The 113937-nt window shown below is 32.8% G+C and overlaps 7 protein-coding genes and 1 pseudogene across 18 annotated transcripts; 3 read left to right on the top strand and 5 right to left on the bottom strand.

Annotated features, from left to right (window-relative positions):
• Positions 1-18035: 18035 nt before the first annotated feature.
• On the bottom strand, positions 18036-30341 carry LOC107894695 (O-acyltransferase WSD1-like; annotated as a pseudogene).
• A 1420-nt stretch (positions 30342-31761) lies between these two features.
• LOC107894694 (cyclin-H1-1) lies at positions 31762-34681 on the bottom strand. Its single transcript, XM_041084595.1, has 9 exons — positions 34291-34681; positions 34006-34190; positions 33673-33723; positions 33344-33416; positions 33136-33254; positions 32965-33038; positions 32531-32651; positions 32374-32442; positions 31762-32046 (listed from the first exon to the last, which is right to left on the bottom strand). Exons 2-9 carry the CDS (start codon positions 34063-34065, stop codon positions 32032-32034), a joined length of 582 nt encoding a protein of 193 aa, XP_040940529.1. The 5' UTR covers positions 34066-34190; positions 34291-34681; the 3' UTR covers positions 31762-32031.
• Positions 34682-42058: 7377 nt separating this feature from the next.
• Positions 42059-42748, top strand: LOC107894283 (40S ribosomal protein S16-like). The gene has a single exon (XM_016819562.2). It carries the CDS (start codon positions 42132-42134, stop codon positions 42570-42572), a length of 441 nt encoding a protein of 146 aa, XP_016675051.1. The 5' UTR covers positions 42059-42131; the 3' UTR covers positions 42573-42748.
• A 7891-nt stretch (positions 42749-50639) lies between these two features.
• Positions 50640-52206, bottom strand: LOC107894282 (caffeoyl-CoA O-methyltransferase). The gene is made up of 5 exons (XM_041084594.1): positions 51780-52206; positions 51611-51690; positions 51371-51515; positions 51152-51283; positions 50640-51070 (listed from the first exon to the last, which is right to left on the bottom strand). Exons 1-5 carry the CDS (start codon positions 51879-51881, stop codon positions 50777-50779), a joined length of 753 nt encoding a protein of 250 aa, XP_040940528.1. The 5' UTR covers positions 51882-52206; the 3' UTR covers positions 50640-50776.
• Positions 52207-57633: 5427 nt separating this feature from the next.
• Positions 57634-65187, top strand: LOC121203512 (E3 ubiquitin-protein ligase MBR2). 11 transcript variants are annotated; one of them, XM_041084583.1, is made up of 9 exons: positions 57674-58039; positions 58471-58635; positions 59119-59298; positions 59518-59569; positions 59696-61728; positions 63377-63427; positions 64424-64522; positions 64601-64744; positions 64832-65187. In XM_041084583.1, exons 5-9 carry the CDS (start codon positions 59836-59838, stop codon positions 64961-64963), a joined length of 2319 nt encoding a protein of 772 aa, XP_040940517.1. In that variant the 5' UTR covers positions 57674-58039; positions 58471-58635; positions 59119-59298; positions 59518-59569; positions 59696-59835; the 3' UTR covers positions 64964-65187. The 11 variants fall into 11 exon arrangements, with proteins under 11 accessions (XP_040940527.1, XP_040940517.1, XP_040940523.1 ...); XM_041084589.1 differs by having other exon boundaries at positions 57683-57887; positions 59119-59239; XM_041084587.1 differs by having other exon boundaries at positions 57683-57887.
• Positions 65188-67881: 2694 nt separating this feature from the next.
• On the top strand, positions 67882-71040 carry LOC121212214 (transcription factor bHLH95). Of its 2 annotated transcripts, none has more exons than XM_041084581.1 (3): positions 67882-68279; positions 69698-70135; positions 70684-71040. In XM_041084581.1, exons 1-3 carry the CDS (start codon positions 68016-68018, stop codon positions 70780-70782), a joined length of 801 nt encoding a protein of 266 aa, XP_040940515.1. In that variant the 5' UTR covers positions 67882-68015; the 3' UTR covers positions 70783-71040. The 2 variants fall into 2 exon arrangements, with proteins under 2 accessions (XP_040940515.1, XP_040940516.1); XM_041084582.1 differs by having other exon boundaries at positions 67883-68279; positions 70687-71040.
• A 3584-nt stretch (positions 71041-74624) lies between these two features.
• LOC121212213 (U-box domain-containing protein 26) lies at positions 74625-76410 on the bottom strand. Its single transcript, XM_041084580.1, has one exon. The coding sequence runs from the start codon at positions 76035-76037 to the stop codon at positions 74787-74789; it is 1251 nt and encodes a 416-aa protein (XP_040940514.1). The 5' UTR covers positions 76038-76410; the 3' UTR covers positions 74625-74786.
• Positions 76411-107357: 30947 nt separating this feature from the next.
• On the bottom strand, positions 107358-110552 carry LOC121212211 (PI-PLC X domain-containing protein At5g67130). Its single transcript, XM_041084579.1, has 9 exons — positions 110139-110552; positions 109993-110049; positions 109792-109914; positions 109566-109703; positions 108536-108634; positions 108138-108441; positions 107832-108055; positions 107661-107747; positions 107358-107575 (listed from the first exon to the last, which is right to left on the bottom strand). Exons 1-9 carry the CDS (start codon positions 110211-110213, stop codon positions 107414-107416), a joined length of 1269 nt encoding a protein of 422 aa, XP_040940513.1. The 5' UTR covers positions 110214-110552; the 3' UTR covers positions 107358-107413.
• Between the last annotated feature and the right edge of the window lie 3385 nt (positions 110553-113937).

Below are 113937 nucleotides of genomic sequence, written 5' to 3'. Positions count from 1 at the left end.
GTTATTGAATAAATGACTGTTATTGTATAATTGACTGTTATAGAGCAACTAAATGCTACTGAAAAAAATGATTATAAGAGTATAACTAATTGTTGAGGAATGACTGAATGTTCTGTATGAAACCGATAAATTGGTTGATAAATATTGACTGTTGACTGTTATGTATTAATGGATAACGAATGTAGACCGAATTAAATGGTAAAATTTATAACTTATGAAGTGAAGTTAAGTGATTGAATTATAAAAACTGTGAAGCTAAAAGCTAAAGCTCGAATACATATATGAATGACAAATATTGTTGTTTTATTGATTTATGAAATTACTATAAAAGTTGCATGATTTTAAGCAAATGTTATATTTTTTATATATATACTATTAAGTATTTAGTTTATAGAAATACCATTGAGTTTATACTCAGCGTACGGTCGTTTCTGTGGGTAGGTTAAGCTAAAGAAAGATCGTCGAATCAGCATCCTAAGCCGATCCCAAACTCAACAAGGTAAAATATGTTAATTGTTAATAATGACATGTACCTAGGCTATTAAGTTAATAGAGTAAAAATGTTCAAGAATGGTTTAAAGATGTTAGGTCATAAAATGAAATATGCATGCTTGAAAGTTAATATAAGTAAGTTGTTTAAGATTGTACACAAAAATTTTAAGTCAATCTAGACCGTGGTACCACTGAGAATACATTGGTTGAATGTCTTATTGTCAAGTTGGGTTAGCATTAAATATGTTTAATCGAGTTTTAATCATGTTGAAAGTCGGTAAAAATGTTATCTTAAAGCCTAAGTTTTTACAGGGTTAGTAACTTGCAAAACGAAGCTCATTATAGGTCCACACGGCCAGGTCACACGGGCGTGATCGTGAGACACACGGCTCGCGCATGGGCATGTGCTTTGGCCGTGCGAAATTAACAGATTCTAAAGGAAACAACACGGTGTTCCCACACGGACGTGTAAGAAGGGTACACGGGCATGTCCCTTAGGTCACACGGGCGTGTAACACTACTCACAAAAGAGAATTTTTAAGTTTTCACAAAAAAAAATTTATAAGCTTCCGATCGAACCCCGGTTGGATTCAAATGTTTATGGTAATCAATATAGGCCCATTTAAGATACAAAATGATATAATTTTAATTTATGTATCATAATTATCCCCGTTTAATGCACAAAAGTATTGTAAAGACTGGTAATGCTCCGTAATCCTGTTCCGGCGACGGGACGGGGTTAAGGGGGTGTTACACATGCATTATACATTTGGTCAAAGGGGATGGAGAGGAATTAAAGGTGACCAATTCATGGAACATGAAGTTTCTTCATGGCTAAGCATGCATGCACGCACCAAGGGGGAAGAAAGTGACCATTCAGTTTATGCAAGCATCCATCAAGTTCAAGAACCATTTTTAATGACCTATGTGTGAACATCTTTATGTTAAGTGTGAACATGTTTATGGTGTGTGTGAACACTATTAGATGCCAAATTTGAGTAGTCATCTTTGTGTCTATAAATATGTTGTAACAAGGACATTTTGAGGTTAGAACTTTATTAATCAAATTTATACTTTGTGAGATTTTTCTCTTTTGGTTCTTAACTGAACTTTTGAACTTATCAAGCAGAAAGGTTTGTGGCATTCACCAATTGTCTTATCACTCCGTTCCCCACCTCGGAGTGTGGCGCCTTTCCTTATACCGAGGTTCTAGTGGTTTAAGTGTTAAACAAGTCTTAGCTTTAATATAGCTAAGGTTCTTTAGCTAAGACTGCTATGGGTTAAGGTTTTCCACCATTGAACCATTCAAGACGATCCATCCCATCTAAGCTGTTTTCCAAACTTTCCAAGTCTTGGGAAGTCGCATCATGCTTCAACAAATAGAGTTGGGATCTCTCTTGTAAATGGTTATTATGAATAAGATAAGCACATGGTTATAATAGTGCTAAAAGTGAATGACTTCTAACTAAAATATAAATGAATATTGTGTGTGGTATACTTCCACTTCAAATACTAAGAGTTGTAGTTCAATTTTTGGGCACCGACAACTCATTAGAATTCTAAAATACATTCTTTAATTGATGGCTCAAATCGAAAAATATCATCTTGTATATATAATATTTGTTTGAGTAAAAGACTATAAAATAAGTTACCAACATTTTAAACTTTCTGAGGGTTGTTAGTAGTTTATAATGTTGATATAGGTAATAATATTTTGTTATTTAAATGTATAACAAATTATAATTATTGATCAAATAGTTGTACCATAAAAACGTAACTTTTGCACATGAAGTTATCTTATAAAGACATAATATAAAATTATCTTCTAAAATAATACAATCCTATAAAAGAGTATCTCTTAAAAAGATCTCTATGAAATGTTATATCATGGAAAGATAAACATGTTGGATTTCTATTTAAAGGACTTTTCTATTAATTATTGTTACTGATCTGCTGGAAGTGTTGAATGTTTTATTGTATCTTGGAGACATATTAAAGTGGATTTTCAAAATAGTATAAAAAGAAGTGGTTTGAATCATTGCTATTTAACCCAAAACTGTTTTAAAAGAGTAGGGGCATTTTGAATTGTTTCTTGACATGTCCAAAATCAGAGAAAATCTCTGAAATTATTTCAATATTAAACCTTGGATATATAATAGTTTAGAATTAAATCTCTTTAAAAAGATCTTTTGTCCATAATAGCATACTTTAGTCCCGTTACTAAACTTTTGTTATCGTGCACGCCTTAAATTCATTATATGTTATTGGATTATCCATACACTTCAATCATTATATTTTACTAACTTTATTTTTTATTTTTCATGTCAATTTTCTTATTTATTTTTTCTGACAAAGATTGCTTACATGCCCTGCAAACTTATAGGGTGGCATGAGCACTATGAGAGGGAACCATTATTATCTCATGCAGTTCTTGTTTCTTTATTGTTCCTCTGGTGGATTGGATAGTTTCAGACTTGCAGGACACCTCGAAACTATAGTTTGAGGGTGTTGAATGGGAAATGGTTCGGTTCAATCATCTGGTTTTTACGGAAGCAACGCTTTGCTGCAGTTTTCAAACGATGTAACTTCAATGTTGAAAATATCCTATCACAAAGATGGTACGTGGCTTCTAACATCAAGCAAACCGAGGCAGGCAACAGAGTTCATGTTACTGGTTGCAAAAGAAGGTTATATGGGGTCCTCCAGAGCTGGGATGGGTAAAGGTGAATGTCGACGGCGTTGTCCATGCAAGGATGTCTAAAGCACTGGTCGGGTGGACTAAAAAGGGATATCAAAGACGAATGGTTGTTGGGGTTTAACAAACTATTGGGTGCTCGACTTTTTATGCTGAGCTTCGGGGAGCAATTGAAGCACTCAGGTTGGCTTGGGAGCAAGGTTTCGAGTCTGAGAATGCTAGTGTGATCAAGGACGCTTTAATTTGCAACGGGAGAGTGTTAAAGAAATTGGAAAACTCAATTAAGGCATATTAATAGAAGCGACAACATGGTGGCATAAGGTTTAGCAAAGATTTTAAATCCGAATGGCCTCAATTTGCGAATCTACACTGAACCACTTCTCGAAGTGCAGGGCAGTTTGGCTATTGATGCAGCTATTATGGTTTCTTAATGCTACTTGTTTATGTGTGTTTCATTGTTGGTATCTTCTAGCTAGCCTCTTGTTATCTTCTTGGTTTCTTAATGCTATTTTTTCTTAGGAGTCTAGGGAGCAAAATAGAATTTACGTTATAATAGAAGGACCCATACAGTATTTTTACATAAAAACAAGCAGTTAAAGTCAGACCAAATTTACTGTTTAGTCCGCTGCTCCTTGTCCCTGATCCATCCATGTCATTCAGTGACAAATTGTCTAATTTAGGAATCTTAAAACTGAAAAGTGAAAACTGACTTTACCATGCTTTGTCGTGACATAGTTTATTAATGTTCAGTACCAATTGTTTTGTCTGCAACAGTTTTATGAAAGTAGTATAGTTTAAAATTGCAAAAAGAAATTGTAAAAATTAGGTTTAGGTATTTCCTTGAGGTACTAGGTTTTTTATTATCACAAAATATAGGTGAATTTTGTCTCATGGGTTTGCACTTTTTATTTGTTTTTATTTTATTTTATTTTGTATTTTTTTATAATTACATTATATTTATATTTATAAACTTGTTATATCCTTTCGTTAAGCGTACACATGTCAACACTAGAGGCATTGTTAACTTTGCCTTAACACTCTCATTTGTAATATCTTTAAATGTGACCACCCATTATACCTCAAAAGAATTATCCACCCAGTCTTAAGTGTAAATATTATCTTAACATGATTACACTTTCAAGATAATAAAAAATTTATTTAAGCTTAACTATCTCGTAAAGTTAATGAAACATTTTCGAAGAAATCTTTCAAAAAATTATTAACGAAGCCGAAAGGTTCCTTATTAGACTATGGTATTTGATTCACCAAATACATCATTATTCTATATTCTTTCATATGTATGGCGTAACCCGATTCGTGTTTTTCAAGTTTATAATTCCTTACTTTTTTTTGAATCAAAATTCTAAATGCAAATAAAATAAATGAAATAGAAATAGATAAATAATATAAAAATAATACTAATATATATTAGAATATATATAATAGAATAGATACATGTACTTGATGCCCTCCCAAGAAAGGGACCCAAGCCCCTGTAACCCTGCTAAATGGTAATTCGACATAGATTCTACATCTTAGAACCAAGCTAATTTTGGGGCCGCTTTGTGATAATGGAACCAACCGGCAAAAAGCATTAAGGCCGCAAAGACCAATGCACCGGTACAATAGAGTTGTAATTCACTAGTTATTCCAGATGCTCGCCAAATCTGAAAAAAAAACATAAAATCTCATGATACATACCTATGATATCTCGAATTACCTTATACGACAAAATTCTTTGCCATGACACCATTGCAACAAGACAATCATGTAAAATATGAAGAATCGTCTCGTTACCAACCTTACATTGATAGCAGAGCGGGTCATCAACCATGCCACGCTTCACCCGTTTGACATTAGTTAGCAACGTCCCCTTCACCACCAGCCATAGAAATTGCCACAACCGTTGTGGCCCGTGCAACAACCAGACTAAATAGGATCCCTCGGGCCCCATAAATGTCGAGTCAAGTGCTTATACGTCTTAGCCACCGTAAACTTCCCCATCTTAGACCATTGCCAACAAACAAAATTTGGGCTTGCATCAGGAGGTGGCCGAGTGCCAGCTATGCGCAGAACAATCTCCCATTACAGATTAAAAGCAAACCAACCCCAATCCAATTCCCCGCTTGTACGCACTGTATCTTGTACCATAACTCTATCATCTGCAATAGCTGGATTGCAACAGTGATGAACTACAAGGCCAAGCTCCACAATCCAAGTATCAAACCAAACTTCACTGACTTGCCCTCGCCTATAGTCCAGCATATACTGTCTTTTACTTCCTGCCAAACACGTGCTATTGATTTCCAAGCAAAAGACGATTGTGCCCTATAAATACTTCTTAGGCACGAAAGTTTAAATGTTTTTAAAATTGATTACTTATATTATTTATAACAATAAACTTAACTGAAATTATACTTGTGTTTTGTACGAGATAAAAAACGACATTTTTTATGTTTTGAGTGTGAACTCAAAATTTATCGAATCAATCGAACAAAATAAAAACTTTGTTAACTTTCAATAAGAAAATGAATTTTCTCTTTAATTGAAAATTATGCTTTTTTCTCAAAAAAAATCCAACAAAATAACAATTAAGTCAAGAGTTTAAATAGTTCAACACATAGTTCCTAATTTTATTAAAATGGGGTTATTATATGTCAAATAAAAATGGATAAAGATATTATCAAGCATTTGCTAATACCAAATAATAGTGTTAAAATCCCCCCTTAACTGGAATTTCCAGGACCACTGCTAATCAGCTCAACACCATCCATAATCTCTTTGCTATTAGGCAAGCACGGGGCATACACCTTAAGCATGGATCATTAGAGAGCCTTTCTAGCCCAATCTTAAACAAAAAATGGCACGTTACGCCTAAATTCGAATTTTGAAATCGACATTATTGAGGAGACTTTACTTGAATATCACCCTGCCAATACAGTACTAGACTTAGATTGCAAAATGAATATGGTGATTTAAGGATATTGGCATGGTGAGTGTCGAGTTTTGATGGGTATGAGTTTGGCAATATGTGGTAGTGGTTCTACAGTATAGAGTTGCTATGAAATTGAGGGTTTAAAACTGATAGTGGAACGAGGCTCAATGCGGGGGCTAGTGGTGTGTTTGATGGGATTTTGGAATGATGAAGGTGATGAACGTTGGAATGAGGGTTTAATTCAGGGTACAACTATGTTGGTTTTGAAGAGCTGACAAAAAATAGCAAGAGTTGCTGATGGTTTAATGTTTTTTTTTTGTGCGGTGAACAGAGAGTTTGGAGATTGTTGATTAAACGTTAAATGTGATTTTAATGGGTTTAATTTAGAAGTTTTTTTAAGGAGAATGAAAGCTCAAGAGTCATTAGTTTATGGCTATTATTAGATTTTAATATTTTCATTTTTTTTTCAGGGCAATAGTCTATAAATAGTTTGTAAGCATTTGATATAAGATAGAGAAAGAAAAAGTAAGAAATTTTAGAAGTTAAAAATAATTTTTTTTTTAGTTCTGCCTTAAGTAATTTTTCAATTTGGTATCCAAGCCATGGAAAGTGTGACTAGTAATGTGCCGCTGCCTCGAGTAACGAAGGCAAACTACGGGAATTAGAGCATCCAAATAAAGGCTCTTCTCGAGTCTCAAGATGGTTAGGAGGTGGTCCAATAAGGTTTTGTAGAACCGACAAATACAGCATGATATACGGCGGCTCAAAACAAGATGTTGAAAGAGATGCGATCGAAAGATAATGTGGCATTGTACATGTTGTTCTGAGCTATTGACGAGTCGGGCTTTAAGAAGATTGCGAGTGCGACAACTTCAAAAGAAACGTGGGACATTTTGGCGAAGGTGTACAAAGGAGCCGACCGGGTTAAACAAGTCTGCCTTCAAACTCTTTGCGGCAAGTTCGAAGGCATGAAGATGAAGGAATCGGAAGGTGTCTTCGACTACATTACGTGTGTTCAAACCGTGGTGAACCAACTCAACTGAAATGGAGAAGCGTTAACTGATGCACGGGTTGTGGAGAAAATTTTGAGGTCGTTAACTTACAGTTTTGAGAATGTCGTATGTGCCATAGAAGAGTTAAAGGATCTAGCAACGCTCACAGTCGACGAGCTCATCGGTTCTCTCGAGGAACATGAACAACGTAAGAAGAAGAAGAAAGAGGAGACACTCGATGATACGAGCACGCCCCGCGAACTTCATCGAACAAGCCTGTCAAGCCGAGCATTGACATGTTGGCAAGCTGATCCAAGCTCGTTTCTAGCTCCACGAGCTCCGTCCACCTCAAATCCAGCTTATTCGAGCTCAATCCAACTTGCCTGAGCTAAACCGAGCTCACTCCTAGCTCATATTTAGCTCACGAGCTAAACCTTAGCTCAGCTTTAGCTTAGGAGTTTAATCTCAGCTCAACTTTAGCTCACGAGCTAAAGCTTAGCTCATTTTAGTTTAACTCGGTTTTGTCTTTAATGCATTAAATAAAATTTGCACATATTTATTTAAGCATTAAACTTGTCTTATATTAATATTTGTTATTAATATGTCATAGATATCACATAACTTAAATGTGTTCACATTGTGCTGAATTTATGTGTGTTCACATGATGTCTTATGAATTGTTTTATTTCTTGTAGGTACAATGCTCATGGACGGCGCAATGAATGCTTGAAGAAACATCTCTTTTGGACATCCCACATGCATGAATGAACAACATTTAATTAGGTGCATGTATGACCAGATTCAAGGTGTTTACAAGTTCATGTATTTGCCAAATACATGAATGCACAAAATACATGAATGCTTGGGTTCAAATGCACATTCAGTTACATAAATGATGAAGATTTATGCATGAATGTATCTAGAAGATCCAATCCCTTTGGACGGCACACATGCATGCATGGAAGGAAATTAATGCAAGTTCATGTAGGGCTTAGTGCAATGTATGAAGAGGTGCATGTAGAATTGAGGTTCAATGGACGGCATTTAAGGGAGTACATGTATTGGAGACGTTCATGCAAGTATGAGCTATTTAATGTTCATGTTTTTGAAGGTTCATGGACTGAATTTATGGAGGAACATACATTGGGACGTTTCATGCATGATCCATGCATTTTCAAGCTAACCATTCAAGTATTCAAGGTGCATTAAAGCTTCATTCAGCCAAGGGGGATGATGGAACATTAAAGGGCTGCACATTCATGGATATTCATGATTTTTCTTCTAGAATTATCTAGGTGTTTATGGCCGAATTTCTTAGCTTCTAAGCTTGTCCATTCACCTACTTTTATTTAGGCTATAAATATATGTTATTTCATTTGTAAGAGGTTAGACTTTTCACTTAATGAAACTTTGTTAAACTTTCATGGAATTTGTGAGATTTCTTTCTCTCATATTTCGTTGAGGACTTCGTTGGCTTATCTAAGAAGCCTAGTGGCGTCAACCCTGTTCTTCACTACCCGAACTTATCACTATTCGTAGTGTGGCGTTCAACATACCGAGGTTCCTATCTTGTTAGATAGTGGGTCGAGGTTTCCTTTACCAAAACTATAACCGAACTCAAAAGGCTAAATCAACGGGTCGATACCATTTCGGTATTTGGTTCTTGAAAGTACATTTAGTAGTTCAAACTCGTTCTTTCTTCTTTACCTAATCGAACCTAAACCGACCAATTTGTTTATACCATTTTGTTCCTACCCTTTCGTTCCTACCATTCCATTCGTACCTCTCTTTCTACTCTGACTATACTTACAACTCAACTACTCCTAACGTAACTTCTCGTAGACGATCGGGCAATCTACATACGACTCGACTCTTCCCGAGACGGCTCGTATAATTTGGTATCAGAGCTACTAAAACGAGAAGATCGTGCGACAAAATTAATCCCGGGCTAGTCCAAGTGAACGCAAGTAAGTAGGATCTGGAAAAAAAAAGAGTATAGAAAAAAAATTTTCGTATACCGAAGTTTTCTCATTTTGATTAGTTAGCTGCTGTTGCTATAAAAACAAAAATCTACGCAGCCGAAGAAAAAAAATCGTGTACAAAAAGTGTTTTATTGTATTTAGTTTGTCAATATAGTATAAAAAAAAAGTTATACAAGTTTGAAAAAAAACCCGAAAATTTTTTTGGAAAAAAGTGATTTATGCAAATTTTTTTGCTATTTGAACGTCAAGCCTTGATCTGATATAGTTTCCCGATCCATCTTCTGTTCTAAACCCCCTAATCATATACACGCCACACTTTCCTACCCAATTCCCTGTTCTTTCAGCCAACCTTAAACCTATACGTGTCTCCCTTGTTACCCTATTGAAACCGACCCCTAAGCCTACGATAAAGCCTTGGCAAGTTCGACTACGAAGTTGCGAGAGAAAAGATTGAGAGGGAAAAGGCACGAGCGAGTGAGATTATTCGAGTGGATGTAAAAGCCAAACGAGTGTAAACACGAACGGGAGTGACACCTTTTCCTTCTTCTTTTCGAGCGAAATTGTGAGGTTTGTGGTGAGGTATTTAATTTTTTTTATTTTGTTTTGTGATCTAACGTTTTCTTTTTAGCAACAAAAATCATGTCACGCGAAGAGTTCACTGAATCGGAATACCAATACTTGGTTGAAGAAATGCGAAGAATGGCGACTAAACGAGACCAAAGTGATCGAGTTTCTTCAAGTCGTAAAACGGAACCAAGAAACCCACGGAGATATACCCCTGACTACTACCTGAAAAAAAGTTCCAATCGTGATTCCTTTTCACCATCTACGTCGAGACAAAGAGATTCATACTATGACTCATATTCATCAGCGAATTCGAGAAGTGACTTCGATCGAAAGTCCTTTTCATCAAGAAATTCGAGAAGACGAGAAGCCGATTACGATTTTGATTCGTTCCAAGATGTCGTTCGGAGAGAAAGACATACTTCTAGTATATCTTCAAAGAAATCATTCAAGGAGTATTCTTCACGAAGTTTTGATTGTGAATCATACGCAAATAGTTCTTCATCTTTCGAACAAGATTTGTATTCTCATCGTTCTTTTGTACATTCTTGTAAAGAGAAAACAAAGAAAAGAAAAGAAAAAGCAAAAGAAGAAAAAGAAAAAGAAATAAAAAGAAAAGAGAGGCAAGAGGCAAGTAAGAGAGAAAATGAGCGAATCTTGAGAGGACTTGAAAAAGCCTTTGAAAAAGCATTTGAAAAGCAAAAAGAAAATGAGATTGAAAAAGAGAACGAAAAGAAATTTGAGAGTGAAAAAGAATATGAAAAAGAAATTGAAACAAAAGAATCGAGTGAGAAAACAAGTGAGCGAGTGAGGATTATTTCTACTAACCCACCTGTTCGATCTTCTTGTGAGTTAACTTTTCAGGTTCCTAGAAGTTTGTGCGACCAATTCCATCTACATTACCTTCCAAACGAGAGGTGTTTTAGGTTGTTCGAAAAAGGTAAGTTCACGAATGACAGCCACCCACTTGCAATTGAAGGTAAGAAAGGTAAGGATTCCTTATTTATTGATTCGAGGCCGTTTGAATACAAAGTTGCTCATATAGATTTTTATGGCCTTATTTTTGAAAATCTTCCATCTTTTGATTTGGTTAATTACTGTTCACATACTAATGTTAACGATGTTGTTTCAAAAGATGTCATGAAGATTCCGTCTTATGACATGTTTTATAATGACAATTTTGTTGATTCTTTTGGATTGGTTCATCCTGTGCAAATTGTGAATGTGTGTGATAGCAGTTTTTCACGTTTTGATTTGTTTGATTATAAAAATTCTTTGAATTCATCTTTCTGTTTAAACGTGCCTATTCAAATGATTTGTGATGGATTTGAATTTCTGAAAGGTTGCATGAACACAACTTCTTTGCTCGATATATGCGTTAAAAGATTTTTGCATGAAGTAATTGATCTGTTTGACTTTGTTCTTCAAGATAAATCTCTGAAATTTTGTGCAAGATTTCCATGCTTTGATCTATCTGTTCGAGTAGAAATTACGATGCAAAATTGTTCGAGTATTTGCATGTTTAAGTTTCCTTTGATTTACTTGCATGATAACATGTTGCATCGTTTCTTTGGTGATAAAATAAATATGCTTGGGTGTGCCAATTTTTCAAGTCTAATTGAACGAGTGAAATTTGAATCATGCGATGAGTTGATTATATTTTCCTTATTTAACATGTTGCTTGCTAAATCAAATGATCAAGTTCGTGTGTTCAAGCCTGGTATTTGCTACATGAATTCATTTTATGGAAACATTAAGCACTTTGCATCATTTACAATCAAAATATGTTTGCTTGATGTTCAAACTTTTGATAAGAAGGTGAAATTCAATGATTTGGGTTTCAATTTTGATTCATTTATTAATCACCTTGTTTGGCTACATTTGAAATTTTCGTTTCATTTCGAGAAGGTAAGGCCAAGCTATGTTTTTGGAATTGAATCAAATTTCCATGGTAGCTTTCCTTTTCCATTTAAGTCCATAGTTTTCGATAATACTAACCATTCTCATTTTTGTGAATTCCACCCCTCGAGGAGCAAGACATGTCATGGTGCGTCACCACCTATTCAAATTTATCGGAGTAGTAGGTTTGTCTTACGTTATCTATCCAAAGAGAGAAGATTCATTTTGACCGAGAAAGGTAAACCCAATCCTCAATTGTCTTCTCTTCATATTCGTCAAGGTAAGTCATCTGAAAATTTTCAAATATCTTTGCTCAATTCGATTGAAGTTGAAAATTCCATTGATTTGTTGTTTCGAAATTATTTATACTGTGATGTGATGGATTTTTCCTTTTGGCATTGTAATGATGTGATTATTATGTTGGAATTTGGAGACAACCCTTATGTTGTTCAAAAACGAAAGAAAGAGTTAGCATACCTTTGGCCATGGCATACCTTGCATGAGCAAGACAAAGGACCAAATGAGTTGCTATATTCGATTCAAGAAATTAAAAGGTTTTGGATGATGAATAATGTGTTTAAGTGCTTGCCATCATTTTCAACCAATTATCCCTTGATCCAACTTAGTTTTCATGTTTGCAGGTCTAACGAAACTCTTCTATAAATTTACGTATGCTTGCTTTGACCAATTGAGATTTTTGGCATATGTTCGATTGAATGAATTTTTTATGAACTATCGAACACATTTGAATCTGACTCCTTTAAGTTTCTTTTTACTAGCTGTGGTAAGAATTTTTCATGTTTGTGTGACATCTTTCATCCCATTTGATCGAGGAAAGCTATGCACGAGTCAAAGTTCTCCTATGGACAAACAGCTCGACTTGAGGACAAGTCACCTAAAAGAGGGGGAGGATGATACGAGCACGCCCCACGAACTTCATCGAACAAGCCTGTCAAGCTGAGCATTAACATGTTGGCAAGCTGATCCAAGCTCGTTTCCAGCTCCACGAGCTCCGTCCACCTCAAATCCAGCTTATTCAGGCTCAATCTAACTTGCCTGAGCTAAACCGAGCTCACTCCTAGCTCATATTCAGCTCACGAGCTAAACCTTAGCTCAGCTTCAGCTTAGGAGTTTAATCTCAGCTCAACTTTAGCTCACGAGCTAAAGCTTAGCTCATTTTAGTTTAACTCGGTTTTGTCTTTAATGCATTAAATAAAATTTGCACATATTTATTTAAGCATTAAACTTGTCTTATATTAATATTTGTTATTAATATGTCATAGATATCACATAACTTAAATGTGTTCACATTGTGCTGAATTTATGTGTGTTCACATGATGTCTTATGAATTGTTTTATTTCTTGTAGGTATAATGCTCATGGACGGTGCAATGAATGCTTGAAGAAACATCTCTTTTGGACATCCCACATGCATGAATGAACAACATTTAATTAGGTGCATGTATGACCAGATTCAGGGTGTTTACAAGTTCATGTATTTGCCAAATACATGAATGCACAAAATACATGAATGCTTGGGTTCAAATGCACATTCAGTTACATGAATGATGAAGATTCATGCATGAATGTATCTAGAAGATCCAATCCCTTTGGACGGCACACATGCATGCATGGAAGGAAATTAATGCAAGTTCATGTAGGGCTTGGTGCAATGTATGAAGAGGTGCATGTAGAATTGAGGTTCAATGGACGGCATTTAAGGGAGTACATGTATTGGAGACGTTCATGCAAGTAGGAGCTATTTAATGTTCATGTTTTTGAAGGTTCATGGACCGAATTTATGGAGGAACATACATTGGGACGTTTCATGCATGATCCATGCATTTTCAAGCTAACCATTCAAGTATTCAAGGTGCATTAAAGCTTCATTCAGCCAAGGGGGATGATGGAACATTAAAGGGCTGCACATTCATGGATATTCATGATTTTTCTTCTAGAATTATCTAGGTGTTTATGGCCGAATTTCTTAGCTTCTAAGCTTGTCCATTCACCTACTTTTATTTAGGCTATAAATATATGTTATTTCATTTGTAAGAGGTTAGACTTTTCACTTAATGAAACTTTGTTAAACTTTCATGGAATTTGTGAGATTTCTTTCTCTCATATTTCGTTGAGGACTTCGTTGGCTTATCTAGGAAGCCTAATGGCGTCAACCCTGTTCTTCACTACCCGAACTTATCACTATTCGTAGTGTGGCGTTCAACATACCGAGGTTCCTATCTTGTTAGATAGTGGGTCGAGGTTTCCTTTACCAAACCTATAACCGAACTCAAAAGGCTAAATCAACGGGTCGATACCATTTCGGTATTTGGTTCTTGAAAGTACCTTTAGTAGTTCAAACCCGTTCTTTCTTCTTTACCTAATCGAACCTAAACCGACCAATTTGTTCATACCCTTTCGTTCCTACCATTCCATTCGTACCCCTCTTTCTACTCTGACTATACTTACAACTCAACTACTCCTAACGTAACTTCTCGTAGACGATCGGGCAATCTACATACGACTCGACTCTTCCCGAGATGGTTCGTATCACTCGAGCAATCACTTCAAACCAATGCCTCAATCAAAGACAAAAAGGATTTCTATTCTCAAAACTTTCGAGGTAGATGGCGTGGCCGTGGAGGTCGAGGAAATGGTCGCGGTCAAGAAGGGCATTATGAGGAGAATGAGCAATCAAACCAACAAAATTGACGTGGAAGAGGACACAGTCGTAGAAGAGGCGGTCGGTCGAATTATTCCAACATCGATTAGTACAAGTGTGGCAAATATAGTCACTATGCGAAGGATTGCAACTTTGATAAGTGTTACAATTGTGGTAAGACAGGCCATTTCACGAAAAAATGTCGCATTTTGAAAAAGGTGGAAGAGACAACCAACCTAACCACGAAAGATGAGGAGGCGAAAGAAGGTTTTCTCTTGATGGCACACAACGAAGTCAACACCAACAACAACCTGGTGTGGTACCTAGACATGGGTGCAAGTAACCATATGTGCGGGCACAAGCACCCATTCAAAGATATGCGAAAGGTTGAAACGAGACATGTGTCGTTTGGAGATGTGTTGAAAGTTGAGGTAAAAGGCCAAGGTACCGTTTTTATTTACAAAAGGATGGGTTAGTTGGATCTATCCAAGATGTGTATTACGTACCAGACCTCAAGAACAACATTTTGAGCATGGGGTAACTCATGGAAAAAAGGTGATTCGGTACTTATGAAAGATCGGGTGTTACACTTGAAAGATAAACAATGGGCGTTTGGTCACTCGAGTTGAAATGGGGAGAAATCGCATGTACAAGTTAAATTTGAGAAGCGTTCGAGAAAATTTTTTGCAAGTCGATGTAGAAGACAAGGTGTCACTGTGGCATCTTCATTTTGGTCACCTACATTATGGTGGTCTAAACGAGTTAGCGAAGAAGAACATGGTGCACGGGCTACCAGACATGGACTACGAGGGAAAATTTTATGAAGAGTGTGTGCTCGGCAAGCATGCAAGAACTTTGTTTCAAAAAAAGGTAGAATATCGGGCTAAGCAACCTCTCGAATTGAGTCATACCGACATATGTGGACTGATCACCCCCGAATTTTTTAACGGTAAAAGGTATTTCATTTCCATTATTGATGATTTCTCACTAAAAACTTGGGTTTATTTTCTGAAAGAAAAATCCAAGGCATTCGAGGTGTTCAAAAAGTTCAAAGTGATGGTGGAAAAGACAACCAGTAGACACATCAAATCTGTACAATTCGATAAAGATGGCGAGTATAGTTCGACGACTTTCATGGAGTATTGTGAGGAGCAAGGCATAAGACGATTCCTAACTACACCGTACTCTCCAACAAAACGGTGTGGCAGAAAGGAAGAACCAGACTGTTCTCAACATGGTTCGGTCAATGCTTAAGAGCAAGAAGATGCCCAAGGAATTTTGGGCAGAAGCCGTGCAATGTGCCATCGATGTGCAAAATCGATGACCACATACGAAGTTGAATGATCAAACACTACAAAAGGCATGAAGCAGACAAAAATCAACAATTTCTCATCTCAAAGTATTCGGTAGTGAGGCCTATGCACATCTGTCGGATTAGTGAAGAACGAAGCTCGAAGACAAAAGCAAAAGGTTTATTTTTATTGGGTATGATGAGAAAACAAAAGGATACAAGCTACTCGACTTGATAAGTAAGAAGGTTGTGGTGAGTCGTGATGTACAATGAACCAAGCAAGTGGGATTGGAATAACTCAACGGAGGTAATCATCAAAGATGAAGAATCATCAACTACTACACCAACAATCATACCGACAAATCCTGAAACTATCGATGATGAAGATGAACCACAACAACCCAAAATGTAAAGTTTGCAAGATTTGTATGATTCAAAAAATGGGGTACAAATTGTATGTCTTTTGGCAGATTCCGAGAATATAAGTTTTGAAGAGGCGGTGCGGGACAAGAAGTGACAAACTGCTATAAACGAGGCGATTAAAGCAATTGACCGCAACAACACATGGGAGTTAACGGAGTTGCCGAAAGGAAGTTAGCCCATTGGTGTGAAATGGATGTTCAAGAGAAAGATGAATGCTCAAAGCGAGATAGAACGGTACAAGGCACGACTTGTTTCAAAGGGATACAAACAAAAAGAGGGAATCGATTATGACGAGGTGTTTGCTTCTGTTGTAAGAATGGAGACAATTTAATTGCTCTTTTCATAAGAGGCTCAATTCAAATAGCCGATATTTCAAATGGATGTCAAGTCGACATTTTTGAATAATTTTCCTGAAGAAGAAGTCTACATCGAACAACCACCATGGTACATGAAAAGTGGAAAAGAGAATAAGGTGCTGAAATTGAAGAAGGCACTTTACGGGTTGAAGCAACCACCGCGGGCATGGAATACTCGTATTGATACATACTTCAAGGAGAACGGATTCAAACAATGTCCCTATGAATATGCCCTTTACGTGAAGAAGAATGGAGGTAATATGTTATTTGTTGCTCTTTATGTTGATGATCTCATTTTTATGGGGAACAATGGTGAGATGATACAAGATTTTAAGAGCACAATGACACAGGAATTCGAGACGACAGATTTAGGTTTGATGAAGTTTTTCCTTGGTTTGGAGGTAAGACAAGAAGAGATAGGTATTTTTGTGTCACAAGAGGCATATGCAAAGGAAGTTTTGAAGAAATACAAGATGGTATATTGCAAACCGGTATCAACACCAATTGAACCAGGTGTAAGACTCTCGAAATTCGATGGAGGAGAACGAGTCAACGCGAGCAAATACCGGAGTTTGGTGGGAAGTTTTCGCTATCTCACTTGTACAAGGCCTGATCTTTCGCTAAGTGTTGGCATTGTAAGCCGGTTCATGGAGGAGCCGGTTTATTCACATTGAAAGGCGTTGAAGCAAATCTTACGGTACATCTAAGGAACGATGTCACTCGGGTTATTCTATTCAAATGTGGAAGATTACAAGTTGATTGGGTACTCTGATAGTGATTGGTGCGGAGACTTAGACGATCGGAAAAGTACATCAGATATGTGTTCTTTATGGGTAACACGGCGTTTACTTGGCTTTCAAAGAAGCAACCAATCGTGACACTCTCAACATGTAAAGATAAATATGTGGCAGCGTCTTGGTGTGTATGTCATGCTATATGTTTTTTTTTGTACGGTGAACGGAGAGTTTGGAGATTAAGTGATGATGGGTTATAGATATTTAGGTGAATAGGGAACGAGAATGGAGCTTGGGGAAGAATCGATGAAAAATAGTGAGGGTCTGTAATGGTTTTATGATTTTATTTTTGTGTGGGGTGAAAGAAGAGTTTGGGGATAAGGTGATGTCTATAGGTATTTTAGGTGAATAGGGAATGATAATGCAACATGGTGAGAAGTTGAGGATGATGAATGAGTTTTTAAACAACTAAAATTGATATTAGGTTAGTAGTGAGTTTTTTTTTAAAAAAAAATCAAATTTTATAATTTTTCTATATTTTTATTTCTAATTTTTTAAAATATTTTTAATTCCTTCTTTCCTTTTTTTCAAAGAATTACATATTTTCTATATTTATAAATTTTATGATTTTTTTGAATCGAGATTAAATTGATATAATATGTAAATATTGAGAGATGAATTAATTATTATGCCAATAAAATGTCTATGTCAACATTCCATTAATGATTTAATGAATATCAAATGTATAGTTAAGTGACTAAAATAGAAATACTTCAATAATTAGATGATAATTTATATAATTTACCCTATATAATACTATACAATATAATATATAAATATATCAAAATTATAAAATGCAAATTATTAATACATAAAATTTTATATAAATATATAACATCTTAAACACAACTATTACATTACACCACATTATTTCTCATATATATCAATTCTATTGAGGGATTCTCTTATACATAAATTAATTAAACATCTTTTAATTTCTTTTTATTTGTCTATTCTTTATTGGTCCTTAATACAACCTCTTTCATCTCAAGCAAGGCATCTTCAAAGCATTTAGCTACAAACTCTGGATCAGGGATGATATCTTTAGCTACCTGTATTTGCATTTCGACCTTATCAACGTAGCTCAGCATGTGCATTATTATAGCCTGCATTCACTAGTATATATATAGTCACTTACTAGCATGTAATTCGGATATGAGTATTAAATTCATGTAAGCAAGTTTTAAAATTTTTAAATAATTTTAATTTGGTTCAATTTTAAGTTTAAATCGCTTTGAATTTGGGTCAATTCAGGCATGAGTTGTTAACTTTATATGATCATATCAGATTAAATCGAGTTTAAGTTTGAGTTGATTAAGTTTGATTTTTTGAGTTTGGATAAGAATTGACCAGTCTACATGAGTAAGTTCCCTATTTCTAAGTTTTTTTTATGTATTTAGAAGATTGTGAGAGATATTCAAATCCTAACATTCGACAAAAATTAAATATTAAAAAAAAACGAAATGACATGATACATACTAGAATATGGCATACCTACAATGATAGTAAAAAAAAATTGATATAAAAAATAAATGAGATTTTGGTGGAAAGGATAAAGTTAAGATATTGAAAAATATAGTGTCATAGGATTAAATCTCATTACGGGTGTTTTTCTAGATTTTACCTAAAATATAACAAGACAAAAATACCCTTATAGTGATGTTGGTTACTTTATAAAAAGACTATTTTTTTTTTATAAATTTTCAATCAAATTAAGATCTTATTAATATTAATGGATAGCACCAAATCAATCGGTATAGATATTTATATAACAAGCAGAGACGGGATGGTGTATTTGTACCTGTGGTAGGCTGGATACATTGACCTTAATGCTAGAGACTGGGTTGCCTGCAAGGGTAATTTGCTCTAGAGGGCCAGCTACGTTTGAGATCATGAAGGTAGTATTACATAGGAGTTTGTAGCACAGCATACCAGCATACTGCAAAACCAAAGAAAATAAACCTTAATTCGTAAAATATGCTATTGATGCACCCATCATATATATTTTTATACCTTTTGTCCTAACAGTGACATTGCAAGTTTCTGGATTTTGTACGAGAAATAAGCCTCTAGGGAATGTTTCTTCTTGTCAACCATGGCCTTTGCTCTCTTCAAATACTCTAAAGGATCATTGCCACCTTTGTGATAGAAATTGGGAAGGAGCATTACACCAAATTTGTTTCCCATTCTGCTTCTGAGCCGATTTTCATTAACTTGGATAGGAACTTGATAAAAAAAAATTGGAACTCCAATAAATTTCTAACAAAGGGAAAGGGCTTTGGCATATGAAATTCAAAATCCAAAATCGAAAGCTGAAACTGACCCGCGACCCTGGTTGTGTTCTAAGATTGACTGTCGCTACCCCTGTCATACGAAGGCCTTCATGCAAGGCTAACAACTAACATTAAAGTCGAATTAGTTTTAAATATTGCATACTGTGTTACTAGAATTGTAACAGCTCAGAATTTAGTGTCGGAAAATTAGTTTTTCGTTTCGGAATAAAAAACTTGAGACGTTCTGAGAAATCTAACTGAGAGGTTTCCGGGAATGAGTATCACAATAATTTTTATGTGTCATTATGATTGAATTTTCTATTCTTAAGTTTCATTAATTAGTGGGTATTAAAGAATTAAAAATTCGAAGATTTGGACCAATTTATAAAAGAATTAAAATTATAACATACCTATTAATATATTAAATAATTTTAGATTTTGGTAATACTATTACAAGAGATAATCAAACATACTACAAACCAAACAGCCATTAAGATAAACTTGTATTTAATATTTGTCCTTAAGTCCAAGTATTTAAGTATTCAATGGAATATTCATATTTATATATATATATGGAAGGCTTCATGCTAAATTTGTTTCTTGAGCTATACCCATTTCTCATTTTGATACATTGATTTTTTTTCCCCACTTTCATACTTAAACTATTATTTAATTATGTAGTCTACTTCAACTTTTGTAACAACATTAAAAATTCGATTGACATGTGGCGTCAATTAAAATTTGTCATATAGCACATTTAGTCATTTAGAATGCAATACCCGACTTTCATGTGTATTAAAATTAAAAATATACATTTCAAAGAATTTAAAAAATATAAAAAGTTAATATTTTAGAAAATTGATTGGTAGTTGATTGAATTTTCATTTTAATTTTTAATACTTTATAGAATTTAATATTTTTTAAAATATATATTACAATTTTTCTAGAATATTTTTTTTCAAATTTTCAATTTTTGAGTTAAACTTTTTTTTTTAAATTGACATATTGGTTTGATTTTTTTAATATTTTATATTTTTTTTGGAGTGTTTTGCAAAAATAAAAAGTTAAAAAAATTAGAATATATTGTTGAAAAATCTGAGGGTTTTTTTTGTAATTTTCTAAATTTTAACTTTTTTTAAAATTTTCAAATTTTTATATATTATTTTAACTTTTTAGAATTTAATTTATATATTCTAAAATTTTCTAAAATTATTTTTTAAAATAAAATTTGAAAATATTGTTTTTGAAATTTAGAATTATTTATATGTTATATATAAGTTTTTTTTTAGAATTTGTTTAATTAATGCAACATACATAATGTTATAAAAAATAAAAGAAGGTGATGTGGTGTGCTCTAGTAGTTTCTTGTGTTAGTCTTTTTTTACCTTGTAGGCTGAATTGTATAACAGAATGGCAATTTAAGTATTAAATAGAACAAAAAAAATTGAAAAAAATAAACTAATATAGTTGAAGGACCAAACTGAGCATGAAACCTAAATTCAATGAAAAATCTTTACCATTTGATGTTCGATGATCTAAATATCTAGAGAGCCCAGATGAGACCACTCCAAGGAGAACATCATTAATGGTCTGCAACATATATGTTTGAAAAACATGAGAAAATTAATAGCATTATTGGAGATTAAGGAAAAACAAAAGTAAGTACCTATATTATTTTTGAATTATTAAATTTCACAATAGGAAACGACCTTGTTTTATCTCGATAATGAGTGATATTTTCTCTTTATGAGATTTTCTTACTCTTATCGTTAGAGTCCCCTTTTCTTTCAACTTTTTCTTTCTTGATTTTTAGATATCTTACATTTTTTTTCTTTGGTTAGATTGATATTGCCTTGGGATCTATCACGAGGTGTTTCAGCTTTTACGTAGAGGTTAGGTTTTTTATTTTATTTTATTTTATTGATTGTGTGATGTGCTTACCTGGTAGCTTACATACTAGTTAATGTTTTGAGATATGTTTTGCCTTTATTTTCGGTTTTCCTATTTTCGTAAATCATATATTTTTGATTTTCCTAATTTAGTCTATTAAACTATGCCATAGATTTATGGAAGGGGATAAGGATTTAGTGGTTGAATTAAATGAGGGTAAGGATTGGAAGGAATTAAAATGTCCATTCACATTGTAGGAAAAATTGTGGCTACTAGAGTGTTAAATTGTAAAGGAGTATTAGGTATTTTGCAAAATTTGTGGCCTAAAAACGTAGCTCCTGTGATTAGGGGATTGGAGGGGAATTTGTATAGTATTTCTTTAAATTTGAAATTGGAATGAAAAAAATCTATCGACGAGGGATTGTGGTTTTACATGGGCTATTGTATAGTTTAAAGGAATGGATATTTGGTGTCATTTTTATGAATTGGATTTCTCTAAGGTAGTGTTTTGCGCGCAAGTTTACAACCTACCTTTATTGATGTTTGCAATGAAAAATGCTAATAAAAGTGAGAGGTGTTTAGGAATGGTTATTGAGATTGAGGATCCTAAGGGTGTGAGAATTTTGGGAGAGGATTTATGAGGTTGAAAATAGGATTAAAGGCGGAGAAGCTTTTGATTGAGGGCTTCTATGTTTCTAGGATGAGATTGGGGAAGATTATGATCAATGTAAAGTTTGAGAAATTAACGGTCTTTTTTTTTGTTTTTGTGGGAGGTTAGGCATTAAGGGTGTTATAGTTTTGGTGAGTTTAAAGATGAGGGTGTAAGGAGAAGTGGCAGATATGGGTCATAGTTAATAATGTTACTTATTAGGTCTTAAGGAAGAAGGTTAGATAGGGGAGGGAAGAGTGATTTGATAAAGAATTTAAAGGAGTGACATGTAAGTAAGAGGAGAGGTACAAAGAGGAGAGACGTTTCTATATATTTGTCAAAGGAAAGTGTGAGGAAGGTAGAAGATGAAGTGAGTAAAGTTAGAGAGGATGGTAGTGTAGTAAAGATGTGTATGGTTAGTGAAGGGAAAGATGATAGTGTGTTGAGTAAAGAATGTTCAAGGAAAAAGATGTTTGTAAGGGGAAGGTTATTGTTTTTAATCGGGAAAATGTGGGTATTGGTGGGAAAAAAACGTGTTGATGTTTAAAGGAAAGAAAGTTTTGATCCTTTGCATAAGGAAAAAGTTTAGGATGAAAATCTTGTGTATGAAAATTCCCCTTAAAGAGAATTTTGATGTGGAGGAATCTTTTGTGTGCTTATGGATAATTACAAGAGAAATGGGGCAATTGTTTATTAATCTAAGTACTTTGAACTTGAAAAGATCTTTTGAGGAATTAGAGGCAGATAAAGAGGTTCTAAAGTTAGAGAAAATGATGAAATTGAATAAGGATTTGTGGGGGGATAACTTTAATAAGAATAATGAGGCTGTTGGGAAAAAGGTGGTTAGTTTGGATTTTAATTTGAAAAAAGAGTGTTGTAAAGAGGGTGGATAGTATTAAACATACATGGTAGTAGGAGTAGGAAATAGACTAGAATGAGGAATAAGGTCTGAAACAGGGTCAATGAGAGATATTCTAATAGGACTTTATTAAAGGTTAAGGTAGTGGTGAAGCCAGAGGCTTTATTGTTAGCCTTTAACAGTTATCAATGAGACATAAAGTGTATATCTTAGAACTATCAAGGTGTTAGGCCTACCTTGATAATTCAAACCCTTAGAAAGCTTAAAAGTATGTATGACCTTGATAAATTTTTTTTTTACGAATACTAGGAATGAGCAGAAGAAAATTAATATGGTGAGCATGACTTTGAAGTTTAATGAGTGGTTTTGTGTTGATCCTTTAGGTTTGAGAATAAGGTTTTACTACTGGTGGAAGGGTATGTAACGGCCTAATTTTCAGTGGTGTTGAAAATGGTGATTTGAGATCACTAAATTCGACAAATAAGATTGAACAAGATAGTACTTTAATATTTATGAGTCAAGTAAGAATTTAGAAGAATTTGTGAAATGGTGAAATTAGTGAATTAAAAGAATTTATTAGGTCAAACGGGTCAAAAATGAGGTATCGAGACCTCAAAGTTGAAAATCGAGCTATAAATATTTTTATAAATATTTATGGAGTGTCATTGAGTTAGTATTAAAGTTTCGTTAGAAAATTTTAACGTTTGGATGGCTAATTAATTAAAAAGGACTAAATTGAAAATAGCATAAAATTTGTTAAATTGTGAGTAAATAGCTTAAGTATTTAAAAAGATGGATTTAAGGAGCAATTAGACCCAAAGGTTAATGGCTGGACGGTTTGGGTATGAAATAAGCAAGAAAACAATGTGAACAAGGGGCAAAATTGGAAATAGCATAAAAGTTAATAGTTAAATAATGATGTAATTGAAAAATCTAGACATTTCTTCATATTTTCTCAGCCAAAACGCCATAGAAGGTCTGGAGAAAGCTGGTTTTTCATATTTTTACATCATGTGAGTTTAATTCTTACTTTTCTTGATAATTTTTATGTTTTTATGACTTTTACAATTAGGTCCACTTGTAGAATTCATTAGTTTTTGAATTTATGGGTGAAATTGGAAGTTACCCTAGATGGATAGGGAAATTTTATGATGAATTATTATGAAATTTAAGTTCTAATTTCATATTAAGGTGGTTTTATTAAGTGATTTTGATAGGAAATGATATTTAGGACCTAATTGTGAAAAAGTTGTGAATTGAAGGTTTCTGTTGAAATTAAGAATATAAAAGGTTTTGAAATAGTTTATAATGATGAAATAAAGTGTTAATTGAGAAAAATTAGTTCAATTGATGGGTGAATTAAGCAGGGACTAAATTGTGAAAATTGTAAATTTTGGGGTAAAAGTGCAATTTTGAAATTTGAACAGCATAAATTGTGAAGTGAAATAGAATTGAAATGGATGCTAATGAAGGAATGATTTTATAATTATAGATCAAGAAAACGAACTGAATCGTGGAAAGGAGAAAATTCAAGAATAGTCCCTGAATTTCTACGAATTTTGCAAATTAGTCCAGGTAAGTTCATATGGTAAAGTTCAATGTTTTGATATGAAAATCTTATGATTGTTAAAGTATTTTATTGTTGATGAATACTATCAATTTGCATTAACTAATGAATAATGTGTAACTAAAAGTACAAATTAGTAGGAACAATGGATTTGAGTGCTTCTATTCTGTGACCCTGATGAATTGACGAAAAATATGTGATAAGTGTGCCCGTTTAAGACCATAGCTGGGCTATGGCATCGGTGCAATGTGATAATGTGACTCCGTATAAGACCATAGCTGGGCTATGGCATCGGTATAATGTGATAATGTGATTCCGTATAAGACCATGTCTGGGATATGGCTTCGGTATGATATGTGAACCGTGTAAGACCATGGCAAGGCTATGGCTTCGGTGTGTGATGCGTAATAATGTGAAAGTCCATAGTTTACTATGGCAATGTAATAATGAAGCACTCAATTCCCTTATTGTTCCCTAATTTGACAATGAAGTAAATGAGAAATGGGCCTAAGGGAGTTAAATTGTGAGTAGCCATATGGAAATTATTCCAATGAGTTATTAATGAAATTGTGATTTGGAGGATGAAATAGTTAAACTAATAGATATATGATTGTGTACGATATTTGATATGATTTGTGTTTATATGCCTATGAGCTTACTAAGCTTCAATAAGCTTACTTGTGTGTGTTTAATATTTTTATGTAGATTGACTTGAAATGAAGTGGGTAGATCGGATCAACACAACAGGGCACACTATTCAGATCAATTCTGGTAGTTTTTGTTTTATGTTTAAAGATTTATATGGCATGTATAGAGTTTGAATGAATTGAAGTAAAGATGTTATGAACTAGTTAACAATATTTGTACTAAAACAATTTTTGGTAAGTAGCAGTAGTTTGACTTTGAAAATTCACCATAAATTGTGGAAATTGAGTTAAGGGCTGAAAAAAAAATGAGATCAAAGCCTAATGAGTCTAGTTTCATATAGAGGAAACGGCGCATGCAATTGGATTTTATGTTATGAGATATTTAAATTGTGGTGAGACAGAGTCTGAATGACTTTGAGTTCCCCTATTCTGATTTTAGAAAATCATTAAAAATTGCACAAAAATAATTATGAGTCATACTGTATATGTATGGATTCCTCATTGGGTCTATTTTTAAGATAAACAAACGGCATGGTTATTTTAATTTTGTACAGAGAGAAATTTGGTTCGTAGTGCACAGGGGTCAAAGTAGCCAAACCCTGAAACAGGGGAGGATTTAACTAATAAACTGTACTAATTGGACCAACCAAAAATTATATAAAAAAATTGGTAAGTAGATATATGAGTATAAATTCGGGGAAAATTTACGGATTTGGGTTTCGAGTTTTATAACTCGAGATATGAATTATTTAGCAACTATGACGTAGTTGGACAGCTTGTCTGAAAAGTAGGATATCAATTATCTAAATTTGGTTAAGTGCTCAAATAAGTTTAGTAGTGCCTTGTGCTCGACTCTGGCAACGGTCTCGGGTAAGAGGCGTTACAGGGTAAACTTAGTGTAAATATTTTAGAGGCTAACAAAAACTTTATTGATACATTGATGTGTGATAAAGAAAAATATGAGGTGTTTAAGATTTTTTGAGGTGTATGGGGCTTAGTTTATGGGGAATGGGTAGTGCTCTGGGAAAATATTAAGAGACGAGGTAAAAGCATTTAGTGTGTCATGGATGTGCATATCGGATGTAATGATGTTAAAGAGGTGGCTAAAAAAGAGGGTGGGAGAAAGAAAGCAATGAGAAATATTTTAAGTTTTCAATGGCTTATTAATGTTTGTTGTTTAATGATTTACCAACCAAGAGGTTGGGATTTACTTGGTTTAGTAATAAGGAGGGGTGTATTATTAAGGAAAATCTTGATAGAGCTTTAGTGAATAGGAAGTGGCTGCTTAAGAAATTTCCTAATTCTTTAGTTGTTAACTAGATTGCTATAGGTTCAGATCATGCCCCTATGTTTGTGAGTTATGATTTAAAGGATAAAAATGCTCCCTTAAAGTTTAGATTTGAGATATGCAAGGCTAAATTAGAGGAATGTAAGTGCAACACCCAGAATTGATAAGTACTACGTTGGACAAGTAGCCTGAAGGAAATTTGAGTGGCATGGTCCTATCTGTCCAATTAACGCCATTGGCGTATACTTAGGGCGTTTAGTTGATAATAGAGTATAAAGTAAGAAATGTTCTCTAAAGGATGTGGTATATGAAAATGAAGGAAATAGTAAAAGTATTAAAGGTTATTTGGTAATGAAGATGACGCCAAAGGTAAGGTACACCAAGTTTGTCTAGTTACTATGCAAGTTACTTTCTAATGAGATGGTCAGAAATGAACAATGGGATAAAACAAAGGTACATAAAGATTATGGACTCTTGAATACATATGCATACAGATGTTAACCCCTAAGAGGATGATATTAAAGGTCAATGACATGTGTTAAGTTCCACTATGGAAAAATGGGTTTTCTATATCCATATATATATCTAGATATGAGCTGAAGAGAAAGGAAAGAGAGAGAGAAAGTTATTTTCTCCCTTCTATTTAAAAACACCATTTCTACTTTTACATTGGAGCTGATCAATGATCTTTCTTGCTAAGCTAAAGTTAAGGATCGGAGTTCCTACAAAATGGTTGTTTCATGTTCAGGGTAAGTAATCTAGACTTGTATGTGGACTTCTGGTTGAGTAAGTCTATTTATGAGCGTAGATAGTAAATGAATAAGTAAGGTTTTGCATGAAAGTTAATAGGGGTTCTAATGATAACAAAAGTTATATGAATGGGTTTTAATGGCATCTCTATGTCTTATAAGTAGTGATTTCTGAATCCTTGTACTGGATGTTTGGAATCTAGAGACCAAGCTGTCGTTTGTAGATGTCAGATGAGTCCCTAAACTGACTCTTGCATGTGCGTTATGCATTTTAGAAACTTTGGTGGAAAGATATAAAACTATGAGCTCCAAGCTAGAAACATATGATGTGATGATTCTGATGAGGAATGTATGATTTATGGACTTGTGCATGTGGATTGCATGAAAACTGAGGGTCTAAGTGTGTAATAGAAACCCGAGTATCTGAAATATTGAAATGTGTATATATATTTGGAAAAACACAAGTATGTCTGTCATGTGCAAGTTAATGTATGATGGGTCTGTGTCTATCTCCGAAGTCATCTAAAGGGGTTTGTCGAGACTTTAAATATGAATATCTAAAAGGAAAAGTTCATAACCATAACATTTTAAATGAAAAAATCATATCGTGTAAGATCGTAGTTGGTGAGCTATGGCGTCATATGGAAACACCATACCATATAAGACCATAACTGATGGTTATGACATCATATGGGAAGAACTAAAGGAAGGTTATTACCAAATAGGGTTTCTACATGATCTCGAACAATGAGGGGCAAACCTCATGTAATGTGAGTTTAGGTGAATCTCTATCGTAAACACATCAGAAAATGAAAGCCTTGGTGGTGTATCTAAAATGGAAGCTTCTGTAGCGATCTATGGAAAATGATGTCACTGTGGCTAATAATGACAGGAACGTCTTTATGGCATAGTTTCAAGGAAGGCCCTAGTGGCTATCATTTGTAGGGAATGCCTCTATGGCAGACTCTAAAAGAAAGAAATGGTATTCTTGGCAAACCCTGGAGGTGTGGTAAGTATGGTGAACTCTGAAGGAATAATGTGCACGGCAAACTCTGAAAGAAAAGCTTCGTATGAAATGTTATAGTAAATCCTGCATAATCTTAAGGTATGAACAAAGAAGCTGGAACATACCAGAGTATGTGGATAATCCAAGGTATGAGCCAAATGGACTTATAGAACAAATCAATCAACAATATTCTATCTTTGTGGTTCTCTAGAGTAAGAATGGGTAAGAAATCAGGAAGGGGTAAGGTGAAGGATGTGAAAGAGGTAACGAATGTGTGATAGGTAAGTTATGATCTCAGGGCAAGGTATGGCTTATATGGCATAAAGAATGGAGCTTAACAATGTATTTGTCTAAGGATAAGAACAAGGAGATAGATAATGGAGATCTTGAATACGGCTCAAGTAATGGAGGGTTTACTCATTAAGTTCTCATGAACTTACCTCTATGTTTCATGTCACAAATATGCTGTCGTGAGACTACACCAGAAGGGACGATGCCAGGGTTACGCCCAAGAAATGGCGAGATGGGTTGTTATGCATACAGAGCGAGTTTAATGACTCTATTCTGGCTAAGCAATTTCGAGACTTGTCAAAGATCGTGAAGCTTTTGGGTTCAAGTTCTTAAGGGTTTGTATTTCCCGCATAGTTTTGTCTTAGAAGCACAAAAGGGACTTAAAACTTCTTGTGTTCGAGTAGTTTAATGAGGGGAAATAATTGTTAGAAGTGAGAGAGGGTGCTAGTATTTCTATTTGGAGTGATAACTAGATTCCTAAGCTTAATAGGATACAATCGGTTGGAGGGGCATTTTCCTGAGACGATTGTTGAGTTGATTAATAAAAAAGAAGGGAAATGGGATGAGATTGCAATTGGGAAATGGATCTCTAAACATGATAATTAAGGTAGCTATTAGAAGCATTCTAGTTTGTGAGGCAAGTAGAAAATATGTTTTGCGCTGGCCTTATGACGAAAAGGATGAGTACACAGTGAAAGCTAGATATAGAAGACAAAAGTTGAAAAATCTGAATTTTCTCATAGTCTTTCAAGCTCCTCTTCAAGTTAGAAATAAGTAACAAAGTCAACATTTTATTTGGAGTTTGTGAATGGAGAAGGGGTTTGTAGTTTGAAGGGTGTATAATGGGTTGAGGGTTGAAAGGAATGAGGTTAATAGGTTTGATAATTGGCTTTAGGATCTAATAATGGAGATGAAATGTAGGGTAGTTATTACCGATTGAAATATACGGAAAAGCACTTTTGTGAGGCGGCAGTAGGAAACTAGGAGCTTAAATAGGTTTTTGGTATCATAAAAAAAGGCTAAGAAGGGGCTATTAATGAAATCTGTGTTGGTTTTACTCGAATTAGAATTTCATTTATGCTAAAACGATCTACCTTTTTTCACTTCCACGAGTCTTTTCCTTATTTTGGAATACTGCTATGTGTCTATATGTCCTTGCTGGTATTGTCATAATAATAAAGATGTTAATATAAGAATCCCATGTCTAGAAAACCGTAATAACCATTTATCACTTACGGAGTTTGGAACAGCTTTTTTCACCACATTAATGTCGTCAAGCAAAAACTTAGCAGTAGCCAATTTCCTCGGCCAGAGTTCAACGCCGTCACCCCCCGTAATCGCCGTTTTCTCGTCGGAAACAAATAAGCTCCTGCACACAAACTCCACTGAAAACAACAAGGTGAAAACGACGGCCTTCGAGAGCCCCCACAGGGCACCGAACAACCAAAACAAATCCCTTCCTTTCACGCCCTTAATTACCGGACTCTTATGGTTAAGCATCCTGGGATGCGCATCGGCATCATCCTTCCTCCTGCAAATGGCCATCAACATGGACCTCAAACACACCCCATCGCCTAAAGCATGATCAATCCTGAAAACCACGCATTTGTGCGCCGTTAAGATATGTAATTCCCATAAGGGTTTGTCCGTACTCAATGGACTGCTCACGGACAAATCTGCCACGTACTGATTCACCGCCGCTTCATCATCATCGTCGTCTTCTTCAGTGTTTTCGTCGCCTGCTTTATGGAGACGCTTGTTGATGACAACTACATGTCGATCAATGTCTATGTGGGTTTTTCTCCAGTGCTCCAACCCGTTCTTGTCACGAACCAACAAGCTGCAAAATCTGCGCTGCTGCACTGTCGATGAAGACTTAACATGCCGATTTTATAGCATCTACCTCCACGTGGTTTTCGAGGCGGACGATACAGTGGATGACGATGTTTGTTAGCGGCTGACTTAAAAGGCGGCCGACAGGAGTCAGTGGTTCGTCGGAGGAAGTTCCCGGCCAAGCCATGATCCTAATTTGATGAGAGAAAGCGGCAATGAAATTGCAACATGCAAAATTACCTCTTTATAAATAGGCGCCAACCAGGCAAAACAGGCTCCTGTATAAATTGTATTTTGTTTACACTATTAAAAAAAAAGTAATTTAATTTTATTCCTAAATTAATCATTTTATAAAAAATTTAGAAATGGAATCCTTATACTTTTTTATTTGAATATATTGGTCCCTCTGTCAAACTTTAAATTAGAACTGTTGACATGGCTGTTATAAAAAAATATTTTTTAACCTCAACATTTATAATTTTTTATTAATTTAGTCTTTAAAAGTACATAAATAATTACAAAAAAATAATTCTAAAAATTAATTTTTTTCATATTTTAAATTAAAAATTAAAAAAAACTCAACATATCCAAAATTATAATATAAGGACTGAATTTTAAATTTAAAAACAGCATAAGTATCTCTAGCATATTTAAACCTAAATAAATTTCATACCTAACTAGCTAGAATTGTCTCTCACCCGGGGTTTTTCGATTTTATTTAATGAATAGAATAAATTTAAAATGAAAATGAAAATTTATTAATTAATACTTATTCATTTAAAATTTTTATCTTTAAATTTAAATTATAATAATATTAATAATTGAATATTTATGAAAATTAACTTTGCGATAGTTGTTTAAATTTAGAGCACGTTTGGTTCGCTGTATTGGATTAGAGGTGTATTGGATTAGAGGTGTATTGGATTAGAGGTGTAATGGAATAGAGGTGTAATAGCAAATCAACTGTTTGGTTGAATGTAATGGAATAGAGGCGTAATAGTAAAACTGTGTTTGGTTGAATGTAATAGAGGTGTAATAGCATAATGGAAAAAACTAAAATGACCAGAATACCCTTAGCATAAATTTGTTTTGGTAAATGATTATTGTTATTGTTATTTAAATTTTAATAAGATTATTTATTATCAAAAATAAATAATTTAATCATATTTAAACATAATTATTATTTAATATATTTTAATTAAAATATATATTTTAATAAAATTCTTAATAATTGATTATCTTATATGAATTTACTCAAATCATAATATATGATATTATAAAAGATAATTTGAAATAATTAATATTAAATATATTTTAATTAAAATATATGATTTAATAAAATTTAAAATAATTATAACTAATAAATTATCTTATATGAATTTGTATAATTTAAAATAATTATTATTACATATAATTTAATAATAATATATAATTTCATAAAATTCTTAATAATAAATTTTCTTATATGAATTTATACAATTTAAAATAATTCGGATCAATCACACCTTCATTACTAAAAAGTTACATTTGCTGCATTATAATTTGCAATCTGCTGAAATAGTTTATATACAAGATCCACCGCTTAAAAATATGGACTCTTCCTCAGAGCATAACTAAGCTTGAATTTCATTAAATTACTTTCAAAATTTCATTAAATTACTTTCAAAGTTAAGGATCAACATTTAACTACAAATTTTGAGTTTGCTAGTTTACAAAATTGAATTATTTTGGGAATTTGTTTCGACTTGAACATCCTCGTCGAGTAACAATCTGAACTTGAGAATCTTCTGAAGTCGAGCGACCGGTTTTACTTGCTTTCTCGGAGCTTGATTTGGATCTAGTATATATTTGCCTGAGAAGAGATTTGCCTCTGATGGACCTGTCTCTTCATGTACTACAGGTGAAGCTTCTGTAAATCATAATTTCACACACAAGTTATTAATTCATGCAATGCAAAATGTTTGAGAAACAGAATAAACCAAGAGGCAGCCTATGTTACGGACTGAAGTTCAACTACTGGAACACAACATGTATGCACGAACATGCCAAAATCTATCATGGATTTATCGTGTTACAAACTATATAACACCTTAAATGCAATACGACATAGAAAAATAATAATAACACGACAAGGGAAAACAAATGATTACCCCAAATAACAACTTAAGATTTACTTGTAAATATATTTTACAACTATAGAAGGAAGAACAAAAGGATAATCAGTAACCAAACCCACCTCCATGTCATTGACAAAACCTTCAACTGAATGATAGGGTGCATAAACAATGAGATCAAATTCCAGACTCTGCAAATCCAGTTATGTACTTTTGAGAAGCACAAGCAAAAGAAAAAAGCAAGACTAAAAGAAAAAGGAAGGAGAACAATAGCCATACCTGAGACACTATCATCTCGTAATTGAGAATCATTTGATGATCCTGTGAAATCCCCTTACCAAGCTCCTCTGCTGACACATGATTTTCTTCTATCTTACAGGCCGCATACACACAGGTTAACCTAGAGTTATAAAGAAACTTTTCCAATTTAACAATTACATTATTCTCTAAAGAAAGTTTAGTATTCAATGGTGATTATCAGTCAAAGTAACATTTCTTCCACCACCACATACGAAATGACAAAGTCAGGGACAATATACAAATTCCAAACAGTATGTTGCTTACCTGATATTTTCATACATTTTTAAAATAGCACATGATGCATTTTTCTAACATACTCTTAAGCGCAAATCAGAATGACTCATCCAGCATATTACATGCAGAGATAAAGGGCATTGGAGCTTGTATCTGAAAGAGATGTAGAAGACTCGTACATTATATGTTTTGGATGATGTTCCATGACCGACCATTGCAGGTAAAACCTTTTGAAATAAATTAGAGCAGTTGCCTGCAAAACATGAACCACAAACAAAATCACATTGATCATGGCCTCATATTTATTTATAGTATGACCATTATCCAAAAAAAAAAAAGGTAGTAAGTACCTGAATTTTATTAGGAAAGTAGAATGCACTACAAACTTCTCGAAGTTTGTTCTCATAAAACACTCGCATGAACTGTTCTTCTTCAATGTTAAGAGGTTTTGGACGAGAATGCTTGTCAGCTGACATGAACAATCAAAATATTACATGGTACGCTCGATGACCTAGCACCTCACAATAGAACTAAAAAGTAAAAGAAAATTTCATTTACCATTATCTCTTTCAATAGGTTCAGGGTATGATAGTGAACCATCAGCGTCTACTTCCATTTGTGTTGTCCCATACTTCAGAATAAATCAGCAAGTCAGCTTCAATAAAATGAACACCAGAAAGAAAATTTCCACTAGGAATGGTTTCAATAATGGTGGTTTGCAACTGACAACATTTAAATGCTTCTAATGGGAAGTAAAGAAGGGAGTTCAACACCAATTTCATCTAATCTACTAAAACGATAATCCGAAGGTACACTATGCAAACACACACTCAAGCTCGCGCATATAGACATACATACAAAACTGAAAAGAAAGGACTCTGTCATACCTTCTCCAGTGCTTGTATTGCTCTTTGATTTGCAGCCTTGTATTTCTCAACCTATATCAGCAAAAAAAAAATTAAAAACAAAACACAAAAGAACCTAATTTAAACTTGAGAAAGTTCTCAATTAATTGCAATTCCTACTTTTCTATCTTTTCAATCTCTTCTTACATCAATAAAGCATCCATGAAGAAAATTAAGCAAAAAACATTAACACCAGCAGCTTGTAATCAATATAAACAGTGGAAACGGAAAAACATTGCAAAGAAAAACAATTGGTTTTTTCCTCACATTTAAGAAACAATGAAATTTCTCTTTTTTTTCTTTCATATTATTTACCAGTTCTTGAGGCGAGAAGATCCAGTTAGCTCTATGAGTCGATGTATGAAAATCAGCCATGAAGAACTCAGTAACTCGGTAGCCCCTAACTCAGCAATTCGATCGCAGCTACGCAAAATAATTTCTCCAGCCACTCAACACACTCACATCTCCCCAAATTTTAAATTCACAGTGTTTATCATCACCTGATAATCATATATGGAAAATTAAGGAATTAACAAAAGACTGAATGAAACAGAGGGTTAAAAAAACCCAAAAACAGTAGGAAAATAATTTGAGAATTACTTGATTGAGAGGATCAAAGAAGGGAAATTAGTGGTAGATCTTTCGTAGCTGTTCAATCCAGATGAAGAGAAAGGACGGCGACTCTACTTTGTGGGGGGCTCTAAAATATAAAAGGAATTTAACGGTGAGGGAAGAGGTTCATGCACGGAAGAGGAGAGGGTCGGGTAGGGAGGGAGGGTAAAACAGGGAGATGGGGAGGGAGGCCGGAAGTAATAGCTAATACAGCGAAAAGGGAAGGGATTGGAAAACACGGGAATTTGGGGATTAGGGGCGTAACCGATTACGCGCGTAATACCTATTACAGCGAACCAAACGCCGGAATAGGGGCGTAATGTAATACACACGTAATCGGGGCGTAATGGATTGGGTAATACGGCGAACCAAACACAGTGTTAGATATATGAATAAATCCTTTTAATCATATACTAAATTATGACTTCATATTATTATGAAAATAATATAAAAATAAAACAATTTTTTTATTTTTTTATTCACTAAATGTCGAGAAAAACATTTTGTAAATAAACATTTTATTAGAGAGATAATACTCATAAATGGTAAGGACATACTTAAACTACACATATATACATTACATCTAAAAAGAACTGTCTAAAAAAAAGACTATCACTTACTCCTCCAAACAAAAAACTTGAACTCGAATGAATTCTATAAGTAAACATTCATTAACCATTAATCAAAAATTAAAAAAATTAATACAAATAAAAATATAACATAACCTTTAACATGCATATGCTCAAATGCATGCAAATTTAATCCATCATAACCTTTTAACTAACCTCACCAGACCTAAGCCTTCAATGCTACGTCCTCCTATTTCTACCAACATCTACTTAAACCATATTAAACATTCGTCTCAAAGCACTGTTAGATTATGAAGAGAGGGCCTCAAGCTTTAGGGATCACCATTTTTAGCTTTTTTCTCTTTTGTTTGTTTTTTTTTCTACATTATATTAACGATTTAAAAGCACAATTTCATACAATCACTTCTCATTAATAATAATGTAAAAATAACAACGTAAATATATTGTAACGACATAAAACATAAAGAGAGACAGTTTTTTAGAACTTTTAGCAAAACGACACAACAAGTTTTATTTGATTGATCGTGGACATTGTTTTGGTTAATTGCTTAATTTCTTCGGATTTGGTTTTTATTTGTATAGGGTTATGAGGAAAGATAATGGATTTGGAGATTAATGTGAGGTTTGTGATGGGTTCTCTTGTTGATTGGAAGATAATAGTTTTTATAAGGGGTAAATATTAAAATTATAATTTAATGAGTAATTTAATATAAAATTTTGATGGGTACAATTATATACATGAAACTTTGATTGTTGTTCAAATGTATATATATGAAACTTTGATTTTATTCAATCTACATATTTAAAGAAATAAAGACATCAATTTATTATTATTTGGATAAGTATAATTATTTGGGTATTCAATACATATACGTAAAATGATAGTATATCAATAGCAATGTTAACCGTTTGTGAAAATTAATTCAAATGAACATTTCATATCTAACATTGCATATTGGACCAAGTTTATGTATAGTTTTAAACTTTATCCTTTAAAAAAAAGGATGAAAATTTTTTATTTATACAATTATTTAAGATTTAGATTGAGTTTGTGTTACCCATCAAATAGGTCTAAGTAGAGTTTTGAATTTACTAAAAACTCATTATTTATACAAGGCAATAAATATTATTTTGAAAGTATTATTGTTTTTTATATAAATTAAATACATTCACACGAAGGAACTAAACTCAAGACATCATGACCTTCACTCATTCAATCTTACTATTTCAACCAAAGCCCTATTTAATTTTTATATTATTTTTTTATTGTTATAAAATAAAGAGATATAAAAAGAGCAAATAACAAAGAAAATATATATTGGAAGCAATAGAGTATAAATGAAGTATAAATGATTACAATACTTCTTCAAAATCTCTATTTATAGGCAGAAGAAGTATAAATGAAGTAGAGATCTAATTCTAATGACTATTAAAATTTAAAGTACATCAAAATTTATCTTAATCTTAATGGACATCCATTTAATAAGATGTTCAGAACATTTATAAATTTGTTACATAATTGTTTTCATTTACATCATAGGTGAATTATAAATTTTTGAGGTAATGGTAAATTTAACCCTTGTACTTTAACAAATCTTCCAATATGATACATATATTTTCAAAATATCCAATGTGATACCTCAACTGAAATTCTACTCATCCATGCATTTTCTTCTTTGAATACAACTTAGCTGCAAAATTTTCCTTTGAGAGGGTCTGAGAACGCATAATGATAATGACATCATCGAGCCATATATGATCGTATTTAGATGGGTCCCACTAAAAGCCCATGCCATAGCTTTCTCTTCAATTAAAGTACTTGAAAAGTCCATGTATTGTAGGGAGTTAGTTAGGATCACCAAACCAACCAGTGATAGTAATTTAACATCCCATCTGTTGAATCGACTATGTATTTTGTCTATAATGAACTAGTATGTGCTAGTAGTCATACACTTATGTAGTAAGGAAACACTCAGATAATTCCCCAAATCATGAACCTACTAAAAACCCAACTTATCACATTACGTCTACACATTTGAATCCCTCCTCCAATGTTATGAGAATACCATCTAAGATTGTCCATAATTCTGCTTGAACAATCAAGCAGCAACCAATGTTGCATTTGTAATCTTGTAACCAATCTTCTTTGTTATTTCTTAATAATCATCTAGCATAAGTATTCAAGTTATCCCTTTACATGCTCCATTAGTATTCCATTTAATTCAATTAAGCTACACAATATCTAAAGCCTCAAGTCTTAGCTACAGTTTTTGTTCTTTGTAATTCATTTCTCTTAGACTGAGTTTAGGCATGCACCTAGGTCACTAGGTGGATTGTTGTGTCTATAATTAAATTTTTCGTATAAATTTGGTATGGTTGACACCTTTGGCATGTTATAGTTTATTTTAGAACTTTTGGTTACTTTCGATTTGGATATAGAATGCAAATTTCTATGTAGATTATGTGTTTTATAGTTTACAATGTACTTACCTAGCAAATTGTTATCCATTGTGTTAATGATCATGTTTCTACATTTTTATCCAATATGCCAAATATGTTTGCAATTGTTTGGTTACATGTTGCACATGTTTAGGGACATTTAAAGACTTAATTGTATGACTTGTAATGATTAAATTCTATATTTTTGGGCATATATCTCAAGACATTAAGAATATTTTCATGTGATTCATGTATTTTTAAGTATAAGTCTCAAGACATAGCATGAATGTATTGACACATGAGATGCCAAGTCTCAAGACATGGTGACATTATCTCAAAACATAAAATATTGTTGCTAAATACCAAATATTCATTCAAAATCCTCTAGACATAGTACATTATCTCGAGACATAAAGGTCAGAGTCTCAAGACATGGTTCCATTGTCTTGAGACATGAAACTTCAAAGTGAAAATATGAAAATACGGGAGGCATATCTTGAGACATAGCTTCACTATCTGGAGACATAGCCTTGCATTTTACTTGTTTGACCTAAAATTTGAGACCTGGCTTCGTGTTTGATTTCCTTTGACCCTATTTTGTTATATATAGGCTCATACAACTCACCATTATCACTTACAATCCATGGTAAATACAACTTACCATTATCACCTGGTTGTAACTCAAATCCCACTCTTATTTTTAAAACACCCCTTTCTTAGCCAACATTCTCACTTTTCTATGGGCAAATCTCTTTGGTGTGACCATAACACCTATAGTCATAACAAATCACTGGTAATCCTTTATATTCTCCTTATGTGAGAACCCATTGATGTCAAGGAAAAATACGAATGACTCTTTTAAATCTACAACAATTGTTAGATGAGCAGACCTACATCTCTTCCCCATAATAGTGTTGTAATCAATTTTAATCATAGTTCCAATAACATTGGCAATTTCTTAAAATAAACTTTTGGTGTAATAACGGTACGACAATCCTAGTAATTGAACCCATGTAATAATATGTGAAGGATAATTCTCTTAGATAAAAACAACTACCTTCTCCATGGTTGCACTAGTAAGTAGCTTGTTGGAAAATACGAGTTTGAAAAACGCAGCGAAAATAAATCTAGGGAAAACAAAGATTTAATTTTTTTTACAAAACAAGATCTTAGTTTTGATATCTAAAGTAATAAACACTTAATCAAAATTGTACCTTTTCGATTCGTCTAGGATGAGCACTTCGACCGAGTAGTCTTCTTCGCTATCCTCAAGCTCACATCTGTCGAGTGTGGGCTTGCTTCGAATCAGAAAAAAATTTTCACAAAAAATTACTAGTGGGGTAACTTCACAATTTCTCTAAACTTTTGGGTCAAATTGTAAATCAAAAGAATATCTCTAAAAATTTTCTGAAATAATCTTTTTAAATAGTTTTCTCTCTATAACTTTCTCTTGAATTTAAGTGTGCGTGAAATAATGACCCAAGGCTCTCTTTATATAGGGAGAGTTTGGAGAATTCAACTATAATTAAACTTAATCACTTTAATATTAAATTTAATCTAATATTTATCTTGATAAATATTATATTAATTTAATATTAAATCTTATTAAAATAATAGAATGTTTATATCTAGATAAACATTACAATAAATTTAATATTAAGATAATCATTTTAATATTAAATTAATAAAATACTATTAAGATAAATATTAAATTAAATTTAATATTAAACTATTAAAATAATATTATTTTTGGAATAGTTAATATGAAATCAAATTATCTGGTAACGTCCCAAAAGAGTGCAACTCTTCTACTGCTCAACCACCAAAGACTAATCATCGTCGGCCACCGGAACACTGCCGGCACCGCCATGTCCGGTGATGCAGGTGCGACAGGCTTACAGCACCCCCAGCAAGTTTAGCTACTACCTGTTCGGTCCGAGTCACTGAAAACCTGATTGGTTTGGTCTAACCACCGGTTAGACAGTTGGCCCGATTTCACATATCAGGCCCGATTCGTCCAGTTTTTGGATATTTTGGGTCTTGGGCCCAATTTACGATCTCATGTCCAATTTTCAAGTTCAATTACTTAGGCCAATTGTCTGATTTGAAAATTAATTTCCAAAAATATCATATTAATTTTAATTAATTTGATTAATTTAATTTTACTTGATCAAAATTAATTTTTCCAAAAATCACTTAGATTTTCTAAATTAATTTTTCAATAAAATTCTTTAATCAAATTCTCTAGTTGAACAATTCTCACGACCATCTAATTCAATTCCATATCGAATAAATCGACTCAATTAAATTATTTTCATAGTCGTAGAATTTTCTTCTGATTCAAATGTAATCCGATCGAGTTTTTGTTGAGCTAGCAGAGGGACCAATCAGACATATTCAATTAGGCTCTAGTAATTGCAATTATATCCACAAGCATCATTTCAATAATTCGCAATTACTTAATTATAGAGTTAGTCCACAAGAAGTACCATGATTGAAAACTCCTTATTGTATACTATTTACGAAAGCAATTCATCCAACTGCTTTATCCAATTACCTTGTTATGTGTGTGTTACCCTCATATGATATCATTGATTCTTTTGAGTTAAATCTATTCACTTAATACAATCATATTTTATCTCATTGTCTCCATTATGTCTTCTTAATGATTAATATGATCACTGTCAACAAATGACTGAGATAAATTGCTCGTTCGAGAACAAGCAACCCGTGGCCACGTTCCATAATTATCAAACCACACAATGCCAATGAGAGGATATTATTAACTCTTTAATTGAGCTATGAATTCCATTGTTGCTAGTAAAGCTATGCCATACACAAGTCATATACCCAACATACCGACTATAAGCTCGATAATTTTTAGAGCATAAGTCTCACTTATATCAAAACACATGAGCTGCATACATATGGTCAGTGACTAACTCAAGATACGGGTAAATCACACCATAAACATCACAAGTGAATTATTTCACAAATGGATTTAGAATTAATTCGTCTTGCATCTAGTCCAATGTATCATTCTACCAATGAATACATCTATGTCTCTACCCGTGGAGTCAACTACTCCGATAGCCAAGACTAGTCATCTCCCCAATTGGAATTGTAGACAACATAATAATCCTTCTCAGTATTTGAATCAAATGCTCACTTTGATTCATTTACAGGATTATGGACTCTTTTAGGTTATCTACTGAAGTAAATTGTCTTTCTCGCAATGTAAGCGTTCTTACAATGCCATTTATCTTCAGTTTGAACTGAGACAATCAATGAGCTAATATTTGTTTGTCACAATTTTGCTATCCATGCAAAATATAAAAGACATAAATATAAAAGGCAAAATAGTGAAATGTGAATTTAACTTTATTTATTTATTTATCAATCAAATAAATAGAAAACAGTTGCATGTTTACTACAATATGGTCACATTTCCCAACAATCTCCCACTTACCCTAGTGAAGTAAATGTGCCATGTTTCGTATTCTCATATCCTCGACGTGTTTGTTAAAACTCCTAGTTTCAAGAGTCTTAGTAAACGGATCCGTAAGGTTAACTTCAGAAGCTATTTTCATCACATCTACAATTCATTCGGCTATTGTCTCTCGTCTCAAGTGATACTTCCGGTCAATGTGTTTTGCCCTCTTGTGACTTCTTATTTCCTTAGTATTAGCTATTGCAACATTGTTATCATAATACAGTGTTATAGCTTTTTCCATACCAGGAATAACTTCAAGATCGAGTAAGAACTTTCCAAGCCATATTGTTTCTTTCTTTACTTCAAAAGTAGCGACATACTTAGCCTCCATAGTAGAATCAGCAATTCAAGTTTTTTTTATATACTTCTTCATACTATGGCTCCATAGCCTAGAACGAATACATTTCCCGACGTCGATTTCCTCGAATCTTTACAGGTTTGGAAGTCTAAGTTTATGTATCCACTAGGAGTAAGGTTCTCCTCAGAATACACAAGCATATAATCTCTGGTTCTTTTAAGATACCTTTATATATGTTTTACAACTTGTCAATACCTGAGAATTGGATTTGCCTAATATCGACTAACCATTCCTACTGCGAAACAAATATCTAGACGTGCACAAAGCATCGCATACATAAGGCTTCCAACTGTCAAAGCATATGGAACATTACTCATATTCTCTCTTTCTTCCTCTCTCTTAGGATAGTCATCTAAAGAAAAATGAAAACCTAATGTAGTCGGCTGGGCGTCTAATTTCGCATCAGTCATTACAAAACGTTTGGTATAAGTATAACACTAATTAAGTCATAATAACTTTAAAAACAACATAGATTAAACTAATTTTGGTGTTATCATATAATAATAATCTATGTAAAATTTGTGTATTATTATTATTTTAATTTACTCAATTATATTCAATGAATTAAAAGTTTCTTAATATCACTTTTGTTATTATCTAATAATAATTAATTATATATTAATGAATTATTATTTTATGTCAATTTGATAGTATAATAAATAATAAAAATTTAATTTGTTAATTTAAATTTTTTTCTAAATAAATATTTTAGATTACGTATATAGATATTCATATAAGTATTTGGACTTTCAAGCCTGGCTTGGGTTTTAATGTCTTAAATTGGACCCTATTCCTATACTAAACCCTGCCGAATTATAGCCCACAATAGGTCTTGAGCTTTTAAAACGCACCGTTTAGCCTTTCAGAAATCAGGAACCCTAACCCACTCCATATATAACTACTTTTAAGCCACTCTCATTTTCCATTCGCTAGGGTTTTCAACAAAAAAATGGCGGAAAGAGCACCGATCGAATCCGTACAATGCTTCGGCCGCAAGAAGACGGCGGTGGCGGTTACCCACTGCAAGCGAGGCCGTGGGCTTATCAAGATTAACGGTTGTCCTATCGAGCTTGTTGAGCCCGAAATCCTCCGTTTCAAGGCCGTCGAGCCAATTCTTCTCCTCGGCCGCCAGCGTTTTGCCGGCGTCGACATGAGGATCCGTGTTAAAGGCGGAGGCCACACTTCTCAGATCTACGCCATCCGTCAAAGCATTGCTAAGGCCCTCGTCGCTTTCTACCAGAAGTACGTCGATGAGCAAAGCAAGAAGGAGATTAAGGATATCTTAGTCGGGTACGATAGGACTTTGCTGGTGGCTGATCCGAGGCGGTGCGAGCCCAAGAAATTCGGTGGAAGAGGTGCTAGGGCAAGGTTCCAGAAGAGTTATCGTTGAATAAGATTTATGGTTTGTTCGCGAAACTTCGTTTTGTTTTACAAGAGATACTATGTTTATGTTCATTTTGAATTAAGTTTTGCTATGTTCGTGGATTAAAATTAGCTCATGACTGAGGTTCAGACTTCAAATGTTTGTTTTGCTTTTATCTTAATTTAGACTCATTCCCTAGGTTACATCGGTTTTTTATTTGATATATGCATTCTGCTTTTCATGTTTTTGTTTGGTTGCTCAACCACTATCTAGTTTTCCTTTAGATTGATCCGTAAGTGACAATCAGATTTGAATTTCGATTATAAGAAACGTTTTCATTTGATAGAAATGATGGTGAAGTGGCAGGGAAGAGTTTAGAAAGGGAAGATTCAACTACTGATATGATTTTGTTTGTACTTTTTACATGGGACGTAGCTATACTGGATGCTGTTTTGTGGGGTTTTTAGATGTTACGCTAGGTGTTTGATAAACTACCTAATCAAAGCTCTTTGAAACCTCGTCGTGCTTGCCACTTAATTTTCAATACCCTTAGAAGATTACAAACCTCAAAGATGATTCCCAGCGTATTTGGTTCCTTAATCATTGTATTTTTCCAGATGGCTTTAATGACAGGTGCATTGTGGGTTTATTCATAAATCGAAACTTTCCCTCAAATCCACTTCCAGTGGAAGATTAATAATCTAAATCAGCTCTATTGATTACACCCAAAACTGAAATCGGCTCTTAAAGGCATTAAATTTAAATCTAAAACCCTGAAAAGATCAAAACCTACTAATCAAATGTAATCAAGGTCCCTAGCAACGGACGGTCTTTTGCTTTTATTATTTTTGAATCCTGGGTTTTAGCACAAAGAGACATTGTAGTGATGGTACAAAGTCAGAATGGATAATTACCCGACGCTGGTGGAACCTTTTATGTGGCCAGGGGGCAGATGGAAAATTCTTTTTGCTTTTGTAGTTTCAACAACAGAGTTGCCAAAATCCCAGTAACTCAACACGCATGGGCATAGCATCAAGTGGCAGCCGCCCCCATTAAGGATGTTACAAATTAAAGCAGCGGCTGGCATGCTCATACGTGATGGTAGGGGCGAGTGGATTTTTGAAGCTTACAGACATATTTCCCTATGCGTTGTGGTTGATGCTACCTTTGGAATTAGTTTTATGTATTTACGAAGCATGTCATGACCAACCTACTGTTGTACACAGTAGTATATAAATATAGGACTCTCCTTAATCAGTTTGAACACTCCAAACTGATGCACACTTTTAGGGAGGGTAATCGTTACAAGACTCGGGAGCAAATTTTCAAATCCCTCAAATACGGATGCAGTAGGATCCAGTTATTATTGGTGTTTTTGTCAACACCCACCAGACTCTTCAATCCCTATTTATGTGCTGAGGCAGTAAGGGAACGTCATATCTTTAACTTTTTATGATAAAAATAAGGGTAAATTACACCAACAGTCACCCAACTTTGGGGTAACTGACAAAACAGTCACCTAGATTTTATTTCAGTTTCTTAACTTTCAAAAAGTAACAAAACGGTCCTTTTTGCCGTTTTTCGTCACAGACGTCACAATAAAGTGACGTGGCAGGTGACGGAGTCCTAGCTGTCAACCTTAAGTCTAGTTGGCCAGTTACTAACACTTTAACAATAGTACCAGCACCATTTTAGGGTTTGAGAAAAAGAAAAAGAATAAGAGGAGGAGGAAGAGAAGAAGAAGAAGGAGAAGAGGAAAAATGGATATGCCTGAAGTGATTCCGGTGTGCTATTGTGGAAACTCAGCCAAATTAAATACGTGTTGGTCCAATAACAACCTAGGTAGGAGGTTTTTTGGGTGTAAGCAATTCGGCAGTGGATTTCGAAAATCATGTCGATTTTTCAGCTGGTTTGATCCACCATTGACGCCCTGTTTAAGAGTTGTGTTGTTGGGTCTGCTGAAAAAAGTGAAGACATTAAAGGATGCAAGGAAGAGGGAAAAAAGAACCTGGTTTTTGGTGCTTGTAATTGTTACTGTTTTGCTATTTTCAAAACCTTAAAAATTATTTTATGTTAATTGAAAACCAGCTTATGTTTTGTAATTTTGTTGCTGGTAAATTGTTGCTTATGTTGGTATAGATGGTTGCTGTTATACACAGCTAACCATCTCATATTGTTTACAAAAACTTGAATGAAATGGAAAATTTTTGTTGATTACAAATTGTGTTGGAATATTTTTGTTGCTTAACATGTGTTAAAAATGGCTGCTGGTATACATAGCTAACCAGCTCATGTTGTTTACAAATTGCTTAACACTTGGTATACATGGCTACTGGTTAGAAGAGATAACAATTGATATGCAAATTGCTTAACAGTTAGTATACATGGCTGCTAGTTAGAAAAGATAACAGTTGGTATACAAATTGCTTAACAGTTGGATAATAAATAGCATGGATAAATTGCTCATATATTAAGGCCAAAATGTCAAACTATTTACTAAATGAATGAAGGGCAAAATATTGCCAAATTTTCTTACAATTCATTACAATTGAACAAATGTGAATTGTAGGGAAATTTATAAAAAAATTCAGTGACTATGCCTAAGTTCATCAACAGTAGCAATCATAGGCAAATTCCTAAAAAATTATCTGCCTAAGTTAATAATCAGTAGCAGGCAAATTTACACAGTTTTAAAAAGTTAACAAAATGCAGTCTGTTCACATCATCATCAATGGTCTGTCATGGATGACTCTTGAGTAAAAGGCATCCATCTAACAGTGGTTGTGGTTGATTTTCTCTTTAATGGGAGCTTTTGTCTTAGGGCAGCTTCTTGATGAGTTGGGGCAGTAGGTAGCTGAGTTGGGGCACCTTGTTGAGTTGGGGTACCCTCTTGCTGACTTGGGGTAGCCTGTTGCTGGGTTCAGACACCAACTTGATGTCTTTTAACCTACAAGAATAAAAGAAATGTGAAAAACAAACAAATTCATAGATAGAAATATACTATAAGTTAAGGCAAATTACTTACTAGAATGTTTTGGCCAACTTTCCCTTTGCAACTCCCCTTATTGTGGCCTATTATTTTGCATTTACTGCACCTCATCTCTACCACTCTCTTGCTCAACCTTTTTGTTGTTTGTGGTTCATCAGGTTCTTTCCTTCTCACTTTAGTAGGTCTGCCAGGTGGCCTTCTTAGTGGAGGAGGTAGTATTGGTAGCATGTTTAACAAAGAGGCCCATTGTTTAGGACCCCTTACTAGACATACAAAGTTGGAGTAAGTTTGAAGCTGGGTTTGCTTGGTGTACCAGGTTTGTACATAGGTCTCTAGGAACTCATTTTTTACATGAATGACAGTTAATGCATGCATGCAAGGGATGCCAGTAAGATCCCAATTCCTGCAAGAGCAGGAATTCTGAACCAAGTCCACCACATGTTGGCTGCTTGGACCATATTCAACCTAATACTTATCCCCACCAGCATGTGATGAAACACATCTAAAAAACAGTGAGCATGCTTGGTTAAAACATACAATGACACACACCCCCTAAAAAAGTAGTCACTACATGCATATTATAAAAAAAAAACTCATTGCATGCATATTAAAAAATAGGCAACACACCAACAATCATTGCATACATATTAAAAAATAGTCAACAGCTTTCCAACAATCATTGCATGCATATTAAAAAATAGTCAACAGCTTTCCAACAATCATTGCATGCATATTAAAAAATAGTCAACAACTTTCCAACAATCATTGCATGCATATTAAAAAATAGTCAACAGCTTTCCAACAATCATTGCATACATATTAAAAAAAGTCAATAGCTTTCCAAAAATCAGTGCATGTGATCAGCAACATTAAGTCAGAATATAGGCATTAGAAAGAATCTTTACCTTAATGAATCTTTTATATTTACATCGAGCTTTTTCTTATCTTTGGACACAAAATTCCTTTCCATTTATCAGCTTCTTCTTTCTTCTTGACAATAAGTAACATAATCTTGGTCCTTATTGTTTCCATCATGGTCAGGATAGGTTTACCTCTTGCTTCCAGTATCATCTGTCCATAAACCACATAAATGATTAGTGAATTGTTAATGATTAGTAAGAAACATAAAACATAGGGATTTACCTTGTTAAATGATTCAGATAGATTATTCACCAACATGTCAGAATGGCTCCTAATTAGGAAGTGAGACCTTGACCAGTGAATAGGGTTCTTCTTCTTCAACCAGTCATAAGCATGCTGATTGGTTTTTCTCAGTTCATCCATGGCATCATCGAACTCCCTTGTAGTGCTTGTTCTGGCAGCTTTCCAAATCAAATCTTTCAACTCCTTTGTTCAGAAACCAGCATTCTTAAAATTGGAATGTAGGTGCCTAACACAGTGTCTTATTTCTGCATTAAGAAACAACATACATATTGCTTCCAAAAGTCTCTGCAATTAGGAAAAAATAGTTTAATTCTTTGACAAACCCTAAATAGAAACAACATAAAAATATATATATAAATAGAGTTTTACCTTTTGTTTGTCAAACATGAAAGATATCTGGTACGAGCTCACAATTTCCAAGTCTATTGCAAGCAACTCCAAGAACCAAAGCCATGATACTGGGTTTTCACTTTCGACAGCAGCATATGCAAGTGGATAGATGCCATTATTTGCATCTATACCAACAGCTACAAGCATGTAGCCACCATAGTAGCCCTTTAAGAAACATCCATTTAAACCTACTATCCTCCTACAACCAGCCCTATAGCCATCTTTATATGCCTGCAAACAGACATACATCCTTTGAAACAATCTGTTATCCAAATAACAGATTGTTGTTGTTCCCTCATTTTGGATCCTAACCTCCAACAAGTACTCAAAATTTTCTCATATTGAGCCTTATGAGCTCCTTCAATTAATTCCAATGCCCTAAGTTTAGCCCTCCTACATTTGATTAGTGAGACCAAGCAACAAAAATCTCTTTTGACATATTGCTATAATGATTTCAGAGAATAATTAGGATCAGCAATGAATTTTTTTTATATTTTTCACCTATCCAAGCTGAGGTTACGTTCCTATTTTTATAGACTTTAGAACAAGTATGGTTAGGGTTTGAACTCCTAATTTGCCAAGTCTGGTCAATAGGGTCATTAGGGTTTAGCCTAGAAGCCCATATGAACCAAGAACATTTTTCATTGCAAACTGTCTTTAACCTTCTTAAATCATTTTTTGGAAACTTAATAAAATAACTATTCAACCTAAGATACTGCTTGACAGCTTCTTTTAGACTATCTTTAGACTTAAATAACATTCCAACCTTAAGTCTAGGATTACTCATGTCATTCTCTAAGTTAAACTCAGGCCAATTTTGGCCATCTGAGTTAGATTCATGTGCACTATCTAACCTTATAGAATCATCACTATCACACAATTCATTTACTTTTATACCATCCATGTCTAAACCATCTAAACTAACTCTTTCAGATGCATCACTATCACTACTAGACACATCACTACCAGACATGTTTTCTTCATTCTCATTAAAATTTTCATCAATTAAACCTGCCAAACAAAGTACTCATCAATAAAAACAGACAATATAGGCAAACACATTAACCATTTATGTCAGACAATAACCAATATAAAATGCCCAATAATTTAATACAAATACTTCTGTCATGCACATAGCAGACAACAACCAATACAAAAAATAATTTAATAATGGCAGACAACAAACACAACCATTTTTGTCATGTACATGGTAGGCAATAACAGGCAATAACCAGTTTGATAATAGTAGATATACACAATATACACAATAAACATCATGGCAGATATACACAATAAACATCAGTTTGATAATGCATTCATACAATGGCAGATATACACAATACACATCAATTTGATAATGGCATTCATATAATGGCAGATATACAAAATACACATCAATTTGATAATGGCATTCATACAATGGCAGAAACAAACAATAAACATCATGCACATGGCATACAATACAAAATCGAAATAACCCTAAATCGAAATCCATATCGAAATCAAAATCAAATTCTAAATCTAAATCGAGATCAAAATTGGAATCAAAATCAAAATCAATGAGTGTTTTAAAATTGAAATCAAAATCGAAATTAGAATCGAAATTAAAATTGAAATAGAAATAACCCTAAATCAAAATAGCACCATTGAAATCCAAAAAATTTAAAACTAAATGCAACAACTTACCCATTAAAGTAGACGTAACACCACTGGTAGCTTATTTTCTATTGCCCATTGTCGCTGGCAATAAAAAAATTGAATGGTTTCTGGTTCGTCTTCTTTTCTTCCCAAAAAAAATAGACAATCGTACCCTAAACCTTATACCCTGTTAATAGATTGTTGAACGAATTTCTAACCCTAAACCCTTCTTAATCGATTCCCGATTCAGTTTAAACCCTAAAACCCCTAAATTAGGATCGAAATTTCCCAAATCGATTTTTCTTTTTCTCCCCTCCAAATCCCCTTCCCTAATCTGTTTCTAACCCTAAAACATTACATTAACTCATAACCTTTACCCATTTTTTCCCTAAACCCGCCCCAATCAGCCGTTTTGCCAATGTGGCAAGTTAACTTGCCACATCAGCTGGTTAACTTGCCACGTCAGCAATCCCGTTAAAACCCTAACGACAATCGTTAATCGGTGACTATTTTGTCACTTTTTAATAACGTTGGTGACTGTTTTGTTACTTTTTGAAAGTTAAGTGACTGAAATAAGACCTAAGTGATTGTTTTGTCAGTTACCCCAAAGTTGGGTGACTGTTAGTGTAATTTACCCTAAAAATAAAATAAAAAGAAAATAAATTAGTTGAACAATTAATTCACCAAAAAGTCTATGTGGAATAAGATGCATGGTAGTATGTGATGTATTGGTATCGGTCGTACCGGCATGTACGTATTATTTTGGTCTTAAACTAGTATCAAATAGTTTATATTCTGTTTCGGTTAAAATTTTAGTCATTTCGATGTGTTCCAACTCGTTTTGGTCAATACTAGCTTATACCGGTACGTATCGACCCATATCGGTTGATACAAAATTTTAATATTTTAAACTAACTTTTAATTTTTTTATCACAACCATTTTGAATTTTCTATAATTATACTTAAAATTAAAAGCTATTAAATTAACTTATTGAACTTAATTAATAATTTTAAAACTTATATTTATGTATAAATATATTTATATGGATGTAATTGAGATATATTTGTTTTATATATAACATATAATATATTTTATCAAAGTAATATATAATTTATTAAAAAAACTAAAAAATTAGACTATATTTATGTGTGCGAGAATATTTAAAACATCGATAAACCCGAAATGATACATCGAAATATGCTAGTATCGATATGTACTATTACCAAGACAAAAACGATATGCCCATGGATACATAGTAGTTACCTTGAGAACAAGTTTCTCAAGATTGATTTCATTAATGTTGAATGTTTTCATATTGGGTGACCGAAATAAAACACACAAATAAACAAGGGATCAAAGGTGAAATTTATCCTTATTTAATTAATGTTTTGTTTTGTTTTTTTTAAATGAATTAATATTTGATTTTATGTTTTGTAGTTCTTTTGTGAACTCTCTGCTATTATGATGAAATTAAATATTTATGGAGTATGCAAGACACCATATTATTAGGGCAAAACATTTTATACCATCCATTCCTCAATTCATAGCTTGAGAAACTAACTATGACTTTTACATGGTAGATAATCATGTTTAAATTTCAAATTAAAAGTTAAACCATGAATTTGGTACCAATAAAGTGACTACTCTATAACAAGATGATAATGTAAATGATTAAAATGTAACATTTCAAATATAAGCGACTAAAATGTAATCGGAGTTAAACAAAAATAAATATTTTTATAGTTTACTTTTTAATGATTTATTTTGATGATAGTAATTGATATAATTGTAACTTAAAAAAAATTAAAGTGTTAATTTAAATAGATTGATGATTAAAGATCAAACAGTCTTTTAGTACGAATTTGAACCATATTATCTGATCTCATCTATAAAAAAAAAAGATAAACCGATATTCTTGAATAATCATCCACCATTATGATAAAAGAAAAATACACAATTGTAAGATTTGAAATTAAAAAGGAAGGAATAAAAAAGAGTGGAGTTGAAATTTGAAGACGCTCAAATTTGGACGGCGGCGGTAACGGTGGTTCATTTGAGGCGACGGCAAAGGGTGATTCCATCACCAACAGGGAGCATGCAGATCTCAATCCTAGGGTCAACAGCAAGAGCCTTGTTGAGTTCCAAAACAAAGTCTCTATAATACCTGACGTACTTCCTGAGCGGAGCATCAGGCGGCGCCACCACCGAGCCGTTCCATAGGGTGTTGTCGTAGCCGATTAAACCTCCCACTTTCACCAACTCAATCAACCTCTTATGGTAGTTTAAGTAGTTGTCCTTATCAGCATCCACGAATATGAAGTCAAAGGATCCGTGATTCTTTTCCTGCCATTCAATTTTCCCCTTTAGTATCAAACAAAAAAAGAACAAGAAAAATGGAGGGTTGGGGTTGGTGAAAAATTTTACATCTTGGACAAGTTCATCAAGAACTGGCATTGCAGGCCCTTCTTTGAAATCAATTTTGTGAGCAACACCAGCTTTTTGGATTACAGGTAGACCCAACTCGTAGTTTTCTCTGTTAATATCCATGGCCAAGATCTGCAAACATATTTTGAAATGAAAATGGCATTGATTTTCTGGTGTTGTTTTTGAAGGATTAAAAAAAAAATTCAAATCATTAGCTACCTTCCCATCATCGGGGACAGCAAGGGCCGTGGCTAAAAGAGAGTAGCCAGTGTAAACACCAATCTCCATGGTGTTCTTGGCATTGATCAACTTAAGAAGCATGTTCAAGAATTGGCCTTCATCAGCTGATGTTGTCATAAGGTTCCTGTTTTTTAAACCAAATCAACAATAGTCAGAATCTCCAACCCAGAAAATAAATGGGGGTGATAGATTTTAATATCTGAATCAAGAAATATGAACCATGGATGCTTGGCTGTTATCTCTCTGAGCTCTTTCATGGGTTCAGGCTCCCTAGGATATACACTTGTCTCCAGGATATACTGCAAAAAAAAAAAAACCATTAATGAAATCAAAGAAACTAATGCTAAAAAACATGTCGGAAGAAGGTTAAAGTTAAAGATGATGATACCTGGTAAAGAGCATCGCTTTGTAAAAGGCTCTTATGGCCAACTTCTTGGTGCCTACCAGCCTGAGACTGCTGCTGCTGCTCTTCTGTTTTGTTGGTTGCCATTTGCCACTACTCTTCTAAACCTTCTTTCTTTTGTGGGAACTGTGTATTATGCCTTTGAATGGTAACCACTAAATTTGAGCTGAAAGAGGGACATTATAGGAGCTTATATGGAAGTTGAAACTCCCGGTTGGACCAACCATTTCGGGTTTGCCAACCGGGTAGGGAGTTGGTGAACTCCCAAAACTCCTTTGGGACCAGTTCTGCACTCACTCTATGACCGCATGTGCAATGTGATGACTCAAATGGATGAGGTGACTTTATGCATGAGTTGTGACTTTCCTTATTAAGCTTTTGCAATATTATATTGATAACCAAAGGTAACAAAGGCATAGGAGCCTTGGACAAAATTGTTGGTTCATATGAAAAATGATACCCAAGTTGGTTTATTCAGCAATGTGTTGATTGGGGATGATAATGGTGGGATCCACCAATTACGGTGTTGGTTTATGTGGAGAGTTGGTAAGAGGGTTGGTTGGTGAAATTGGGGAAAATTAAAAGTTTTGAGGGTCAAATATTACTAAATTATTATCCTATGAAATTGAACACCGCGTTCGGTGAAGATAATGACAGTCCATTGCTTTGAGTCAAAGCTTTGGTACTCATTCACAAAATATTAATAATAAAATGGTACTAACAACCCCTTTTTCGTATTTTGAACATTATTATTCATTATTTTGCCCATATAAAATAAGGTTAAAAGATCATACGCTATTGTCGAGGGTATATCAAAAGTGTCTTGAGAGAGCATATGATTATTTTCACAAGCTAGTCCCTCTGCATTTTGGATGTGATCAGAAATTCTCAAATGGGATTTTCATATGATTTTACATTTAATCATGTGTAATGGTATAAATATGTATATGTTTAGTTCAAAAGTCCGTAGTTTATGTAAAAATATAGATTCGAAAAATGAATTTAAATAAAAATAAAGTTCATTTTTAAATTGGCCGAGCCTCAAGGTTTTTTTTTTATCTAGTCTGGCCTGACTGACCTGAATCTATTGTTTCGTTGATGTTTTGCTCCTTATATGTTATTATTATTTGGATATTGCATATTTGTTACTATTTTAGAGACATTTGTTTTCTAAGTTGCAATTACCTTAGTATTATTTAAGTATATAAATTTTTCTAATGTATTTTCAATTTGTTGGGAAATATTTATTTTAATGTTTTTAATGTATTTTATGTATTATATTTTTAAATTTTATTTTTACTACGAAGAGGTCAAATCGAATTTGGTTTAGCTTTTTTAATCTGGATCATTCTTAAATAGAACTTAGCCCTATTTTTCAGGTCAGGCTAACCCGAACATAAAAAACAGACCTTAAATTTAATATCAGTCCGACCGAACTCATAATCAATTCTACTTCCAACTTTGATTTTATTGATTTTTGGATAAGCTTCTTTTAATTATTCCATAAAGTGAGGTTATTGCATGATCAGGAAAAGAGGGTTTGAGGTCAATTTCGACTATCTTAAAATCCGACCGACCGAGAATTGAGGTTTGTCTCGGAGTTCTTCCAACGGATAACATTCTGTTTTTCGAACCCTTTCTTTTGGGGCAAGTGTGTTTGGTTTCGTGAAACTCAGTCACCAATCTTTTGTGGATTGTCTATTGGGATTTTAATTGGGTTGGACTTAATCCAATGGGCTTTTTATTCTTACCCAATAGAATTATTTCCCAATTTATTAGGAATAGAGGTTTTTAGGGTTTATTTATATTTGTATGATTTAAAAAAATTTATTTAAAGAAATCTATTAAAAAATTATTATTTAATATTGAAATTTTTAAAAAATCACAAGTGAGGGTTTTTTTTTGGTATTCCATTACTAATATATAAAATAATTATAATATTAAAAATAAAAAATATAAATTGATTAATATATTTAAAGATTTATACCCATATTTAAATATACCTAAAACATATAATATATAATATTATTATTTCAAAAAAATAAAATAAAAATTGAATAAAATTAGGGTACAACAACAATTATTATTTATACCCATAATCCTTTTTAACTCTTAAATCAAAGGAAAAATACGCTTAAACATACTCAAACTTGTGTCTTTCTAATTGTTATAAAGGTAAATTGCACCAACAGTTACTCAACTTTAGGGTAGTTGAAAAAAAAGTCACTCAACTTTCAATTTAGTAACTCAACTTTCGAAAACTAACAAAATAGTCATCACTCACCATTTTCCGTTATAGACATAACAGAGTTGCCATTTTTCATCCCCTATCACTGCTCTCCCATCCCTCTTCTTATTCCCCACCATCCCTCCCCCTACTTCCATCAACTTAGCTTCCAAATCCTTGTCCGGTTCACTCCTTACCGACATCTCCACCTTGTTCGAACTCCGTATTATATTGCTTCAACACAATTCCTTATCTGGGTATATCCCATCTTTCGCCAACCTTTCCACCTTACTAAACATTTACCTCAACGACAACTTGTTCACTTCAGTCACCCCGACATGTTTACCGAGTTAACCAATCTTCAAACACTGAGTTTAAGCGAAAACACGAAGCTGAGTCCATGGACATTCCCAGATGTATCCAAATCAACGAGTCTCGTCCAAGTTCAATTCGACAACACCAAATTATACGACACTTTACCTGATGTGTTCCAATCTTTGAACATTTTACAAAGCATAAGGTTGTCTTACAACAACTTGAACGACACATTGCTACCTTCTCTCACCGGTTCAATGATTCAAAATCTTTGGATCAACAATCAGAATGTTGGGTTCACAAGTACTTTAGATGTTTTATCTAACATGACAGATTTGCTTCAAGTTTGGGTTCATAAAAACATGTTCACTGGTCAGATCCCAGATTTGTCTAAATCTATGGGTATCTTTGATATTAAGCTTAGAGAAAACTTATTAACCGGTTTAATCTCAAGATCTTTAATTAATCTCTCTAGTTTGGAGAACATTTCATTGTCTAATAACAAATTCCAAGGTCCATTTCCAAAATTTCCTAACACGGTTGAGAACATCGTTGTTAACGGTACTAATAATTTCTGTAATAATAATGCTGATCCTTTTGATCCTCAAGTTACTACATTACTTGAGATTGCTTGTGGTTTTGGCTACCTTATTTTTCTATCTGATGATTAGTTTGGAAATGATGCTTGTCAATGGGTTTTTATTACTTGTGATTCACAAGGCAATGTGGTTACTGTGAATCTCGCAAAGAAAAACTTAGTTGGAACGATTTCATCGGCGATTGTGAACCTCACGAAGTTGAAGAACTTGAATATAAATAATAATAACTTAACAGGTTCAATCCTTAATGGTGGAGAAGAGGGGGTGAATGGGAGACAATCAGAGTAGGGGGAGGGATAGTGGGGAAGAGGGAGAAAGATGGGAGAGTAGTGATAGGGGGATGGAAAATGGCAGTTCCATTAAGTCTATAACGAAAAATGATAGCTCCGTTATGTCTGTAGCAGAAAATGGTTAGTAGTGACTATTTTATTACTCTCCGAAAGTTGAGTGATTGAATTAAAATCTGAGTGACTGTTTTGTTAACTACCCCAAAATTAAGTGACTGTTGATGTAATTTACCCTTGTTATAATAACAATGATGCTAATGGATAAATAAAATTGGGTGGATGTAAGCACAACCCAAAACTACACTTTTTTCTAAAACTCCTCGTTCAAAAACCAAAGGTTGGTTCGCCCAATTTCATCCCTCACTAAATAGTAATTTTCAAATTTTAGTTTTAATCCCTTTTTTATGCATAAATTTAAGATTTACCCATTATATTTTAATTTGATATAATTTGATTTGTGGTTAATCATTTCAGTCAAAATATTAATGTTTTCTTTTTTTTTTCTTCTTAAAAACATCATTTTCATGATGATTGATATTGTTTTTTTTTTCCTTCTTAAAATCATCATTTTCTATTCACCATGTTGACATAAAATTTTTTATATGGGAAGAGAGTAATTAAAAAAAATCCACCATCATATTATAAAAATAGAATATTACGTTATGTTAAATTAAAATATAAATAATAAAAATATCAAAACTACAATTTAACCAATTAGAAATAAATTAAACTGCCTTTGCTTGCTATATCATACTTGGTTTTCCATTCCAAATACCAATTAGTGTTAAATCCCTCTCACTATCTTTTATACAAACAAAGTTATTGAAGCTTAATTTAATCGGCATGAACATTATTGTCAATACAAGAGGATATGAGTTTGTATGCGCTGAAACGTATTATCCTTCTATTAAAGAATTAGGAGAGAGTATAAATAATTTTAAATATTATATAAAAAAATAAATATAATTAAAATAGATAATAAAATTATTCAAAAGATTATCCAAACATAAAAAAAAGAGAGAAATAAAACAAAAGGGAAATATGATAAATTGGTAATGCATGAAGGCTACGTGTAGTACAAAAACGCCTTTTCTCTACGGCTTAAGACTCCATCATCACTTGTGACCTCATCCCTCTCAACTACGTATATCGGTTACTTTTAGATGCAGTCAATCTATTTGAGTTACTTCCCATTTCATTTTATTTTTATTTAATTTTAAATTGTTGTGAAGAGTTAAAATTTTCGAGTCAAATTATTATGAGTTCAAAATCATTTCAGCTTTTATTATTTTGAGTCTTATTATTTTATATTATTTGTTTGGTCATTTTAGAGGAAGATTATTTCAAATTTTTGTTATGATAGTCGGTATCATATCAATCTATATGTGTTAATCTGGCTATACCGATTCGTGTCTATTGATATAAAATTTTAATGTTATAAATAAAATTTTAAATTTTTTTCTTAGTCATTCTATTTTTTTAATAATTGCTTAAAAAATTGAGTAGTTATTATATTAAACTATTGAATATAATTAATAATTTTAAAATTTAGAGTAAAAATTAATAATTTTAAAATTTATATTTTAAATCAAGGTAGGATAAATGACCAATGAAATTGTTACCTTTATTTTTAGCTATAAGGCGGAGCTGGTGGTGTTAGTGGCTTTGGCATGTGTACAGACGCTTAAATTTGTTTGGGATATGGGTTTCCATCAAATAGTTCTCGAGGCTAAATTTTTGATGACTATAAAAAAAACTAAATGTTCGGTGTGAATCAATCTCACCTGAGTAGTTATATTTTAGACAACAAAGAGCTTATTAAACGATTCTTTGAGAGGTGTGCGTGAGAGTTGAATCATGTTCAACGGGAGAAGAATATCATGGCTCACTAAATCTGGTTGAGCATTTGCGTCGAATTATTTTTAGACTGAGGATAGACCAACAGACATGATGACCGTGGTAGCTCATGAGTGGTGTCTCTTTGGTCGTTAATGGCGATGGGATTGAAGTGCTCCTCTCATTTTGTCATGTTTGTGTGCATTTTCGAGTGATCTTTGGTTATGCAAATGTTGCTTAGCTACTTTTCTTTAGATTTAAAAATGTTGGGTTGTATATGTCTTATTTTTCATTTCTTCTTGTAGTCCTGTACGTTGTTTATGCTGTCTTGTTATATTATTTGAAGATAATTTAATATTTTTATTTAAAAAATTAATAAAATAATTAAAATTAAAGTATTTTAAACTGGTACCAATTGCATTAATAATATAATAAATTTACAATTAAATTAAAATTTTATTTATTTTAATTTTATTATGGATACTTTATTATCTCTTTTAATTATTTATTGTTTATTATTTTTAAGCCTACTTAAAAAAATTTATAAGTATATTGTTAATTTATTTTACTTATTTATTATTATTGTTTTACCATATCAATTTTTAAAAATGAAAAAATAAAAGAAAAAAAACCAATGTTGCAGACAGAATACACCTGTTATCTTCCTCTGTCTCTCTCAGATCATCTCATCCATTTTTTCAGTGGTTTTGTTTTGTCCTATTTTGTTGATCTCTTCTTTTTCTTTTTCTTATTTAAATTATCATTAAAAAAACCCTATCTGAAACTCAGACCAAAATAACAAGGAGAAGGAGAGAGCAAGAGAAAAAAGGTACAAAATTCCCAAAATAAAACAAAAAAGAAAGGGAAATAAAAGAAGCAATCCCTGTGACTCCTCTCCTTAAAATAATCAAACACCTAATTTCTTTTTTCCTTTTTTAATTTTAATGGTTTTCGTTTCATCGTCTCAGCTTTCTTTTTCAGGTATTTTTCTCTTAATCCGGATGATAGTAGTTTTGATGATCGAGAATAGTTGTTTTTTCAAGATCATTTCACTTTACCCTTTTTGGGATTTCTTAGTTTTTTTGGTAATTTTATGGTTATTTTCTTTATTTTGAAATATTACGAGGGATCGAGGTCGACCCATGTTGGGTTGTTTGCTAATTTTCCTTGTCAATTTTAATCGGATATTTATTTTAATCATCTGATGCTATTTTTTTTTTCTAAAAACAAAACTAAATGGAGGAAGAAATGGGGTTGGATTTTTCTGGTTTTCTCACATTTTTGTCAAAAGACCAAAGCTTTACTAGCACTGAAGCTTTCTTTATTTGGGTTTGTTTCCCTTTAGTTTGATGGGGTTGTCAATGTGATAAATTTTGTGTTTTTTTTCTTTGTTTTTCCTTCTTTTGATGCAGATGCTTAATTTTGCATTCTTGGATTGCTGATTCTGCAAACTACATTTTGTTGATTTTGTAATTTGAGGCTTGAAACAAGCGACACTCTGATCTACAAGTTCCCATATTTCTTCATTTTATTCCTTTTTGATCTGCTGATATTGCCTAACAAGCACATTATATGTGGTAATAATTTAATATCAATGTTGTTCTATCTAGCTTGTAGTTGGTTATGGATGTCAATGCATGGAAATATTGATAAAGTTCTAGTTGAGTTGTAGGCTAGTAGTAATTAGCTTTGATTTGTTTCTACTTGGTCTTGGTGCTGTGAATTTGACTGCTTGATCAGCACTTAATGTGAATGGCTGGTTATCAAGCTTTGTCATTTTGCACTGAATTGAGTGGTTGTGAAGTATTTTTGTATGTCAAAATGGAAGGCGGAAATATATTGGAAGAAAGAGTGATTTGCTAAGCTGGTATTGGAGATTCCAACTATCTAGATTCATGTTGTATTTACATTGTATTTACAGTTGTGAGTTCCTTGAAGTGATATTGAATATGAATGTTCAGCATGTGAGATAATGAAAGGGTGGGTTAATTGGTGTTAAACATAATTTACACAAAATATGAGCTCCTCAGTTCTGATAACTTTGTTTCGCACATGCTCAGGTGCATTTTTATATTTTGCATGAGAGACTATGCCAATAAGAGAGAGTAGCAGCCACAAGTATCTTATGTCCTGAACCAGAGAATTATCGCCTTATGAATGCCATACCGAAAGTTTCCTGGGGTAAAGACATAGTGAACCAACTGCTTTCCTTAAACTGTGAACCTGTCAATTACTATCAGGTCATATCTTGATCTCTAATTGACCTGGCATGCTAGAAACTAGAACTGTTGGTATTCTGTTTTTGTTTTTCTTGGCCTGTCGGGATATCAAGTTGCATGCTCTGTAACATAAAGTTGTTCTTGCTTGCACATCCTTACAAAAATCAATATCCGTTTGCAACTGAGGTAGTTATTTCTTTTGGTTTCAAGATGTTAACTGGTTGGGCCTTTCATTTGCAGACATACGTAACCTGGGAAAGCTGGATAACTCAGGAGCTTCAGAACTTATTCTGTAAGATGTGGTTGCAATATTGTTTCTTTTTATTACTTTACATAATTCCCTTGGATGACCCCTCTCCTTATTTCTCCCGTTTTCATAACTGAAATGTGAATTTGGATACTATGCTTATCTTTTCAGATTTTAACTACCAGTCTGATCCTGTGATCCCTTTCATATTTTGACCTAAGAAATGCGGAGCTTGAATGGACATTTGTTCTGAAAGTTGGAATAATATTTAGTGTCTCAGACATATTTCTGGGCGGAATATATCTTCCCTGATGCAAGGTCAGGGGGGCACCATTGACTCCTTCCCTGAAACTGTTAACATTGATGGGGGCTCTGGTCCCAATGACACGAGCATTGGTCAACCAAATTCTTTGCACAACATGCTGAATCCTGTGGAAACTCGGTTATCCAATTATGCAATGCCTTCTAGTGGGATGATGCATGGAAGCACTGTTACTCCCGATGTTCAGAGTGTTAGTGGCTGGAGTTCTGGGGAACCGAGCTCTAGATTGAGAATACAAAACCAGGTGATGCACGATGTTCTAAATCACCATCTTAATGATGATGGAACAAAAATAGAGTGTGGTTGGCCTTCTTATGGTGCTCATGTTGGGGCTGCTCCAAGGTCAGAAGAAAGGCGGATTGAGCCAGCAAATGTCATTTTTCCTGGGAGACTGACTAATGGTCGAAATGTCAATCAGGATCTACGTGGGCCCATATTTTTACAAGGTTCAAGCTCTAATCATAGCCCACAAAGGCGGATTGAGCCAGCAAATGTCATTTTTCCTGGGAGACTGATTAATGGTCGAAGTGTCAATCAGGATCTACGTGGGCCCATATTTTTACAAGGTTCAAGCTCCAATCATAGCCCACACAATGTGAATCTAAATGAAGGGTTTATTAGCAGTAGTGGTAATTCAAGGTCGAGTGTGGGAACTGGTATAGGTCTTAATCTCCACAACTCAGTTGGACTAGAAAGAGAACAGATTTCTAATGCCAGTGTTTCTTCTGATAATGTTGGTAGTTCTTCTGGAAGCTCTAATTATATGGGGGAGGAAAATAATGATGGTTCTGGCACTTCTTTGGGCAGTTGGGGTTTATCCTGCAAAAGGAAGGTTCTTGAAGGTACTTCTGGACAGTCTTATTCTGCTGGTACTTCAAGCTGTTTTCAACAAATTGAAAATGCTGCTTGGCATGCTGATCCTGCTCGTAACGATGCTTCTAGCAGCTTGAGTTTATCGACCCCCTCTTGGAATCTCCTTAATGCTAGTCCTCCTGATCAGCCGAATACAAGAGTTGGGCTTGGTATGAGAGGAGTAATTAGTGATGCGTTTCCATCTACCTTAAGAAGAGCAAATCCAGGAAACCAACAAGGACCTTTACCCCATAGTTTATCATCAACTGGGGTTGCCGGGCATTCTAGTTTCGGCTCTCCCGGTCACCCTAGAGCTGCCCTGTTTGGTGACTCTCTAGACTTGAGATCCACAGCTGCAATAGCTGGAAATTCTAGTTCTGCGTCGACTCAACCTCATATGAGGACCACTTCTGTTGTGCCGAGAAATGTGAATCCTTTCCCTTGGAATGGTACTTCCGGTTTAAGAGCTGCCAACCCATCGAGTTCTACTAATTTTGGAGAGAGAGCTGCTGCATTACGGGAGGAACCAAATATAAGAAATATCCCTAGAATCAATGCAGAACATCCCATGTTTGTACCAGCAACTGAGATGAGAAATGTAGCACAAGATCCAACAGGTTGGAATTTGGCTTCTGGAAATATTAGTACTTCTGGAGACTTTTCATCTACAAATCGACCTGGGCCTAGTTCAAGCATCCATCCTTTGCCAACTCCTGCCTTGATTCCTCCCCAAAACCCACCAATGCATAATCAACAAAGACTATCAGAATTTGCTCCCTGGTCTTTATTTCCTCCAATTGATTCTGAACCTGGTGGTCGTAGTGGCCATTTTCCACCCTTGTCTTCGGGCCCTTCTTCTTCCTCACAAGAGACAGTGGTGCCATCTGGATCGAACATCCAGGGTAGCAATCAACCATACCCTAGGTCTGCATTCATATTGGAGAGACAAGATGATGATGTTCTTGGGATGCCCCATTCGTTGCGAGCTTTGGCTGCTGACATCGAAGGGAGACACCGGCTAATATCTGAGGTTTGTTTCTGAAGGTCATTTTGCTAAATTTTAACTTCATTTGCTCTGTACATTTATATGTCTAAGGCTTCCTGAATAGGATTTGCTCTCAATAAATTCTAATACTTAATAGTAACAAATTTGGCTTTCCAGATAATGATGATTAGCAGCATTCTAGAATCACCTAGTTATCCATTTCTATGATATGCAGCGAAATGTAGTAACTAATATTGTGTTTATACGCATATAAATTTACACCCCTGCATGCACGCGCACATCTGGTTTATGCACTCATACAAACAAATAAACCATAAATATGTTCTAAGAAGACAGTTTGGTTTTAAAATTGTTGTTCTTTTGTTTTCCACATTTCATGTTTGATGTTCTTCACAAATTCATTTTGGGTTGGATATTTAGTAAGTACCTTTATTTATCCATTTATGTTAGATTGAACTGTCAAGGACAAAAGCAGATTTTTAAATTCTTTTCTTTCTATTTTCATTTTGATGTTCCCATTGGAATATCGGTTTGTAGGTGTTGTTTTATCTTACACTTGCACCCACCTCATCCTCATCAAAATTTTTCATCCTTTAAAATCATATCACAATCTTATGCTTATTTTATGAAAGAAAAAAATAACTTGTCCAGTTTTAAAAAAATTTCCCCTTTGTAGTTTCATACAGGGTATTGTAGCAACTATCTATAGTTTGCACTTTCAGAAAGAATCAATACAGTTAACATGTTATATTAGTGCTTAATCAAATTCTGATTTAAAATTTCCCTTTCTGAACATTATTAAAAGTTTATATAGGATATTCTAGCATTAATATAAGAATGTTAAAACATGAAAGAAAAATGAAAACCTGTAGTAAATCAGGCTCCTTATCACATCATTTATTTGAGTGTTTCTGCAAGCTATTTGTGTCGTCTATAGCTATCACTTTTCCTTTTAAAGCTTCTGCAAGCTGTATACTCTTTATCCCTGCCGATGTTCATCTTTCATATCTAGTTCATATTTTAGTCTGGATTGAATTATCTGTTGCCATTAGTGCTTTCTGTCATCGCCTACAAGTCATCTTTTCACCACATTTTTGTACCAGTTTGTGACCTTTTCCCACCTAAATTTTTAATTAAGATATGAAGTCTTGAGCAATCTCAACCTAGAAATGAAAATGGGCAGTTTGTATCTACTTTCAATCTATTTTTATAAATGATTGAAATGCATATTCAATTTTTACAAATATATTAAGTAGAAATTTATGAAAGTCAGGTGCTGCGTATTAGTCTCTCTACTAAAATGCTGTTGTTCACTTTCAGGTTTTTTTTATGTTTTGGTTTTATTTTTTTCTGCTCAATTTTGTTGGATGTAGATATCTCTATTTACCTCTCCTTCAAGACTTTCCTTTCTAGGGAAAAATAGTTCTGAAACCATCTCTGTTTTTTTCTCAATTCCTGATTATGTAATTCACATCTGTTAGTTTACATAATCTGTTTATACCAGTTGCTTTTTAGCTTGTTTATTTATTCCCTTTCTTTACAGAATCTGATGAATTAAGTTTGAGATAAACTATATGCATCACTAAAATTATAGTTTTCTATAATGGCAGTTGAACATAAGGAAAAAAAAAATTCTAATAACTTGCTGCTTATTTTGTTCTCCTTGTATCAGATACGCCAAGTCTTGAATGCCATGCGTAGGGGGGAGAATTTACGAATTGAGGTTTGGTTTCTGTTTCATGCAATTATGTTGCCAGGACATTTTCATAAATAGGTCGTGAGCTAGCAGCTGAATTTATTTTTGTTTATTATTATTTTTTGGCCACACTGGCTACGATGATTTTGCTGGCTAATGTTGAAAAGATTCATTTCCTTTTCTTTTTGCATTTTATCTTACATACATGTTTTATTTATTGGTGATATAGCTGTGCAACTCATTTCCCTTCCCCATTAATTAAAATTTTCTCATACCATATTATCGAAAATACAACTGAACTGCTATAAGAACATCTCTATTAGCGTTGATTTTTGTGAAAACGTATATATTTCTTAGGATGAGATTAAAAACTTAGCAGCTTCATGTGGTTAGATAGCTTTGGTGTAAATGTTTCTCTTCTTTGGTGCTAATGTGGTTAGAGACTGTTCTCACCATTGAGAACAGGTTCTGTATGACTTTGTTTTACTAGCTTAGTCTTGAATGATCTGTCACCGATTGTTTTTATGCAAAAAGCATATTATTGGATATTTTGGTGCATAGAAAGTTTGTTTGACATCTATAGGTCGCTAACTAGATTGCTTCAGCAATTGAATATATTATTGATGTGAGGACACGGTGATGTTCCCTTGTTTTAAGCCACATTTCGGCTCATATTGCATATAGTCTAGTCTTGTTTTTATGGTTGAGGTCACATGCATGGCTTCATATCCTCAAAGCAACACTTCTTCTTGCAGCCTTTGAAGCTTAGCATTCATGGATCAAAATATACTACACCCTGTGGTCTTTAAAAAGGAAAAGAAACAGGTTCCCGACTTTGGAAATACTGAAAACATATCTAAGTACTTGCTAAACAGATTTCCACCAAATGAGGGATAAAGAACTCTATTAGTAGAGCACCCCGGTAGACCCTGGAAAGGGCTCTGTTGTCTGAGAATAATTCATAGTCCTTCCCACATGATATGATGTTGTATGACATTAGATCTTTATGTGATACCCTTACAGGATTATATGGTGTTTGATCCATTCATATATCATGGTATGGCTGAAACCCATGACAGACATAGAGATATGCGCCTTGATGTTGATAACATGTCTTATGAGGTAAAAAGGGATTGCTGTTTTTTGTTCAATCACTTCACATTGGACGTTATTCTTCTCACATTGCAAATGGAACGCTAGGAATTGTTGGCATTAGAAGAACGCATTGGAGATGTGAGTACTGGACTGAATGAGGAAACCATTCTGAAGCTGCTGAAACAGCAGAAGTACTCATCCACCACAACAGAATCCACACAAGAATTGGAACCCTGCTGTATCTGTCAGGTATGATGCTCAATGACGACAGATAAGCTGCTTTAAATAACTTCATTCATCTCACCTGTTACCCTGTCTGAACTTTAATGATGGCAGGAGGAATATGCAGATGGGGATGAGACTGGGACACTAGATTGTGGACATGACTTCCACACAAACTGCATCAAACAGTGGTTAATGCTAAAAAACCTGTGTCCCATTTGTAAAACAACAGGCTTGCTCAAGTGAGAGCAAAGGCTGTTGTGAGATCCAATAATAGGGTTGGGACTTGGGATTATATATAATATATATATATCTGATTCAAACTGGCTTTTCTTGCCCTTGATCTGTAACTTTCAAGGCGACGGAGCCGCTGTTAAGGTTACGAATTGCAGGATGAGTTTGTTGAATAACTTGCATAAAGCATCATGACGATGATAAACATAATTTGAAATAATATCTATTTTATGACATTATCAAAGCTTTGAAGAATGTCAAATAGTAGTAGTTTTTAAATATGTTGATCATTTGTTACATTATCAATGGGGCACCTTTCCTCAGGTGGCTGGAATGATGTGTTTTAAGGTATCAACTGGGATGTAGGATAGATTCTTGATGATGATGGTGGTGGTGGGAAGAATAATGGTCTGGCGGTTTGCTATATGATGAATGATGAGACATGTATATATATCATCAGTTCATCATCATCAACTCCACTATCTTTTTCCTTCTGCATGTACAGATTTTAGCAGCCGTTTTATTTGTTGTAGCGTGGACAGCACATTTCTAACACTTGATCATTCTATGCCCAAACTCTCTTTCTATAATTTACTATTTACTTCCAATATTTTATACCTTCAAATAAGGTATTTTTTTTGTAGCTAAATAACACAATATATATATGTCCCAATTGTTTTTATTTATTTATTTTATTTGTAATATTAGTATGTCTATGCATAATTAAAACCACATACATATAAAAATTGGGGTTTTTTTTAAATACATAAAATATTATATGTTTTTACATATTTATTAGATGTCAACTTTCAAATATATGAGTTAGAGCATATTTTAATTTTTTTTCAGATAAAATGAACCTACCTGAAGACGATAAGCTAAGTTGCATGCATGCATGGGATAGCATTAATTAACAAATAGAAACAAAAATGAGTAATTGCTTTCGATAGACCTTTTCATGGCCGAATTAGAAGGAATTAGAAGGTATAAGGTATGACTGAAATGTGAGAGGGTGTGGATAAAATATAGACTTGAAAAATGAGTTTGGACAAAAAAATAAAGTCCGTTTTTAAATGAGCGGGATCTTGGGTAAGATATTTTTTGCTTGGGCCTAACCCGAATTTACTTAAAGACAAAAAAATCTGTTTTTTTTTTTTGTTTTTTAATGCTATTTTCTTGTTATTTTCTCTCTATTTTACTACTATTTTGTTGTTATTATTTAGATATTGTATAAAAATTTGTTTTATTGTTAATTTTGTTATTATTTTAGAGGCTTTTGATAATGTTGTTATTATTTAAGGTATTTGTTTATTAAGTTACATCTATCTTTATATTATTTAAGTATACATATTTTTTAAAATTTATTTTCAATTTGTTTAGAAATATTTATTTTTAAAATAATATAAAAAAATTAATACGGGTGGGCTAAATCCGAATTTTAGCATTTTTATATAAATCGAGCTTAGACAAAGTTTTAAGTCTATTTTTCGAATCGAGCCGGACTTGAACCTAATAAACGGGCCTAAATTTTTAATTAAGTCTAACTTAACCTGACTCATGAATACCTTTAGTTTTCCACAACTTATTAGAGTTTAGAAATGTCGTTCGCTAACATTTCTATTTATATATAAGAAGGAGAGATGTAATTCATAATTCTTTTTATGGTTTTTAAAAATTCGTCTGTTATGTTTATTGTTTTATTGCCGTTTCTTCAGAAAAAAGAAATGTAAGAACCTTTCAATGGTTAAATAGATATATTTATTTTATATTTAAGTGTTTAATTAAGTTAATGTTACGAGTCAATCTATATAAACTTAATTAGTAAATGATTAAAAATTCATTTTTTTACAAAATAATAAATATTAGTAAGAGGGTACTTTGTATCTTTTTGTATTTAAAATCAATTTAAACCCAAAATAAATCTAGAAAAAATAACACAATATTGAGACTTGAAACACCATAATTTTTAAAGACTCAATTTTACCATGTCAACTAAAACCTCATTTTTTTATACTTTTCTTTTTATAAATATATATATACATTATTTTTTTTTACTCACAACATGAGTGCCATAAAATAGTATTAATAAGAACAACATTATGAATCGATTTAGTAGGGATATTAGATTAAAAATTTTAATGTAGGAGAAATACAATTATAGTGATAAATATAACATTGAATTGTTAAGATATTAATCATTCAAAATTGTATATAAACATATAGAACTAAATTATTATTATTATTTTGATAATTGAAGGTAGGGATGAGGTTGTTAATGATTAGGGGCGTAACTAGGTAGGCTGGCAGGGGCCGCGGTCCCCCTTAAAATGAAAAAAAATTTATTTAGGCTTTTTAAAATTTTTAAAATTTTAAATTAGAAAAGGTAAAATTGTACTTTGGTCTCCTAAATATGATAAATTTTGATATAATTCCTTAAAAATTTTAAAGATATAAACTATTAAAATGGTGAAATTATATTTTTACTACTATAAAAATTACAATTTAATTTCTGCCTCTTTAAAAAAATTTCTGATTTCTGCTCTCATGACACAACATAAATATTCTAATACTAATGTAATAAATTCTTCTCATTCTATTATGAGAAATATAAAGAGCAAATATCATAGAAATTATAATGAAATTATTCAAAAAAAATAAAAATAAAGTGAGGGTTATAATAAGTTTTGAGTTGTGAACCTTTAAAAAGAAAAAAAGAAATATCTATTTTTAAAATTTATCGAAGTAAAGTTTCGAGTTTTAATTACGTGTAAGTTTATAGACAAGCTAAATAACATCAGAAAAATTAATTAAATTTAAATATTTTTAAATTTAATCGAGATTTAATGTAATTTACGGTTTGGTACAACGCGGTTTGGAAGATATAAAAAAATATATAAAATATATAAATTAGATGTACATACGTTTTTGTTTAGATTCTGAGTAACGGCATAGGCTTATGATTGTATTTTGGGCACTTCCTTGTTGAAAGACAATCTCTTTTTTCTTGTTTGCCACCTTTTAAACGTCTTTTCTCCTCTCTCTCTTTTATCTTCTCAATTCAGCTATGTCTGCCACCCCTGGAAGTTTCTTCTTATGCGAAAACCACCCATTTCCACCACCTTCTAACAACAATTCAGGCAGTGGTGGTGCCAATGGAAGCGAAGACAACAACCAACATGAAAAGCAACCTCTGCAAGACTCCACCAACAACAAGAGAGGGGGCGAATCGGATCATGAAATGCATATATGGACCGAAAGAGAGAGGAGGAAGAAGATGAGGAACATGTTCTCCAACCTCCATGCCTTGCTTCCTCATCTATCTCCTAAGGTAAAAAAAATAACCATACCATCTCTTGTCTCTTTAATCGCCATTAATTAACCTCCTGCTGCTATTCATTCATCACCAGAACTTTTTTTCCCTTTTAATTACATGGATTAATAAGTTAAAAAGAAAGGAAAAATAATGGTTTTGGTCTTTCCATTATGTTTGAATTTAAAATTTAGTCCTTTAGTGTAATTTAGTAATGAAAATTGGTAACACGGTTAATTATTCCAATTTCATAACATAAATTTTTAATTTTTTTTATGTTGACGTGATGAGTTTGAGGGTTTAAAAAAATCATATTAGCATTTTATCATGTTAATATTTGAATTGACTAATTACATTATGAGCGTAAAAAGATTAAATTACTTCAAAATAAAGTTTAAAGACTAAATCTTAAATTAAAATATAATATAGAGAACTAAATAATCATTTAACCTAAAAGAAAACGGAAGTTTCAGTTATGGAAAGTGCTTGTGTGTACCCGGATAGGTTCTTTCATTTGTTTATAGTTTAATATGGTAATGTATTTATTGTAGCTGAGTTGTCATAATCTGTTTAATTTGCCAAATCCCAGTTTTTGTTGACCCTCCTTTTTGAAATTCCTTTTTTTATACAAGTGAACAATTACATCGGAAAGAAAAGGAAAAGATTTGTAAGTACGGGATTAAGTCTTGAATTTTATGTTAATTAATTTGAAATTTACATAAATTTACTTATGAATTATGACGTGATTGGTAACTAATTACAGGGAGAAATCAGAAAATATTTTAAAGGGTCGGAATTATATAGTAATTTTTATGACAGAAAAAATACAATTCTACTATTTTAATAGGCTATATTTTTATAATCTTTAAAGAATTAAATCAAATTTTTATATTTTTAGAATGTTAGAGTGTAATTTTACTTTTATTAATTTAAAATTTTAAATAGATCATATAAAAAAAATTCATTTTACGGGGTCGGGACCCTTGCCAGCACCCCTAATTTTGCCATCGACTAATTATATCTTTTAAGATTCAAATGGTACTATTCAAGGTTTGTTTCATTTAAATACACCACAGTTCAATCAAATTAATTAGTTGGTCGAACCGAATAAGTTAGCCGAATTGAGAACTAATTGATTCACGAATCTGAACAAAAGTGTTATACTTGTTTTTAAAAGAAATTTGGGTAAAGTGAAATACATAGAAAAAAAATTAAAGTAAGATAAAAAGGAGGAAAAAAACTAACTTAATAAATGATATTTATGTCATTGTGTTTATTATTATTTTTTTACTTTTCCCTAGTTACTTAATTTTCGGGAATTTTTAATTTTGGATTAGTGACCTAACTTTAATAGAAAAATCATGTGATGCCATGATTCTCGTTAATAACCTATAAATTAGATAAGCATCTGATGAAGAGTTTTAATGTTTTGACAGGCTGACAAATCGACCATAGTCGACGAAGCAGTGAAGCACATACAAACCCTAGAGAAAACCCTCCAAAAGCTGCAAAAACAGAAGCTAGACAGACTCCAAGAAGGACTCAATCCCATTGATTTGGGTCACCAGGATACAACCAGGGAAGCATTCATGGCGGATCAAGTATTATCTGGAAACGATGCTGCAGCCAAGGATTTAATAATAAAATCCAATTCTGTTATGGTCGCTCAACCCCGTTTGCAGTTTCAAACATGGACCTCCTCCAACGTGGTGTTGAACATCTGCGGCAAGGAAGCACAGATAAGCGTGTGTTCCCCCAAGAAACTAGGGTTGTTCACCACTGTTTGCTGCATCTTGGAGAAGCACCACTTGGAGGTCATATCTGCCCATGTTTCCTCCCAATCTAATCGTTCCATCTTCATGATTCAAGCTCATGTAAGTTATATATGGCTTTCTTTTTTTTTTTTGTTCTTAATCTCTACATCAAGCTATTTGCTGCTTCATGTCTTTGATTTAGTTATTTCTTCTTTCTCTAGTTGCATGCATAGTTAGGGAAATATTCTAGAGAGACATGTAGTTATTGTCTTTTACACATTATTATGATATATTGGTGAGTTGAAAGTTGATGATCTCTCAATAAATTAGTATTGTCTCCAATGGAATTGTCTCTTAACTTTGCCAAGAGACTGAATGTATGAAAAAATAGTAGAATTCACAAAGTGAGAGTTTCTTATCGAATCTTGATAATCTTGATAATCTTGATAAAGTGAGAATCTCTTGACAAGTATTAGAGTTGGAATCTCAGTAGTAATTTTGGTGTATGGTTTCTAAGTATCACTTAACACTGTACAAAGCGAATGATATAGTTTAACACTAGAGTGTCTTAGATGTTTGGGTGAAAGAATATGAAATAGACGACACCATCTATATATACATTTGTGTATGTGTGACTTACACCAAATTATCAATCTACAAAAATGAAGCAGGTGGGAAGTAGTGGAGCTTATAATCATCAGGTGTCAGAAGTGGACGAAATATTCAAACAAGCTGCAGCTGAGATCATGTTCTGCCTCACCTCTTGATTATATGCCCTCTTTTACATGCATTTATAGATAAATATCTCACAGTTTTTCTGTAAAAGCTCCCATATATGTATGCATGTATGTATATATATGAGTAAAAAGCTCTTTTTTTCTGCATATGATTGAAGGTAGCTTTGTTGATTCCCTCCATATATATAGTCCATAGTGTGGAAGGCATATTATCCAGAAAATATACCCAGTTTTGCTTCACAATATGCTGAGTTGTTGTTATAGAAAATCAAAATATACTTTGATGCATGGGTGCCTTTAATGCATGATTGGTTTCTTGAATTATAATTTTTTTTAATTTTAGTATTTCAACTTTTTAAAATAGACACATAAAACTATAATTTTTTTATACAATTAAGGTATTTTCTAAATCCATTTTACATTTCATGAATTTTTTATTTTTTTTTGATATGTAATCCTCTTAATAATACCGTCTTCAAGCTCGTATTTTCTTCTATATCTTTCAATAATGCTACAAGATTACCTATTTAGCCAGGTTAATTTTAAATGTGCAAACGCCATTAACTTAGAACTTAATATTGTAAGAACGGTTGAATCAGAAATAAAAATTTTCAGTTAACACATCAATAACTAGTTGGGTGTAATAGTAAGATACATTACATTCCTAAAGGAAGGATCCAAGTTCAAACTTTAAAGACGATATTGTTAGCAAGATAGTCATAAACCTCAAACATGAACATAAAGAATATAATTAAAGAAAACAATAATAATCTATTAATTTGATGATTTGGGTTCTTTCAGATCAAGTTTTCTTATGGATCATAATATTGGGCTAAGAAATAAAAATATCAGTATCAATATCAGGCCTCTTTCGGCCTATATTCAAAAACCAATCTCATGAGCTTAGCTTGTAAGCGCCTACACGGATAAAATATGATTCTGATGTAGTAATATGAGAAATTTCAAACTATAAAGATCTAACATTAGTACTTATAAGTAAAATCAACTCATCATGTTACAAGGTTATGTAATGCTAAATTTAAAGTTAGGATACAAATCCAAACTCAGTTACCAAAGTGTACTTTTATTTCGATGTTAACATGTCTCAAGCTACTAAAAGTGGTGTCTCGAGGCATGGTTCTTTATGTTTAGAGATTAGGTCTCCAAACCAACCTTCCATGTTTCCTTAATTTTGCTTCGATATTAAAATGGCTCAAGACTTGGAGTAAGACAAAACTAATTTAGCTTCAAAGTTTACTTCTCACTTGTCTCGAGACTCAATGGTAAAATAACTCTAGAAACACATTTTCAAGTGTATAAATCATACCTAAACTTTACATCAAAATAAAACCATCAATTAAACTCCTAAACACAATTGAACAACATCAAATTATAACCATCAATGCAACATCATTTAACCATCTAATTCACGTAAACAAACTTATATAAACTAGCATAATTATCTACTAACTAAATATTAAAATTCAACTTATAAAACCTTATACGCCAATATACTAGATATACCAAAATGGCTGCTTAAGCAACATGTCCAAAACAACCCACGTACATGTTATTCCAACTCAAACACATATATACGTATAAAAGAGTAGCAAAATGATTCCCAAGTTAAGTTGTTGAGAATGGATGCTTTTAGACTTTCAACCTACAAAAATCCTCATCCGAAACCTGCACACAAAAATAAATAAAACCGTGTGTTGAGTATTGAATACTCAGTGGTGCTAATATAATTCAAATACATTTCATTAAGAAATGGTATTCAATACTCAATATACAACATACCAATAAATACTACTTTAACCCATTACCTCGATGCGTAGTCATATTGATTATAACAATTAGTTGGTCTATGAAAGCAAATTGAAATTGAATAACAGAAGCACAAACTATAAAAGCTAAATGACGTCTAACTTTTCGTTTCCTTCGCCTTTGATGTTCCAATGTTGTCTTTAGTTATGTTTGATAATACAATTACGAAAACTTCATTAATTACATAATTCAACACAATTCAACGAAATCAAACATGAACGTGTTTAATTCAATTTAATCCTTCACTTCTCTGATATTCAAAACATTTACATTGCATAATTTATCTGATCGAATTTAAATCCAACTTAATAAATATAGTATGAGAAACTTTCTAATTCTATTAATTATTAATAAATCTAAATTTTCACTTTTTACAAATAAGTCTTTGATAAAGCGTAATTTGTTAATAATTTAATCTTAATTTCAACTTGATTCACTATCACTAGCAACTTTTTTTTATCATGTTCTCCCCTCATTCATTCTAACATCACATTTCTCAAATTTTCCAACAATGAAAATCTATATCTAAACTTACTCATATCCTTCATCACTTAACCAAAAATTCAACTAAAATTTTAAGAAAGAAACTCACCTAACCCTTAGCAAGGTACCACAATGGTGAAAATGAGAAGGAAAGAGTTTCTTTCTTCTCTTTCTTATTTTGGATGGTAAGAAGAGAATGGAAAATATGCTTCTCTCTCCCACTAGCTTTCAACATATACATTCTTAATTTAATTAACTTATTAACTTAATTAAATATTTAATATAAATCTAGTATTATTGCATTATAAATATCTCATTCCATTAAAATTAGTTAATTTATCCTTTAATCCTTGACTTAATTTCTATCCCTTTTTATTTTTTAAATTAAAAATTCATGAGCAATTGTACTTTTACAATTCAGTCCTTATATTATAATTACTAATTGATTCATTTTAATTTTGCTAAATAGTTTAAGCTATCACTATAGTAGATGATACTTAAATTTTCACTTCTACAATTAATCATTATGCTTTAATAATTTATTTTTAAAACCGAATTTTTTCGATACCACTAGAAATTGGATCGTTACAGATAGACTTTTGTAGCATTCTTTGAATGTTCCCAAACATTCGGTTATGACATGATTGCCAAGAAAACAGAAATTGAGAGGTGTTGGATTAAATGTTGACGAAGGAAGCATGCTATGTGGTGCTGCAAGGGAGAATCGAAACCATTTGCCTTTTTATTGTGTTTTTTCAAAGAAAGTTGGAGAGGAGGTTTTGAATTTATGTAATTTGCAAAGAAGGGTCATGATTTGGAACCAAGAATTGGCATGGGGCTATCAAAATAGGAATAACGGTTAAGTTTCGGAACTAATATGGACAAAAACAAGTTCAATGACCAAGATGAATAAATTTATCAAATTGAAGGACCAGATGATAATTTATCCCTAAACTTTATCAATCCATTTCAATGGTAGTCATCAACCAAAGGCATACTATCATTAAAAAAAGAAAAAGGAAATCTTCTCCTGAGAAGTAATTCCAGGTAAAAATGCAGCCCTCATGATTTGTCAACACATGGGAGTAAAGTTAAAAAAGGACATTAATGGTTGGACCCCCAAAAGAGTAGGAAACAGAGGAGGTGTGTTGGAAAACATGTGAGCACTTGTAGTAGTTAGCCATCACCACCAGGGACCAAAGAATATGAGCAGCCGTCACCACCACCACCACCACCATCATGTGATTCCATTCCCATGTGACCCCTCATCTTCTTTTTTACAACCCACAATCCTTAGTTTTTTTCCCATTTGAAACAGAGTGGTGGGCCTCCCTCCCCCTGTTTCTATGCCATGATTCCTCTTGCGGACCTCTAAGCATGCACGCCACCAACATACGTATCTATCTCTGGCACTCCACAGTCAATACCCAGTTTTGTGTTTTCATTTTTGATGTGCCCTCTCAAGCAGTATAATCTGTTAAACCCAAAGAGTAATGGGTTGCAAACTGGAGGCGAAAATGGCTATTGATTTTCCGTATGATTTCAGGAAAAAGAGCAAAATGTTTCCAGGAAAACAGATGTATGATTCATTTGCTTTGCTTAACAAAAATTACAATCCTTGTTTATATACACCCATCTCTTAAAAAATGTTGTAGGTATTATCGGAATTTAAAAGGCTTATATTTTTCTGTTCCAAACTTTTCGGTGTGAGGCGAGAGGGATGGTCAAAAGGGTACGATTTCACTGCAAGCAAAATCATCCGAATTGCCGATGGAATCTTCGGGCCACGAATCCCGAAGCAACTTAAGAAGCATTTGGGCCTTCCTCTTCGCCCTCTCCGTACAATCACTTTGAACCAGCAATAGCAGCTGTGTCAGAACCCCCGCGCTCACCGCCTCCCTCTGGCTCCCTTCCGACTCCGAGCACAGCGCCATCAGTGCACCCGCCGCGTACTCCGTAGCCCTGTCCGAGATCTTCAGTATCGTTTTTACCAGCAGCGGGACAGTCAGCGCGTGCGCCGCGAACGCCAAACACCCGGAGGGGATCCGGCACAACAATTCTATCGTCGCCAGAGCTCGTTCGGCCTCGCACTTGTCCAAATCGGCCAACCGGTCGATCAACATCGCCGGCACTCCGGCTTGGACGGCTTTGTGCCTCGTTTGCTTCACTAAGCACAAGGCGAAGAGAGCCCGAACGCCGATTCTCAGCGCGCGAGGATAAGAGTTGAGGTTCCTTAATATGTCCACGACGCCTTCGAAGATCTCATCCGCATTGCATATCTGAGCTCGAAGATCCGGCGATCTCGTGCCGGAGAGAACGTTTTCGATGAGTGAAGCCGAGTTAATTCGTACTTCGATCGAGGAATGGAACAACATACGCGACAGGTAGACCACTCTGTTGGGGTCCGAACCAATCGACTCGCACTCGGATTCATTGAGTTGAAACATCACTAAAACCGCAAGCGCCTCCACGCTCAACTCCGACGAGCCTGTATCCGAAAACACGATATATATCAGTACCTCACGTGCGTCATGTGAAGAAATAACGGACCGGTTCTTATCCGAGTCTCTTGCCAGTCCCTTGAGTCGACGCAGAGCCGAAAGACGAGGCTGAAACGGACTGGAAACCGCCGAAGCTTGAGTCAACAAAGCCCGAACCATAACCGGGTCGGCAGGTTGCTTAGGCGTGGGAATCCTCTGTATACCAAAAGCCTGGTTCGCTACACACCAATCTTGAATAAGACGGCGAAGGGTATGGTTAGGAATAAAAGTGAAATCAGAGAGGGGGGCACGAGTGACGGGACAAGTGGTGTTGCCGGTGGCGACCCAGGACTCAATGCTGGAACGGTCGTAGGTTTGGCCGGTGCAGACGGTGACAGGGTCACGCATGAGCTCGAGGGAGATGGGGCACCTGAAATGATAAGGAATTTGGAGACCAACCAAATCTAAAGGCTCAACAATAGTGGTGCCAGGCATATTCGTCTTCTTGGTTGTTCCAGATTATGGGGGGAGGGGGTGTCTGAAGATTCTCTGAGCGGTGGCTGCTGGTTTTGGTTTGATATGAGGAAAAAACGTAAAAATAAAAATTGGGGAAGCAGGGGAGAGACAAGAAGGCAATAACAGCTAAGGGAAGGGAATGGTGGGGACTTGTGAGAGGGGGTCGGGTCCTTTCGTCTCTTATCTTATCTTATCTGACTATGGGCCACACGTGTAGCCATTTATAAGTGTGGACTCTATAGGAGTATTGGTCAAACCATTTTATGTACGACTTGTTTTCTCTTGGGTCCCACCTTTTTACATCACCAAATACTGCATTATTAATTATTCTGATTTATTTGTTTTAATAAATTATATATTTTAATTACATCTATTAATATTATTAATTAATTTAAATAACTTAATTTAATACATATATTTTTAATTTTAAATGTTATTATAAAAAATTAAAAATGTTTAAGATAAAAAAAGGTTAAAAGTTAGATCTAAAGTATCAAATCCCACCAATTAGTATGAGCTGTACGTATAAGTACAAGTTGATATTGTTTGAAAAGGGTCGAAACACATAAATCTATACGCATCGAAATTTTAACCGAAACGAAATCTAAAGCACTTGGTGGGGATTAAGGATTGAAACAATACATATTGATTACCGACTACCATGATTTAACTCTTATTTAGGAGTTTGATTCAACTTAATTCTGGAGTTATTAGAGGTTTAGTATAATTACCAAATACAAGTGGGTCTAAAACTTGATAATAATGTTTAATAGAAGAATACGAAATATTTAATTTAGGTTAGTTCTATAGATGAAATATTAGTTTAATAGTAAGTTGAGGTTTTGTGAACTTTGAGTTTTCATGTTCAAGTTTTATCTTATATAAGTTATATGGGAATTTTTTATCCAAATTTTATCTCGAGTAAGTCCTACCATACATACGTGAATCTTATTCAAACATATTTCTATAATCAATTTGATCGATGCCAATCGAGTTAAGATTTAATCGACAATTTTGATTTTTTTAAAATCTACATCAATTGATTAATCGAAATCTTTTAATGGTATTTGATTATTTCAACTAACCAAGGTATATCAAATTAAAGTAATTAAATTAATTATAATAGAGAAATAAATTCAAAAATCGTAATTTTTTTACTAATTCAAGTTATATCAAGTTTTGATTAGCCCATGTATATGATGAAATGATTAGATATTTTTAGCTTATAGATTTCTAGGTGCTGTGCTTGCTTTTATGTACATACTTTGAAGACTAAATTATGTTAGGGCTAGCTTTACAGCTTGGCTGGTTGTCAAAATCTTGTGAATCCATTTTTTTCATATATAATAACAAATAATTATCCAATTTATGTTTATTAAATTGATTTTTTATCTTTAAATGATTAATCTTACTTTTATAATTTTGGAATCATATTAAATATTTGAAAAAAATAAAATAAAATTAAAGTTCAAATTATTTTTTTAGTTTCTATATTAGGTATAGTCTTGTTTATATTCTAATTCTATCATTTTTAGCCAATATATTTTTAAAATTTAAAATTTTAATTTTGACTCAAATAATAATTATTAGATTTTATCGTTTTTAAAATATTATGTGACAAATATATTATCACATATGTTATGTACTGTTATGTAGTGTAATGTTAATTTGCTATTCTCGCATAATACTCAAAAAAAAAGTCACATTATTCTTGTTAGTAGGTTTAATGGCCACCATTTTGAGTCACGATTGAATTAAATTTTAAACAAAGATATAGACTAAAAATAATTAAATTGGAAAATAAAGATTAAATCCACGTATAATACAAATAAATGACATAATTTAAATTAATGAATTAAATTACTATCGATTAAATCAAAATTCAAAAAATATATATACATATTAAATTCTCAAAATTAAATGTATTTTTATAGATTGAATCTATTCAATGTGGGATTTTTCATGGTTATAAGTTGAAGTGTTTCACTTTCAAAGCTTTGACGCCTTAAAAAAGGTGACTAAAGAAAAGTTTTGGGAGAGCACCAATGGAAGTGAAACCTTTGATTTGAAGTAAAATAAAAAGGAAAAAAAAAGATTACTTTTATTTGGTTAGATTAAGACACTTGAACTAAACCAAATATTTTGTTTGACAGTTTTGGCTATAATTATTACCCTTTTGATAATAACATTTTTAGGGCTGCTTTTAGAAGATTAAAGCAAAAGAAGTAACTATTTCTTTCCATTGTAGTGTTTGGAGACACTTTCTTTGAATTTTATTGTGAACATCGATGTCGGTATATCTGATGGCACAAATAACTCTATCGTAGAGTTACAAGAATAATTGTCTTCCTTTACAATGGATTTTAATGAAGTTACGAGCATGGCAAGTTTGAGTGTGCTGACACTTTAAAAAATAAGAAGTCCTTTAACGTCACATGAAGTAACGGTTCAGAGGTTGAAGAGCTAATGCAAAAGAAACAAGTAACTACGTTGCTTTTATTGTTAGATTGCAATATATCCTTTTTAGTGTGACCATAACAACATTCGCAACTTCAGTTGCAGCCATTGATGGGGATGATGGTGATGCTCCCAATTTACATAAGACTTACCAAGTTTTGTTAGAGAAATGGAATATGGTTTTTGATGTGAAAAAAATCCTTCAATGAGCGAATCATTAATCTAAAAAAGGTCAATTTAAAGTTTGTTGAGGTTGTCAAATAAAGAGATTATGTGATTCTCGTGTTGGGATTTAGTGTCCTAGTGTATTAATATCATTAAATGTACTTGTACTTTTTCAAACATATTAATTTAATAAAATTTCATCGTTTACATGTAAATATTAGCTCCTACTTATCTGATGTCTAACTAATATTAAGTTGTATTATGTAGTTGGATCATAATGCTAGAAAACAACTTATAATAGTAGGCAATCTAAATGGTTTGTAGTCTAATCAAAATTGAACAAGTCGATTAAAAGAATATTATGTCTTCTATTAAGTTCAATTAAGAAGATACATTGTAAAATAGATGTGATTATCTAAAAGATAGAGATACAGATATGATTGTCTAGATTAGCAGTATCTTGGGCAGGACCCTAGTAGAGATCAGTTTATGGATTTATTTGTTTATGACGTTCATAGTATGGCTTACTTTAATCTTGAGTAATTGACGGGCTATATGTGCGTAACTCGTATATTTTAATGTATTAAAAGCCTGAGTACAATTGGTGATAGAGTTGAAAGCTAGTACGTTGGGATATGACTTCTGCATGATATGATTTCACTTAAAAATGTTGGAAAAAATCCAGTTTGAAAATGGTTTTCTTGCATAGCGAAAAATAAAAATTTTGAAAACCGAGCTGATTTGTGATATTTATAACAATAAACTCTTTGCCGAAATTTCACTTATGTTTTTAGCTAGATGGATCCTTATCGTTCCCGTCTTTCAACTGAGTGACCTTCTCTACTATTCCCGTACCATGAACTGCTTTGAGTGTGGGCTCGAACAGTACAAATTAGATACAGAACTAGAAATAGTGTTATTCCATAAAATAGAATTAATACTTAGAGAATAAATTCTCACTATTTTCGGGCAAAATAACAATATCTTTAAGTTGTATATCTAGCCCTACTGATGTCATCTATTTATAGGGAGATGAGGTAAAATCCTTGTTGAATTGTAGAAGTCTATTTCAATAGAAAATCAAACTCCTAGTCTAACTAGGAGGTGGAGTTTACCATCCCTCTCTTTAAACATGAAGGGCTTTTGGGTCTCTCACATATCGGGTTCAATTACAAGAACTTCCTAAACTTTTAACCCATTACTCTATAATTTCATCCAACCCGATTTTGTTTTTCTATTACCCAAGATCAACACCTTAAATTAATTTCCTAATAAAATAATTTTCTCGACCCAATTATAATTTCATTAAAATCATCACGACTTTACCGTAAAAGAATATATGAGAAAATATATTTAATATTTCTACATTCAATTAATTCACTATGACAAAATGATTTATTTTTATTTTCGAACTTTATTTAATTCGAAAGTTATAAATTCATTTCTAGGTCATTTTTCACTTTCATGTTCATTTTCAATTTGGAGAAAACCACATTCATTTCCAAACGTTTCTCATTTCCTCATTTTTTTTTACCATTTCTATCCATTTTTGTTCATTTGATTCAACATGCAATTCATTTATGGTTTAAACGAGCTAGCGGAGGGACCAATTAAACATATGCAATTAGGGCTCAAATGATTTATAATTAAGTTTCAATTTTTTGCCTATTATTTATAAAGTTACTTAGTCACAAATCATTTCACTATAGTGTCGTAACTGAGCTCTTCCCAACGGCATACCATTATGGAAGCAACTTGGTCAATGCTCGTCCAATGACCTTGTCATAAGTGCGTTGCCCTAATAGGATATTCTTAATCCTTTTGGGATAAATTCGTTCTCCCAATATGATCTTATTTTATCTCATGTTAACCATTACATCTTCCTTCATGAAAAGTCAATTACTATCAAATAGTAATCAAGTCATTCATCACAAAGACGAATGACTTGTGGCCATGTTTACTTTTCATCAACCATGTAATGTCAATGAGAAGATATCATTTACCCATCTCTTGGGCTATGAATTCCACTGTTGTGAATGACACTATATACTGCAGAAGTCTTATGCCCAACGAATCAACTTTCGGTTCCTTATCTATTTGAACTCAAGCTTTTATTTACATCAAAGTATACGGGTTACATATACATAGTTCGTTATCCACTCAAGATTAAGGTATGTTACACTTTGAACGTCACAAGTGAATAAATCCATAAATGGATACAATATCTATTCTTTTTGGGTCCAACCTGATGTATGTTAGTCCTGTAATACCCCGAAAATCTTTACAGTAATATATTATCCTTGATATAATAAAATAAGGAAATAAAGTGATAAAAAGGGAAATTTTGAGTTATGGCAACATTGGGAAGTAAATTATGATATCTTGATTCAGGAAAGGACTAAATTGTAAAAGTCAGAAAAGTTTTGTTGCCTAAGAGTAAATACTCAAGACTTAAGGGGTTAAAGTGTAAATATGAAAAGTTGAAGGACCAATAGTGTAAATATTTTAAGGGTAGAATGATTTAGAAACTAAGGAAAATGGATAAATTAGGACCAAATTGAATAAGTGAAGAACTATGAGGGACTAAATTGTAATTTTACCAAATTAAATGATGACTCAAGGATGGAATTCTAAAAGATCATAAAGGGCAAAATGGTCAATTAGTAAGAGAGAGAATTCTAGAATGTAATGATTATGTTGATGATATTGTAAATTAATTAATTAGATAAATATTATTTTATTAATATTTTATGAGATATTTAATATTATTTTATTATTATTTATTTAGTATATAAGGAAAGAAAGATGAATAATTTTCATCATCTTTCCTTTCCATGCAAACCAACGTGAGAAAGAGTAAGAAGAAAAGAAGTTTTCTTTCTTTACAATTTAGTCCTTTCACCAAAAATTCATTATTCTCACCTAAAAATTGAAAGAATTTCCATAGCCATCAAGAGAGAAAGATAGCAAGGAGATGATGGGGAGAAAGAATATCAAGTTGGATTCAAGAAATAGAAGCTGGAGGAGAGAGAAAAATCAAGTTAAAGATTGAAGTTAATAAGAAAAGGTAAGAACATTAAGGTTTCAATATATTTTTAAGTCTAATATTGTTGAAAATGCATGGAATTGATGTTAATGTAGAGTTTTCTTTTATATGGTTCCATATTTTTGATATATTAGTGAAGGGAAATGAGAGAAAATAATGGGAAATATGGTAGAAAATGGAAATAGGAGTGTTATAAACTTGGTAATCAATATGTTGCACTAAAGTAGTTTTAGACAGTAGTAATAGGCTAACTTTTAAAAATCACCAAAAATGATAGAAATTGAATTAGAAGCTAAGGGTGATATGGAATTAAATCTTATTGAGTCTATTTTTATATAAAATAAATATAGAAAGTAAAGTAATTCTGTATTCTGAGATATCTATATTTTTGTGAGACTAGTTCAGAATGATTTCAAGATCCCTTGTTCTGACTTGGAAAAATCACTAAAAATTATAAAAAAATAATTTTGTTACATAATTTATATGGTTAAATTCCTTAATGAGTCTATTTTTATAAGAAACAAATTATAACATCATTTGAATTCTTTTTAAAGAGATAATTAAACTTTAGTGAAGAGTGGTCAGAACTGTCAAATAGCAAAACATGGGAGACTTTAATGAATAAACTTTACTAATTGGCTAAACCAAAAATTCTGAAAATTTTATGGTAAGAAGACATGTGAGTATAGTTTCAGGAAAAATTAAAGGATCTTAATTTCGAGTTCTGTAGCTTAATATATAAATAATTTAGTGACTATGACGCAAATGGACAGTTTTGAATGTACATATAAGTAAATAGTGAAATTATTGATAATGTTACTTGTTGCATGTTATATAAATTAAGGATGTGGAATGGAGAGGAGGAGGAGGAAAGTATGTATGAATATTCATCTAGCATGGCTAATTTGCATGTTTTAGGCTTAGGGACTAAATTGAATAAAAGTAAAACTTTATGGGCAATTTTTTAAAAATGTCAGAAATGACTAAATTGCATGAAATAGATTATTTTATTATTTAAATAACAAAATTTAACGAAATTATCAATTTAGTTCAAGATCGGGGGAAAACATGTTTTAGGGATTAAATTGAAAAGTGTTAAAATTGTGAAAAATTTTGATATTTAAAATTGTGAAAAATTTTGATATTTTATAGAATTCATGGACTATTATCGATATGTATGATAATAATAGCTGGAAATAAGGATTAAATTGCAAGAATTTTATTTTCTTGACCCTAAGGATGAAATCGTCATTAATTAAAAGTTTAGGGGCAAAATGGTAATTTTTGCCTGGAGCATTAATTAAATGCATTAGAATATGAAATGAATGAAAATGATGATCAAATTTATTTATAAAGATCCGGACGACACAAATATGAGACTTGATCATGGAAAAGAAAATATATCAGAATAATGAAATCATAAACACGAACAATCAATGAGGTAAGTTCGTGTAACTTGAATTATATTCTGAAATGCTTGAGATTGTATGTTATTGATGAGAATATGATTTGAGTGTTCATTGTATCAAAATTAATGAAACATTGATATATTTGATAAAATGGGAAGAAATCCTGGTTGAATGAAAGGAAAATTCGATGGATCTCTGAAAAGGAATTGACGGTAAAAAGGATCAAGCCCGGACGGGTGATCCTATCCCGATATAGCCCTCCCAAAGAATATGTGTAAAATGGATTTAGCCCGGACGGGTAATCTGAATTAGGATCTGAATTTAGCCTGGACTGGTAATTCAGATCCAAGCTCATTAGAGTAATTGTCGTTGCAGGGGATTTAGCCTGGACTGGTAATCCCGACAATACTCTATGTGTAACACCCCTTACCCGTATCCAACACCGGAATAGGGTACGAGGCATTACCAAAACACATACACTTGTAAACGTATTTAACCGAGTTATAAAATTTCATCAAAATTAAAACTTTCAAAATAATTAACATGTTTCTATAACTTTTCACAATATATCCTCAAAATATTATAGTCATAATAATTAGCGCCTGCGAGACCCGATACATACTCATGCAATTTAATGCTTCATTTCCATTTCATTCAATTCGCAATTTCTCATTCTCATAATTTAAATCATATCACTAGCAATTTCCATTTAATTCACGTACAATTCAATGACATCAAATTCAAAACTAATACGTATTTACCATTTAACTCAATGTTTATTGATTATACCATTCAATAACACATTTATGTAATTCTCAATTTAGCAATGAAAATATCACTTTAGTTTGAATAACAACATCGTCCCGATATAAATACACTACCACTTATCCATTTACTTTAATTCTTTTGGGCCCATTTGTCACTTACCATCCTTAATCAAATTACGGAACGGTCACAGAAAATTGAGTACTTCACTTTCACTTTGCCATAGTATAACTATGGTCTTACGTATGATCACTTATCACTTGTCCCTGATCAGATAAGTGTAGCCACCTATCACTTTGTTTCTTGATCAGATAAGTGTAGCCACTTATCACTTTGTTTCTTGATCAGATAAGTGTAGCCACTTATCACTTTGTCTCTTGATCAGATAAGTATAGCCGAAGCTATCACTTATCACTTTTCACTTGTCACTTGATCAGATAAGTGTAGCCGAAGCTATCACTTATCACTTTGTCACTTGATCAGATAAGTATAGCCGAAGCTATTACTTATCACTTTCCACTTGTCACTTGATCAGATAAGTGTAGCTAAAGCTACCACTTATCACTTTGTCACTTGATCAGAAGTACTCAAATCCGGCGTTCCGCTCAATTTGATCATTTATTCATATATCAGGCTTACCAACATGTGTTAATTCATAAACCATTCATGGTATTATTTCATGCCAAATCATATACTGAATATACCATACACACATACTATGAAACTTTATTTTCACACATGAGCTTAAACCATGACCAATAATGCACAAAAATAAGCATCATTCATATTTCATCGTTTATGAGTTATAATCAAACATATGACCATTTATACACGAATCATTCATATATTTCCCAATTTTCCTCCTCCTCCTCTCCATTCCACATCCTTAATATGTATAACACACTTAAACAACATTAACCATAATTTCAATATTCACTAACATGTATATTCAAAGCTGTTTATCCGAGTCAGAGTCACTAAATTATTTTTATCCGGAGCTAAAGAGCTCCAAATTAAGATCCGTTAATTTTCCCTGAAACTAGACTCAAATATCTTCATACCATAAAATTTTCATAATTTTTGGTTCAGCCAAATAGTACAGTTTATTCTTTAAAGTTTCCCCTGTTTCGCTGTCTGACAGTTCCGACCACTCTTCACTAAAAATTAATTATCTCATTGTACAGAATTCGGATGATGTTTTAGCTTGTTGATTCTAAAAATAGACTCATTAAGGATTCTAACCATATAAACTATAACTCATAATCATTTCTGTACAATTTTAATGATTTTCCAAAGTCAGAACAGGGGAACCCGAATTCATTCTGACCTTGTCTCACAAAATCTATTATATCTCATGATTTACAATTCCATTGCTCACGTCATTTCTTTTATAAGAAACTAGACTCAATAAGCTTTAGTTTCATATTTTATTCATCCTCTAATTCAATCTCTACAATTTTTGGTGATTTTTCAAAGTTACACTACTGCTGCTGTCCAAAACTGCTTTAGTGCAAAATGTTGATTTCCATTTTGCCCCAAATTTCACAGTTTATACAATTCGGTCCTTTCTCAATTAACCCCTCAATTAATCTAATTTTCTCAATTAGTACTTTACTAGACATTATAAGTTGTTACACAAATATTGAAATTCAGAATTTCCACATATAACTCTATCTTCAAACTCTTTTACTATTAGGTCCCAAACATTCACTTTCTATTCAATTCTTTCAATAAAATCAGCATATGAACAATTTAAAGCTCTAATTTCATGCTAAATCATCATATACTTCCAGCACATATTCATATCAACTTTCAACTTCTTTCATAAAATAAAAAACTAATGAATTTAACAAGTGGGCCTAGTTGTAAAAGTCATAAAAATACAAAAATTTCAAGAAATAGTCAAGAATTGAACTTACTTGTAATAAAAATATGAAGAACCAGCTTGAAGAAGCCCTTCCATGGTGTTTTAGCTGATGAGAATTCAGAAAAATGAAGAGAAATCTAGATAATTCCACTTGGGTCCTAACTTTATTAAGCAAATTTTGCAATTTTCCAATTTTGCCCTTAATTCTCCTTACTTTCTTGCTGATTTCATGCCTCTGCCGTCCAGCCCAAATAGACCTTGGGTCTATTTTCCTTTTAAGCCCTCTTCCTTTTATCATTTAAGCTATTTAATCATTTCCCAAAATTTTGCATTTGTTACAATTTAGTCCTTTTTGTTCAATTAATTATCGGAACTTTAAAATTTCTTAACGAAACTTTAATACTAACTTTTTAACACTCCATAAATATTTATAAAAATATTTATGGCTCAGTTTAAAATCCCCGAGGTCTTGATACCTCATTTCGATTCTAATTATTTTAATATTTATTTCTAGTGCACTATTCACTATTTCAAAAATTTTCCTAACTTCATATTTAACTTATACTTACTAAATTAATAATATTTTCTACCCATTTGTCGAATTTAGTGATCTCGAATCACCGTTCCGACACCTCTGAAAATTCAAGCCATTACATTTTTTTTTCGTCGGATTTGTGGTCCCGAAACCACTGTTCCGACTAAGCCTAAAATCGGGCTATTACACTATGAGTTTATATTACAGGGGATTTAGCCTGGACTGGTAATCCCACTGTAAGAATGAGGTTCGCGGGAGTGTGCTCTCTGACAGAAAATGTGTAAGACCATGGTTGAAAGATACCATGGCAACTTGATATGAAACGTGTAAGACCATGGTTGAAAGATACCATGGCAACCTGATATGAAACGTGTAAGACCATGGTTGAAAGATACCATGGCAACATGACATGAAATGTGTAAGACCATGGTTGAAAGATACCATGGCAACGTGACGGGGAAATGAATAAGACCATGGTTGAATGATACCATGGCAACATGACAGAAAATGAGTAAGACCATAGTTGAAAGACACTATGGCATCATGTCGAAGATAAATAAGATCGTGGAAGAGAAACGCCAAGATATCTGTTGAACAACTAATATTCAGGTAATATAACAAATGGTTAAATGAATTGGTTATACAAAATGGTAATGTCAAATGTTTACAGGAATTGGTCATATGGAAATAAATGTACAAAATAGTTGTTTGAAATAATTTATAAGATAGATAAATGAAATAAGTATAGGTACATGGAAGTTAAATTATGTTAAGTTTAATACGAACCATTATCGAAATAAATATACCTAAGATATAAGGAAATGATAGTGCATGAAATGTTGATATAATGAAATGAATGATATATGTTTTTAAAGAAACGGTAAGAGAATGATATTTATCATGACATGTACATATGAGATTATCTTTTATATGTTAACATAAGGAAAATATGTAAGTTAAGACGAGTATTAAATTCAAATATGACATATTGAGAAAATAAGAATTTATATGAAATATATGTAAGTACACTAACAAGTGTTGTTGTTGATGCTTAGGCAAGTGCCAAGCCATTGATTGAATGGTAATATATTTATTGATGCATTGAATTGATAAGTATTTAAATGATTTTTTTTTTGTGATTTGCAAGTGGTAGTAATGCTCTGAAACCCTATTTTGGCAGCGGATATGGGTTAGGGGCGTTACAAGTCCAGTCAGTCACATTTATATCTCAATCTTATGGGAGTCATCTGCTTCGATGTTGAAGGCAAAACATTTCCCCAATTAGACTTGATAGATGGCATATTAGTTATCAATCAGTTTGCTCATTTCCAATTAGACTAATAACATGTTTAGGTTCGTCTACTAATATAATTTGTCTTTCTATATTACGATTCAATCATGTAATACTACTTACTATTAATTTAAACAATAAACAACCAGTTAGCCAATATTTGCTTCTATTTTGCTTTGCATGCAAAAACCACATGAGGGTATTATACAAAGTATATTAATGTAATCCATAAATTTTTTTATTAATCAATTTGTTTGAAAAAATTATAAATTTACAAACAAATATACTACATTCAAAGCACCAGATCCAACAAAAAATAGTGGAATCATAGCACAATAAAGGGTAAATAATAACCTCTTATCAACATTACATTATAGATGGAAAAGTAACATGGCCCTGGGTAATTTGTCCAAGATGGATTATTTAATTGATATTTTTTAATATTGACTTTTTCATGAATATATAATAGTTACCATGAGATAAAATAAGATCATATTAGGTAAACGTATTTAACCCAAAGAGATTAAGGATATCCTATGGGGATAACACATTTGACAAGGTTATTGAGCGAGCACTTGATAAGTATATTTCATAATTGTATATAATGGGGAACGCTTAGTCATGGTACTTTGGTGGAATGACTCCATGACTAAATAATTTTGTAATTAATAGATGAAGAGTCAGAACTTAATTACAAATTATTTAAACCCTAACTATATATGTCCAACCAATCCTTTTGCTAACTTGACACAACTTTGAATGGTTTGCAATCGAATAGATATGAATGAATGAAAAAAACGAATTAGAGAGATCACATATATCACTATCCGCAGTGAATGTGTTTTCTCGCGAAATTATTCTTATTAAATTATTATGTAATTGTTTATAATTAAATAATTGAATTTCAAAGTGGAAATTAAATTAATTAGTCATTACAGTTTTAGTGCAAGCTAATTAAATTTATTTACTCATAAATTCTAGTATGGTAAAGTCATCATAATTTTAATAGATTTAGAATTGCGTTGAGAAAATAATTTAATTAGAAGATTAATTAAGTTTATTTTAATTAATTAAATAAATATATTTTTGGGAATAGAAAAATAGTTATTAGGTTGGTAAAATTATATGAGTTGGTTTAAAACCCAGATAACATATATAATTAATACCCAATATTGAAGCAAGCCAAGAGGCCCATTTGAGTATTAAGGGGCAGCAATCCTAGTCCCCATAAGAGGTTGCCACCACCCCTATGTATCCCTGAATGGGAATACATGTGTTTTTTCTATTAAAATAATATTATTTACTTACTAATCGTTCAATTAAGGCTCTTGTATTTTTCTCAATATATAAAAACCATTGGCGAGGTCAAAGACACCATTTTTAAGTATCAGTACTCCATCAAAATCTAGTGTAATTTATTTCTCAAATAAAATCTATATTTTGAAAGAATTCGTCTTTTTGGTTTTTAGCCACTGAATAAATTAATATTCCACTGAATATTAATAAAGTTTTCATTCTATGTGATTGGTCTGTGAAATCAAATCCCATACTTTAAGTAGATCAGAGTCTGAGATTAGCATAGAAGATCGTTTCAGTCAGAAGCTAGGAAAATTTTAAACCACATAACTTAAAGCACAAATACTAATTTGGTTAGGGTTGTTTATAAATATTACAACCATTTGGTTTTAGAAAAAAAAATTCGCTGTACAACAAAATCGATTCTTAAATATAATTTTCCACCATGTTGATCTTAAGAAGACTACTGTAAAGCTTAATGAGGATACCTAAAAGTCGGATGCCATAATTATTGATCCTAGGGCCAAATTGAAAGGCAAAGAGCAAGAAATTAGTGTTATTCAGAAAAATTTAGATGACACGCAATCCATCTTAAAGAAAATGGGCCCTCGAAGTAAAAAACCTTATGAAAGTTTGCTTGTTAGAAGAATGAGAACTGGATATAGATGTAACATCCCAAATTAGGGCCTAGTCAAAATAGTGGTTTCGAGACTACAAATTCAAATATAGAAATAATTATTTTATGATTCTTATGAGGTTTATGTTATGAATGCATGCTTGTGTGAAAGTTTCATGAAGAAATTCTATGCATAAAATGCCTAATTGCATTTTAGGGACCAAATTGAATAAAGTGAAAAACTTGCATTCTAGAAGCTTAAAGCATGAAGTTGCTTTATATTTTGAATTAGTGGGTCCCAATTAATAATTTGACCAATTTCTAAAATTTTGTGACTCAGTTTTGCATGTTGTGAATGTGTAAGTCTGGTAACCCTCGAACCCTGTCCCGGCATCGGATACGGGTAAGGGGTGTTACATTTAGTGGTATCAGAGCCATGATTTAGTTGATTCTCAGACTAACCTAGTGTATTTGAGCCTATCTATACATGCCATATATATATATATAAGTAATGATAGTGTGACGACTCCTGATAATATTAAAATGTGTTTTCATATAGCAAATGGATCCCGACAGAGCAGTGGCGGAAGATGTAGAAAGTAACGCACCTACTCCAGCTGAAGGAGCAGTGCCATCTGAAAGTAGACCCAAAACTGTCAGTAGAGGAAAATGAGGCAGAGAGGCATTTCTCCACATGATGAATGCATGGTATACGGAGTTCGTTTGAACGAACCCGAATGCTCAACCTCCCCCACCTCCCCCAAATCCACAACCCGCCCTTTGATGCCTCAACATATGGATTTCATGAGATTTACTAGAACACCTATTGATAGAATTCGGAAATAATGTGCCGAAGAATTTAGGGCAAATGCCAATGATGACCCTGAAAGAGCTGAGTTCTGGTTAGAGAACTCGATACGGGTATTCAAAGAATTATCATGTACACCCGAGGAGGCTATGAGGAAACAATACCCAAACCTTTTTACCGGTATGATTTTCGGGGATGAAAACCCCTAAAGGGGAGGAGAGTTGTAACATCCCTAATTAGGGTCTAATCAGAATAGTGCTTTTGAGACCACAAATTTGAAGATAGAAAAAATTATTTTATGATTCTTATGAGGTTTTTGTTATGAATGCATGCTTGTGTGAAAGTTTCATGAAGAAATTTTATGCATAAAATGCCTAATTGCATTTTAGGGACCAAATTGAATAAAGTGTAAAACTTGCATTCTAGAAGCTTTAAGCATGAAATTGCTTTAGATTATGAATTAGAGGGTCCCAATTAGAAATTTGACCAATTTTTAAAAATTTTTGACCCGATTTTGCATGTTGTGAATGTGTAAGTCCGGTAACACCTCGAACTCTATCTCGGCGTCAAATACGGGTAAGGGGTGTTACAGTAGAGGCCTAAGTTATATTGATAATGGTAAGGAAACCTTTACCCTTATTCTTTTTTTGTTAAAGTTAACAAAAATTGTACCAACTTTAATACATGGAAAAAAAATTTAAAAACATGCTTGTTTTTATTGTGGTGTAGTATGCCATACCAAATCAAAACTTTATAGTTTTTCAATAGTCTCAGATGAAATTGTCATGTACCTTTACACACTGCTACCAAAAGAAATAAAAAACCAGATTAAGTATGGAGGAAAAAGAAGAGGTCACCCCATGGGAATGCCAAAAGATTCGTATGCAATTATTGTGGTAAAGTTAGTCACGTTAGACCTCATTATTTTAAGCTCCTCAATGATCTCGGGATAAAAGCAAAATACTTATCTTGCATACAGTGTTCCCTCAAGATAAACAACAAGCTCACCTTACAAGAAAGTATGGCTGAGAAAAGTTCAACCTCGAGTTAATTATGAAGATTAACGAAAGATTGATGCTCGAATTGAACATGAATTTGCCTTTATAAATCTTTTTTTAAATAGTAGTTATTCATAGATTTTATTTACTAGCAGTGAAAAATTATTCGATCAGTCATTATTTGACAGGGGCCTATTCTACGACCATTTCTTACTGGCAATTGATGAGTACAATTTAGAAGTTTATTATGGAGCTTCCTGAGCTTTAGCCTATCATAGCATAAACGAATCTCCCACAATTGCTTTCAAATGCGACTTGGATTTTGGTTGCAAGCAATCTCAGAATAAGCTTTTAAAACATCAAAAACTTCATCTATAAACTTTTGTACTATCTCTGTTATTCCAGGTCGAAATCTAACAATTGTACTTAAGGCAAGCCTGAGATGTAAGGCAGAACGTAAAGGGATCGTCAGGGTAATCAGAGTAGGTTCCATGCGTTTTCCATTCATGTTCCCAAAATTGGTAGTTTTCAGCCAAGTTAAGACTATCAGTCAAGTTTATCCATAGTAACATTAAGTATACTTCAAGTGGATGTAATTTATTTAGGAGATCAGTGGAGGAGTGGGTGTCTTGCGGGTACAAGGATTATTTTTCTTGTAAGGAGGTATCGGTTGTTGGAAAATTTGGACATCACATATATAATAAGGATAATTACATGTTATTATTTACTATCATGATAGGTTAGCCCAAATTAAAAGTTATCTAATTTGGTTAGAATTTTTTTGGGCTTTTAATTATTAAATAAAGTATGGGTCAAATATATGTAGATACTCTTCTAATCAAATTCTAATTAATGATGGGCTAATTAGAATTTGATTAGAACTAATATGCTAAGGTTATAAATATTAGGGTTATGGTCCCCAAATTATACACAAGATATCTTTTCTAATATCCCATCCTTAGGAAAGAGAGAGCAGATATTCTCTGAATTTCTTGTGTGCTAATTTGGAAAATCAAATCCCCAATATCCAGAAAGTTTCAAGGAATCCATGGATTCAAGTATGCTTCCGCATCTAATTTTGTTCTTGATTTATTCTTGATGATTTGACATGACAGATCCTGGTTTATTAAGTTTTATTTTAGATTTATTTTATAAATTTAACAAGAGGCATCCAAGCCTCGTCATATCGAATCATTGGGAATTGATCCAGGTTCTTCATTTGAATAATTGATTCATGAAATTTCATGGTTTTATATTTCGGATATATATGTTGTTTTTTGAAAATTTATATTAAAGTTTTTTATTATCTTGAATTCATATTTAAAAAAAATTGGGTGATTTTCAAATTAATAGATTCAATTATAAAGTTTAAAATATTTGTGTAATATTATTTGATACCTATGTTTTTAAGCTTTATTTGAAAATATTGCGATTCAGTTCCTGTGTATTTGCAAGGCATGTGATTATTATTATTTTAATCTTATATGACATTTAAAAATATATAGAAATGTATATATAGAAATTGATTCATATATATGTTTTGTTTATATATATAAATATATAATATACGCATGCTTTGATTAGTTTAATGTATGTGGTTTTGGAAATTATATAAATATATATGTTTATCTTTTAATTTGATTGAAAGATGAAATTAAGGTAAATATTTTGGGAAAAATAAATTCAGATTTTGGCTTTCAATTAAGGATGTCTAATATTTTAAATAAATTAGTTGAAACAAATTGCCGCCAAAGTGACCTCTTTTGTGTAGATTAGTTTATTTGAAATATTAAGATGGTTATATGTTTTTGTAATCCATGCATTTATTGATTGACCCAAAGGTAAGTTAATATTTGGCAGAATTATAACGACGTCTGTGGTGATAAATGTGTGACAATTATAAGGTATTTTATGTGAGCAGTAAGTTAATCCAAAGATTAATTCATTACTTGACATAGTTTATTGTCAATGTTTGATTGCTACAACAAGAGTACCGCTTACTGTTAATATTATTGTCCAAAGACTTGATATTAATGTAGTGTTTGGTATCTTGATATGGGATTAGCCATTATCTTGAATTTATTATTTACTTATGAATATTGATTTAAGCTTGTTTTTGTTCTCTATTCAGCTAATTCATCTTCTGCTGCCACAATATCTGCTAATATAAATTCTATACCCATGCTTAATGGAACTAATTTTAAGGAATGGAAAAGGCACTTACTTATAGTGCTTGGCTGTATGGACATAGACCTTACACTAAGGGAGAACAACCTACACCTCTCACTGCGGAAAACACCCCTGATATTAAGAGGGACTTTGAGAGGTGGGATCGTTCAAATCGCATGAGTCTAATGATCATGAAACACAACATTTCAGAAGCCTTTAGGGGCACAGAATTTGAAGAGATTACTCAGGCCAAAGGTTTTTTTAATAAAATTGAGAAATGTTTTGCTAAAAACGATAGATGACATCACTTCTGACTTCTTTGATATCTACGAAGTATAAGGGTCAAGGAAACGTAAGGGAGTACATTATGAAGATGTTCCATACTGCTTCAAGACTTAAAGCATTAAAGATCGAGCTTTCTGAGGAATTGCTTATTCTTATGGTTTTGGTATCGTTTCCTGCACAGTTTAACCAATTTAAAATTAGTTATAACTATCAAAAGGAGAAATGGACCCTAAATGAACTCATTTCTTATTGTGTGCAAGAGGAAGAAAGGTTGAAGCGTGATAAGTCTGAAAGTGCTCAGTTGACCAATGCCCCTAAAGAGAAGGGCAAGAAAAGAAAATATTAGAATGATGCTGCTAAAGGTCCAGCTCAAAAGAAACAACAACAAGCTACAGAGAGTTATTTCTTTTGTAATTAGTTTGGACACGTACAGAAAGATTGTACCAAATATCATGCTTGGCGTATAAAGAAAGGTATAATTCTTAATTTGGTATGTTCTAAGATTAATTTAGCTTCAGTACCTAGAAACACTTGGTGGATAGATTCTAGTGCTACTACTCACATAAGTGTTTCTATGCAGGGTTGCTTGAGTTACTGAAAGCCAAGTGATGGTGAAAGACACATCTTTGTGGGCGATGAAAAATCAGTAGAAGTGGAAGCAATTGGGCATTTTAGGTTGTTATTAGGAACTGGTTTTTATTTGGATTTAAAAGACACTTTTATTGTACCATCATTTAGACGGAATTTAGTTTCTGTTTCTTCGTTGGACAACTTTGGATATTATTGTTCATTCGAAAACAATCAATTTAATTTGTCTTTAAATTCAAATGTTATTGGAACTGGTTATTTAAATACCTTGATTGCCATTATTTGTTAGAAACAGTTGTATCCTATAATTAAACCTTGCATGTGGAATCACGTGGTATTAAACGCAAATTAAATAAGGAAAGTTCAACATCATTATGGCATAAGCGCTCAGGTCATATCTCAAAAGTTAGAATTGAACGCCTTGTGTTTAGAGCCCCTTGACTTCACAGACTTTGATGTCTGTGTCGATTGCATTAAGGGAAAACAGACCAAAACCAAGAGATTGGGTGCAAATAAATCTTCAGACGTCTTAGAATTAATTCATACAGATATCTGTAGGCCATTCCCTACGGCATCCTGAAATGGTCAACAATATTTCATAACATTTATAGACGATTACACACGTTATGGGTACCTATATCTCATTCATGAAAAATCTCAGTCTTTGGACGTGTTCAAAACTTATAAAGTTGAATTGAGAATCAACTCAACAAAAAGATTAAAAACGTCAAATCTAATAGTGGTGGCGAGTACTACGGTAGATATGATGGTTCAGGTGAACAATGTCCAGGACCATTTGCAAAATTCTTAGAGGAATGCGGTATTGTCCCACGGTACACCATGCCAGGATCACCTAGTATGAATGGTGTAGCTGAAAGACGAAATAGAACTCTTAAAGATATAGTAAGGAGCATGATTGTTCATTCTACCTTACCTGAGTCCCTCTGGGGAGAAGCATTAAAGACAGATTCTGAACAGAGTACCTAATAAAGCAGTTGCAAAAACACCTTATGAGTTTGGACAGGTAAAAAGCCTAGTTTAAAGCACTTTCACATTTGGGGATGTCCAGCTGAGACAACACCTTATAGGCCACATGAAAAGAAATTAGACTCCAAAACAGTAAACAACTACTTTATTGGTTATTCTGAGCGATTTAGAGGCTATAAATTTTGTGATCTCATAATAAGGGATATTTTTGAGACGAGAACTGCAACATTTTTTGAGGATGTTGAGTTTGGGGGGAGAAATAAGGTTAAAGACATTGCTTTTGAGGAAGAATTAGATTCTAACTCAATTCCTACTATCACTTTTGACGATGTTCAGGTTCTTATACCTATCATTGATTAAGAAGTAAATCCAGAGCCTTTACAAGACAATGTTGAACAACTCCCCATTCAAAATGAGGTAATTGTTCCAGAAGAACAAATTCAACAACCTCAAAAACAAGTGCCATTAAGGAGGTCCACAAGAAAAATGAGAAATGCTATTCCAGATGATTATATTGTATTTCTCCAAGAACATGAGGATGATAATGGAATGATGGAAGATAATCCAATCAACTTTCATCAAGTCATAAAAAGTTTTAATTCTCAAAAATGGATTGATGCCATGAAAGATGAATATAAATCTATGCAAGACAATAAAGTTTGGGAACTTGTCCTATTACCTGAAGGTGCAAAAACAATTGGTTGTAAATGGATATTTAAAACCAAGAGAGATGCAAATGGTAATGTGGAGAGGTATAAGGTGCGTCTTCTAGCTAAAGGATATACTCAGAAAGAAGGTATTAATTTTACAAAAACTTTTTCTCCAGTTTCATCGAAAGACTCCTTCAGGATAATCATGGCCCTTGTTGCTCATTTTGATCTTGAGTTACATCAGATGGATGTTAAGACTGCGTTTCTTAATGGCGACATTGAAGAAATAATTTATATGGTGCAACTAGAAAATTTTGAGTCGAAAGACTCAAAGAATATCGTTTGCAAATTGACAAAATTCATCTATGGACTCAAACAAGCTTCCCGTCAATGGTACCACAAGTTTCATCAAATAATTGTTTTGTTTGGTTTTGAGATGAATATTGTTGATGATTGTGTGTATCATAAATTTAATGAGAGTAAGTACATATTTCTGGTTCTATATGTTGATGACATTTTGCTTGCCACTAATGATATAGGCTTATTGCACGAAACCAAGAGGTTTTTATCCAAGCATTTTAAGATGAAAGATCTTGGGGACGCCTCTTTTGTTTTAGGAATTCAGATACATTGAGATCAATCTTGAGGTATTCTTGGATTATAACAAAAGAGCTATATCGATAAAGTACTCAAAAGGTTTGGCATGTACAGTTGTATACCAGGTGACACCCCTGCACTAAAGAAGACAAATTTAGTATTACTCAATGCCCTAAAAGTAACCTTAAAATTCAGGAAATGCGAAAGATTCCTTATGCATCAGCTGTTGGGAGTTTAATGTATGTTCAAGTATGTACGCGTCTGAACATTGCGTACATTGTTTGGATGTTAGGTAAATATTTAAGCAACCCTGGTATAAAGCATTGGATAGCAGCCAAAAGGGTTATAAGATATCTTCAGAGAACAAAAGATTACATGCTTACTTATAAAAGATCAGATCTTTTAGAGGTCGTAGGGTATTTTGATTTCTGATTTCGCTGGATGCCAAGATAGTAGGAAATCTACATCAGGCTATATTTGCCTGTTAGCCGGAGGAGCTATATCTTGGAAAAGTGTCAAACAGACACTTGTAGCTTCGTCCACTATAGCAGCAGAGTTTATAGCATGCTATTAGGCATCAAACCATGGTTGCGAAACTTTGTCACAGGGCTGCGCATTTTGGAGAATGTAGAAAAACCACTCAAATTATTTTGTGACAATAAGTCAGCAGTGTTGTATTCTAATAACAACAGAAGTTCATCTAAGTCAAAGCATGTTGACATAAAGTTCCTAGTTGTAAAAGAAATAGTGCAAAATAGTCAAATATCCATAGAGCACATTGGGACAAACTCCATGATAGCGGATCCGCTCACAAAAGGTTTACCACCCAAGGTCTTTCATGAGCACACTGCTCACATGTGTTTTACATTGTTTGAGGATATCATGATTTAGTGGGAGTTTATATTTCAGGCATTTATGTATTTGGTTATTTTCTGATCAGAAATGAAGTATTCAGTTTATTCACTCAGTTTATTATTTTGAAACTGACCTCACTTAAGTTTAAAGAGGACCAGTTAGAAATAGACATGTTTAGATCATATTGCATGTAATTTTCATGCTACACGTCCATACTTGATCTATGTCATTTGGTTGTGTTAATATACGTGACCATGGATGGATTCAGTTACGATATTTGTAACAAATGTCGCATTGGTTCTATGTTAACATAATTAATGGACGAGATTGTTCGGAATGCCTTTTGGATATGATAGCAAAATTTTGAGCTTATAAGGTTATATAATGACATGTAATTATAAAGTAATTAGTATATATATGTGGTCCAAGTGGGAGATTGTTGGAAAATTTGGACATCACATATATAATAAGGATAATTACATGTTATTATTTACTATCAAAGAATCCATGGATTCAGGTACGCTTCCGCATCTAGTTTTGTTCTTGATTTATTCTTGATGATTTGACATGACAGATCCTGGTTTATTAAGTTTTATTTTAGATTTATTTTATAAATCTAACATCGGTTCGTCATATTTATCTTGCGGCCATATACCGTTAATTTTGAAGTCGGAAGGGATAGAAGGTTTGCACTTTAATGTTCCATGACAAGTAGCAGGTAGCCACTGGAGACTAAGTTTGTAAAAGCTTATCTTGGGTGTCGCCTGATTTGCTGCTGGTGGATGAGTGTAGATGTGTTGAAGGTAAAGGGTTTTGAATAAAATCGAAACCAACCCGAGAGAGCAACCAAGGTTGCCGCCAGTAATAAATATTTCCATTCCGTCCATATTATTCAATCTACACAATGGAAGATCTCTATTGCATAACAGAAAACAAGAAATGGAGAAGAATAAACTTTCATTCATGAAGTTGCCCTTATAAATCATATTAATGATATAGAGACTATTATAAATAATTCGTTGGAGTCCTGTAAAAATAAAGGAGTGCGGACTTGTGACTATTATAAAGGTGAAAAAGATTTAGTTATTTCATAAGTTAAAATGCTTGTTGGTATAACACTTTGTCACATCCCCTTGACGAGTTTGGTGAATAAATTAAAAGGGAGCATAAGAATAGAGTAAAAAGGAGTGTATTAAGGCTCCTACTAAAGGGAGTAAAACCCATATATATTTGTTATAAAATTTATTTAATTGTATATTAAGCCATTGATAATCTTCAAATCAATTCTTGTGTTAGTGTACAATTTGTTTTACTCACATTTCTTGGCACACTTCGCTATTTTGAATTTTCAATTTAGATTTTAAATGTAACGGCCCAAATTTCAGTGATATCTAAACAGTAATTTGAAATCACTAAATCCAACATGTGAGTTTAGATATTAGTAAGTAAATGTTAAGTGTGGTTTTAGAAATAATTTTGAATTAGTGAAATTATGAATTAAAGGAAGTTGTAGATTAATTGGGATAAAAATGAGGTATCGAGACCTCGAAACAATAAACCGAGCCATAAATATTTTTAAAAATATTTATGGAGTGTTAATAAATTAATATTAAAGTTTCGTCAAGAAATTTTAATGTTTCGGTAGTTAATTTGGTAAAAAAGAGTAAACTGAATTAAGTGCAAAATTGTGAGATGCGATTAAATAGCTCTAGTAATAATTAAAGGAGGACTAAATAGGCAATTAAACACATATTATTAGGTTGGACGGCATGTGTGTGCAGGAAAAATAAAAATCAAGTGTGAACAAGGGGCAAAATTGGAAATAGGATAAAAATTTAATAGTAAAATATGATGTAGTATGTAATTCTAGAGAATTCAACATTTTTCTTCATCTTCATCAGCTAAAACACCATTAGAGAGCTTTTAAAAAGCTGGTTTTTATATATTACAGCATATAAAGAAAACGAAGTGAATTGTAGAAAGGAGAAAATTCAAGAATAGTCCCTGAATTTCTATGACTTTTGTAAATTAGCCCAGGTAAGTTCATATGGCAAAGTTTAATGTTTGATATGAAAAGCTTATGATTGTTAAAGTATTTTATTGTAGATGAATATTATCAAATTGTATTAATTACTAAATAATGTGTAACTTAAAGTACAAATTAGTTGGAACAATGGATTTGAGTGCTTTCATTCTGTGACTATGACAAATCAACGAAAAAGATATGATATGTGCGCCTGTTTAAGACCATAGCTGGGCTATGGCATTGGTGCAATGTGATATGTGTTCCCGTATAAGACCATAGCTGGGCTATGGCATCGGTGTGACATGATAATGTGATTCCGTATAAGACCATATCTGGGATATGGCATCGGTGTGTGATGTGATCCGTGTAAGACCATAGTAGGGCTATGGCTTCGGTGTGTGATATGTGACAATGTGTAAGTCCATAGTTTACTATGGTATTGTGATAATGAAGCACTCAATTCCATTAGTGTTCCATAATTTGACAATAGAAATAAATGAGAAAAAGAGGCCCAAAGAAGTTAAATTTGTGAATAGCAACATGGAAATTATTTAAAGGAGCTTAATAATGAATTTGTGATTTACAGGATAAAGTAGTTAAATTAAAAGATATATGATTGTGTACAATGTTCGTTAAGATTTGTGTTTTTATGCCTATGAGCTTACTAAGCTTTTATAAGCTTACTGTGTATGATATTTGTTTTGTAGATTGACTTATATACATACGGAGGATCGGATCTACAACAAGGATCACACTATCCAGATTTACTCCGGTAGATTTTGTTAAACAACTTTTTGATTTATATGGCATGTATAGGAGGTGATTTGATAATGTAATTGTATGAATGATTAAGTATGCAAAGTATGTTGAATGTGATGTTTTGTGTTTGAAAATAAAATATACATGTTTTGGCTTGAAATAATTGATTGGTTGGATTCTATTAGTGTATAATTGTGTTTAGGTACAGGAAATGCATAAATGAATGTTATTTGATCAAGATTTATAAATCAATGTTTTGGGCATGAACTAGGTGCGTTTGATATGTGAAAATAGCTTAAAAATAGTGAAAAATCAGGTTTTCACACGGCCAAGTCACATGGGCGTATACCCAGGCCGTGCGGCAAAGTCAGAATCGCCTACAGGCTAGTCCCACGACTGTGTAAGCAAGACAGATCTGCCCACGAGCTGGCCTTACGGCCATGGGAGCCCCACGGGCAGACCACACGGGCATGTTCTAGGCCACACAGGTGTGTGCCCCTATTTTCAAGGAAAAGTTTCCAAAGTTCCTGGTTTAGTCCCAAATCACTTCCTAAGCATATTTTGGGCCTCGTAAGTCCATATTAGGGACTTAAAGATGAAATTTGAGAAATTTTAAATTGAAATACAGATTTATGACTCGGTTTTGTTTGTTTATTAGTGTGTAATTCCGGTAGCACCTCGAACATTGTCCCGGCGTCGGATACGGGCGTGGGGTGTTACATTAAATTAGTCTCTAAATTTTAAAACGTTCAAACTGAGTTCTTAAAGTATTTGTTATCAATATTGTATCAATCAAAATTTTCCATTAGCTTAGTAATCAATATGGACATTAATGTTGTGTTGGATCTAACGTGAAACATTTTCAAAAAATGCGAGTCAAATTATAGTACCACATGAATGACTTGGATCTTACATAAAAAAAAACTCTCTTCCATTTTTTTTTAAACACCATGTCTTTAAATTTACGATAGATTTTCATTATTATTTTAATACTTTAGATTCAAGTTATCCATTCTGGAGGTACACACATGTTTTAAAGATACTCTGAACTAGTTTTGCATTTGTATTTAATGTCTAAACTAATGATAAAGCTTATGAAAAATCTTGATGGATAAAATATTAGTACTTTGATAATCTAATTAGAAAACTATGAAATTCAAATTTTGACTTGAAATTTAACCTATAAATTAAGGACATGTGAAGTAATTAATTAAAGAAAATATTTTTTTACCAACACTTAATGAATCAATAGTAAAAAAGAGATTTTACTATATAAAATTTCAAGCTTAAATTGATTTACTTGAATAAAGTTGTAGTTAAAGCTCTTATCAAATACTCATTTAATACGAATTTGAATCGTGTTATCCCCATCTCTTACCCCTAATATTGTATAAAAATATTATCTCCATTTAAAGATACAACCATACTCCATTTTGGGTGCAATTAATGAGTGTAATGATTAAGGTGAGTATTAATGTATCATACTAAAAATTGGGTAAAAATATCGGGAAAGTTCTTGTACTTAGGGGTAGATTGCATTTTGACCATTCTATTCAAAAATGGGTAAATTAACCCTTATACATTTTAAAACATACAAATTAGCCCATCTGTTAAAATTTTCTATTAAATAATGACGTATAACATGCTGAAAAATATTTTTTAATGGGTAAACTATAAAAACAGTTACCCAACTATAATTTTTTTGATTTAGTCATTAAACTTTTGAAATTAAATATTGTTGTCACTCTGAGCCGATATTGACTTGTTTTAATTGGTCTAGTAGCAAAATTAGCCCTGTAATGTTTACTCATTCTATTAATTTGATCTAAAATATAAAAATTTAACAAATTTAACCCTCACTATTTTCAAAATTTTTCATTTTACTTCTAACTCTAAAAGATTAATAACTTTAACCTTTAATATTTATAAAATCTATCAATTTAATTCTAACTCTAAAATTTTAAAAAGTAGGTTTTAATTTACTTAATTTTCAATAAGAAAGTGGAAATGAAATCTGCGAGATATACTTTTACCCAAAAAGGGAGTGTAATTATGAGTCAGTTCGAATAGGGAGTGATATAAAGAGGACAGGAGTATGGTAGTTGGCAGTGAGTCAAAGGTCAAAGCGGGGAATTAATTAACACAGGAATTGGAATGGTGCGGCTCCACCTTGACTCTTTATTCCACCATTTCTCTTTTAATAAAATCCCGTGGATAACAAGGGTGGTTTCTAGATGCGTGGGACCCAAATAAGTGGACTATGTTTCATCAAAGTGGGCCCCGGCTTTTCTCCGCCTACGTTAACCCCAACTCTCTCTGACATTCGCCTAATCTTATTCTCTTCCCTTCTTTCTTTATTTAACTAGTTTGTAGACATGTGCATTGCACGCAACTCTGTGTTTTTAATTTATTTTTATAAATTTATTTTCTTGAAAAACTGTAATTAAATAAAATCAAGTTATGTGTTGCTTAAATATCCAAAATTTATAAATAAATATTATCACATACGACACTTTCAAAAAACGCAAGAGTCGGTGTCGTTTCGATAGCAGAATCACACACGCGTGTTTAGGGACAGTGTGTCCCTGCTGTCTCCGGTCAACCGGACAGTGCATTGCTTGCCGCCACGGTACAGCCTATGCAATATTTTGACTGCTCCGATGCACGTGCGAAACAGCACGTGTTTAACAGCTATAAAAATTTCAAATATCCTTTCTTAAAACATCTACAAAATATATAGATAATTGGTTTATTTTTTGTTTTAGTCTCTTTATTATACTAAAATTTAGAAGTTAATCTATATACCTTAATTTGACATAATTTGATTTCTTTACTTTTATAATATAGTCTTGACTCTGCGATTGGATAACAATAAAACAAAATTTCACGTAATTTTTTTAATAGAAGCAACTAATATTGCTATCAAATTGGATAAAATAATAATGTACAAATTGAAGGATTAAAACTGAAATTAAACCTATGACGATTAAGAAATAGAACTTTTAACTTGGATTGCTGGCAGCTGCTTTTACCATCCGCGATTTGTGCCCCAATAATTCCAACATTATCCAATAAATTTCCATTGATTTTTGTGCTCCCCCCCCCCCCAAAATATTTGTGTTAATATTTTAAAGGGAAATTGTGATTAATGTCTCCTCCTAAATTTAAATTTAATGAAATTCTATTAAATTTAATTTTTTTATGAATATAAAACGCTAATAATTATTTTTAGATATCGAAAAATATTTATCATAATGTTTTTAAATTAATGAAATATTAGCAAATGTTTTTTTTGTTTGAAGTTAAGAAAAAAAAATAAAATAAAAAAAATATCATTTTTAAAAAAGAGAAATTTTATTTAAATATTTAAATAATGAATGGAGTGAAAAGAAGCCGATGTCTAGTTGGCATTGAGATTCGCTACTAAGATTTTATCTATATGTGGTCCCACAAAGAAAATAATTGAAGTAAACATTCCACGTGGGCTGTCTCAATGCTACCACGTGTCAACTTAGAGGTGCTGCTGAGGTGGTCCATAACTGACTTGGATCCTCCTTCTTATTGGCCATTTTTTTTTCAACGGTTGTTTCATTATGGGAATGAGCTCTCCACGTGGACCTTTTATTTCCATCCATCCAAAAGCCAAAAAGGAAAAATGAACATCAAATTGAAAATAAAATATGTAATTAAAATATGAGAGAATTAGGGATAAATGTCGATTTTGAAAAAATATTGGGGATTTAAGGTGTAATAACAAAATATTTCAATGGATTTTAACAAATCGATATGGAAATTGTTGTCAACAGTAACAGAGCATAATAAAGACTCAAAATTATGTTTTATTATCCAACTAATGAATCTTTAAAATGTTTGATTGTATTAATAATTTAAATAAATTAATGTTCAATTAATTTTTTAATAATCACTAAATTGAATTGATAATCTATTAATTCATTACACCGACTCGATTAAAAATTTAATGTATAATATAAATAGGTAAATATAAAAGAAAAGAAAAGTTGAGTGGGGGTGAGAAAGAAAATGAAAAGAAAGATAATGTAGTGATAAAAGAGCAGTCAAAACCAATTGCAATAATGCAAATTGGGTCACTCCTTTTCCAATCGGTGATTGCTAACACAAGTTTTTGAATATCATCATTGGTCAATGTCATTATCACATTTTGAGTATTACCACTCGATGGGGGTGCATGTTAGGGCTCATTATAATAAACACATTAACCCCATTTCTCATGGTCCAAATTCATGCTTCAATATTGGTCAGATTTGTATGTGTTTCAATTTTATTATAAGTTTTGATTATATTTGAATTTTTTTTTCGTATAATGTCTAGAATTATCTATAGCCTCTCCCTAATCCATAAATAGGAGTATAATGTACTTCAGCGCACTTGAACCCATATTATCTTGTATTGACAACAGTATCCATGCGAATCGAACTAAGACTCAATCGGCTATTTAAGTTCTTAGTTTAAAATATAGGTAAATATGATAATAAAGTGAATCAAATTTTTTAATATTAGAATCGAAGATGGACTCATATTTAGAATAGAATTAACTTTTTTTTCTATACCTATTTATTTAACTTTAATATTTTTTGAAGTACGAATAAGATTGTGGGAATAACTCAACCTTAAAAGTATACTTGTTATCTTCCCACATAAAATAGTCATTTAAAAATCCTACTTTACCTAAAATTTTCTATTTTAATTGAAAAAATTGAATTTTATGATAAGTTTGTTCTCCTTAAAGAAATTGTGAAATTCTCTCCTTAAATCACGGTAATCATTTTCTCATCCTCTTGTCATGAACCTAAAGGTTAGTTTAGTATTACTTTTCAAAAGTATTTTTTGAGTTAAAAAATATTTTTGAGCAAAAGTTAAAATTTTCTACTACTTTTGGTTAAAAAAGTGCTATTGCAAAGCATTTTTTGTTTCAAAAGTTTTTTTAAAAAGTTCAAAAACATCTTATTTAGCAATGCTTTTATATCAAAAATGATTTTTACCCCAAATTTTTTTTTAAAAAGCAATGCTAACTGGCCCTAACTTGAGTAGTTCATACTTCATGAGTTCAATCAGATTATATACTCTTCTTTTAAAAAATATTCACAATTAAATTCGTTTTCGAATCAGTTCCAGATTAAAAATCCATTTTACTGTTTAAAATATTAATAAAAATATTAATATATTTTTAAAATATAATTTTTATTCTTTAAATCAAATTTAAACAAAATTAAATAGACTCAATATAATTTTTTTTATTCAACTTCGATTTAAATCCGATCCAACCTACTAGAAACGGCAGGCTGTATGACACTTGGACAGCTCTATCACAAAGGCAGCAAATACTTACCAAGCATTGCCACAAATTTTTATTTAGTGGAGCACTTAAGCAAATGTCCATTTATTGATGAATGCAAGTAATGGTAAAGAAAAATGACATTATTTTGTTTGTTTGTCATGCATTGCACTAAGAATTCAAATTAATCCAGAAAAAGGCAGCATATTCCAAGCATAAATATAATTAAACTAAATTATTTTATTGAAAGAAGATGTTTTAGAATATGGCATTTTGATTATCACTTAATAATTAAACTAGGTTTGTTTAATCCATAGGCATATGACGCACTCCCACCATATTCCCCCTAATCTACCTACAAATAGCATATATTCTTATTCCCAGTAAATAAAAGCAGCTAGTGTTGACTTAAATAGCACTCACAACTAGTATTTTGGAGCTACTGATTTTTTTTTTTTCAAATGGTGGATTTAAACGGGCGATTGGATGCAGTGCTATGTTTTTGGTTTACTTTTTGTTTCACGTTGCATTATAATTACAATATTTAATTTTACCATCGCTTCTATTTTTACACTAACGGTAGATAAACACACTCCTCATCTAAACTCACCCAAAAACTTTTATGGACGCCAATGACTCCTAATTTTTTAGGTCTAAGGATATTAAAATTATGTGTGAATTAATTAATTGAGTTAAAGTTGGGTATTGATAATAAATTATTTCGATTAAAACGGTTGATATAATTAGTAATAATTTTTTAATAAAAAGAATAATTGTATAAATCGACTAAATTAAATATCAAATTTAGAGCAAGTTGAGTTTACACATGTTAGTATATCATTAATCTTAATGCCACCTATTATCAATGAACACGGTTGCCCTTGAATCATGCAAGGATAGCTTAAGATTGAAAAATTGAATAGTATGTCGAATTGGTTCAACCAAATTGAGTGTGGGTTTGTATGGACAGTGCGGTGCATTTAATTTACTTTTTGTCTTATGCTATAGTATCGTTGCAATAACTAATCTCACAACTGTCGTTAGTTTTACACTAACTGTAGGTAAATGCGTCGCCTGTCCAAACCTACCCTGAATCACATGGTTCAATCTTGAAAAGTATAGGGACTAAATTCCTAAGTTTTGAAAAAGTATAGGGACTATAATCACATTTTAACCTCTAGTTTCTCATGGTTGAAAGGCCCATACCACCATTTCTTCCCCCATTTTAACAGATTAAGTTTAATTAATGGTATTAATAACAAGCCCATATGAATCATCTCATAAGGAAGCCTAAAAATAAAATAATGGGGCACTGAAATTGGGATTCTGTAGACCCAACTGGACCCATTAGAGTACCATGGTCTTACTCTTCTATCTTTCAATTAGCGGGTCGGGTCGGGTTCTTTTTCAAAAAATTAATCCGGATTAAGTGAATCCAAATAATTAATCTTTTTTATGATTGAATCAAGGATTGAAATTTCAAGTTTATATCAAAACCGACAGATCCTTCCATTATTTTAATAATAGAGTGGCTTTCATAGTGCATAGGGGTCCATCCATCGACTGCTAAAAACAAGCTAGCAGGGAAGATTCAAGACAATATGTATTGTGAGTTGAGACAACGCATGCCTCAAATAATGTCATTATTTGCAGAAAGTAAAAAAGATTCTATGCAACAATCACATGATACCCTCTTATACACTATATATATATATAAATCTGCTGCAATCATCCAAGTTTAAGAATATCATAGTATACCAATAAATTATGGCCTTCCAATCTGGATGGGGTAGCCGCCATTGTTGAACCCTTGTAATGGTTAAGACATAGAAGCTTCATTTTATTGAAAAACAAGTAGCATGTTTTTAATGTTTACATTTGCAAGAGAACTGTTGCTAAGATTATGCCAAACAACAACCATGATGAAATTGGTCGACTATCTAAATAAGCAAAGCTTGATTTATGAACCACTGATCCCTGTTGGGGGACGACACCGGCCTCGGGTATGTCACATACTCCAAATGTCATGTTTGCCTACACAGTCCACAACAATTTAGTACGTATAGTTATGTAAACAATGGAATGGTGGATAATAGGTGGGAAGAATGTTGTTTCAGACCTTGCACTTGGCAATGTTTCCGCATCCGCAAACTAGATTACCATTTACGACATCCACAGCTTCAGGAGCACCTCCGCTGTCACTCCTCTGGAATGTTCATGACAGAATTCATTTTTAGGTTGTTCATGCTTTGGTTACAAGAAATAACAGTTTTTTTGCAACATTCATTACCTTGTAAAAATCTACAGCTAAGAAGTTCGGCCACCGGTTACCAGCTGCAGTATAACATGTTTTTGCCATGCTAATCAATGGAGCTGAATTGTGTTTGCAAGCTTGGGTTATGTCAGGTCTATCGGGAAAGTAGTTGACTAAGACCAGTGACCTTGATTTTGTGTTCATCACGGGTGATTCCGCTCTGTTCGGACACGAACCAGCTACCATCCCACCATCTCCATCTGTTATTTTGGAAATGCATCAATGTCACGTCTGTTTTGTTTAGTTAACTGATTAAAAAAGATTATGGTAAAAAGGACTCACATTGGTTTTCCACCATGTATCTCCATTGATAAGCTATACCTTCAGAGGCCTCTTTAGCCGACTTCGAAGTGAAAACCACAAGGCGCTGATTCTTTTGAACCATATCATCGACCGTTGGCCAATTTTCACCGTTTTTCGGCATTCGAGATACCGGAAACCAGAACTTCCTCAAGCCGGCAGCATCGAATACTTTACTCAATCCCCTTGGAGATGTCACATAGTCTTCGATGATAATGGTAACAATCTCCAATGGATTTGCTTCAAGAAACACTCGAACCTCTTTCAAAACATCAATTGCAGGTTGCTGATAAAGAAAACAGAATCATCCATTGATAATGTTAATGGTAAGTCTAATGTAATATATGTGTATCAGCTTTTGATATTCGTATTAGACTTACAAAAGCTGTGTAGTTGAAGCATTGTCCTCCGAAAGAGTGACACAACCAGACATCATTCAGGAAGTCATACATGTCCAACATCAAACCTCTAACACCATTCTGCAAGATAGAATATAGGATCATCGATAAGATCGAATGTAATGAGTACTGTTGATATCTGGAAGAACCATAAGAAACCGAGCATATATTCATTAACCGGATCATGGATACTCGAGGAAAAACGAAGAGTTGGAGAAGCAAATACGACATTATAGGCCAACCACATCATTGGCGGTATGCAAAGCACATGGATTTCGTTTTATGAATAGTTGGCACCTAAGCATGGTATGTTGATCCCCAAATTAATATAGAAAGGTCCAACTTCCCGGCTTAAATTAAGCATCACATGGGAACCAAAATAAACACAATTTGCAAAACATAAAAAGGCCAGAGGGGATGTCTGACTCTGGTTCTTGACATGGAACCTGGGAAGTTTCGTCTTCTTCATTCCTCGACTTTAGCCTTTACTTAAAAGACACGTATTGGCTGCTAGTTTCAGTTCATTACAGTCATAAAACATGCCAAACACACTCCATTTTGATCATAAAGAGAAAAGAATTGATGAAATGGTTGTTCAACATAAGTTAAAAAGCCTACCATCAAATGAAAGCATTCAATAACAAGTGTACAGGGGAAAAGCATGGTCTGTTTTAGTTTAATTTCCCTTTAAGCAAGAAAAATCCTGGCTTCCTTGAACTTTACTGAATTAAAAAAATGGAATTCCCATACCATAAATGCCAAAATTCACCCAAAATTCAAAGCATAAAAAAACAAAAAAACCACAACATAAAGCTAATAATGCTGCTGTCTCTTCAATATATATATATATAACAAATATTCCAACTTGTGACATGGAGATTCCAATATTTAATCCTATGAACCTATATAAAAAACTGCATTTTTTTTCTTTACCATTTCATCTTTTTGCAAGAACCAAAAGCATTGACAATTATAGACATATGAAACAAAGTGAATTAAAAAAGAGAATTACATTAAGCTGGCTGGTGATGGAATCCTGCTGGTTGGTAGGTGCTAAAATCAAAGACCCAGTTGCAGACCTTTCCCCTAGCCTTGCAAACGAGTTGTGAGTAGTCAACCATGAATATCGATTAAATGGTAATCCCTTAAGCTGTTTTAATCAAATACCCTTTCTTTAAGTTTATGCACACAAAATGTACAATCATGTAAAAAAAAGGATAAAAACTGTAATACTGAACCTTAGAAATGGGGTTTAATGGCTGGATTCTTGTGCACCTGGGCCGTACGTTCCCATTTGCTAGACAGGTTTCACAGTGCAACCCTGAGTCACAATACCGATCTGCTATACATGTTTGTCCTTCCTGTTCCAATATATAACAATTAACATTCATAAAATATAATTGAATCTGGCATTTTAATGGCAACGGAGAGGCATTTACCCTGAGAGAAGAGCAAAAACCAAAACAAAGACTGGAAATGACCAAAATGGCAATTAACTGCAAATAAGAATGTAAAATCTCTGTTAGTTTCCTTTCCATGCCTTGCCCAGAGAAGAAAAAAGATACAAAAAAAACAAGGTACTTGCCCGCATTGAGTTGGTTTTGGGGTCTGCTCCTTTGAATTTTCCTTTTTTTTCCTGCTTCAGTTTCTCTTTATACATAAGGACATTAAAGGTGGCAGACTGGTAATGGAGGAAATAAATAATTACTCCCACTGTGGGTTTAAAAGGGCATGTTTTTTCAGTAGTTAATGATGATTATTACCCAAGTTTTTTTTTTTAAAGAGAGAAACCAAAAAAATGGGAAATCACTGTGATCTATACTTGTGAATGATGATGATGATGATATATATGTATATATGAGATGTTTCGTAATACAGCATGAAATTGTAACGAATACGGCATTTTCTTCATCCCACTGAAAATTTTGTTGCTTGAAGTCTTCATCTTCTGCTTGCTTGTAATCATCAATCAAATCAAAACAAGGTTTTACATATTTCCAAGTCTTATATTATTGTATGCAATTAGGACATTTATAGGTTTGCCAGATTGGGTCAACTTCAACTGTTCTTAGTAAATAATAATAATCCTTTCTCATCAGTAAAGCAGCAATGTCGCTTTAGGGCAGCTGGGGCCGTTATGGTCTTGGCAAAAATGGTAAATTTATTAATTAGTCCTTTTAACAAATATAAAATTATATTTTAATCTTTAAATTTGAGCATTCAAAATGGTAAAATTATTGTTTAAACATTTTAAAATTTGTAAATTTTAACAAATGTGATTGAAGCCAAATTTTCTGAACTCATGCATGATAGTTTTAACAGCCTTTGTTGGCACGTATAAGAACCATGTTATTAAGAATGCCACTAACCCAAGCCTGCTGCATGACAAATGTGAGTATTATTTCCCAGAATTTCCATTGAATGTGAATGACTTAAAAGCAGAAACATGATGATGAGCGGCAGCTTATTCAACCCCATTTATACTCAGGGGCGTAGTCAAGGCTGGCAGGGCTGACTGCTAAAGTGAAAATATTTTCATTTACACCTTTTAAATTTTTAAAAATTTTAAATTAATAAAAAAAATTTATTTTGACCCTCTTAAAAATGATAAAATTTTTATTTAATCTTTTAAAAATTATAAAAATATAAACTATTTGAATGATAAAATTATATATTTATTATTATAAAATTTTAAAATTTAATTTTGATCTTTTAAAAGTTTTCTGCCTTCGCTTCTATATATACTCGAATCCTTTTTTGTCTCTCGAAATTATTTTTTTAATTAGGATATATGAGGCATTCAAAGAAAATAATTTTTATTTATGTATTATGACTTAACGGCTCAAATCATGATGGAAGTATACTTTATCACTCCTAAATGCACCTTATTGAGGGGTCAAATTTATTGGGAAAAGTTTTTAAATTATCGCTCGGTTTCAACTCTCAACAATTGTTGATATTATTTTCGGCTTGAGTTGAAGTTGTTTTCAGACTTTACCTAGGGTTGAGGCTTGAGGAGAGGTTCACGAAGTAAGACCAACTCGTCGGATTGGATTAGATCAAATGATACTCATTGTACTTGTAAATATTATATAAGGGTATGGGTTCAAACTAAACCTCATCATGGATCGGGTTGAGCCAATGTAAAATTTTAAGTCCATTTTTTAGGCCTAGATCCAGTTTGGTCTGAAAAATAAGCTTAAAATTTTACTCAAGCTCAACTTAGATAAAAAATGTTAAGCCCGAGCTTGACCTAACTCGTCGATATTAAAATTTTTTATATTATTTTTATATAAAAACAATTTAAAATATAATACATAAAATATATTAAAAACAATAAAATAAATATTTTCTAACAAATTGAAAATACATTAAAAAATATATTTATACAACCTTAAGATAATTGCAACTTAGCAAATAAATGCCTTTAATATAATAGCAAAATAATAATAAAATAATAGTTATACAAGATTCAAATAATAACAATAAAATAGTAGTAATATAATAGCAAAATGATAACAAAACGGTAGCAAATAACAACAAAACAACAGCGAAAATATTCAAGTAAATTCGAGTCGGCCCTGAGCAAAAAAATCTTACCCGAGGCCTGACTTGTTTAGAAAACGAGTCTTATTTTTTGTCCAAGCCTATTTTTCGGACTTATATTTTTGCCCAAACCCTCCCACATTTCGAGCAGGCCTTCGAGCTTAGGCGGGTGACCTAACCCATGATCAGGTCTAGTTCAAACCCTACCAAAAGCAAATGTTTACATTTCTTTGTTTGGCAAAAGCACTTCTACTCCGTGAACCCCTAGAGGCTCTCAGCGAAGTTGAGAGACAAAACCCGAGACTAAAACCAAGCACATTAACCTAGGGATGGATCTAGGGGGCGCATCGCCCCCTCGGAATTTTCAGATTTTTGAATTATATGTATAAATTATAATGTATTTTAGATTTGCTGTCCACATTATATACCATTCGTCCCCATTGGCCAAATAATAATAATAATAATCAAAATATTAACGTATGATAAGCCTTCAAAGACTAAATTTAGAAGCCCAAAACAGACTTTAAAGCCAAACTCTAGAATTAATTACTTTTTCGTGTAAGGATAGATTCAGTGTAGGGTGAGTTTAGATGGAAGGTGTATTTATCTGCGTTTATTGTAAAAATAGCGATGGCGGTGAGATTAAATACTGTAGCGATAATATAGCGTAAACAAAAAGCAAGTTAAACGCAATACACCACACATCTAAGCCCACCCTAAGTCAATAGATGATTTTCGTTAAGTGAAGCTCCGCGGATATAAAATTATTGTGTCCAAACGATATTAACAAATATTATTGTGTCTAAATTGTATTAAAAAATATTAATGTTTTTTAAACTTTATCATCATTATTATTTGAGGTTAAGATTTTGTCAGCACGTTAATAAATTGATATAATTCCGAATGGAACTGTGCACACAGAACATAATCATCCCAAGTTTCCTCTGTTTTGGATTTCGGCCATTAATGTTGGTCCTACTTCATTCATGCCAAAAAGGAAAATTAAGATTCTGGGTAAAAAGTTTTGTATTAAAATGGTTTAACTTCAACTTTTAATATTTCATAAAGCTAAAAATATAATTTTTTTATGGGTAAACTATAAAAATAGTTATTTTTGTTTGACTCAGATTACATTTTAGTCACTTATATTTAAAATGTTATGTTTTAATCACTTATATTATCGTTTTGTTAAAAAATAGTCACTTTAACTGTAAGCTACGTTACCTCCCTAATGAGAATCCTACATGGCAATCCAAATGAGTTTTAAATGCCAATTTAGATGTCTAACTAGGATAAGAATATTTTTTTAGTTAAAAATGGAAAAGAAAACTAAAAAGAAAAAAGGTGACGAACGAGTTTTCTCCAGTTCAATGTGTAATTAATTTAAAATTTTAAACTAATTAAATTTATTTAATTTAAAACCTATTTTCATCCCAATTAGACATCCAAGTCAGCATTTAAAATCTATTTGGATTGCCACGTGGGATTGCCGTTAGAGAGGTAATAGAGCTTAACGGTAGAGTGACCTCTTCGTAACAAAACGATAACGTAAGTGACTAAAACGTAACATTTTAAACATAAGTAACTAAAATATAATTTGAGGCAAACAAAAGTGACTATTTTTGTAATTTACCCTTTTTTAATTAATAAAAAAAGGCTAAAAGATATTAAATTGAATAATTAATATTTTAGATGGGCTAAGGTTACAATTATATCATTTAACAAAAGGTAATCAAATTTGCAAAATAATGCAATAATTGTATTTAAATTACGTAATAATGTTAAAATTTATAATTAATTCGTTCTTATTTTTCATAATTAATTTGAACCATAATAGG

Source organism: Gossypium hirsutum, chromosome A13, assembly GCF_007990345.1.
Source record: "Gossypium hirsutum isolate 1008001.06 chromosome A13, Gossypium_hirsutum_v2.1, whole genome shotgun sequence".
Classification (NCBI taxonomy): domain Eukaryota; kingdom Viridiplantae; phylum Streptophyta; class Magnoliopsida; order Malvales; family Malvaceae; genus Gossypium; species Gossypium hirsutum.
This window is presented reverse-complemented; position numbering and strand designations above follow the sequence as displayed.

Excerpts from the sequence above, each read along its gene's own strand:
- LOC107894694 (XM_041084595.1), bottom strand. The coding sequence starts at position 34,065 with ATGGCTGATTTTCATACATCGACTCATAGAGCTAACTGGATCTTCTCG. Across the intron at positions 33,724-34,005 it reads TCTTCTCGCCTCAAGAACTG|GTTGAGAAATACAAGGCTGC; the intron begins GTAAATAATATG and ends TTGCTGATATAG. Across the intron at positions 33,255-33,343 it reads ACCTATTGAAAGAGATAATG|CTGACAAGCATTCTCGTCCA; the intron begins GTAAATGAAATT and ends TGTTCATGTCAG.
- LOC107894283 (XM_016819562.2), top strand. The coding sequence starts at position 42,132 with ATGGCGGAAAGAGCACCGATCGAATCCGTACAATGCTTCGGCCGCAAG.
- LOC107894282 (XM_041084594.1), bottom strand. The coding sequence starts at position 51,881 with ATGGCAACCAACAAAACAGAAGAGCAGCAGCAGCAGTCTCAGGCTGGT. Across the intron at positions 51,516-51,610 it reads ATAACAGCCAAGCATCCATG|GAACCTTATGACAACATCAG; the intron begins GTTCATATTTCT and ends TTTAAAAAACAG. Across the intron at positions 51,284-51,370 it reads CTGTCCCCGATGATGGGAAG|ATCTTGGCCATGGATATTAA; the intron begins GTAGCTAATGAT and ends ATATGTTTGCAG.
- LOC121203512 (XM_041084593.1), top strand. The coding sequence starts at position 59,836 with ATGCAAGGTCAGGGGGGCACCATTGACTCCTTCCCTGAAACTGTTAAC. Across the intron at positions 61,729-63,376 it reads GACACCGGCTAATATCTGAG|ATACGCCAAGTCTTGAATGC; the intron begins GTTTGTTTCTGA and ends TCCTTGTATCAG. Across the intron at positions 63,428-64,423 it reads GGGAGAATTTACGAATTGAG|GATTATATGGTGTTTGATCC; the intron begins GTTTGGTTTCTG and ends ATACCCTTACAG.
- LOC121212214 (XM_041084581.1), top strand. The coding sequence starts at position 68,016 with ATGTCTGCCACCCCTGGAAGTTTCTTCTTATGCGAAAACCACCCATTT. Across the intron at positions 68,280-69,697 it reads TTCCTCATCTATCTCCTAAG|GCTGACAAATCGACCATAGT; the intron begins GTAAAAAAAATA and ends ATGTTTTGACAG. Across the intron at positions 70,136-70,683 it reads TCTTCATGATTCAAGCTCAT|CAGGTGGGAAGTAGTGGAGC; the intron begins GTAAGTTATATA and ends ACAAAAATGAAG.
- LOC121212213 (XM_041084580.1), bottom strand. The coding sequence starts at position 76,037 with ATGCCTGGCACCACTATTGTTGAGCCTTTAGATTTGGTTGGTCTCCAA.
- LOC121212211 (XM_041084579.1), bottom strand. The coding sequence starts at position 110,213 with ATGTATAAAGAGAAACTGAAGCAGGAAAAAAAAGGAAAATTCAAAGGA. Across the intron at positions 110,050-110,138 it reads CCAAAACCAACTCAATGCGG|TTAATTGCCATTTTGGTCAT; the intron begins GCAAGTACCTTG and ends TCTTATTTGCAG. Across the intron at positions 109,915-109,992 it reads GTTTTTGCTCTTCTCTCAGG|GAAGGACAAACATGTATAGC; the intron begins GTAAATGCCTCT and ends ATATTGGAACAG.